General features: G+C 37.4%; 1 protein-coding gene across 9 annotated transcripts; it reads left to right on the top strand.

Moving 5' to 3' along the window:
* The first annotated feature begins 27439 nt into the window (after positions 1–27439).
* DOCK9 (dedicator of cytokinesis 9) lies at positions 27440–140609 on the top strand. 9 transcript variants are annotated; one of them, XM_054390377.1, is made up of 54 exons: positions 27440–27601; positions 44139–44255; positions 49416–49505; positions 51157–51239; positions 52327–52396; positions 57245–57340; positions 57990–58124; positions 61269–61443; positions 63151–63218; positions 67108–67182; positions 67280–67420; positions 67784–67984; positions 68120–68242; positions 70489–70571; positions 70996–71118; positions 72435–72514; positions 72595–72782; positions 72907–72972; positions 74497–74589; positions 74879–75002; positions 75348–75469; positions 76866–76952; positions 77573–77662; positions 80722–80837; positions 80948–81017; positions 81158–81283; positions 81415–81486; positions 87998–88144; positions 88799–88882; positions 89513–89624; positions 90092–90270; positions 91088–91204; positions 92380–92500; positions 93230–93363; positions 96522–96636; positions 102969–103035; positions 106582–106629; positions 109028–109071; positions 112044–112159; positions 116864–117001; positions 117307–117489; positions 118135–118248; positions 118382–118597; positions 123045–123102; positions 124885–124991; positions 128891–129013; positions 129315–129428; positions 130074–130109; positions 130921–131067; positions 132931–133141; positions 134547–134737; positions 135782–135882; positions 136075–136213; positions 139422–140609. In XM_054390377.1, the coding sequence occupies exons 1-54, from the start codon at positions 27440–27442 to the stop codon at positions 139542–139544; spliced, it is 6261 nt and encodes a 2086-aa protein (XP_054246352.1). In that variant the 3' UTR covers positions 139545–140609. The 9 variants fall into 9 exon arrangements, with proteins under 9 accessions (XP_054246352.1, XP_054246368.1, XP_054246343.1 ...); XM_054390393.1 differs by lacking the exon at positions 27440–27601 and adding an exon at positions 38651–38898; XM_054390368.1 differs by lacking the exons at positions 27440–27601; positions 109028–109071 and adding exons at positions 38651–38898; positions 108396–108532.
* Positions 140610–144179: the final 3570 nt, after the last annotated feature.

Genomic DNA, 144179 nt, shown 5'->3' with positions numbered 1-144179 from the left:
TGCTTGCTGTGTAGACAATCAAGATATGCTACAAGGCCAAGCAGAGGCTTTTGCTATGCTGCCTGAAGCCTCTCTAACATTTATTGCACCTTAAAGTACAAAGCTCGGCTCACGCTGCATTCATGGCCATGAAAAATAAGAGGCTTCCATCCAGTTCTGGAACTTTTACTTTCCAGGGAAAGCTAAAGACAAGCCTGGGAAAGTGTAGTATTGTGAGAGGCTGTGAAAACATAACAGATGCCACTCAGCCCACATCACCTTTCACTACTTCTGGACTTCCCTTTTTGGGCTTAAAGTATGTTACTGGAAGAGTCAGTTCTTAATTTCAGTGAAGGCTGTCTTTCTGGTAACTATTACATTGCCTTAGAGGGCAGAGAAGGTCCAGGGTCTCATGACAGCATTCAAGTATGCACTATTTGCAATATTTCAGTCAATGCAGTTTATGCCCATTTCCAGTTGTCTTGGAGTTACATGAAAATGTCTCTCTTACAAATTTTGACTTATTTTCCTAAACTTTGCCTCACCCCAGAAAAGTAAGACTTCAAATGCTCACTGTAAGGGCTTTCAGCTGAGACAGAAGAAAATAACTCAAGAATATGCCAGTACTATTCCTAAAAGGAGAGAAGGGGAAACTTTAAGAGGTTATCCACAATAAACTGATGCCAACCTGAGGCATTTTCTAGCTGAGCAGGCAGAACTCCATATGCCCAGCCAAGCTCTGCCACCAGCCTGCATTTGCAAAGCAGACAGGAGGACTTCTGACATCCACTTACCAGACATTACTGCTTAGCAAAGCCTCTCATGTCAGGAGCCAGTGCTACTCTGGCAACATCTTGCAGTCATTATGTAGACTATGTTATTCAGCTGCAAGACAGTAGATAACTGTGTGCTACCGACTAGGAACAGAACATTTCTATTAACATTTCTTCTTAATGGGCAAAAAAGTAGTGGTAATGTTTTGAGAAGCAATATCCATAGGAAGCTGATAATCTCCATTTCTTTCCTAGCACCACAGATTTCAGCAGCTATGGGATCCTTTACTTTAGGGGAAGCTAAATGATGATTTAGTCTGCTCCACGTACTCACACAGTTCAGGGTAGGAACACAAACCACAGATAACACCTCTGGTGAGTTTACATGCACCCTAAAGAAGGAATCTGTGTGGAAAGTTTTTCAAAGACCTGCACTTACTGCAAAAAAAAACAAAATAACTTTTTTTTTTCTTTTTGCCTGACCACATATATATGTGGATGTGATCAGCCCCAAGTTCTGTCCTACTGTTGCCTGAAACAAAAGTATTTGTCCCATGAAGGCCCATCTAAATGTACGCTATCACGAGTATGACAGAAGACATTTTTAAAGAGTTATTTTCATTTCTGTGACATGCTCTTTGACATGCTCAACTGCTGACAGAATCAAGGACCTGACACCAGCCTGGATATGGGCACTTTTTTTTTTTTGCCTATTTTTTTAAAACTATTCTAATGACCTGCTAGTATCTGAGCTGCAAACCAAAGCAGATGCGATTATCTTAGCTGTCACTGGGATGGAAGTGGCACAATAAACAGGATACAGACCACACAGCACTTTAAAGATCCAGTTGCAACATAATGATAGTGACAAATAAGAAACCACTGCAACCTTTCCAGTATCAATGCAAAGCTTTCACAAGGACTATCACCATTGTCAGCTGCTTCATCTCAGTATGATCTTACATAGTGTGCTGCAAAAGGTCCTGTACAAAGCCGCATGGTCAGCTTTAGTAAGAAAAGGAAATGGTAGGCAGAAATAAAGTAATTGAACTGCCACAGTTATGGCAGCCCTACGAGAGGCTGAATCAATGAGAAGTGAAAAGTATATTACGTGTAATGCAGACTTTTGAAAGGAAGAATGTTACTGAGAAGGGCAAGGTTAAAACTAGATTTAAAGGTGTAAGAAAAGACTCAGTCGACCTGAAAGAAATTATCTTCACATAATTAAGCACATACTTAAGTGGACTTCTATACCAGCTTAACACTTGAACAGTTTTCCAGTACAAGTAGTAGTTATCACAGCAGATGTTCTCTGAAATTTTGTGAGGTAGGTAGGATAGTGCTCGGATGGCTAATTAATTTTGTATTTGCAGATATGGTATCGAGCGAAATCTGTTTCTGCTAGCAATTCTAATACCCTAACTCTATTTTTTAGGATTACTACCGTATTTTCCAACAAAATATTCTCATTTCAAGGGGACTTTTCAGTAGGCAAGATGCATCTTGTGGCGAGTGGAGCTGGCAGGATTTTTAAGGTAGACTTTAAGGTAGACTTAAGGTCTCCTATATGGCAAAGGTGTTTTGTTCATGTGTATTTCTGAATATAAATCAGAAGGTTTATTCCATTCTGCATCTCCATAAGAAAAGTCCAGTCAAATACATATTGAAGTGCCAAATGAAATTACTGCTCAGGATAAGTTCAGATCACAATTCTGTGTTTGTCTTGTAAGGGGCACAAGTTATATGCACTGTGCTGACGTCATTGACATGACTGTATTGACTAGAGGACAAAAATTTGTGATTTTAAAATTAATTTTCATTGTATGGCTCAAACATATCCCACCAATATCCTTGTCAAAGTTCTAGTTTTACACTTTGGTCCTCCCTTCAGAATGTAGCCTGAGAGACTCTCACACAGAACAACTGTGGGGAGGAAAGTTAAGTATCTAAAAGATGCATATTCATATCTATACTAGTTGCATTATATTCCTTTGGCACTGATGGTCAGAAAGAGACACCTCCAGAGAGCAATTTGTCTCAATCTAAGGTAAATGTCTAAAGTAGATTAAATTAACTACCCTCTGGAGATACTTGCTGCTGTCCTTCGTTGATATAGCAGGCTTTAGGCAACTATTTAGGTGGTGATGTTCCCCAACTTCAGTGTCTACATTTTTTGAAAACAGAACTGAGCCATTTAAGCCATTTAGGCCTTCACCACATAGGACTCTCACACAAAGCCTTTGGTAGAGTCCCAATGCTACTGGAAGTTTGTAGCTTCCTCAAGACTGCAACAATACCTCTCCAGGATTCAGTGTAGACCCAACCAACCTGACACAGGCCTCTCAACTACTGCTCCAGCCAGAATGGTCTCTGATTGTGCTGCTGTCTCAGGGTATACTGATGAAGCATGACAGGGCCATTGTGCCGGCTCTTTGCCACCTGAGAAATAGTCTTATGATAATAATCACAGGTATAAGGGGCTTTATTACCCATTTGTGTGAAGACTGCTCACATGGGCTGTGGTAAAAGTCAGTATCTGAAGTTCAGATTTTGCAGTATCCAGCCATCACAGTAGGCTTTTTCATAACATTTTTCACCAATATATCACCTTTGGCAGAGGCCTGGGGTGCTACAGTCCAAATCAACTTTTCCAGACTAGAGCTTATACCACTGTTGCTACATCTGGAGCTAATAGGAGGTAGGCTACAGAAAGCCTACAGGGCTGGAGATACGACTAGAAATGACATGCTGTGATGGCAGCTGGTGGCAGTAACACTGTTCCAAGGCAATGGTGCTTACACCCAGCTCAGGGAGCTGGCCATCAAGTTTCATTAGCACCTGTGGCTTCTGAACAAAATACTCTGAGTGGAAGTGTACAGTCATATTTTTCTAGGGTGTCTGCTTATTCTGCTTTTTAAATCAGAATTACTAGCTCTTTTCAGTCTAAACCAATACAGACTTGTGGGCAATGGAACAGTTAATTTTTGAAGCAGAGGTGACATAGGGGAGTAGTTTTTCAGAGACCTGAACTCAAACAAAAGTATGTATTTTTTTTTTACTGTTTGGTGAATTTCCTTTTTAAAGGTCATCGTTATAGGTATTATAACCATCTATCTTGGTCCACTGCAGTTTTCTTTTACCCAGTGTGATACACTTTTAAAAATGGACTAAATTCAGATTTCAAGTTAGTTTTAACAGTGAGCAAAATATTTGGCTTTCAAAACTTGCCTTTCAGTGTGAATGTGTTTCCGTGCTAGCAGCTTCCAGGAAACTCTTAGGTTACAATTACAAGAAGTAAAAACTGCAAAAACAGAATTGTTAACTGGAAGTCAGAATTTCCTTTACACCGTTCCTTTTATGCTTAATCCTAACTGGCTACCTTAAATACTTTCATTAGTTTCTTTTTCTGTTACATTTTTTTGGTATTTTCCTGTTAGTTTGGGTTTTTTTCTTTCTGATCTTAACCTCTCACTATCTGTTCTTTGGTCTGATTCTTTTACCTTATACTGGATTATCTTCTTAGAGCACCATTTTCTAACAACCCTTCCAGGTTCCAGGACACTCATCTTTGAATTCATTAAGATAATGCCCAATTCATAAAACAGGTTAAAGATATCTTTTGTATTCCTTTCCAGGCCCTCTAATTACATGGTCAGTAATCCAAAGGAGAATGTAATCAGGAAAGTCTGTGATAAGAACAATAAAAATGGGTTTTGCTCTAAGGAACACAACTGAAGCAGACTTCACAAACTAAAGGAAGAGAAAGAAAGGTGGCAATGGGTGAGTTCAGTGGGAAGAAAGACGTGGATTTTTCTTAAAATAATATTTTAGACAATAAGAAACTATGAGTGAAGGAAACTAGAGCATAAAAGAAAACCTGAAGAAAGAAATGGAAACATGATAAGGCTCAGCAAACAATGAATCTAAGGATGCAACTGCAAGACAGATGGTATCCCAAACAGATCTGCAAACTCAGATGACCCCTTTTCTTTAAATTAAGATGCAAAGAGATGACCCTGAGAAAGTGAGAAAGTGAGAAAGGACTGGGCTGGAATGCTGTCTGAGTGAGCCACAGGGACAGAAGACAGTTTGTTTGATCCCTCTGTTGTTTGAAAATAGATCTGAAAGGTCATAGGATTGAGCAACCATGCTGAGGAATGGAAACAAAATTTACATCAGAAGAAATAACAAGGCTTTCTGTTTGCTTACTTATTATATATGCAAATATATAAAAGTCAAATATATTTGTTTACATGTTTCCTTGTATAGAAAATACGTATTGCAGACAACTTGTCACTACTGCAGCCACTGGAATGTGCCAGTAAATCTGTAGCCCTGCATCTCCTTACAGCTGCTTTTATATCTGGAGTATAAGCCATGCTAGCTTCTGAAGGATTTACCAGTGTAGGGTACAGCTGTGGAGTGTTTAGGAGAGAACCTAAGGACAACATGGCTCCAAAACAGATCTATATTTGGCTACTTCATTTTCTGACACATGAGACTTTTTCTACAGAGAAAAGACTTCCAGTGGAGGAGACAGCCTTCCAGGGATCCTGTGCAATTACTTCCTCACTCTGCACCACAAGCTCGCAAGGCTTTTTTTTTTCCCTGTGATTTTTCCCCCCCCTTGTTTAATAGAAGAGAGAAGATAATATGTAGCTGAATGAATAGATGGGATACATTTAATTAAAACACATTTAAAAAACAAAAAACAAAACAAAAAAAAAATCAGATATACTTTTTTCCATAATTAAAAAAGCATGTTAGTCACATTGCATAATAAGCTTCTGGAAGGCTCTTAGATGTTTTAGGTGCTACAGATAATACCATGCAGAACAAGGCAGCTGTAGTTTGTGAATAGACAATAACACAACCATTTTATGGACAACTTACTTCATTCACACATGCAATTAAAATTAATTGCAAGGACTGCTTCATAGTTTTTGAAACAGCACATCAGGAAAACCTAGGAAATCAAGCCTAAAAGGACTTTTCCTTTGTCCTTGCAAAGGAAGGCTGACAAATGCTCATGAGCTTCCGTTCATCATGTTTCATAGGAAAATAGGAGACAGCAGGCATCTTGAGCTAGTCTGTATTGACTCATGCACAGGGATCCTCTTCCAAGACTCTTGTGCTTAACAGCAAATTCCAACTGCCCTTCAAAGAAATCTCGATTTTTTTTTTTAAGTCACACTCGTCATTGATCACATTTGAAATATTTCAAATAATCATTTGAATTATTGTCTTGATAGGAGATGTTGCTTTTAGGTAGCATTAGCACCATGTTACAAATTCCAAAGTCTGTTGTGAGTCCAGGGCTGATTATGACATATTTATCTTTATTTATTGGAAGGATGTCTGATTTTCTCCCTTTTATTCTGTACTAGTCACAATTTCAGCATTCTCTCTTATGTTTTTGTTATTTACACCACATCCACAAATTCAATCTTGCAGCTGTTCCTCATGTGATTATTTCTAGTAGTTTCATTGTGGTTACCCGTGTGAATAAGGCTTATTGTTGTGGTATACCATCATAAGCTACAAATATGCAAAAACTATAAAGGGACAGGAAACTTTCAAACCCTTTAAATAATTTCTTTTGTTTTTTTGATAAGTGTTCTCTTTAGTTTGTTTGCTTGTTTTGTTTTGCTTGGGTTTTTTTTTTCTTTCTAAGATTGACCTACAGCTATTTAAAAACTGCTTCCACTAATTTACTTTAAATCAGTCAACCATAGGACAGCACACAGGTTCAAAATCTGCCAAATCTTTAGCCAGTAAAAACTGGCAATTATGCAGGTATACATATTAGCTGCATATTGTATAAAACACAAGTATCTATACAATATTGTATATATTACTTTATGATAGTATATGATACTTATTTGTGACAGTATAACTGCTATGATTATTATAAATGACAGCCAAGTGAACAGGCAAGGAAGAAAGCACAGGAAACAAAGTCTAGTGTTTTGGAGTACATATTGATACTGGAGAAACAAGCTCCTAAATAAACCACTGTAATGGATATCAGGAAAGCATGCACTAAACAAAAATTTTCTGTCTTCCTTTTTTTGTTAACAGCATATGGTAAGAACTGTTCCCTGATGCCAGCAAAGATCTCTGCTGCATCAGTTACTCTGCCATGGAGATAAGAACTATGAGCTTTTGGACTCCCATACAGCGTAAACAATCACTGCTTGATCACTTTGCTGAATACAGCTCACATCCTATTACTTATTTCTTAGCTGGTGTCTTGGAACTATATCTAAACTGACCTCAGAACAAGGAATACTTGAGGAAATTCTGTGTGTATGAAGACATTACCTACTCAGAATGAGAGAAATGTGAGCCATGCCAAATGAAAGGAATAAGCAGGCAAGTCAACAGTATCCTTATTTTGAACTACTGTGTCTGCAAGAGACCTTATAAGTACTTTTATGTGTAAGAAGGGTATCAGTCATCTTCTCCATGCTGCTCCTAGTTAAAAGCAGGTGGAGAGTCACAAATATTAGCACTGCAAGAAACGTATTGCTGGTTTGTGCAGTAAGGGATGTAGTCTCACAATAATAAATGTAGTAGCTGAACACTGAATCATTCTGCAGTTTTAACAGAAACATCTTTAACAACATCAAGAAAGACTGATTACATATAAGAAATCCAGGCATATGGTCTGGCTTAGCTGGAAATCTCCATCACTACTGAGCAGAAAAATCCTCTTCTACAGGCTTCTAACCCATGAAAGATGCGTCCCATGGTATGCACTTAAGCAGCTGCTGGTGATCATAACATGAGGCATTTGTTGAAAGAACACAGGAACCCTGAAGAGCAGTTGAGTGAAAGCTGTGAAAATAAACATTTTAAAGTGAAATTCTAAATAAATTAAAAACCCTTATGCACCCATTTTTACTTCTGTTAAACGCAGTCTTCATTACCTTAGTTTACCTTCACTATCTTAGTTTAACACAAACTATCTGAAGTAAGTTTAGACCTAAATAATCTAAAACAAAGAGTAGATGCTCAGTTCTGCATCAATTTCTTGTCAGATTAAAATCACATATTTGTTATATTCAACTGAAAACATAATAAAATTATGTGGAATTCTGTTTGCATTACATGACTAACTCCTCGAAAGGTATTACTAATACTCATGGGCAAGTTCTTACAACCAGGACTGAAGCTATCCCAGAAGCCTGAATTAAACTGATTAATCAAGTGATAAGATGAAAGAAGGCCATAATTGTCTTATGAGTCACTGGAAAAGGCAGGAAGTGAATTACACAGTATCCCCCTGAACTTGCATAGGAATTTAATATTTACACAGAACTCTAGTTACCCTAGTTGGAGTTTAGCCAGGGCATGAGAGGTAACACTTCTAAGAAAAACACAGCTATATATATGTCATGCATCAGTGAAGAGAAAAATTTAGTTACTTATATCAATCCCGTGATCCCTCTTCTGAACAGGGGAAATACAGTTGCAAAAATGAGCTTCCAGAATTGCACCTCAATCGGTGGATCACAAGAGCATTTAATTGGTCCTTCCTAAAGTTTCTATTTGCAAGGTTGCAAAACACAGAGTTCTGTCATTCTGTGAAGCAGGTAATGCATATAGTTCTATGAACATTAATATGCTGGAAGTTAGTAAGAAACTTCCACTAAATCTTTGTGCCCTTCACCACATGATATACCCAGATTTACAGGTAAGGAATAAACCAGAATATTTTTTATATTTGCATTGTGAGCAATAGAGACAAATATATATATATATGAATATATGAATATATATATTCATATATATATATATAAATAATATATGCATTATAAGATAATGTTACTATAATGTTACTAATATAATCAAGGGAAACTATCAAAGTAATTTATGCTGTATCTGCTCAGTGAAAATACGCATTTTCTCTACCTTACAGTGAATAGCTGGTTTGAGATATTTGAATTTAAGATGAATAAAAGACTTGGTAGGCCTTGGGACACCACTTCATAAAAATGATGTTATCTTAAGAATGCATCATATGGATTTCATGTGTTATATCATAGTTGTATAATCCAAGTAATTTGTAAATATTTGTACATTTCTGTAGATAAACTTTGGCACACTGTTATATTCCATGTGGGGGGAAAAAACCAAGAAAAAAAAAAGAACTAAAAGCTGCTATTCAGAAATATCTGTAGGCACAGCTTGCGTAATATTTGGAAGAGTTGATTAGATGTATCTGGGAAAAAGTCAGTCTTAGCCAGATGCAGAAAACCCACTCCATTATTGCTTTCAGGCATTAGGAGAATTTTAAAAAGGTGCTTAAATGAACCTATTCTAGTGCATCACTGAATGGGTTAGTATGTCTGAAGATACTAAAGAATCCATCAGCAGTATTAACATTTACAAGTATACAGAACTAGTAGCTTGTTTAAAATAGTGATAAAATGTTTTAAAAATGTAGCTTTTTATGCTTCTGCATTTTAGAGTGAAAAAAAAAAGGTAAATGAATCTTCTCTTGATGTAAGACATCCAGACTGCCTGCATGTCTAATGTTTAGCAAGTACTCTCTTGCTGCTTCTGTTCTTTTAGTACCAACTCCAACCACATGATTTGTCATGATTTGGTGACCATTAACTCACCAGCTCTTTGCTTGTCATAAATGAATGGATTTGCAGGCCAGAAAGGTTAAAATAACCATCTAGCTTGGCCTCTGTAACAACATAAGCCAAGAAATCTTACAATGTGAACTTTGCTTTAAGTCCGTAATTTGAGGGATGATTTAGAGCCTAGAATTTGCAACAGATATCAAATCTTACTTTATAATTTGGGAGATAAGAGTTTATTGGGTCCTTAGGGATATTATACCAAACAACTCCTCTTGTGGCTAAAAGAAAAGGAGATGGTGCTTATTGTAAATTAATATAATTTCACTTGCCTGTTACTGGCTCTAATTGTAATCTTACTTGACAGATTAAAGAGACTTTTAATATTTGAAATTTCATCTCTTGCAAATCCTAGTATGTTATGACCAAGCTTTTTTATAAGATAAAAAGATGCTTCTTCAGTCTCTCACTGCAAGGCAGATTTTCCTGTCTTTTCCAGTTTGTCAGTTATTTGTGCTAAAATGCAATACCACTATTCCAGTAACAGTTTGATAAATGCCACATTATTACTGCTTCTTAATATTCCTCTGCTTTTACAACCAAGATCTGTACCATAAGCATGAATCTTTTTGAGTTGTTCATAACCACGCTATAACATCTCTGTAATTTAACTTGAAAATACTCTCCTTGAATGCCTTTCCATTCACCTGTATTCAAATAAACAGTTAAGGCCCATTATAGATTCCCTGCAAAAAGTAAGCGGAAGTAACATCTCCTTATAAATATTTAGACCTGCATCTATGTTATTAGTGATTATATTTTCTTTCCATAAATTAATAAAGATTATGAATTTTGCCAAACAGGTCTCTGTTCAATGGAATTTTCAAGTTATAATTATTTTTCAGGCTTTGTATAAAACCAATTTAAGTTTTATACAAAAATAATTTAAAATAGAATATTTGCATTAAACAGAATATGGGTAAGCTCAAAATTATAGTTACTTTTGCCAGGTGAAATACTAATCCCACTAAACAACAGGCCTAAATTCCAACAAATCATGCCAATAGTAGAAACTCAGTAATTCTTTAATTCCTGCATGTGGTTCTTATGTTTCACTTCCACGTGTTATTTTACATTTCTAATGGGCTTTTTTTTTTTACATTTCTAATGGGCACCAAATCAGTTTTTCTCCTTCATTTCTGGAACAAGTGTAGAGAGGTTGATTATTACCATGAATGATTTGGAACCTCCTAAAATTCCAGGACATGACTTAGCTAGTTCTGAAATTGTAATTGTTTTGTATTCAGCATTGTTACTGAAAACTGTGCATTTCAAAGTAGCAGGAAAACCATGCTACCGTAAAGGTTTTTTTTTTCGATCCAGACATTTTAGAAAATGTATTTCCCTTGTCCTTTAGGCAACAAGCCAAGACTTTTCATTCATATGTTTAGAATCTATTATTCATTCCCATTGTTTCGCAACTGTTAATGTAGCATTTCTGCTTATCAGCATCCACATTTTTCCTTTCATTTTATAAAAAATAGTAATTGTCACTTTCATTTTCTTTCTTCAACTGAATGTGTTCAGCTGAAAAGAAACATTGATGATCATGGTGACGTTATCCTTCAGGTGTCCTTTAGTCTCCCTAAATAAATCATCATTTACCTACTTAATGTACTTTTGAAATGTATCTCCATCGGTACTGGTATCATTCAGAGTTTTCTTCAGACTTGAAATGTTGGCCCTTTTACAGAAAAGCTGCATGCTACATATGAGAGATATTTAAACATAGCAAACATAGTTAAATAATGCCATTTTAAATTCAAGCAACCATAAAATGAGTAATTTTTTTTTTGTCTGAACTGTCAGAATTCAAAACACCTAAGTGCTCTGAAAATAACATATTTTATTTTAGAAAATTTTCATCTATTATTCATATAAAAATCTGGGGCATCTTGTAGAGGTTTCAGATCTAGACATATCCTACAGATCAAAGTAAAAAAAAAAAAAAAGAAAAAAGATGATCTTAAGATAGCTCATTCTAGTTACTCTAGTTAAACGTTTATCTGTTCATCCAGTTCTGCATTCAGATAATTTGTCTCACCAGTATTCAATTTTCTGATTTATCAGTCTAAACATTGACTCATAAACACATCAGGTCTCGGATTTGCGAAATCAGGAACTCTAGTTTTGATAAGCCTCTCTCTCTTTGCATTCTGTCTTTCTCACAGAAGGTATAAACTAATACGAACACAGTGTGACAGTCATCCTAATAAAAAGCCACAGCTCATGCATTTGAATAAATGAACCTTTGATACTGGTCTGTAAACTATCTGCAGCAAGATCCTTCACCCACAAAAATTCTGTTGATATAAGCCACAGATGTGTGCACTTTGACTTTTTATCCTTCATCTTTCTTAAAGAACTGCCCGAGTTATTTAGATCTTATTAGTTAAAGATGTTTCTGTGAAGCATCCAGAAAAGTAGGCCCTTTCTCTGCCAGGCATTTTTTTGAGTATGTAGCTCCAGATACCATCACTTTGTGATTTTTTTCCACTCAAAAACTCCTCTCCCTTCTCCACAGCACTCAGTTGCTCCCTTCATCAGTGGCAAACTATATGTTCAGTGTAGAAAAGTGGTTTTAGAAGCCCTAGTACTCTGAAACATTCCAAGCATTTAAATGTAGCCATAAGGTGCCTGATGCCTCAATAATTTTTAATAATGCGAATCAGTCTCTCTCGCAAAAGGAATTAAGTAATTTAAAAAGCTGTGCCACAGTGGCATGCAACTGAGCACGTATGCAACTTCACCTACAAAAAAGAAACCATCCGTGAGAAGAAAACCGTACAAAGGGAGGCCGAAGCCTCATTGATGCCTGAGGGCTACTGACAGCGAACACGGTTGCTCCGAACTGTGACTCGCTCCAGCATAAATTTCACAACTTTCTTATTTTTCAGTTACATCACGAGCTTGCATAGACCCCCTACATATGCATGTGCACATACAAGTACAGGCAGAAGCATCAGCAGAAGCTGCTAGCGCCGAGTCCAGGCAGGCAAGAAGGGCCCAGCCGCCCCAGACACCGCACTGCAGATCGCGCCCCCTACGGCGGTTTATCCCCGGCCCTCGGAGGAAATCACCGCCGCTCCTGCCGCGCCTTACCACCGACCCCAGAGCACCCCTCATGCCATAGCCGCAGAAAACCCGGAGGATCACGGCCACCCTCCCACCCCAATGCTCAGGACCAGCCACAGTCCCTACCGAGACTGTGCTACTACCACAACTACTCCCAGCAGCCCGCCCCGCTGAGGGCAGGCCCTGCCTATCAAGGGCGGGAACTTCCGGCTGCAGCGAACCCCACCCCTCACCTTAGCCTTCGGGTCAGCACTAAACCAATGAGAGTGGGGAGTCGCAGCCGGGCAGGTAACCAGGCGCCCAGTCAGAAGGGTGCCACAGGACAGGTGGGGGCGGGGCCTCGTCGTGCCCCGCCCATGACACCGCCCCTCTACCCCGCACCCGCCGCGCCAATCGGCCTCCGCGCCGGCTCCCCTCTTACCCCCCCTCCCGGCGGCGTGCGGCTCTGTTTGGAGGTGGGGGTGCGGCGCGCGCCGGCTCCGCGGGGGAGGGGCTACCTGCCAGGAGTGGCGCCGGCTGCGGCAGCCGCTGGCGGGGCTCGCGCCCTGCCCGCCTCCTGGCTGCCGCCCCTAGCCGCCGCCGCGTGAGGGGGCGCCCGGCAACCGGGCCGTGAGGGCAAGCGGGCAGCCCGGGCCACAGCAGCGCGGAGGCAGCCATGGCACTGGTGGCCCCGGAGACTCGGAAGTTCACGCGGGCACTGAGCAAGCCCGGCACGGCGGCAGAGCTGCGGCAGAGCGTCTCCGAGGTGGTGCGCGGCTCCGTCCTCCTGGTGAGTGCAGGGGTGGCCCGGGCGAGGCTCCGGCCGGGGGTATCCTCACGCCGGGGCCTCGGGGGACAGGCGGTGGCCCTGGAAGAGGAGATGGGCCATTTAATTCCTCCCGAACGCGCACGGGTTGTCACAGTGGCGCGGCAGGGGGAGGTCGGCGCGGCCTCTTGTCGGAGTCGCGGCTCTTCTCACCCCCGGCGGCTGCCGCGGGCGGGCTGAGGTGCGGGTGCAGCCACAGACGGGGTGGGGACACTCCCAGCGGCAGCCGCGCGGAGGACGCCATGGGATGCGGCAGCCGGCGGGCACGGCCAGGCGCTCCCGCCCGCTCCGCTGCAAACTTCACGGCGTGAGGTGGAGTGGGACAGCCAGGGCAAGCGGAACCCTCCGGGGAACAGCGGCTGCGGCCTCGCTGTAACCTGCCCCAGGCCAGGTGGAGGGCCCGGCGTGTGCCTCCTTTCTCCTCCACCTGTGGAGCTGCTGTAGCTGGTGCTTGGCCTCATTTGACTGAAGTATTTTCGCGTGTGTTAAAATAGAGATGTAAAAGTGATTTTTCTTCTTGCTTTCGTCTGCGCACTTTACAAGAAAACTACGTTTTTGTTGTATGTCTCGTACAGAAAGATGAGTGCTGGCAAGTGTAGCAGGGGTGTTTTAATCTGTTTTTTTTTTGTCCAGTCTGTACTGTGCTAGCGCATGGTAGTTCTTGCCAGTTCACAATTCGGCGCGTTAATTTAGTTTAAACAGCTGAAAGTAAATTTGTGTGAAGATTCTACAAAGTGAACTAAGGTAGCTGAGACAGGGAGAGAGATATGTACGTTTTTTCTTGGCCTGACTCTGCCCAGGTGATGACGTCTTAACCTCAGCAAGATTTTTCAGAGTTTCTGTCTTCAGGCTCTTATTCATGGCATGCATTTGTTTTCTATGTGGTTTTGTTATCTCTAAGGGGAACGGTTTAGTAAGCACTTAACCTTGTGTAAGTAGAGAGGTCTGAGGTTCCTGACGCTGGAAGCTGATCTGTCATTTGTTTTTCATTCTTGCTAAGTATGGTCTTGTCTAACTTTGTTAAACTGGCAGAATGCTGTTTGTCTTGTCACAGCTATGTCTTGTGAGACTAGGAAGTGTAATTCAAAGACAAATACTTTCTTGTAATAAAACGATGACTCTAAAATTAAATTATTGTTTATTCAACTGTGGATCATGCAATATATAATAGAACAGCTAATATACATAGTTCAGGGCCCACCTGAATCCTGACAGCTTTTCACAAGACACTAGCACCTAGACATATATTGGAACATCCAGTATATGTTAACTCTTCTCCAGGGCTCAAGTCTTTCCTGCGAAGAGTGAAAGAAGGTTATGTGTATTTGAAAAAGAATTAATAGAGAGTATGAAAGGCGTTTAGGTATTTTTATGACAGAAATGTTTCTTTTGCAGTAACTGGAAGCCCTGCTCTCCCTGCCCTTTCCCTTTAGAAGTTGTTTGTTTTTTTTTTTTCCCTTAATTTGCTTATGACTAGTGTTGTTGAGATGAGTTGGTAAATACTTATCCAATACTTTTATTCATTCAGGTTGAACAAATACATAATAGGATGGTATTCACTACTTTTCCAGGTATTTTTGCCAGAATAGCATATTCAGTAGAATTTTAAGGAGTTGAAAGAAGTGGTGGTGTGAAGTGGCATACCGGCTCAATCTTGTTTTGGATAGGGACTTCCATCACTATTTTATAAAGCAAAAATAGTGACTTACATATCAGGTTTGTGATCCTTTTCTGGTAGCTTGATGCAAAGAGCAAAACCCCCAGCCGTGTTTTGCCCCTGCTGTTATGTCTTTTCTGTGATCATAAATGCCTTTCATTTTATCACTGAACTTCTGTGTTCCTGCCCACACAGTTTAAATCATCCTCCTCTGAATGTTCTCTAACGATTTTTGTTGAGCAGTGTGATCCTTGGAATGAAAGTGTATCTTTTGTTTTATGAAAACAAAGGGGTTTAGCTGGGGTAGGTTTGTGGTGTTGGTTTTTTTTTTTTTTCCTTATAAAAGACTTATTTAAAATATTTAAATATTTACTTTGCTAAGTTTGATAGGTTGACCTGATTCTTAGCTGTTGGGAGTTTTTCACATGTATTATCTGAAAAATCTCTTAGGCTGATCTGGTGAACACAGGATTCTTATCAGTATTACAGTAGTTGTGAAATGCTCCATTCAGATGTGTAGCGTTAAAAAAAAAGAGACGTTCTTCTTTCCTAAGTTGCTCAAAGCTCTTTAATAGAGCACCCTGCCAGGATTTCTTGAACTGGGTTGTCAACAAAATATGTTGCTTAAAAACATTGTTCACCATTAGTAACTAATGTGGTCTTACTGTCGTCACTTGCTTGTGAACAAATACTGAAGTTTTGCAATACTGAAAAAATGTTGGAGCTGGTTTCCATTGGCTAGGCTTACACTGTAGAACCTGGAGATAGGAAAGAATGATTTAAACTAGCAGTTCTTGGTGACTTATCTGTCCAGATGTATACAGCCAAATATTGCTTCTGACTGTGCATCTTGGCAGTGGAATGTACTGAGAAGTGATGCAGATTATCCAGTCATTCCATGCAGTAGCAGGTAAAAGTGAACTGCTAATATCTCTGAGGTTCTACAGGTTATTATTGTGCCTACTGTTAACAGTTCCATCCATTTTTACCATCAACAATGTAGACTTAAAGATGCTAAAGGCATTTATTAAAAAAAAAAAAAGTTTATTAGCTCATGTCTCTAAAATACACTCAAATTTTCTGCTTTATAGATGTTCTTAGGATCATACTGATGAAAGAGGACTGAAACCAGCATGTCAGTAGGGGATAACACGATTAATTTTCAATTTTCAGATTGCTCTTCATTGAAATGAAAAGATACATTCGGCCAACTGACAGACTAAATAGCTTTACTGAGTAATAAAAAAAAAAAAATTAGCAGATGTGGTTAGCCAAGCCAGTTTTCATCACAGAATGAAGAAAGCGATCTTGTCAGTTTGACATCTCATACGTTCTGTTAGATTTAATTTGCTGAACCAACAAGTACGCTTTGCTTAGCTCAGCCAAAAACTTTGGCAATTAGCTTTTCACTGTGCTATAAGGCACATAATCTATATCTTGATTATTTGGGTCTGTTTTTTGCTATTTTGCACCTGACAGTAATGTCCTTGCTGAATATGGTCTTGTACATTGTTGATGGTGTTTTGACTTCAGACTAGCTGCATGACTTAATGTGATGCCTCTGGCCACTCAAATACGTTTATGTGTATGGGGGATGACATGTTGGTCTCTTAAACCAGCAACCCTACCCAGAGCAGTTTTCAATGCAATTTTAATATTATGCATAATTGAGAGCAATCTCTTTAAGTGGTGATGAGTTATCCAAAGCATGTTGTATACAGATCAGTAGCACTGCTGGAGGGGTATGTGGTGTCTTGTTCAATGATACTTTAATGATAAATTATTTTGTGACAAACAAAGGCATTCTACCTGACATTAAATTAACCTGACACTTAAGGATAATATGCAGTTAAGAGAATCAGATTTGGTCTGCTTTTGCCCAACTGTCAGTAAAATGCCCTTAATAATGGAAATATTTAAATGTAACAAGTAATGCAGAAAAAGCTGTTTTCCCTGTGCTGAAATTAACGTAGTACAGAAGAAGCTTAAGATATGGGAAAACAGGATGAAATCTAAGTGATTTCTGATTGTTCTGTACCATTGTCCTTTTCCATTTGAATGTATAAAACAGGTTTGAGTTTGAATCCTGAAATCATCGTATCTTAACACAGTCTTGGGCTTTATATGTTAACTTCAGGTATCTGTTAGAACTCTTGAGTTCTAAAACTCTTGTAGAAATTGAGCTTTCCAGATATGGAGGAAAATCGGTATATCTTAAAGACTTGGATCTCCTAACAAGTCTTTGATCTCAAACTCACTTTTTAAAAGATGACTTATTCGTGACTTTAACATAATGTCAACTCTGTCTTGACAGTCCTGATGTCTACTTTCTGTGAATCTCAGCTCCTTAAAAACAAATTAATAGGTGCACTCTATGCAACATTATTGCAGTGTTTTTTAACATAACGTTATGTCGGATTATGTAGTATTCATTTTTGGGTTGATATTTTCCTTTCTGACTTGTGTATCCTTCCATATACCCTGTGCACAGAGGGCTCGTGTGCTGTTCTGTGAAGTGGCTTCTCTGTATACAATGAGAGGAGTATTTTGAACCTCATTAACTGAGATTTAGGTTGCAGTGGTGGTGTAGAAGGAGATAGCTGGTGGCTTGGTTTAGGAATTAAAAATTAGTATGTATTGCTGAAGAGATGAGTGACAACTGGAGTCTTTTAGGCCGCATGAGTGCAGAAAAGCTGGAAGCTGTCAAGGAATGTGAAATTAAATACAAAAGGAATTTGAAAGATGCAGATTGTTATGAATGGTTGGGAGAAAGCAGGGAGATAAGAATGACACTCAAGATTTTAATGAAAGAATTGTTACTGACAATGAATGTCATCCTAACATACGTCATCTTGGAAGAACTCTATGTGAACTTGGCTTATTCCACTAGCCTCTGACCCATTGTTGGGTGGAAAAAAAGTGGTACCTAACACTGAAGACATTATTTCCTAAAGGAAGTAAAATTGGCAGAGAATAAGATGCTTTTGATAAAGATGTTAATTTTATTTCAGCAAAGTGCATGTAAAAACCTTTTTGATTGCATAAAAATACTGGCAGGAACACTTATCTCTGTCAAGTCTGATACTGCTAAGATTTATTGGCTAAGTAGACGTTTCAGTGGTTGAGAAGATTCAGAGGCTGGACTATAGCTCTAAAATATCTATTAATACATACCATTAAACCTATTTAAATTTTGAATGTCAGTAAGCTTCTTGTTCAGAAAGGGAGTGTAGAGCACTGAGAAAAGCAGGACAGCTGAATTTCTGTGAGCAAAAATAATATTTAACCATTCAACCATTCTTGTTAGTTGCACCTTATTTTCTTCTTATTTTTCTGGATCTTTCCTATTCTACTACCTAAGTATTTCTGTTCTGTTAGATAATTCTATTCTACTAGATAGGTTTAAAATAAAGGAGTAAGTACGTTGAAATAGTTGCATCTAGTACAGCAGAAGTCAAATGTAAGGTGATGCTGGATTGAGCTTTCAGTCTGTGGTGGCAGCAGCTCTCATGCAGCATGGAATATCAGAAGAAACCTTCTTTTTCTTCTCTCTACTCATGCTCCTTAATACTCAATCAGGATCACATATTTGTATCTCAGTGGAAGTATAATTCATTAAACTTGAATTTAAACTTGTGAATTTCACCTTCCATATTGAAGGTGTTGTGCAGTAAACTTGGTACTTCTATGCAAATGTTTAAAAAATGTTTCTGTAATTACTCTTTTTCAAAACTAGGCCATTAATGTCAGCTGTTTTTTCAGAGATTGAAAAGCAATGGGTACTAAATCAGCAAAACCATTCACTTTTTAAAGTGATCTCATCTAAACTTCTTTGAAATTTTTAGGGATGAATGAGTTTGTGCTTAAACTCTATACAAGTTGAAACAAACTAGTCCTTTGTGAAGTTTCTTCTAGTAAGAAGCAAAGCTGTTCATGTAGTGGGAATGTCAAGTGACCTCACTTAAAATTAACTAAGCAACCAAAATACACTGTAAACCACAACTCTTCCCCAAACCTCCAAACCCAAACAAAACAAGAAAAACAACCCCGCTGTGTCTAAAATGGATTAAAAAAAAAAAAAGAAAAGAAAAAAGTTCAGTCACAGCAAAGCTGAGAAGGAGTAATGCTGATCCAGAGCTGCTTGAATAGCAGGAAACCTGTAATATAGCTCCATCAGTGTAAATAAATAAACCTTTGCTGCTGTGTTGTGTAATTCTGGATGCTTTTTGTTACTCAGGTGTAGCTTCTGACTTAAAAAGAGATGGTAGGTTGACAGATACTGATCTAGGTTTGGAAATTTGAGGCACAGGCTAACCTGCTTCTAGTACTTTGTGAAAGAGATAAAGTTATTTGGTGAATTCAGATATAATACAAGAGGTTTTATTTTCACTTATAAAGAGTGTCTACGCATTATACTCAGATTGGATAATGCTTGCATAACTTTAAGTAGAGATTTAAATATCTGGTTACATCAGCGTAGAATGTAACACATTGCAGTTTTTGCGTTGTAAGTGAAAAGTGAACTTCAGGAGCCTGAAGTTCAACGCGCTTCAACGTACCTGAGTTTGTAGAGGTTTAATTTGTTTTCAGCTTACAAGTCCAGAACCTCCACTGCCTTCGGATGCTTGTGTTTTAAGGTATATGGTCTTGCTAGCATATTAGTTGCCCAAGGCACAGCTGTGCTTCATATGCTGGAAGGAGTGATGCAACATAGGTGAATAAGAAAAATAGAAGCCCCACAGAAAGAGCAGTGTTTTCTGTGGGAAAGGCAAAGGCTAGTAACATAGCTCTTAGTCTCATTTTAACAGATCTGTGAAGAAATGAGAAGCCAAATTGAAATGCTGGCTTGTGTTGTGAATATTAACATTTAGAAAAGAGGCTTTGGTTTCAAGGTGATAGAAAGGCAGTAATCCATTTTCTAGTTTGATCACATTGCCAGTGCTATTTTGTGCTGTTTGTTCTTGAGTGTTAGGTAATTGGTTTCAGAAGTTCTGTTCTTCAACAAGGTGCTGATACTGCTAGAAAATCTGCTCACCCACCACATGATACCTTTCTAGGCTCATTTGTAGGCCTGGTTGTAAGTGACTACAGCCAAGCAATAGAATAATACAGAACTGAAGCTTTGTGAAAATAAGATTGAAACGTGCTGGCCCATTCCTCATTTGGCCCAGCACAGTGATGACGACAAGTAGTATTTCAGACCTTTGCCAGACATATTTGCACCCACTTGCACTGGCAGCAATAGTTGTGAGTGTAATGTCGTATAATTTATTAGGTGTTCTAGCAGAAAATCTCAGAAGTGTGCTTCCCTTTAAAGAACGTTCAAGGCGGCTTCACTCTTACTTTTTGCTAATCCAAAAGGAATTTTGAATTCATGCTGTACCTCAAGCATCAGAGTTTAAAAAGAGCATTCGGGTAATTGAAGAGATGACACATGTCATAATTATTTGAAGGGTGTTATTCTCATTTCTATCAGAAATTGTCCTGGGATTCTTGCTTACCAGGCTTGTTTTCACCTTGGAGTTGTTTGCTTGGTATTGTACATGGACTTAGGTGGCTCAATAATGTTGAATATAGAGCATGCAACATGATCTGGTAAGTTTTTCCTCACATGAAATATGAGGTTTCTAATTGGAAAAAAATAATAACAATCCTGTTGAATGCAGTCTTGCTGGTAAAGTTCAAGGTACAATACTTCCAGCATAATGTTTTGGCAGCTAATGTGCTGCTGGAGGGGAAGTTGGAACTTGTTCCTGACTGAACTAGAAACAAGGGGAAGGAGAAAGATGTGAATCACCTCTATAAGAGGGATTAAAAGCTCAAAAGGATGTCTTAGCCCTGAAGTTTCAGCTGCTCTTCCCTGAACACAGGTTCAAAAACTGGGGATTAACTTTTTTTTTTCAGTCTGTTGTGCTATTGATGATTACTTATTCTTCATGGTTTCATCAGTGATTCTGAAAATAATATCCTATAATTAGTGACTTGTTTGTAGTTCTCCAATAATGAAAAAAGTGTGCTGTGGTCATCAGTTAGAGCTCAGAATAACTGCTTTAGCTTCAGAAAGCTGCAAAATATGTGACCACTAGATGGAGTCCAATGAGCATATTTCAATACTAGAAGTGCTATTTTTATGTCTTGAGCTGTGCGAGAGTTGAAAGGTCGAGGAGTTTTGTGGCTCACAGTTAACAATAAATGTTCATTTATTTGATTTAGATTTATTTGGACAAATTTCTGAATTTCTTCAGGTTATTTTTGGTGTGTCTGTCTTCCAGGTATACTTAAGTTTGAATTCAAGGTGTATGCTTTACTGGCAGCAGTTAGTACTCATCTCTGAATGCAAATGTGTTGTAACTCATGTGAGAATGGACTTGAGAGAAGACTGATCTTTCTGCAGCTCTCAACTATGGGACCTAAAACTGTTAGCTAAGATATTTAGCGTTTTGTAACTAGCATGTTTTAAATTTACGTGCATTTCTCCGTCAGCACATACATAATGCAGTGTACACAAAGTCAGGAAGAGCATTTCAGGAGTTGCATCATTTATGCCTTCTTCCCATTTCTCTAAATGTATAAAAAAACATAATAGGCACAAATATCCCCTTGTTTGTTGATTAAAAGAAAGTTGTGATAGTAGCCAGCTGTGACAGCTTCCTTGACTAGATAGGACAGAACTAAATCCTGATCTAATTTTCATAAGCATTATTTGTTACTTTTGATATGATCTTTGACATTAGGGACTTATGTGAATGATAAAGTGCCTCTGATCTTCAACCAGTGATATACTTAGTACTTCTAATGTCACAGTAGGTTGTTTTTTTTTTTTTTTTTTTTTTCTGATCCAAATCTCTTCTTAGGGCCTAGCTGAGTGTGCACATTCTCAGTCAAAATTATGTAGGAATCCAAGCATGCTATTCTCAAGAGTACCTCCTGGAGTAATCATACTGGCTTTCTTCTGAAGGATAGAATTTGTTTTGGAGTTTTTCTCTTTCTCTGTGTTTACTATGTGGCTACCCAGTGTAAAGCCACAGAATCATGGAAGCATACAGGTTGAAAGGAAAATCTCTGGAAGGTGCATAGCACAATCCCTTGCTCAGACCAGATCTGGTTAGCGCAGGTATCTCAGAGGCTATGCCAATCTGGTTTTAATATCCACAAAGATGGGAATACTTTTAACCCAAGTACTTGAAAAACCTAATGGATGAAAACCCCCAAATAATTTTATACAAATGAAATATTTTGTCTGTTACCTCTTGTCCTATGATTGTACCTTTAAGAGCAGTCTGGCTCAACCTTCTCTATTCTCCTATTAGGTTGCTGCAAACAGCAATAAAATCTCCCTTTAGCCTTCATTTAAGGTTGGACTATCTCAGATTTTTCTCATACATTATATGCTGGAGCCTCTAAACTCATCGTGGGCCTTCAGCAGACTCAGTTAAATATATCAATGTCTTTCTTGTATTGAGAAGCCTGCTCAGTATGTTCAAATTGCTGTCCGACAACCTTATTCACTCATTTAGACCACATCTGTCTAATTTGGCTACAAGGATGCTAAGGGAGACTGTATCAGAAGCCTTGTTTTACTAACAATTCAATGTCCTTTGCTATCTCCTTGTTCAAAGAGCCATCTGTCTCATCACAGAAGGCAGACTGGTTGGTCAGGCATAATCTGTCCTTGGTAAATCCATGTTGTTTACTTAGAACTAACCTATTAGTCTATATTTTGAGAAATGGCTTCCAGGAGGCTTGCGTCATAATTATCTTGGAGACTGGAGTGGGTCTGACCATTCTGTAGTTCCCTGTATAGTCCTTCTTGCCATTCTGTAAAGTGGTTATGAGTTAGTAGGAATAATCTGTATCCAAACAGAATTTCTGCACTAGTATTGTCAAATCAGATTCACACGAGTTTTAAGACAGACTAAAACTCATTGTGACTGCAAAGCAGCTTTTGGCACAGTTCCTTGTTTTTGAAGAAGTGTGAGAGAATTACCTGATAAAGCTCTTCTGTGAAATTTGCATGAAGCAATCATTGCAGAAACAATCCTTGCAACAGGAACCAGCACCTGCAATTTAATCTTCCACTTCTCTAGGAACTCTTGTATATAAGCATCTTTTTCCTCTTGCAAGGCTATTTGATCTTTAATTCTTTCCAGCAGCATAGCTCTATCAGGCAAAAGAGAGTACATTGCTTTGATATGCTCTCAGCTGTTTAAAGCACTCCAAAGAGTAATAAGTGATGCTGGTTTTAGTCTGTTTGGGCTAAGGAGGATTTAGGCCCACATCTGTAACATTTTGAGCCACTATACAGGCAGCTGCCAAATGGAAGGTGATGCTCCATCTACAAATACTGTCATGCTTTCTGAAAAGATGAATTCATTCAGGATGTTTTAGGATCTAAAAGGAACCAGATGTTTACTTCGGTCAAGATGGCATCAATTTGGGCATGTTAGATATAAAAGACAACTGTATACATAAAAATGTAAGTACCTACTTCTGCTGTTTTAAGAGATTAAGGGTATTTTTGTGGCTCTTAAACTAGGACCTAGATGCTTGAATCCTGCCTGAAGTATGTTTAATGTCATGAATGCCCATGGGAAGCTAGTGCTATTCAACAAGGCCAAGTGCAATGTCCTGCACCTTGGTCAGGACAACTCCCAGTATCACTACAAACTAGGGCTTGGAGGGATTGATAGTAGCCCTGTGGAGAAGAACCTGGGGGGGCGAGGTACTGGTAGATGAAAAACTGGACATCACTTGTCAGCGTGCGCTAGAAGCCCAGAAGGCCAGCTGCTTCATGGGCTGCATCCAAAGAAGTATGGCCATCAGGTCAAGGGAGGTTATTCTGCCCTTCTACTCCACTCTCCTGAGACCCACCTGGGGTACTGCATCAAGCTCTGTATGGCTATGCTTGTTGGAACTCATTTGGTTTTCAAAGCATTGCTTAACATGTTGATTTGAAGTTCTTCCAGAACCCAACTGAAAAGTTATTAGGGGTCTACTGTAACCAGTAAGTTACTGAGACCCTTAAAACAGTGGTGTACCTGTACTTTTAAAAAGTTAGTTTGAAAGGGGATGAGGTGATAGAAAGCAGCCCAGTGGAAAAGGACTTGGGGGTGCTGATGAACGAGAAGCAGGACATGAGCAGACAGTGTGCACTTGCAGCCCAGAAGGCAAATCACATCCTGGGCTGCATCAAAAGATGTGTTGCCAGCAGAGTCAGAGAGATGACTCTGCCGCTTTGCTCTGGTGAGACCTCACCTGGAATATTACGTGGATCCCTCAATACAAGAAGGACATGGACCTGATGGAGTGGGTCCAGAGGAGGGCCACAAAAATAATCAGGGGGTTGGAGCACCTCTGCTATGAGGACAGGCTGAGGGAGCTGGGGTTGTTCAGCCTGGAGAAGAGGAGGCTCTGGGGAGACCTGATAGCCTTCCAGTACCTGAAGGATGGAGAAAGACTATTTACAAAGGCCTGTGGTGATAGGACAAGGAGCAATGGCTTCAAACTAGAGAAGAGCAGAGATAGATTGGATGTTAGGAACAGGTTCTTTACTATGAGGGTAGTGGAACACTGGAACAGGTTGCTCAGGGAGGTAGTTGGGGCCCCATCCCTGGAGATATTCAACATGAGGCTCTTCAGGGCTCTGGGCAGCCTGATCTGGTTGAGGATGCCCCTGCTTACTGCAGAGGGGGTTGGACTAGGTGACCTTCTGAAGTCCCTTCCAACCCAGACCATTCTCGGATCCTGCATGATTCTATGATACCCAGCATTTTTTTTTTTTTTTTTTGAGAGGAACTAGAACTTCTTTTCTATTACCTGTCAAAGGGCACATCTCAAAAAAAGATGCAGTTTTGAACAATTTAAAAAACTTATTATTTTTGTTTTGAGGAATCTCATAGTGCAGTCAGTAAAGATTCAATACAGTACTTAACGAGAAGCAGCTTATTATTCCTCATAGAAGTGGATGATTTGGCTTATAGAATAAATGTTTGCTATAAATACTAAGATAACTCTTCATAAGTCTGTGTGCTTTCTGGTGCAAACCAAAAGAAGACAAGCATTAATGGTGTCTCCCTTTTACTGTCTTCCTCCTGGCTTCCTTGTGGAAAAAGGCCTTGGCATAACCCAGGCTCAGCTAAAGGCAATTTGCACTGTCTAGCTTGCTGCTCATATGATATGCAGGCTGGTCTTATTCATATGTTGTGGAGTAGGGGTCTAATACTGTAATGGATAATATTACAATGTGTCACATTTCTCTTTGGATGTTCACTGCTTGTGCAGTTTGGTTGCTCACTACAGTAGTAAGAGTCTCCTTAGTGAAGCTGGCAGCTTCCGCATTTCACCAAATAAATATCTTAGTTAAAAGTTGGCCTGTTGGCAGACTGCTTTACATGGCATAATATTCAGATTTCTTGTAACACGAGTGTTTTAGCATCAGGTCAGTTACCTCCCCTCTGTGGTTTCTTCCCACTCCTCAGGGTCTTGTATTTCTCTCAAGCTGTATTTGGAATGCTTTTTATGTCATTGCTGTTACCTCTGTGTTGATCCAAGTCAGTTTTGGTTGCCTGTTTTGAAATAGCATAGGAACATGATGCAAAATTCATTCAAGAAACAGAATTAAATTTGTTCTCACTTAGTTTTGAATTAGAACACCTCCCAGGGTAATTTCCATTCTGACTTAACCTCTGCTTCCATCGTGTGTTTGTCTTTCCGAGTGAAATCTTTTTGTCTTCCTGTTTCTCTGTATCCTACCTAGTGTTTTGAAAGTGAGATAATTTTCTCGATGTTCAAAGGACCTGTCTAGTGCGTGATAATTTGTGCAAAGTGACTTATTTTTCTCATACTTTAAGGCATGAGCTAGAAACGTTTCCTTGACAAAAGGTGATTCCTTATTAACAGAACTGCCTTAACACAATTTGTATTTCTTACAATATGTGGAATGTGCTAACCACTGCCTTTGAGAATATTGAACTGGCAGGAGCTACTTGGATCATTGTCAAATATTGTTTTTTATTTTTTTTCTTCATACAAAAAAAAATCAGTGTGTCTGCATATTGTTATGATGTATTTAGGTTATAAATGCAATGAGACACGTTCTGGGATATAGTAACTATCCAGATGTTGGGGAAAAATGCTAATAAATCTTAACTATATCTTCTGTATATCTCATTATAGCATACAAGTATTCCCTTGCGATGAGTTAATTTGAATGGGGGCAAATCTTAAACTAGCATCATTAATCCGTTTATCTTCTCCTTTCATGCTTCCTTTTAATGTAGCTTGTTTTAACTTCATTGCAACAATTTTGAGTTCCTAAGTTTGCTTTTTCATCCAGTTTTACAGTTTTCAGGGCTTTCAATTTAGCAGAAATATAAAACTAACTAGCAATTTCTGACAGGGTGATTGATAGTGTTATGGTGAGGATTTGGACAGTTATTTTTGCAGATTTTGCCTTTAAAAGTAGTTTAAAAATTTTAACACTTCTGTTTCAGGTTTGTTTTTTTTTTTACATACTTGCATGACGGATGCCATCTCATGATGGATGTCATCTCTTACTGGTAATTAGATCAATTCAAGTGTGATTCACTATAAACCCCCCAACATTGTGTATTTAAGATTTCATTCTGTGTTTTTTTTTTTATATGTGGATACTGATCTGAACTAGATAGTCAGCTGTGTCCCCCCCTCCCCCCCATCCATTTTTATGATTATTGACCATTTACAATCAAGAACTAGATAACATAGTTTTCTGGCAGGTGATCACTTTGCATACAAGGGAAAGAAAAAGTAAAGACAGCCTTCAATCCCTTGTGGTTTGCCTGAACTGATAATAGCACACTGATAACACGTGGATTTGATTGACGTGGGTTTATACAGCACTTTGTTTTTTTTTTCCCTAGCATCAGTGATTTAAGAATTTCCCCCTCATATTTCAAGTTTTTTATTTTGAAGTTTTGTGTTTTAAACACTAAAAAGCACATATAGGTCAAGCAAAATAATGTTCGCTAGTACAAACTCTGTGCTAAGCATTCTGGGAGAGTGCTTTCTTGCAGCAGATGAGGATTCTTTGTGGCTGGCAGCAGAAACTGCAGCAGTATCTTTGCAGTTTCCTTTCATCTTTGATTATGTTCTAAGGATCCTTGAAATACAGGAGCTCTTTCCCTGACCCTCTGGAGTATCATTTCATCTCTGTTGTGGAGTATAGCACATCCCGAGAGCCTGTCTTGTACAGTTGAGGTATCCTTTTCGTCACCCTCTGATTTTTGTCTTCTGCAGCTGGATTTTTTTGGCAATGTGTGGCTTAAGCAAATAGGATTACATTTCAATGGCTGATGGTTTCTTAGTCGAGGAACATACTAAATGCTGGATGTAATGAAGATTGTACAAAGAAACATTTCTGCAAAGCATAGGAAAATGATTCGAGTCGAGCAAAGGAAGAAGACATTCTGCAAATGCAATCAGGGCTGCTAGAAATGCAAGATTCAACAGATTTGGAATGGGTTGCACTACAAGTGTGGTTCTTTTTAAAGGCATTCGCACAGTTTTTGAGAGAAACTGTGGTTATATTTGCAAACAGCAAGGGGAAAACAATGCCCTTGAATACACAGCATTCAGCTTGCCAAATGAAGATTCAGGAATATTGATTCATTCATCCCTGGTAAATACAAACTTGTTAAATAATTTTATCTGCTAATTTAAAGCTAAACTAAACCCAGGATGCTGTGTTTATTTAACATTTGCTGTGTACCCACATTTATAGATCTTGTCCTGATATCAGTGCATGTGTGTGACATGTACTAACGTGTGCATGCTTAGGATTCATATTCATTATATCATTTAAATTTGTACTGATAGCTCTGAAGAATTTGTACTCCATGCACCAGATTGTTGTAAAAGATTGTATGCTGTTAGATCTTTCTAAACATCCTCTTGGAATGTATTTAGCACTTCAGTTGAAGAACAACAGATGATTGTTATTTGGAAAAGCTAAGGAATGCATTATTGGGGAAACTAACACTGGATTTAAGGTTTGGTTTTGTTTTGTTTGGGTTTTTTTGGTGGATTTTGATTAATCTTTTTTTTTCCTCTGAAGCTGTTTGTGTTTAACTTACTGAAAGGGATACAGGAGCATTCTAGAAGAAAAAAATGGTTAAAGGGAGTCATAACAGTTTTCTGAACCTGCTGTGCTCTCACACATTTATTTTAGGTGTTGCCTCATGCCAAGAAAACAGGCTTTAAGGTGAGACTGTCTTCTTTGTACCCTCCAGGTTAATGACGCATTTGTGCGTCAGATGTATAGCATTTAGGCTTGAGGGGGTGGAATTGTAATAGCTTATGTGTACCCCTTGCTTCAGAATTGGGCTAGTTAAGGATTTAAATACATAATTAAAATAATTTGGAGTTACTTGTTAATTGCTTTGTCACTGGCCTAGATAACTGGAATAAGAGGGGTGTGGTACACTGAAATAATTGGACAGATTTTGACAAGCTTGTAGTGCCTGCTGCCATACCCACACTGTGCAATTGCAGTTGTGGAAAGCCTTTAGAAATTCACAGGGCTTTGTTGTCTTTCTGCTCTTTAGATCCTTTCTTGCAGAACTCAAACACAAGAAAAAAAGGTGTGTATATGTAGGTTTCTCTGTGTGTGTATATATGTGCACATATGCATGTGTGTATATTTATATACATGCATACACACACATAAGCTTCCAGGAAAGAATACAGAGTAATCTGAACTATCTTCAGATGTTTAAAATAACTTATATTACCCTTCATGATAGTATTGCATTTTACAGATTCTTAATATGGTTTGATATTAAAAATAAAATGGCTTCCTATAGGTATTAGAAGCTTGTTTTTTACTGTTAGCCATTTTTAAGTTAGACTCATACAGATGGTTGTTAGGCATTTGTTAAACTCCAGTCAGTGAATACTTTCAATAGCTTCTGCACTCCCTTGCATTTAGGGCCTAGCACCTTTACTGTGCTTAAATTCTTAGTTAGATAAGTGAATGAAGAAACACTTTTAAAAAAATGTAATATGAATTTTTGTAACTTGGATTTTCTTTTCCTCTTCTTTGTTTCATGTGGTATTGTTCCTGCAATAATTTTTCTTTAGTTTAGCACTACAGAATTGATTTGGAAACTGACAAGGTTAAGCACAAAATACATGTAGTCTGTTTCTTAGAACTGAAGTTCTACATCTGTCACTTAGTGTATTGTGGTTTCCTTTGGTGGTTTGTTAAATTTTTTTTTTTCCAGTTCAAAATTTCTAGATGCTTTTAAATAATGATGCTTCTATTTTTGTATTTCTGTATGGCTTTGTCATCTTGGTTTAACTGGAAGGAGTAGATCGGGATAAGTCTATTCCTGGAATAAATACTTGAAGGTTAGTATGGAAGAATGTGCAGAGCTGATGGGGGTCAGAATGACTTCCTGCTCTCACTATGGACTAGCGTAGTCCATAAGAACAGAAGTGATAATTTTGCAAGAAAAAATATGGGACTTCATTGAAGGGTCACACTCTTTATTAATATGAGCTGGCATTGGCTGTCACTTTTTGAGACATTGTCTGTGCTGTAACATATACTTGAGCTGCAGTTTCTTAACTCAGCCTTTTTGTCTGTATCTGCCATCTGGTCCATTTAGCTCTTCTGGATCAGTTCTGATACACAGCTATTGAGAAGGATTTCATGGAGTCCTTTAACTTGAGAACACTTTGACTCTCTTGCAAAGCAAGTATTGAAAAGCAGTAAAAATTCCCTGTGAACTAAAAGCTGTTGGGAAGCAGTTCTTCTTGAAGGAAAAAATTTCCTGTTCTGCGAAGAAGTAGAGGCAGAAGTAATTGATTTAGCATTCACTTTTCTTACCTGCTAGTCAGCAGAGGTCAGGAGGTTCTGTCTAAGGTTTAGTTCATTCTAATTAAAGTTTTATCTTAAGCAGATCTTTGATTGCTTGAAGGAAAGGCAAAATGAAGCCTGGGTGAGACTTGTCTTCTTGGTGGAGTACAGTTAATTCCTTAGGTATCATTCACACTTGCAACAAAAATGCTGTATCTTGTCTTGAGGAACGTTTTTAACCTGTCATGTGTGCTTTATCTTGCTAGAATCATATAATGGTTTGGGTTGGAAGGGACCTTAAAGATCTAGTTCCAACATGCTTGCCATGGGGAGGGTCACTTTATACCAGATCAGATTATTCAAAGTCCCATCCAACTTGGCCTTGAACACTTCCATCGATGGGACATCCATAACTTTTCTGGGCAGCCTGTTTCAGTGTCTCATCACCCTCACATCAAAGAATTTATCTAATGTAAATCTGCTTTCTTTCAGTTTAAAACCATTACTTGTCATCCTGTTGCCATAGTCCCTGATAGAGTCCCTCTCCATCTTATAGGCACCCTCTGAGTACTGTAAGGCTGTTACAAGGTCTTGATCTATATTACTCAGTCTGTTTTGATTGTTCTTATTTATTTTTAAAAATCCATTCTCAGCATGATATTACATGTGATTTCTGCTGCATTGCAGTAACTTAAAGCTAAGAGGACTTTTTTACATGGCCTTTATTTTTATATTCAAATTATTTTTCGTAAATCATTGCATAACCAACGACTATGTTAGGAGTGAATTCTTACTGTATGGTTTAGGGCCTGAATAGCTTTTACAGATGTTATACAAAGACAGAAAATGAGCAAGGTAGAATGTGGTGGCAAAACTAACAACATTGTAGAAATTCAACTTTGCTAATAAGCCCCTTGAAGTATTCAGTGAAGGAAGAAGGTAGGTCAGTGTGCTAGCAACACTGGTGGAGGACATAGAAAATTCTAAGTGAGGCAGACTACAGGACAGAAACTTTTTCCTTTATATTTATCTGAAAACTGCAGAAAGCAATTTGCTTGCTTTCCATGTTCAAAATGTTTTCTGCTCAGTTTGCTTCTAATGGCTTATTCAGCATTGCCATTTCTCTCATTAAGCTTTAGAATCTTGTAGTTAGGTAAACCTAAGTAAGGTATTTTAATAGCTGGAGTGTGCAAGGTGTGGCCAAATAATTTTAAGTAGTCTTCTAATTTATTGAGTCTGATGTGTAAAATATCCTTAATTTGAGTAACTGTTTCTTCATTTGTGCTTACACAATTCTGAGAAGTAGTGCAGGTCATTTTGAAATGGTGTATGTCCAGCTTTTAGTAGGATAATTTAAGTATTTTATGGTAACAGAACCACTAACCTTTTATTTTAATAACTGCAGTTTCTTAGTGTCACCTGTTGACTTGACAGCAACGTCATCATTAGGTGTTACTGAGGTTTTGTCTGTGCTTCCTGTGCTGCTTATGAGTCATTTAGTTTATTAATAAAATGTGACATCTTTGAGATACACCGAAGTCTCTGCATGGGGGAAGATTAATAACAGCAGTGAGCTGTGTCATTCTGGAAATAACTCCACAGCAAACATTCAAGTTGCAAATAATGTTTGTTTCAGAATGATATTATGGTCTATGTGTGCGATTTTTAAAAAAAATAAAAACTTTTCTTGATTTAACACATGAAGTGTTTAAAGCAAACCTGAAAACATTCATTTATTAGAAGGCCTTATATATTAAAGTCTATTCTTGCTGCCTGAATTGACAAATGAATATAAGTTTGCTTATAAGTAATACAAGAGTTTTGTAGAAATACATAAAGGAGGGAGTTCTCAGGAAGTAATTCTGCTGAGTAAGTGGAAGGTTTTGTTATTTTTTTTAAATGTGGTTAAACAGCTTATGCAGCAATTCTCTAATGGGTGCTTGGGGTGAATAAAAACCTGGTGTCTTATGTGCTGGCTTGTAGTTTTGGATTACTCTTCTGATGGTTTCTTGAGGCTTTTTGGTTTTGTTTTTGTTTTGACCTTTCATTAGACTCCATGTGGAAGAATGCTTTGCATGGAAAGGTATCTGACACCAAAAATACGGCAGATGTGTTCCCTTTGAATGTAGCAGCAGAGAATCTTGACGGAACTGGGTATTCCTCTTTGAAAGCAAGCCAAATGTCCAGAGTTAAAAAACACCCCAAACAGCAAGAGAACCCCAAACAACCAAAAAAAGACCCCCAGTCCAACTGCCCTGCAAAAAAACACCACCACCAGAAAAAAGCCTGTAAAGCCTTATATGATCTGGAGAAAATGGGCAAAATCTTGTGTGATGGAGAAGCTGCATGGGTGGCACTTTCAAGTCTAGAGTCTAGACTCAACACACAAAAGGGAGTTGACTTCTTTGCTCTTTCTTCCTGATCAATACTGCCTTCTACATGCTTTAGTAACAGTCTGAAATGCTCATTTGAATCATCTATAGATACAGGTATCCTATTTTGTCATGAAATTTAAAGGAACGAAAGTAAAGCTCGAAGGCAACTACTATCTCTTGCAATATTCTCATTTTTTAGAACTTTACAGTGGGAAGGCCAAGACAGCTTTTTGTTTCAGTTTAGAGGCAAACCAAGATGCTCTTTTACTTTAGCCCAAGCAGGGAGGTGAATTAAGAATCTCCTCAAGGAGCAAATGGCTCCTGGAAAGAAAGTCTCGTAAGACTAGTGTTACACAGTGGGAAGACCCCAATTTCTTGCTTGCTTGGAACAGAACTGCCTGTTTATGTGAGATATTCTGACCTGGAATTCTGACTCGCCTTTTTTTTTTTTCTTTTGTTTGGTCTCTGTGCTGTTTTATTAATTTCTGATAATTGTAAGCTCTTGTCCAGGTAGGAAAAAGAACATATTTAGTCCATTGCTGTTCTCACAGTCAATCTGCTTATCTATAAGGAGGTATGTAAGAGCAGCAGTTTAAATCTTTTAGCAGAAGTGTAGGTTTAATCTTGAAGTCTGCTAAGCTGACTAAATTCTACTGATTTTTTTTTTTTCCTTTTCTTCCTTTTTCTTTCTTTTCCCTGGGACCATAAGGGGGTCAGATTTCCCTGGAAACAGAAAGATATCAGCTAGGATGATATGAAATGAATCAGTCAATAGTGAGTCATGCAAGAGAACCTTAAGTTGATACTTCGTAGATAACAGTGTGCAGAAGCGTGATATGGACACGACTTAAGTTAATCTATATTTTGCTTAGCTCCACAGTGATTCTAAACTTACTTTAATTTTTATTTGCTGTAAAGTAAGAGTGACTAAAATAAGATGCTGTGTTTTCCGTAATAGGTAGTAATGTCTACCTGAAGAATATTAATGAGAAATGCCATGCTGGTCTTAAAAACTTTACCCAAATTTTTATTCCATGAAATAGTTCTTTTACAAAATGTTACAGACCCAATAGAGGCACTGACTGGGAGTATCCTTTAACTTAATGCTGCCACTAAAACAGGCAGATCAGTTTTTTATTCCACCTTCTTGAGTAGTAATACACATCTTTACTTGGGCGTTATCTTTTTTTCATCAATGCAACCTGCTTATAATACCTCTGTGGTATCTCAGCATCTTTATCCTGTTTGGGCTACTTGACTTGCTCCCTGGATATGATATTTTGAGAGTAATTTTAACTGTAATGCAAAATAAGAGATTTATATGATGAATTTGATATAATGAAATGCCCCTCCAAAGAGAGACTGTTATTCTACCTGTTCCAGAATGAGCTTAACTCTTGCTTTAACAAGGAAAGCCAGTGAAGTGGGAGTATTTTAGTTATAGTATTTGCAATATGAAGAGTTACATAATATGTAGCATACTTGTCTGTCTTATGCTTTGTTTCATTCCCCCCCCCCCCCTTTTTTTCTTTTCTCCTGTCTCTTTTTACTAGAGAATGTACTCTCTATTGGTGGGACTGCAAGTAGTTGCCATAGGAGGAATGACTCTTCCCGACTTTCTTCTGCCTTTTTCTATTTCATCTAAGCATAGGGAGTATGGCATGAAATTGCCAGATAAATTGCATGCTGTATTCCATCTGCTATCAGCTGGCTGAGCCTTTCTCTTGAACTTGTGAATATATTCTTCCAGGACGTTTACAAAACTTGCCAGCATTAAGATAGGTATATCACTGAATCATCCACTGACATGTGAAATGTTATGCCTTTAATACAGTTGCAAGGCAGGCCGCCAAGTGTGGAAGACAGAACCAGAATATCTCTTACTAATACAGATGAAAGCAAGAAGTATTGGCTTTTAGTGGTGCTTGTCGTTCTGCTAATGTGGGTCCATATTTTCATATGAGCTACAGCTTTAAAAACTAAACCTAAAACCGAACACTCTCCTCGCCCTCAAGAAAAGAAAAACATCAAAACACCTCCATCATTTTTGAAAACTATTTATTAAGAGATGCTGTGAGTTGCCACAGAATTTAAAGAGCCACAAAGGAGTAGAGAACAGTTGTAGGGTTTTAATAAATGATGTTGCCAAATCCTTCTGTTTTCACATATACAGGACATGTAAAACTACTTATTCTCTCCTTCCTCTAGCTGTTACCGGTTAAGCAACATTTCTTCCCCTACAACAGCTAATGATGTAACTGGTAGATTTAGTCAGTGTTGATCTTGGCCACTCAGCAGTGATCTTGATGCAGATTGCAAGTGGGACTTTGGAGCAAGCGCCATTAAACCAAACTGCTCAGGTTTTGGCTTGTTCCTACAGTGAAGGTGCGTAGTTATTTCTTCCATCAAAGTTCAGAGGAAATTCTCACATGCTGCTTGTTCCCTTGCAGGATGACAGGATGTTAGGGGTTGGAAGGGACCTCTAGAGATCTGTGAGTCCAACCCCACTGCCACACCAGATGGGTCTTGAAAGTCTCCAGGGAAGGAGATTCCACAGCCTCTCTCGGGAGCCTGTTCCAGTGCTCTGTGACCCTTACAGTAAAGAAGTTCTGCCCCTTGTCCTATCGCAGGGCACAAGTGAGAAGAGACTGTCCCTTCTGTCTTGACACCCAGCCCTCATATATTTATGTACATTTACTGGATCCCCTCTCAGTCTTTTCCTCTCTGGACTAAAAAGCCCCAGGTCTCTCAGCCTTTCCTCATAAGGCAGTGCTCCAGTCCCATAATCATCCTTGTAGCCCTCTGTTGGACTCTTTCAGGTTATCCCTGTCCCTCTTGAACTGGAGAGCCCAGAACTGGATGCAGTATTCCAGGTGGGGTCTCAGTAGAGCAGAGTAGAGGGGGAGGAGAACCTCCTTCGATCTGCTGGACACACTTCTTAGTGCCCCCCAGGATACCATTGGCATTCTTGGCCACAAGGGCACATTGCTGTCCCATGGAAAACAAGCTTTTGGGGTGAAAAGTGATTTGGAGGAATAAGATGATGTAAGTGGGGAACTTGTTTTTTGGGCAGCAGAATTGCTGAATGAATCACTCAGGTATGCTGGGAATCCTGAAAACTGGTTTGTTTGGGGGTTTTTTACATAGTTCTTTAAGGGTATATGATGCAAGAAGCAAGCCTATTATTTGGCTATTGGAAGTAACATTAGAAGTACTTTTAATAAAAGTAGCATGGGAAGTCCTTCAAGCCAGTGGTTTGAAAAGAGGTGAAACGCGTAGTGTCCATAATAATCTCAGTTATTTTGCAGGTAGGTCTCTGTCTCTCTCTCTCACACTGTTACACTAGTAATTTCCTGCAATTTTGGGAGCCATGTTAGAAATACAGACAAGTAGTGACATTCATCTTGTACATGTATTGTTTTCCTGTATTCTCTGTTGATCCTTATTCAGGTAAATGCCTTGTGCAACAAATTTAGTAATAGGGTTTTTTTGTTTGTTTGTTTTTAAATTTCAATTAAATGGCTGAAAACGACATTCCATGTAACAAGATGATACACTTTCAGCGTGTCTTAGCATCCTGGTTTTTCATTTTTCTCTTTTTGAACTGTAATGTGTTACTGGTAAAATTTAAAAATCTATCTCTTTATTAAAGTAACTTACCTCTTTTGACTGTCCTGTGCCTGGATGAGCATTATCTCATCAGTTGTTTCTTGAATTTTATTTCTTTCTCACCTAAGGTTTTTTTATTGTGAATTAAATTATTGAGGTAATCACCAAGACCTCAGCATAAAATATGTGTTGGAAATGCACAATCGATTTAACAGTTAAGGTCTATTTCATGCAGGATATAGCTCTGGAGGTACTGCTTCATGCTTTTCTTTTTAAATAAAAGAAACTCTTCTAATTGTGTGTTAGTGAAATGCAAGCTAGAAATCACATTTGCCATTCAGTAAGAAACAAGTAGCTTCTGTATCTTTAAACTGATGTTATAAAAATGTTGGTTTTTTGTCCTTCTTCATGTTTTAAGAAGAATAAGAAGAATCATGGGGCAGAAACTCACATCTACTCTGAATTAATGTAATCCAGATGCATACAAGAGATACCTGACCGGGATAAAATAATGTTGCAGTTTAAAAGTAGAGTCCTTTGTTAAATTAACCATACATATAATATTTAAAAATCTTTGTTAGTGTGAGTTTTTGCAAGTGCCTTGTGCATAATAAGGTTGTGTGTTCTGGTTGCAGTTAAGTATAATTGCAGCCCATCTCAACGAAACAAATTCCTGTTTGGCAGCTGCATCCTCAAGTAATGGTGTAATTTAGTCTAAGCTGTTCTGTACTTCCGTTTTCTGAAAACAAAAGAGGCTGTTGCAAAATAAAAGTAAAGCATAACTAAATGTTCTTGACCTATTGTCTACCTTGATGTACACAGGAAGATCTGTTTTTGTAAATTTGACTAAACTGCTGGTTCCCTTCTTAACTCTTAAAGAAGCTTTACCCAGTATTGTTTTCCAGAGTTCAGTGTCTATATATTAGAAAGACTGTTTATAAAGTAAATGCATTGAACTTGGTTTCCCTAGAGAAAAAGACAGAAGCATAGTAAATCATTATTGTCTTGACTAATAGCAAATTTTTTAATTTTTTTCAGTCCACTTATTACAAATATGCTTCCATTGTGGATTGGATGGTCAAATCAATTGGTCAGATTCAATTTCGTGATTGCAGTAAACTGAAATAACAGCATTTTAGGCAGTTGTGAGAGCAGAGAGAAGATGAAAAGAAAGGGCTATTAACATCTTATGTTGGGTTTGAAGGGTAAGAAACCTGTACCTGAAGTTGTACCTTCTTAAAAATACTAACAATAAAAGAGTATATGTGTGTTTCTCCACAACTTGATCTGCTTACTGCAGATTAAGGTGACTTTCTCTTCTATTAGAAAATAGACAAAACCCATGTCAAGTTAAATTTAGGATGTTGGTTTTATTGAAGTGAGGTAATTAACTGTCCAAAGAAGTGGAATGGAGTTGAGAAGTGAATGAAGGTGGTGGCTTAGTTTTCACAGCTGTCTGGTTTCTCTAGTGGATAGGGAATCTAAAATAGGGATGTGCTTCCCTGGGGAGTTGAATTTTCTCTAAGATGTATTTTTGCTTGGTAAATACACCCACTGAGGTTTGTGTACTTGAGGTCGCAACTCATTAGTGTTAAGAAGAAACAAAGGGAAGACCATAATAGTCTTCTGAAAACCTAGAGAAAAATGCTTACCACGGTTCATGGTTTTTTTTTTTTTTTTTCAGGAGGAATTTAGCATACAGTCATATGCTGAAACTACTGCATGAGGGAGCTAGGTTAGTCAAACCTTCAAAATTTCTAAAGATGGCCACTAGGTTCCTTCCAAAATTGCTTTGTGCTAAAGAATCGTACATAAATGATTTTCATAAAAATGGTTGCCTCTTATTTTGCCAGTGTTTGTATGCTGAGAAGTGTCTGTAAGCAGCAGTATAGTAGGAAAATAGATTGTGTTACAAACCAATAGTTGATGCATGACTTAGGTTTATGTTGTAGTTAAGGACAGGAACAGAACACTCTGTAACCTTGAGTCATGAGGCCAAGAGACACCTCCAAAAACTGTTCACAAGACAAAGGGAGACGTGCACTCTCAGTGCTGTGTACTGTCAGCAAAATGGAAGCCAAAGGCAGCAAATGATGGGTAGCCAGTGTTCATGGCTGGAGAGCTGAGGTTCTCTCAAGTGACTTTAGTCAAAATGTATGAATATTTTGGTGTTGTTTTCTCAGTGTTTTGCTTGGTTTTTTGGAAGATGAGTGATGGCCATTGGCAGTACTGGAGTTTTGAGAAGGGAGAAATGAGCTGAGAGACCTAATAAAGTAGTAAACCAGTAGCTTACCGTAAGGGTTAAGCATTAAAAGTTGAAGCTACAAAGAGGATTTAAAAATTATCTTTGAGTTACTACATTTGTAGTCTGTAAGATTTTTTTTTTTTTAATACTATGAAGACAATTTGATATTAAAGTAAATTTTTAATATGAATTTGGCACTACAATTAAAAAGAGCTTCTTCACCCTATGCTCTAAGAAGGTCATTGTTCCTGGAGAATGCACTTGGTTAGTGACTGGTTATTGATAGTACCTTAGATAAGTTATAGTAATGTTTAAAACAAAAAAAGAAAAAGGTGGCTCTTAGTGCTTTGTACTTCTAAAGACACCCAGTTGTCAGAAAGTGGTCAATTTTTACAAAAAAAATGTTTTAAAATAAAGAAGCCTTGATTTTGTAAGTGCTGGAAGAGGCTTGGACTGTTTTACATGGTCATTTTTGAAATGCACATTCTCTTTTGTGTTCAACTCAGCCCTAAGGCATTAAAGTAGAGCCACCTTTTTTTTTTTTTTTTTTTTTTTCCAGAAGAATACAACATGCTTGGGGGCTGGCCTTTCTCTGTAATGCATTCCCACCATGACAGATTTAGGAAACTGCAGCTGAGAGGTTAGACTAGTTTGTACTTTCTGCTCCTTGTCCCAGAGAAAAAGCTATTGTTTTCACTGGATCACTGGCATGTTGATTACTTTGATGCCAAAAAGCGTACATTTTTGCTGCTGTTTGTATTTTCAATCAAAGAATGCAGGCAAGAACAAGCAGAAATCCTAAGAAAGAGCTTGTTAAAGAGTCTCCTCAGCACCGCAAGGATGCAGGTCCTTGTGAAACTGAAGTGGAGAGTCCTGTGGTAGTGCTGGTAAGAATTGTTTAAACAAGCTGTCTTTCCTTTTTAATAATTCCATTTCTCTCTGCCAGTGGAAAAAGTGCTTAATCTGATGCTAATGAGAAGTTATAGTAGTCTGACTTGTGAAGAAGTTACGTTTGAGATTTAGGTTTTGATTCTTTGTGTGTAGTCTGCCTTTTAAATAATTTTTTGTTCTGTTCTAGTTTGCCAAATCTTTGGTTCTCTCTAAGTGTGACTTTGGAATCTGGGGTTCATACTAGCTGCTTTTTGGTGTCTGCTCTGTCTAGCATAGTTGCACAGTTATTTGAACCTAGCATGAGAACTACTTATGCTTTAAAATAGTCTAGCACCTCTGTTTAACTGACCAGCATATCTTTAATAAAAATTTATTTGAACTCTCCAAAGATTATTGGTATAATGGTTAAATTTTACTTAAATGTCTTGAGAACTGTCTAAATAATTCAGGTGCACTTCTCTTAAAAGATCTATTTTTCAATGGATTCAATGCACATTATTTAGGAATCTGAAGTAATCAAATAACCTTTTTTCCCCTCCTTTATTAATTTTTAAATATTGATATGCACTTAGTTCTGTTGGAATTTTAATAGCACAGCAAAAGGAACATAACCAATCTGTAATGAATCCACCAACTCTCTCCAGCTAGGACTTTTTCAAGTAACAGAGGAGTATTGTTTAACTAACAATATATGTATCAGTAGAAGTACTTGATATTTTTGCTGAAATTCCAATTTTACATAGTAGTATGTCATACTGAATTGCTGGATTTAAGTATGGTGATCTCCTCTTTATCTGTTTGGCTGTGGTTAAAGTTAGTGGGAGCTGTGATACTCAAATTACAGTACCTCCACCGTACTTCAGCTTCATGCTCAAGTATTTAAGAATTGAACTGAAATATTTTGTCTATCTGTATTTAGTAATACACATCTGTAACTTTATAGGAATTATTACTGATATAACCGAAAGTTTACATGTGTTAAACAAATTTTCTTTCCCTTTACAGTGTTTTTTCAAGTATCATTCTATTCAGAGCAGTTGTTAGTAAAACGTGGTTTTTTTGTATGGGTGTGTTCTGATTTCTGGTCCAGATTTTCATCAGTACAATGTGAGCTAATCTTGTGTGTGCTTTCCTGCTTTTGGAATGTTTAACTTTATTTAGAACTGTTTTTATTCCCCCATGAATACTCAGAGAGGATATTAGTGTTTCTGCAAATACTTAAGAGTACTGCAGTTGATCAGCAAGCATATGTACTTAGTTAAAAAAAAAAGCGTAAAACATGACTGTGTTTATTTTAAACCACTTGTGAAGTGCATCCTTAAAATTTTCCAGGTACTACTTAATTTAATGTTCATGGATTAATCCCTCCCTTTTTTTAAATTTTCAAATTAAGTGGATGCATTCAAAACTAAGGACAGTATTTGAAGGGAAGAACATTCAGGTTCCACATAGGTCACATAAAAAAATGTCCTGGCTGTCATTTTAGTTGCTATTTTGCTTTTAATCGGTAACATATGTAGACAAGCATATATATGGCATATAGTTATAGGTGGTATAATATTTATTTTTGCTTCTACTTTCTAATTTATTGAGGAAAACTGTATGATATGGTACAAGGACATTTTGCAACAAGTGTGCTGTTGTAGGCACAAAGCAAAAAGTAGGGTCCTATGCTTCATTTAACACCAACATTTGGGCCCATTTTTATTTCATTGGGTTGTGATATTGTGGTAGATTTTTACTGCCATGGTGAAAGTAGGTATTTTCTCACTTGTATAGGATACAGTAAGGTAATAACTAAGACTGATAACGTTGCTAGTCAGTGTAACAAAATGTCAACAGCAGAGCTTGTTTTCTTGAATTTCAGAATTATATCAGTAGCCCTCAGAAGCATTTGGAACAGGAGGCTTGTGGTTTGTTCTTTTATTATTTCTCATCAACTATTGCCTAAAACATTCTTTTCACATGTTGATGTCTTCCTTTTCTACAGGGAGTTATGATGTAATTTACCTAACAAGTTGAGGGTTTTTTCAGTATTCTTTGTCAAGATGAGACAGAATCAGCTGTCAGAACTTCAAGGAAGCAACAAGATGTTTGTGATACTCATTTAACTGTTTTAAATATAGTTCATGGAGAGTCCGCTAAGGTGTATTTATAACTGTAAACATCCCATGTGATATTGAAACACTGCTATTTGATGATGTGCCTGAACTAACTTTTCATGGATAAGTAGGTAGGTTCGCAAAAGGAGCCATCTGCTGTTTTCAATTACAGTGTTAGTTTGTGTGCTCTCTTGTTTTCCTGTTATTTGAATTAGATTGTGTCATAACTTTTTTTGAAGTTAACAAGCAAGAAGAACCCATGCCTTAAAATCTTAATTGGGATGAACTGCTGTCGTGCTAGCTGTTGTAGAGGTTGCAAAATCAGCACACGTGCTATCCAGTTGCATTTTGAAAGTCAGAAGTAATAAGTGCTTTTCAAATCAGTTAATGTTTCTGGGAAGTTGGAACTTCTGAAGGCCATCTTTCTGCTTGGTAACTCACGAGTAGTATAAAATGTGAGATGTCAGAGCTCCTCTGTCCAACACAGATTTGCCCAAGTCTGATTGTAGGGTTAGAAGTCTCTGTGCTGGTAAGAGAACTTCACAGTACACAGCATGTCTACTTTGCATCCAAAAGAAATTACAGAGTAAGCTAGAAATAAAACAAATAGAATTGCATCCATATTAACAAGCCACGGTAAATCCTGGTAGTACAGAAGGTCTTCTGAAAATTTTTGACCTCTGAAAGTGTTCTTGTGTTTAACTGGACCATGACTGTCAACAAAATACTGATAAATAAAGCATAACGATTTGTCATTTAGACTGAATTTTGGAAATCCCTCTTCTGTTGTGGCCCCCTGGAGACTTGGGTGAAGAGAAGAGTTTTCAGGCTTTGAAGTTAAGTTTAAAAATAAGAAAAAATAAAGAGGAGGGAAATTATTGTTTGTGAAAGAAACACTGTGCAGAAAAGCGTGTATAACTGTCTACTTTTTGCATGACTTGTTCTGTGCTTGTAGCACCAGTAAACTCTTCAGATCTGTTTATGTAAGCATGAGAACAGGTGATTTAATGCATTTCATTCTTTCAAGTCCTAATGACTTAGAAGCTTTGAATTTATTAGTGTATTGTTGCTGTATATGCACATTGTGATAGTTTTTTACCAGTCTGTAGCAGCTTATTCCCTCCCACTGCTCTAAAGTTTACATTGCAGTGTTACTCATTATTCCCTTCCTTAGGTATGGTTAATGCAATATTTAAAATACTCTGGGATACATATGAGCTTTTAAGATGATTGAAAAATAACCCAGCTTGGGCCATTAGTATTTTGAGTGTGTGCTGTGGACATAGGACAATAAGATACAGATCTGATACTGATGTTTAGTATTAAAGAGTCTTCAAATTAGTCCAAAGTGGCTTACCTCAGGCCAATGTTGAGCAATAAATAAGACCATATATTCATCAATTTATATTCTGTGTTGCCTAGTAGTTCTTGTACCTCTGTTCTGCTCTTTATGGGGACTTGTTAATTTGCAGATGTATGTGCTAAATACAATTTTGCAAGGCAAATGATGTTTTGAAACACAAAGCTAACAATACTCAGTGTGCTTAACCTGCCCATCCTTTGTTCCATGAGAAGATAACATTTGTCTCAAACTTAGAGTAAAAAAGTACTCTTATTTTCTTTTCTGTAATAATATATAATGTAGGCAATGATTGAGCTAACAAAATTCTTTTTATCTGATGGCTCTTGATATTGCTTATCAAAACCTTTAAATGGCTATATAAATGATATTCTAGCAGATAACAATGTGGGTATTATGACTGCTGTTATGAAATGCTTCTCATTTTCATACCTGACAAAAAAAACCCAGAGCAGTATGGCAGATACTTCCCTGTTTTGTCTTTCTACGAGTACAACACTGGCTGGGGAGTGTTGGATCTTATGGAGACCTATACTCTTAGCATTTTCTTACATTACAGAAATTAAAATGTTGGTTTCTTTTACAAATCAATAGGAACAGTTAAGTCTTGTTTGAAAGACTGACTTTCAGTGCATTGTAAACTTTATTTTGCAGTTTTTTACTGAGCTGAGTTTTATCTGTGTTAGCTGGTCCATAAATCACATTTAACAATACTATACCTATCCAGCGTCTTGTTTTTTCTATTGCATGGAATAATAGACTAGAAAAATCTTCTTTTTCTGAAGAGCTTGAGAGAGTCTGCTTCCTTTTGGTGTTGTAGTTTTGGCTAGATGCCAGTGTCAGTGTGCTGTTTATTGTTTCTTTTTTCATAACTGCTTCAAACTGATAAAACATCCTCTTCCGTTTGAATCTGACAAATGACTAAGAAAGAAATGAGTAACATTTTGGAGAAACCTGAGGAAGCAAACTCTTCATTAATTTTTACAGAAATTATATTTCTGCAAATCGGGTGCTCTACTCATTGGATAGGAGGATGGTATGGCTTTCTGGTACCACCAACTACTTCTGTGTCTCATTAACTTAGAGATTCAGGACCTCAGCTCCTAAGAGCTTTAGATTTTTAAAAAACTTCTAATGAGGGAGGTTTCTTTTTTAATATTGCATTCAGAGCATGTAAGCAAAGCTTATTTTATCTTAAGATTATTTTTTATCAATTTTATGCTTGTGGTGGTGGGCCTGTGTTTTGGCTATAGGGTAGACATGCATTTACAACGAACTGGATGCTTTCTGAAGCTGCAGTATGTGAATCTTTGGTTTTTGAATTAGATGTGCTAGAGAAGTGATTTATGTTTGTTTGTGGTTTGGTGGTTGGTTGTTGTTTTGGGGGTGTTGGGTTTTTGTGGTTGTTGTTTGTTTTGTTTATTTGCTTTGTGTGTGTACCCATAAGGGTTACCGTTAGGGAATTAATAGCTCTTCAGCACCAGGGGCAAAAGGATGAATGAAAATGCTGCTCATGTAGAGCACCACATAAAAATCCATTGTCCTTTTCAGGTGACAGCTTTCCTTTGCTACTGGTTAGTGGAATTGGTGCTGTGATCTCTAGTGGTGGTGGTGCTTGCTAGTTCGAACAAGGTGTCCTGATCTGTGAACTTTCTGACTGTATTGAACATGTCTATATCTTTTTCTTGTAAGAGCAACTTCTTTGAGTGAGTCAACAGTTGTAATTTTCCCTCAGTATACCTGAATTATTTTTCCTTTTTTTTTTTTCCACTAGGCAAAACCAAAGCTCATAGAGCCAATAGACTATGAAAATGTCATTGTTCAGAGAAAAACGCAGATTTTAAATGATCCTCTACGTGAGATGCTACTGTTCCCTTATGATGACTTCCAGGTAATTTAATCCTCCTCACCTTTTTTTGTAAACCAGATTTTTTTAACAGTAATAGTCATGGGATGATAACTTTAATTTCCTTGTTTTTAAACTCTCTTTAAGCTACCAAAAAATCCTTCCTGTGAGTTCCTTTACACTGCTCAATTTATTCTGTCAGGTCACAAAAGAAGAAATAACACAATTTATTAAGTTGTTTCAGATTAAGGCCTACTTCTGCAACTCATCAATTTTACTGCCTTTTGAAGTAGATGATCAGTCATTTTTAATTATTTTCCTCCCTTTCTGACATAGGAAATCATGTGATGTTTATTCAAAAAAGGCATCTGCTTTTTTATCATGCTTTAATTCTTAAGTTGATGACCCTTTCAGTGAAGAGTCTGAACCTGTTCAAATGAAAGGACATGAGTTACCAGCCAAAATTGAATTTTGGCAAAATATCACCCTGTACAACCAGACTCTGACTTGATTAAGCAAGGCTTAACCAAGTTTTGTGGTCATCTTGATCTGTTTCTATAAAATAAATGTGTGTGTTTAAATAAATGGTTTAAGTGCACTTCTTTGGATGTGGTTGTTGATTCACTTAGCGTAACCACCAAGCAGAGGCTGGAGTTCTCTCACACCTGCTGTACCTGCAGTCAAAATGTCTACCTATATTTGAGAAGTGTGTAGACATCTGAACTGTGTAGGGACTGTATCAGGACTTTATTCAGCCAAGTAATTGAAGCTAAGTTTATGTTCATGCAGAAGATTGATGATAAATTGGTATATTTCTACAAAAGGGCATATGAAGTCCCATAAACTGCTCATACTGAGTTTTTAATGAATTCTTTCTGGTCAGTTATTTACATGAGTACACCTGGCCTCTGTTTTTAATATAATCTGTGTGCTTCATTTTCTCTTGATTCTTACATGTAGACTTTCCACTCTGAGTTGAAAAACTGTTTTTAGCAAGGCACAGGTGTTTAGAGAGTAGTTTGGGCTTTACATGTTCTCAGTCACACATGAAAGTTTGAAGGACTGCAGGTGAGACTTCTTAGGAAAGGAAATTATATTGCTTGTGAACATAATCTGATGATCATGGTGATGCTGTGTGGGATCACTCACAATGATTTGGGACTGCAGAGCATGAGTAGACTATACCACTCAGGTCCCCTTCTATTGTGAGGAATTGAGGATATTTCTGCTAAGCATACTCTTTATCTAATTGACTAGTTCACTTAATGGGGGTCATTATACACTGAATTATCACTGGAGAAGAAACAGCCCTCTCAAGAATATCCTCAGGCATATTTTGTTTGAGCAATCTGTGGGACGTCTGAAACATTTAACTGCTGTTTCAAGTGGCCTCTTCTGCTATTTCTAACTTCAAGCCTATGTGACCAAAGCTAGTCTGTAGCACTCAGTCTGATCCTTTAAAGAGAATGGATGAATTTTGTTCATAAAGTGTAATGCTGTTTGTCATGTTCCATTTGGGTTCTGTGGTCAGATTTTCATTGAGGGGGCAGCCATTAAAGCGTGTATTACGTCAGAGGTTTTCTATCAAGTAGCTACATCTTTGGAGTATAGTCGGATTTCCTATTTTTTTTTATACCTCAGCAGTGTAATATCTGAATACATTTTCTGAATTTCCCCTACACAGTCTTTAGCAGAGTTCCATTTTATATTTGGTTGATAGTACAAGCCAGTCTTATAAAACTTAATTATTATGCTATCAAACTTTGTTTCTTTCTAAGATTCACTGGCACAAACTTACTCCAAATATTTTTATTGTCCACATGACTTTCCAGTACCTCGCTGAGCTGTCTAGTTTGTCTTCAACAACACAATGCATTTAAATCTGTCAGTCAATATTAAGAAAATATTGCCAGGTTAGAGAACAGAAATCCTTTATGTGCTTAGGTTGTTTTTTTTTTTTTTTTTTTTTTTTTTTGTTTTTTGTTTTTTTTTTGTTTTGTTTTGTTTCAAGTTTAAACTTATAACCCTGTGCAGTTTTCCATAATCATATTTACAGTTTTGAAAACATTGATAGGTTGCCATTATAGTTTAAATAATGGCATATTTTCTCTATTTGCCATTCTGCTTCACATGCTTTTTAAAATTCCTTTGTTGTAGTTTACTGTGGTCACACAATGTGTGGGGAGCTCATGGTAAGCCTCAGCTCAAATTTTGATACTTCCCTCATTCCCTACAATATGAATTTGAAATAGTGAACAAGTGTTTTGAATCACCTGTATCCACATTCAGAACAGTTTATAGGTGGAAACTCCTAACATTGTATAAAAACCTGTTCAAGTAATTTCCTTTGAGTACATTTGTGTTTTTTTACAAAGTTTTTCCTTGCATTTAGGTTGAACTGATTGCAATCTAAAAACCACTTGTCTGAAAAGGAAGCCAAGCCCTGCTCATTTATACAGACATTAAGGCTATCTTGTTCCCAGCATGACTCTAAAACTAGCACGTAAAATGGCACTGAAAATGCTTACTTTTCAGCACTAGATATCACTCCTACAGTTTTCCATATAATACAGAAGCACCTAGGTAGTTTCAAAAAGGCAAACTGATGCCACTATTGAATACATGTTAACTTTGAAATTATTTTGGGAGAAATTGAAGACAAATGTTTGTGCAATTAGAAAACTGAAATGTAATGTTATAGGTGTATTCTTCATACAGTTATTAATGATACTTGCAGGAATTTACATTTTTGTAACAAATGTTTTAATGTCTTGTTCCGTAGTCATGGTCTGTGCCACCTTCAGTTTGTAACTCTTAACTGCCTCAGAGAACCTAGATATTAAAAGAGACCTGATATGAATTTAGTCTATATCAGAAAAGAATGCTTTGTACAGCAACTGGCTTCTTTGAACCACATCTAGCTTGCCTTTCTTTTTATTTATTTATTTTTTTTTCCTGTCTGTCTTTCTGCCGCTTTCTATCTGTCTTGTAATGGAAGTTATTCGCCTAGTGAGGGAAGGGAGGAAGCAAAACAAACAACTACAAAACCCCCCAAACTAAATTACTAAGCCTCCTTTTTCTGTTCAGCTGTGACTGTTCCCCAAACATGCTGTAAGAAGTAGCTCTAAGTTCAAACCGCTACCAAAGCAATATTTGAACAAGGTGGAATCAGAAAATGCTCTGCTCTGGGAAAATCCATAAAAATGGAGGGATTCTTCTTCAGCCAACTGATCTAGTTACATAAACTTTTCCAGATTTCCACTTAACTGCATTTGCCATCATTCTAAACTTGGTGAGCTGAGGTTATGAGTCTATTTTCTCTCCTGTTTGGTATCAGCTCATTTAGTTTTCAGGAAAAGCATTAGTTTTGTCATGCTTCATGATCTTCAAATCCAAGTAAGGCTAGTAATTTTTTTTCCCTTTCTTTTGAGTTTCTACATTTTTCCTAACGCTATCATATCCAAGTAACAGAAAGCTTTGCTGTTTTGTTGTTCTCAGAAGAGCTCTTAGTCAGTAGCTTTCTCCCACATATCGGGCCATTTTCCAATTTATCATTTCAAGATTGTTTCAGTTGCTTTTTACAAGCTCAGGTTCAGTGTTTTCTGTACTTAATTCATTAATCAGGTTATTCCCTAGCTTGTTATCAGCAAATTTATAGGGACATTTGTGTTGTGTTTAGAGATCCTTTTAGCTGTTAACATCACTGATTTTGCTTTCATTCTTAGTAATTGAGTTGTGTAAGCTTTCAATACCTTTGTTCTTTGTAGTCTATTAACTTGTAGCTGCTTTTTTGTCTTTTTTAAAAAATTCTATTCCCCATACAATGCATTTAATTAAGATGATAGAACCACTTTCCTGCCATCCATTGCAACGACTATTAATGTTCTTGCTACTTTCAGTTATAATGCTGTCAGTTGTTCAAGGCTATGCATCTTCTAAATTTTTGCTAAGTAGTATCTTTCCAAAACTTGAATGACTATATCCATTTAATACTCTTCTATCCCATTTTTTGCCTCTTGATGGCTTTCTGTAACGATTGCAAAGCACCTGAATGTCAATAGTTTGCTCAATGGTGAAATGGCTTCAAACTAAATAACACTAATTTAAAACAGACCACCTTTGTGGATCACTTTAAAATCATATGCCAAATGACTGCCCAAATGAGTGGTGTTTACATTAACTGCATAGTAGGGTTAAAAGAAACCCTAACTATAAAACTTCTGTCGATCTTTGTTTCAAAATACCTAGCTTCTGAATACTACCCTCATTCATACAGGAAGTACTTACCCCAATACAGGATAAGTTTACTTGTCGCAAATGCAATATGGGTACATGACTATTCAAATTAAATATGCCACTATAAAGTTATCCCACTCTTATTTTGAGGGCATTTTGGTGCTTAGCTTAGACACTGTTTCACCTTTGTTTACTCTTGATTTTGAGCCATGTGAATTTAGCACACTCTTACTTACAGCTCATGGCTTTTAGTTGATGTGAGTTAAGTACCTCTAAAAATAGATATTATTCCAGCTTCAGAGAGATACAAATAACCTCAGGTCATTCAAAGCATTTGAAAATCCATGCAGGTTGAAATCAGGAATATGTTTCCAGAATTTAGAAAACTTAGATAGTGTTAGCATATGAGTGAGTATCCTCTTGCATATTTATTGGGTTCTGTGTTTTGTTTTGGTTTTTTTGTTTGTTTTGTTTGTTGTTTTTTTTTAAAGCATCAAAAGATTTATTTGTCCCTCCAGTGCAAGTCTCATTTTTTTGCCAGCTGAGGTCTGCAGTTGAACTATTACTCTTATTTTGTTGCAGGCTTGTTACTTTCCTTGAGTAATTGTTTTTATGTGTAGTAATAATGCTACCTTAATGTCAGTCTTCAAAATATTTGAGTTACATTGTCACAGTGAAATTATTTACAGTAATATTTTCTTGCCCATATTAACAAAATAGAAGAAAACAGTTTTCTGTGGCATTTATTTCCTAGTGGTTCCAACCTTGCCCTTGCTTTGAAAGAAGCAACACGTTGCTCATCTTTGAATGAAAGTAAATTCTCATTAATTGGCTGTTTGAAACAGTGTATTCACAGGATGTTTTCTGCTGAACATCTGTCTTAATTATAATGATTTATTTGATTATTACTAAAACGTGTCATCTTCCCTTTAAGTGCAAATCTTAGTAATTGTTTCTGTTGTTTATCAGACAGCATTATTCAAGCGACAGAGTCGATACATTCGTTCAACAGTTCCTGAAAATGCTGAGAAGGAAGCTCAAAGCTTGTTTGTAACTGAGGTAATACTGGACTTCCATGTGGCTGTGCATAATAGCGATATGAGACCTGAATTGTTTTTCTCCTTATTCATTTATTATTTAAAAAACAGGAGAAAAAGCCCTGAAAAAAAATTAAGTATTTATTGCCATTTAGTTGTCAATGATTTCAAGGGAAAATTTCCCAGAAGCCCTAGTATTTCTTCCATTGGTGGCTAGAAAAGAAGGATTACAGGATAGCTTTGAATTATGTGGTTGGTTAATTGTCTTCTGCGAATAGTTCTCTCTCACCTTCTTCATGCTTTTGTTTTTCCCAGGTGAATATGCATGATTTATCTACGTGAGATCAGGAGTAATATTAAATTTGGAAAAAGAATTATTGTGACTTGTTTTCCCTGATCGAGTGTTTAACATCAGTGCTTTGTTCACATTGATCTTGTATACTTAGCTAGAACAGAGGTATTCCTATCTGTAATGCTGGTAGAGGCTGAAATGCATTATTGACTGCTCAGTTTGTATGCTATGTGTAGAATTAGTATCCTCAAACATAAAATTTCTTATAATTGCTTGCTTATGTTGGCATTCCTTTAGTTCTGATGGTGACGTTGCATTTTTTTAGTGTCTTGTTGAAGCCTTAGGAATAAAAGTTGTGGGGGGGGTTTTGCCTTTTTTTTTTTTTTTTTGTTTTCTCTATTATCCACTGGCTTTCTGCTGATATACTTTAAGCTGGTATTTTAACATCTGAAAAAAGTAGATGTTTGTTTGAATTCCAAGAAAACAGAAGGAATTCCAAATACCTCAAACCTTGAAGTGATTTATCCACAGTGACACATACCCTTAAGAACTAACCTAAACAGTTCTAAGAGAAATTTGAAGAAGATAGACAAGGAGGGAGGAACATTATAGGTAATTCATGAAGCTTAATGAGTTTCTACAGAAACAATTTCTTGGCAAGTATTAACTTTATCTTTTGAGACATAACGAAAATACCTTCGAGTTATTAGATACTGTGTATGTGTAGGCTTTTTTGTGTAACATATAAAATTTTGTAGCCTATGGTTTCTGGAAAAAGATTTTGTCAGTTTTATGTTACTTTGATCAAAGCCAAGATAAATCAGTACTTTTATCATGTAGCGGTATGGGTGGAGTGAAATGGGATTTCCTGTGATCTAGCCAGAGCTTAATGACACAATTGCTTTTCAACAGCTGTAAGCATGTAGTTTAAATATTAATTTAATTGCGCTAGAAGTACAAATTTAAGGAAAAGATGATTTTACTTCCCCCATCTGTATGTGCAAAATTCTATTTTAATAATGCATCTGTATTTTAATTCTGAGTTTTGTAAAAGCTCAGTCATGTTTTCAGCTGCAGTGAAATGCTGCTTTAACTTCTCAGGCAACTGAATTTTGTTAATCAAGCTGATGAGCGTATTCATCTTTTTTTGGTTTAATGCGATACACATCTTGCAGATGATAACATCTAATCACTTGCTGCAAAAAAATGTATTACACTAGACTATTGGAAAAAGAGGTAACTGTACAGAATTATCAGAGATTGATATGTAACCATAGTAGTTCATAAACAGCCATGATTTAAGAGGGTTTTGTGTATATATCTAGGGAATGCTGTTACTCATCTTCCAATTAATGTTTATACTTGGTTTTCGTTAAAACAGTGCATCAAAACCTACAATTCAGACTGGCATGTTGTTAACTATAGATACGAAGAATACTCAGGGGAGTTTCGACAGCTTCCAAAGTAAGCATGTTGTAATGAAGATTTTGAATTTGTGAAGGAACTCGAATTGTATTTAATATAAATGTATTTGTTACAGAAGTGTATTAAGGTGTGTAATATGTAACTAGAAATATGCTATATCAATGTTTATTAGTCAGTAGAGAGGATAAGGATTTCTTTAATGGCTTTTATATTGGTGAACTGAAAGGTAAAAAATCTTGTTAAACCATTTTCTGGAAAGATACTGTGGCAACATTGCCTTATTAATGGAGAGGTCAAACCAAGAAATTGTATAATTGACAATGTGGATATAAGCAATGTAACTAAAACAGGCTGATGTTTAGATGAAACTAAAATGGTGATATCCTGTTTTTGTAGCTTCAAAGGCAGCTTTTGGAGCTCTCTTTAGTAGCTTAGGGAATAGAACATAACCAAGATGTTTAGAACAAATGTTTGAACTACTGCAGATTTTCACAGGATGATTCAAAGCAAAAGCCTGGCTGACATCTATTACAGACTTTCTAAACTGTCTGAGATATATTTTCTGACTTTTTCAAAATGTTGTAAGGAGAGTATAGAGATGAGATCCTTAACTTAAAATATCTGAGTGTGTCTGAATACTATGAGTCTCACAACTCTGGAAGATCTGTATCTTCCCTACTCTGCTTCATCTATCAGTTAAGAAACAGCTTTGTTTCCCTGTGAAAAGTTCTGATGTACTCACAGGTTTTGTGAAATTCAAGAGCTGGTTTTCACTTGCCCTCAACAGAAACCACACTGATCAATAGGAATTTAAATAAACCCATTGCCCTAACAGGAACCAATGGTGTGAATTCTTGCTCCTAAAGTATTAGGAGTGCAGTGAATGAGAAGGCATTTGATTCTGTCCATTCATATGTAAGGACAGTGACAAGCAGTACAGAAGAAAGACTTTGGCCAGATGTTAGGAAACTTGCTAGCTAAGAATTACATTTAATGAAAAATACCTGCTTTTACTCAGTTACTGTTTTTTTTCCTTGTCAGTTAGGAAAATAACGTCTTTTTGCAGCTCTAAAACATGTATCTAATCACAGCATTTCTAGTATTTAAGAAACTTTTTCTTCTGTAGTAAAGGGACAAAATCAGAGAAGCTTCCAGTTCATTTGTATGAGGTGGATGAAGAAGCAGATAAAGATGAGGTGAGATAACAATAATTTCTTACTTCCTATTGTTTTCAGTAAAGAATGTTGTGTAAAAAGGTCACAAGTTGGGTTAAATGTTGATGTAATAAAGGAAAACAGCTATCATGAACAACCTGACTGGCAAAAAATGTGTTTCTTTTACTTGTCTCCTTTTAAATAGTCTTGTACTCCTGAGATCTGTTCTTTGAGTATGACAGGTTTTGGCAGATAGTGAAATTGAAGTTTTAATACTTGGTGATTTATAATCTTTCTTCTGTCTTGTCACACCATTTCTATATAATTGGGCATATAGAGAGAAATATTTCATGCAGTTTAATCACACAGTTGATTAAAATCATAGATGAATCTGTTCCAATATGACAATACGCAAACTTAAGTATGCATGACAGTAGAGTTAATACTATTTTGTCACAAAATTGAGTATAGGATAAGGCCTGGAGATCTGTCATGGAAGCAAAAGCTAAATAAATTGACTAAAACTCTGTGATACTGTATTTTTTTGGAGCACAAGCCCTATGAGGAGAGGCTGAGGGAGCTGGGGTTGTTTAGCCTGGAGAAGAGGAGGCTCAGGAGAGACCTTATTGCCATCTACAACTACCTGAAGGGAGGCAGTAGCCAGGTGGGGGCTGGTTTCTTCTCCCAGGCAACCAGTGACAGAACGACAGGACACAGTCTCAAGCTGCGCCAGGGGAGGTTTAGGCTGGATGTTAGGAAGAAATTCTTCACAGAAAGAGTGATTGCCCATTGGAATGGGCTGCCCAAGGAGGTGGTTGAGTCACTGTCCCTGGAAGTGTTTAAAATAAGACTGGATGCTGTAGGTTGAGACTTAGCGCTGTAGGTTGAGACTTAGCGCTGTAGGTTGAGACTTAGCGCTGTAGGTTGAGACTTAGCGCTGTAGGTTGAGACTTAGCGCTGTAGTTTAGTTGATTAGATGGTGTTGGGTGTTAGGTTGGACTTGATGATCTTGAAGGTCTTTTCCAACCTGGTTGATTCTGTGATTTTGTTGTTGGCTTAGTGAAATTAGATACCGCAGAGTCACAGAATGTTAGAGCTTGAAAGGGTCCGCTACAGATCATCTAGTCGAACCTGCCAAAGCAGGATTACCTAGCGCTGGCCACAGAGGAAGGAATCCAGGTGGATTTTGAAAGTCTAGGGAAGGAGACTTCTACAACTTCTCTGGGCAGCCTGTTCCAGTGCTCCGTCACCCTTGTAATAAAAAAAGTTTCTCCTCATGTTGAGGTGGAACCTCCTGTGTTTGTGGTGGGTTTGAAATTCCCCCCAACTACCACAGTAGTTTATACCTGTTGTTCCTTGTCCTATTACTGGACACCAGCAAAAAGAGACTGTCACCTTCACCTTGACACCTGCCCCTCCGATACTTATCAGATATCTATAACCTCAAGCAATTTTCAAGCATGTTTCAAATATTGAAGACTTTTTTTCAGTATCTGCTTCTGTTACTTGTGTGATTTATTTAATTTTTACCACACCCTGTTTCAAAACAGTGTTTTAAGTGCCAGTGTTTTCTTTTCTTACAAGTACTTGAACTCTTGCATCACAGAAAAGAATTATAATAAAATGAATTTTTGTGCGTTTTACCCTAGGACAGTTACTTTGCTTCTAAATTTCTTGTATTTAGAACTGATGCTTATGAAGTAAAAGTAGTTTACCTACAGGTTTTTCTGGATTAAATGTGAAAAAAATAGTCCAGAGGGTTCATCTGAATAGGTGGGTTCCTGAGTGGTAGGTTGCTGTAACAGTGCTGCTGTTAATCTGTACTGTGATATTGGGACAAATATGCCTATATAGCTAAATCTTCTGGGGGGTTTTTTGTTTGTTTGGGGTTTTTTTGTAGCAATAACTGTTTTCTATGCTACTGAATTTGAAAGACTTGGCATTATATGCTGTAGCAGTACTTCTAACAACACAATTGATTAAGCATGAAAAAAATTAAGTGGAGGTATAATTGACTGTGATTGTTACTAGGAAAAATAATGATGTCTGGAATTAGTTAATGAAAAACTACCACTCCGCTGTTATCAAGTGGTATGTTTTTTACTAGAAAGTCCGAGTAGGGAAGACTGCTTATTTCCTTCTGCCTAGCTTCCTGTTAGAGCAGGGAGGAACATCATTCTCTTTTTCAGAGGTAGTCATTGGAGAAGAAATCTGTTTCTCTTTGACAAACTTCAAATATAAGAAAAAAGCATGCTAGGAAGAAAAGAGAGCTTAATGAGAATAGGGTGGGGAGACAACAAATTCTTTCCTCAATGGAGGAGTTAATGCAAGAGATTTTTCTTTCAAACATCAACAGATTTGTATGCCAAAAAGCATATATACAAATCTTAGTTTCAAAGTTTTTTGGCTTTTTTTGCCTCAGTTTTGTTTTGTTTTTTGTTGTTTGGGGTATTTTGTTTTGTTTTGTTTTCTTGTTTGATTTGGTGTTGTGGGGTTTTTTAAAGTTGGTTTATTAAGAGAATGATAGAAAACAAAAAGCTACAAGTGATTAAAAACTGGGGGAGAACCAAGTAAAGATTAGTTTAATCTTGCATTGTTAAAGAGGAAAGAATTACCTTTCCAAAAGTAATTTGGGCTATCAGGCCATCAGGTTGATGTTTGTAAATGGAATTTTTTAATCAGATGGGGGAATGGGATCAAGATAAAGAATTGTTGTTGAAACAGTTGCTGTTGAAGTAAATTTGGAAGCCAAATTTTTGGGAAAGATCATTTAAAAAAAAGTGAAGCACAGTGTGTAGCAGTAATAATAAAAGTGAGAATTTGGAAACAGGAAGTATGTTTTCAGTGTAGAAGTTGTGTTAATGACTGAGTTCTGAGTTCCTTTGTATTAACAGGCTGGAAAGATTCAGTAGCTTTTTGGGTGTGAGCAGGAATTCTGCCTGACAGAAAGAAAAGATGTAACTAGAGAGGCCAAATAACAGTTTCATTGTTAGAAAACATCATGCAGTTGAACACAGTTGGGAAACAGTGCACCTCGGAGATTTTTGAATTGGAAAAAGGGTCTTAATCTTAAATTCTGTTAACACAAGAAATCAGATTTCTTGTTATATCAGGTCATTCTATGTACAGTTTCTGAAATTACAGAAAAGCATTGTTTGTTTCATGCCAAGTTTTGATAATTCATCATCTACTCACTATCTTACACTTGTAAAGTGGTTTTAAACCATCCTTTCCTTGGCAATAACTCCCAGCAGTGGAGGGTGGTGAATCACAGTTGGGAAGCCAGTGTTTTAAGCTTTGCTCTTGGTCTTGGTTGCTGCAACAAGAAAAATGGTTATTTAGGTGACAGAATAAGGATGGGGGCTAAATTTGATTTAATTTGAAAACATGAAACAAGTAAATTGTATTGCTTTGACAGTGAGCCTCATTGGGGCATATGAATATTTGCTTAGTATTTCTGGTCTGTGGTTCTGGAGCATTTTATCAGCTGCTCTGATAGTTGGTGATCATGCCATCCATACTGGGCCTAATTTCCATAGTACCAGGCTGAGCAGGATTTCTGAAGGAACAGATTGATTCATATTTTGCCTTCTGTTTGCAATGTTTTAAGTTCAGTATGCAGATGCATATATATATATATATGCAAGCTAAACAGAGTAAGCCATAAATAAATTAAATGGTAACATTTTACAGAATGTTTCTTCAGTTCCAGAAACTAATTAATATTACTAGAGATTCTGTTTTTAATGTTCAGTTGTTGAACTAATGACTCTGTTCCCCATATGTAATCACTTTTTGTTGTATATTCTCTTAATAGTTTTGAAAAGGAATTAGAAAACTAGTTGAGGCATTCAAAGAAGTTTTGTGGTTTTGTTTTCAACTGGATACTCAGTTAATTTTTGTATTTGGATAATGAATGATAGGGAATGTTTCTTCTTTAGGTGGTTGAAAATCTTCCTAATCATCTAATTCGTAAATATTTTTGTTGCATCAGAATGGGTTATGTCAACTGGAAACCATGGTGAAGTCAGCATAGTACTGCTCTAAAAGATTACTTTAACCTAGCTATTTAATTTTTATTGTGTGGCAATTATAAATCTGTAGTTTCGATCAGTTTTGATAATGGAGTACTGCTTTTGACACTTGTTACCATCCTGTGGGTTTTGGTGTAGTTACTAAGTTCCATTGACTGGCAGATGAAAGTGGAATACAGGCAGTGGGTGTAATGTGTGATGTGTGCATTGGATCTGCTGTTTATGAACTTGCCATTACTGCCAAGTTTGGCCTTGTTCTCTTCAGGGAGCTTTGATTCAGATCTGTAAAAGGGCAGATTCAAGTCAAGAATTTAAGACATAGTTTTCTGTAAATTCTGTAAATGTGTAATATGTTTGAAATAATATGGATAAAGCGAAATGGTTTGACAAATCTTGATTGAAGTTCTGGGTAAGTATGAGTTTACATATTCTTTTTGGTAATAGAAATTGGTAAAAAATTCTTGCACTGGAAGATTAGAATATATGAACGAGTTTACTGAGTAGATGTAATTAAATGCATTTTCCCTCTTTCCCCTATTTCAGTGGGATTTATATTGAATAATAGCCCTCTAGAAGTTGGATCATCCTGTTGGCCATAGAGAAAGCCTATATAAGTGGCCAAGTTACCTATCAGCAGTTAGATGAAGTGAATCTTATCGCTGATCTTTAAATAATTAAAAAGCTACATAGTTTCAGCAGGTACCCACAGTACGTTATGAACATACATCAGTACATTATGAACATAGCTATTCCATCCTTTAAAAATAACTTCTGAAATTCATGTGAAATACAACATTTTCAGAATGTGATGCAAAACTGTCCTTCCCCACCCCCATCTTCCTTTCCTCATCTCCAGGATGCAGCATCTCTTGGGTCTCAGAAGGGTGGAATAACAAAACAAGGATGGCTGTACAAAGGCAACATGAATAGTGCCATCAGTGTGACAATGAGGGTAAGTTTAAAAGCGTCTTGCCTGTGGTAAAAGCTGAACACCAAATTTAAATATCGCTGTGCCTTTGAGAAGTCAGTTTGTGTGTGGTTTGCTTCTATAAAAAAATAATGTGAGATCAAAGAAGGAAGCTTGTATGTAATTTATAGCTGTAAAATCTTACTTTCCTTTTATTCTACTTATATCAGGAAAAAATGCATAGAATTCCAGTATGTGGGAGAAATACAGTACTTTAAATAATTTTCTTATCTGGTGTGTTATTAAGAGCACTCAGGGTTTTTTGTTGTGGATTTTTGTAAACGAGTTTTTATTTGTATTTCTTCTGTATTTAGAAACAAGTTATTTTTACAGTTATCACAATAAATATTATGTACAATATTATGTAGTCAGTTATACTTTCCAATGAATCAAAAATATTTTCATATAATGTACAATCTTGCTGCAGGTTTTAACGTTAAATTTATTTTGTTTGGTTTTAAAGTAATGATTTGTGGTTTGTTTTCTGAGGATACTGATTAGGCTATGCATAAATAAAACATTTTCTTCTGTAACCTACCTGTAACCTACCAATAGCCCTTATGGATTTCATAATATGAAACTGTTTAATAGTAATGTTGTAATTTATTTTTCTCACCTCCTTTCTTTTCGCTAGTCATTTAAAAGAAGATTTTTTCACTTAACCCAACTTGGTGATGGATCCTATAATCTCAATTTTTACAAAGATGAAAAAATATCAAAAGAACCTAAAGGATCAATATTTCTAGATTCATGCATGGGAGTGGTTCAGGTAATTATAATTTTTCTGCCTGTTCGCCAGTTAATTATGTATTTGATAGCAAATGGATTTTTTTTTTTAAAGTACGGATAATTTTTGTGGAATGTAGATAAAGTACCTCTTACACAGAGGAATAGTTAAACATGCTGCTTCTTGCAGAAAAACAAGTGAAAAAGATTTTAAAGGACAGGAGGCTAAATTTTAAGAATCATTCTGAAAAGAGTATAAATTGCTAGTTTATGTCAATTACATATCAAAAGTATCAAACAATTTTAAGAAAATCACACAACCTGCCCTCAACCTTAAATTGTATTATGGTGATGACAGCACAAAATTAAAAGTAATTTCAGTTAAATTTTGTGCTTAAATGAACTGTGCAGTGTTTTGCATAACTTCTTGTGTGGGATTTTTGTTGTGGCAATTGTATTAAATTCATCCACCCTTCCAGATGCTTTCGTTTGACCTTTATAATGTTACTTTTATGTTCTTTTCTTTATTTTAGAAAGTTAAGGGCTTGGGTAAAATGTTTGTCAGTATCAAGTGCCAAAGAAAAGATTTCCCCCCCGCATTGTGATTGTATTATGTATTTACAGTACAGCATGTAAATATTTTGTTAGGCACAGCATACCTGGGAAGAACTTGTTTTGTTAACCTGGATATAAATAGGTGAAATTTAATTAAAAAAATTCTTTAATGATGTGTTTTTTTAGTATAACGTATTTTGAAGATCTATGCAGAGAGAGAAAACAGCTTTATAGAGGATTATTTTTTCCAGATACTGTAATAATGTTTTTGGATACACATTTTAATAGGTAGTTTGCATAGAAAGTTGTGTATTGTAAGTTCTATATACAGATTTAAACGGTTTTTTTGCCTTAGGGATACAATTGTGGCCAACTCCTTGGAAATTACTTTGATAGGTAGTTTTAAAAAAGGTATCAAACAGAAAGTGGTTCTGAAACAGTTAGAGTCTTTGTCTTGCACTTAAGATGTAGCTTTCTTTCTGCTCTTCAGCTTCCTCTGCTTTGGCACCTCTCTCACGGTATAAATTCTCCATCTTCTGGGCTGTTTCTGGCCCCTTTTGTTTCTCACTTTGGTGGTGGCTTGGTTTTGCTTCTCATGTCTGTGGTTCTATACAGAATGTGAGCACTGCAGCATTAGTTTACATCATCAGAATACATGGAGATTTTCCCAAGTTACAAATGAAAGGCAGGCACTGCAGCAAAGGGAAGTTCTAAGTTCTAAGTCTCCTGGGGAGAACATCCCCAGACACCAGTTCATGCTGGACAGGCCATACAGCTGGAAACCGGTTGGCAGGAAAGGAACTTGGGGTCCTGGTGGACACCAAGTTGAACCCAAACCAGCAATATGATTTTACTGCAAAGGCTAATGGTGTCCTGCTCTTTATTATGGTAAGCATTGCCAGCAGATTGAGGAAGGAGTTTCTTCCCCTCTGAGCAGCTGAATAGCACTGATGAGGCTTCACCTGAAAGCCCCTCTTCTGGGCTCTCTAGTAAAAGAGTGACATGGACATACTGGAGAGAATCCAGTGAAGGGCTGTGAAGATAATAAAGTAACGGAGGATGGAGCATCTGTTCTGTGAGGAGAAGGTGAGATTGCTGGGACTGTTCAGCTTGGAGAGAAGAAGGCTCAGGGGGATCAATATTTATAAATACTTGAAGGGAGTCTCCCTCTCTGCAGATATTCAAAACCCACCTGGATGTGTTCTTGTGTGATCATGTCTAGGTGATCCTGCTCTGGCAGGGGGGTTGGACTAGACGATCTTTTGAGGTCCCTTTCAACTCCTAACATTCTGTGGTACAAAGAGGACAGAGCCAGGCTCTTCTCAGTGGTATTCAGTGCCAAGAACAGAGGCAATGGGAACAAAATAAAACACAAAAGGTTCCCTCTGAACATCGGGAAACACTGTCGCTGTGAGCATGACCAAGAACTGGCACAGGTTCAAGCAAGGTTATGGAATTTCCATCTCTGGAGATACTCAAAAGCTGCATGAGCGTGGTACTAGGCCAGCTGTCTCTGAGTGGCTCTGCTTGAACAGAGAGACTGGACTAGATGGCCTTCAGAGGCCACTTCCAACCTTTAGCCACTCTGTGATTCTGTTTTTTTTAATCCTGAAAATCCCTTTTTTCCTAAACTCTTCATTAAGTACTGTTGCATGTTTTCTATTCCGTAGTTGGAGTAACCTGAAATTTCTTCACACCCTGTCAGAAGCTTCTTACTTATTTTTTGTTACTGTTTCTCTATTCTGTAGCAAGGAAGATTTTGGGCTAATACTATTTAAAACTGTATTTTGTATCCTTAGATTTTATAGTTGGCTTGTGTCTTGAATGCCATATTGTACTGTACAGTACCATCAGTGTTCATCTTGGCATCTAGAAAATTGAGGCAGGTTATGGATCAACCAAAGTCAGTCAGTGCTCACTTCTGTGAAGCCAAAAAGTCATTCAATGGCTACATTAAAGAGGTTGGGAAATAACCATTTTCCTCACTTGAATTTTTAGTGACAGGTAAATAAATGAGATTTTGAACTATAAAATCTTATATATAATGGTCCTATTCCAGATATGTGCTTTTATATTATTTTGTGTTATGTACTGTATCCTCTCTGGCTCATCTAATTTTATTCATTATTCTACTGTTACTTTTTATTGGTGTTGTATTAGCATCTAGAAACTCATATTGGGGAAAAAGCGATCTCTACACAGTAGAAATTTCGCTTCCATTTATGTAAGAGAAAATTAAATAATTATAAGGACCCTAGCCACTGTGTAAATGAGTCTCGTTCAAATACTAGTGGAACTTCATGCTTTATTAAATCAGTAGATCTTGGTTAGCTTCACTTTTAGATGATCTGAATACATGAGGACTTGATGTTTGGAAATTGGATTTTTTGTTTTTAAAAGATGATTACAAGTGGAACAATGAGAGAAAACTGGGAAGAGGGCTGTTACCTACCTACTTGTTGCAGCGCTACAAATAACTTGAAAGGGTCAAATACAAGAGAGCAAATAATGTAATTGTAATGCACTTTTCAAAATATCAAACTGTTTTTGCTAAAAGATATGAAGTACACATAACTTCCTTTGTGAGTAGACAGCATGAAAGGTAGCATAAAGATCTTTTATTTTGTTACAGAACAATAAAGTCAGACGTTTTGCATTTGAGCTGAAGATGCAAGACAAAAGTAGTTACCTTTTAGCTGCAGATAGCGAACTTGAAATGGAAGAATGGATAAACACTCTAAACAAAATCCTTCAGCTTAATTTTGAGGCAGCAATGCAAGAAAAAAGAAATGGAGAGTCTCATGAAGGTAAGCAAGGTTTGTAGTGATGATAATACCATTATGTGACAAAGTCTGCATACATGCCTTTGGACCAAAAGGTTTTACTGTAGCTAATTTTTTTTTTTGTTTCCTTTGGTCATAAATATTACAGGCTTTTTCACTGTCTGAACTGCTGAGGGTTTTGACCTTTTGGCATTAAAACGGCACTGTTCTGTATTGATTCCAGTTGAGAGTTAATTCCAGAAGAGACAGACTGAAATCAGAGTTGGGGCTGTTCAGTCTGGAGAAGGGAAGGCTCTGAGGTGACATTATTGTGGCCTTCCGGTATCTGAAGGGGGCCTACAGGAAAGCTGGGGAGGGACTTTTTAGGCTATCAGGTAGTGATAGGACTAGGGGGAATGGAATAAAGCTGGAAGTGGGTAGATTCAGACTGGATGTGAGGAAGTTCTTCCCCATGAGAGTGGTGAGAGCCTGGAATGGGTTGTCCAGGGAGGTGGTTGAGGCCCCATCCCTGGAGGTTTTTAAGGCCAGGCTGGATGAGGCTCTGGCCAGCCTGATGTAGTGTGAGGTGTCCCTGCCCATGGCAGGGGGGTTGGAACTAGATGATCCTTGTGGTCCCTTCCAACCCTGACTGATTCTATGATGATATAATGAGCCTAAGGAATTCTAGAAAAATAGAATTCACAATGAAAAATGAGGATGGAGGCAGTTTAAGGAAAAAAGAAAACACAGGAACTAATTGTGAAATGTGTAAAATGCTGCTGAAAATGGAATGATCTGTTCTGTGGCCATTGTAGGTAAGAGTAAGGAACTGTGGTTGCAGAGAGTGACTTAAATTTAGATGTAGCTCCCTTGACCATAAATATTTCCCTTAAGTACTGAAATAGATTGCTTGGGTGTAGAATTTTTTCTGTTGGAGGCCTTTAAGAATAGGTAAGGCAGTTCTGTGTAAGGAATGTGACATAGATATAACTGGTAGTTTGGTGACAAAATGATACTCTAGATGCCCTCTTGTGCGTGTTTCCTCTTGAGCGTGGATGGTCAGGGCAGCTGGTATGAAACCAAATGTAATGCATACTCAGAAGATCCTGAAGAGGTTATAAAAGATTGTTTTGCTTATGCATAGCACAATATACCAAAAGAGGTCATTGATGTTTAAAATCTATCACAGTCTTTGGTGAAGATTGCTGGAATGTAACATGATGTTTGAAGTTAAAGCAAATCGGAAAAAGAGAAGCCTGTAGCTGATATTTTAGTCAGTGGTCCCCATTGAATTTAGAATGCAAAATGCTTATAGCTAACTCAATGGTTCCTTTGTAAATCCAGTAACCGTTGGAGAGTAGAGCTGAGAATCTAATGAACAAAGGGAACTTGTTTTGAAATCAAGTTACAATGCATGGTGAAAAGAGTCAAGTAAATTTGTGCTTTGAGTATCTCCTTCCCTTATTCAGTTCCTCAAATTAAAATTATTTTCTAGCTGAGATTAGAAATAACTGCCACTTCACCATTTTATGTAACTGGTTATGTCCTGCAAGAATTCATTGTATCGAAATGAAATGAAGTTGTCCACAACCTGTTTATGTTAATAATCATAATTTTTGAGGAGATAGGAATTAAAAATAATTTTAAAATTCAGAAATCTAATAATTTTTGCTACGGGGTTTTGTAACTAGCCTGGGGTTTTTTGTTTGGTTGAGTTTTAAATTTTCTTTTAATGTGGCTTTATGATTTCAGATGATGAACAAAGCAAACTGGAGAGCTCATCAAGTAGCTTTGATAACTACTATCCTGAAATTGCAAAGGTAATACATATTGTAAATGCCAACTCAGCATGTGAAGTACTAAACATAAGTTAGATGAACTTTTAGTAAAGGTAAGGTATAGGTAAAGCTTCCAATCAGTTTGTGGTAATTTGAAAGCTTAGAAACTCTTCTGTGAATGGATGTGGTTATTGAGTTTCTTCATTTGCTGTTTTTGGAAGCAAGCTAATTACTGTCTTCAAGTTCGTTATATAAATCTTGACATGCCATTTAAAAGCAACATGTTTTGTTAGTTTGTTTTATTTTGCATGTTTTATATTGTTTTATTGCATTCAGATAAGTTCTGTTCTATTTATATGAAAATCTAGCTGTGCTAAAGTAAAGTTTTATTTTTATAGTTAGAAGGCACAGGAGCTTAATAGCAGTGATAATGTGAAGGTATCTTAAGGTGCTTGAGTTTGTAACAAGCTGGTAAGTTCATGAGTACTTCCTGTGTTGCCATAGAAATAGTGTCTTCCTCAGCCCATTTGCAGACTTCTTTCTGTTAAATTAGTGCCTTGTGGTTGCAATAAGCTTTGAGAGTTTTCCAAAGGAGAAATTTTAGTCAAATCACCTAAGTACTGGAGCTGGTGATCTTTTTCTATTGAAGTTGCAAAATCTAAACTCCCCATGACTTCCTAACTCTTCTGTTCTCTGTGGGCATAGCCTGCAGTCTTAAAACTTTTCTGCCTGACCATGCTCTGGAGTGTTGTCCCCTTTTTTTTCTGAAGATCTCTCTGACCTGGTAACTACTCCTGAAGGGAATGTGGCTTTTAAGCTGAGAATACACAGTAAAAGTCTATCTATTACAGTAGCTAACATAGCAAAAGATTCAGAACGCATTAACAGGCTTTTAGCACTCAAACTGGTTGGCTGACTTAATTCTTTCTGTTACTGCTTTGTAATTAACTTAGCACATGTACACAAAAAAGCTATTACGTGATAATGTAACAGAACTGTAATTGGAAATTGATTTGAATTCTGATGTATGTATATAATCAGTTTTTCCTTGGAAGAGCTGTAAGCATCAAACAGCATACTTAGATGGGGCTATGAGAATTTATTTCAGAAACAAATATAAAGTGAGATGCTCTTATTGTATAGAAGATTTTTCTTCCTTTATAGTCAGTCACTCTTTGGTTCCCTGGACTTCCACAAGGAACTTGTATTCAGGACTGCAGCACCTGCATATAGATTTAGTACTACAAAGGCTGCTTCCTGTTTCCATAACCTTCTGATCAGAGACATGCAGCTCTTTAGGCTAGCTGTTTTTCTAGCATGTTATTTTCCTCAACTCTAAATACTGGCTTTTTTTTCCTCCTGTGTCTATAATCTATTTAAGTTTCTGCTTCCTTCCAGAGTATTTAGGTTTTCCCATTCTAGTTTGTCTTCACTAAATATTAGCTTTCAAGATAATTTGCTCTAATGTATTTTTCTAGCCTCTTTACCCTGAGAATTACAGGGAAAAATCTGACCATTTGCATTATTGCACTCTTTGTGCCTTAACGTGATTATATAAAATGCTGTTTGTTTTGAGGATTTATTTGTGTTTTATTCTTTCTTTCTTTTTAAGTCTTGTGAAGACTTAAAAGGCATTGAGCCTTCTTTTTTGTTGGTTCTTGGAGGAGATTTTTGCAATAGCTGACCTCATATCCTTACACAGAAATTCCTTCAGGGGTAATTGTGGAGCACCTGACAATAGGGGGAAAAACAGTCTTCCTAGGAAAGGTTTAACCCTTGTTGAGTACATGTCCAGCTTTTATTTTTCTATCAATAGCTGTTAGTTTATAACATAAAGTAAGCAAGACTGTATGGTGTGCTTCAATACAGAGATATGTACACATATATGTCAGTTTGTCGTCCCTAGTTCATGTTCCTTTTGTCTGTAACTTAAGTACTGACAGTGAATGTATGGGTTTTGGGTTTTGCTGGAGTTTTTTGGTTGCTTTGGGAGTTTTTTTATTGTTGGTTTTGTTTGGTTTTTTTTTTTTAATCTTCAGAGAAAATAAATTAGACCGCTACCTTAAATAACTGTGGCTGTCATGATCAGTGTGTTTAAGTGCCTCCTTAACCATTACGGTTCCTAGTATTCCTCAAGGTAGGAGAATACTGTACCAGATTTGCAGATGAGGAAATGGAATTACAGAGTCACTGCTGTGCTGTAGACAGGGTTTGTTGAACACATACATTTTCAGTTCCTGACCTCTGACTGATTGCCCTTGATCTGTCAGCCAAAAATGCATATTTTTGTCTTGTCTTTAGTGCACAAGACACCAAAGAATCTAAAACTATTCAAGATGTTTTAACTGAAATGTTTTCTATCTTGCTCCTAAGACCAGATCATCTTCATCTCAGTTCTTGCTGCTGACTATTCCCTTTCCAAAACACACATGCAACCTTCTAGCCATCTTTAAACTTCTTTGCTGGTTAGTCCTGTATTTCTCAATCATGCCAGCTGTTAAAGAGCAGCCTATACTCTGCTGATAGCGAGTGTCTGGGTTGTCTCTTTCACGTCTGCTCTTGTCTTTTCTCCTCTGTGTCTGTGTGTGTTAAAGATAACAATGAAAAGTAAACGAAATCCATTAGAGCATTTATACTCCAAATCACATCTCAGAAGTTCATCCTCTGTGATGTGTCCCTTAAGTCGAATTCTTTCATTTTATTATTTCCAACCTTAAATTGGATTTGAGCGCTTCAAACTTAAGAGTTTTGTTTTGGATATTTTTTTTTCTCTTGAGACATAGTTGGAGTTTCTTCAACCTCCAGCAAAGCAGATGTACACAGTAGGTCACATCCAGCTGATGGTCAGTAAAGAACATTTTGGATTGGTAACTTCTTTTAACTGATCCAAAATTAGACCCCTCTTTGCAATGCAATACTTTCTATCCCTGTTTAGCCAGCTGCTACTTTGGGTATGGCAGCTCTCCTACATGTGTAATTTTGGTGCATGCAGATGTCCATTTGTCATGTCCTGTGACTTTAAAAATCCTGGAACACTCTCTAAATAATACCTTTTTTTGAAAAAACAACCTATACGTACCATCAGTTTTCACATTATATTATGTTCCACTTTGGTTTTGTTTTACTGTTAGTTGGTAGGGACCCAGAAATCATAGGCAAGATCAGCGTACAGTGTACTCTGCAAAGTAATTTTGGAAATTTTGGGTTTTTTTTTTCCTTCAACCCACAGGAAAACCACTTTGGCAGTAGAGTTGAAGAGAAAAACCCACTAAACGAAAACCAAAACCTCAACTCTCCCACCCACCGCAAAAAAAACCCCAACAAACAAGAAGTCCAAACAAAAAACCCCCAAAACCGCACCACCAAAAAAAACCCCAACCAACCAACCAAAACCACAAAAAGAAGGAAAAAGAAAAAGAGCTCTGATGGTGTTTCTTAATTTAGGGTAACCTGTTGTTTCCTGAGTAATTCTATGGTCTCAGCATAATTCTACCTTTAACCTAAACATTACTTCTTCTTTTCTTTATTTTTAGTTAATTAAAAAAAAAAAAGATAAAATAGTGTTATGGAAGTTACTTAGCACTTTGCCTCCTTAAATAATATATGAGCTATTCAGGAGTATAGTTTGTAAGGTTACATGAGCTTGGAATATTACATGTTGCTGATGCACATTTTTGTGTTTTGAGATGTGGAAAAGCCTTTAGAGAAGAGTCTTCTTTAGAGAAGAGTGAGAGTCTCCTCTAACTTTCTGTTCGGATGTGGTGGAGCAATTTAAACTAAGAAGTTGCAAAGCTCATTTATGGAGAGAAGATTGTGTGAATTAAAAACATGCAAATATTTGAACATCAGGAAAAAGAATGAGTTTGAAAACACTTTCACTTATGTGATGCGAAGCCCTTTTTTTTGGGGTTTTTTTTTTGTTTTTTTACAGAGTACCAGAGAAGCAGAAATGAAGTTGAAAAGTGAAAGCAGAGTTAAACTTTTTGTCTTGGATCCAGATGCCCAGGTTAGACTTTATAAAAGGAAGCACGTTATTTTATTTTCTGTTGGTCCTTTTGAGATCAGAAACAACTTACCTTAGTTTTTCTTTTCTCTTTTTATAGAAACTTGACTTTTCTGGTATTGAACCAGAACTGAAGCCATTTGAAGAGAAATTTGGAAAAAAAATTCTTGTTAAATGTAATGATTTATCTTTTAATTTGCAAAGCTGCGTTGCAGAAAATGAAGAAGGACCAACAACAAATGTAAATAATTCGTCTAGTTGTTTCCTCTTAATATTGTAATGAGTATCTTAATATTTTGCTGGCACCATTGTTAATGGCAAGAATTCCTTTCTGTGATTGCAAAACTTATATTGTAGGGACTTTTCTACTCCTTTAAAGCAAAATTAGAACCGAAGTCCTATGAAAAGTAACTTTGCTACTAATCTTGTGTTGTAGAAAGTGGAATTTTCCTTTTACTGTTTTTTACACCTTGTCAAAAATATCTGGAATGATGACTGTGTATAAGTGTTTATAAAACTGCTATTAATTTTGTCTCCATACACATTTTTTGGAGTCATATCGATGCCAGCAATGACACTTAATTATTTTTTTTCAAATGTCTAGGTAGAACCCTTCTTTATCACATTATCACTATTTGATATTAAAAACAACCGGAAGATTTCAGCAGATTTCCATGTTGATTTGAACCATGCCTCAGTAAGGCACATGTTGTCAAGTGCATCTCAACAGATGATGAATGGCAGTGCTGATAGTTTACATAGAATTCAAGACGTTTATGAAACTGTATTACAATATCCAAAGCAGGTAAGAACTACTAACTTGCAGGATTAGTAGGATTTTGGATGCAAGTAGGGAGTTTTCCTGTATCCTTTAGATAACTTTCTATTATGTAAAGTGTGTGTGCATTTTTCTCTTAATTTATTAATTCTTTTTTCCTAGGGAATATTCTCTGTCACATGTCCTCATACTGACATCTTCCTTGTGGCTAGAATAGAAAAAGTATTACAGGGAAGTATTGCCCATTGTGCTGAACCATATATGAAAAGTTCGGATTCATCAAAGGTACATTCTATTCTTTTGTAGCATGGAAAAGGTGCCAAGGCATGATGGGTTGATTGGAAATTAAGGCACATCAATGAAAAGCTTAGTTCTTTTATAGAAAATTCAGATAACTGCATGATTTGGTTTAAGTTGTTGTTTTTCCTAGTAACTGTTATGAATGGAAACATTATAGATTGTATGATGCATTATTAGAAAACACTTTTTAATAATGATAACATAATCTGTAGCTTTTATAATGGCTTTAAGTAAACTGATATGACGGAAGAATACTCAACTTCAATGTGAAAGTTGAGTTGAAAATCGTTGAATAAAGAAATGTTAAGTATAAGTGAGAAATTAACTGTATGTGTCTCTTAGCTAATGCAGCCTATTCATTATGTCATTGCTGAGTTTTCTGTCCTTTTTTTGGTGACCATAGTTTACTGTAACTTTATCTTCCTGCTTGTTTTTTTTTCCTTCAGAACCATTTTGCTCATTAACCCTCTGTTTTTATGGATAAAATGCTTTGTAGCCCTGATAGAACTCCAAATAACTGAAACATCTTAAGTCTACAGGAGTCTAGGATGACCTAACATTTTAATGCTTTCTGAAACATCCTCAAGAAACTCTGTCAGTTAGTGCTGCTTGTCTGTCACTCAAGAAAGCATTTTTAATTTTGTTGGCTTACAGTTGTGCTTAAATAATTGGACCAAGATAGTAGGGGAAAAGGTGTTGGGTTTTTATCGTAAGGATTGTCAGCTACTCTTGTCATTCTTCGTGTTTTCAGCCAGTGAAAGGGCAGAAGGATGGGTTAACTTTCAGTCTCTGCAGAGGAACAGTGTGCTTTCCTACCGACGCTAAGTTACATGTAAAAAAACCTCTATTTGTCACTCGATCTTAATATAGATCAGACTACTGATTTGCTTTTCCAGGAATACTTGAGATTATTTTTCAGCTATCATTGGAAAACTGCATATTTTAGGAGTTTGAAGTGTGTTGACAGTTACTGAGTAACTGGTTTTTCTGCTCTTGGGCCTGAGCCACATGGGAAGGTTAATTAAGTCCAAGTGCTCCCAAATTTGATGCTGAGTGCTAGGCTTGTGTTGCCCTGTACTCCAAGAGGAACATTCATGGTTATATTAACTTACGCTGTCCATTTCTGGTATTCATTTGGTTATAATTTTATACAGCTGGACACTTCGTTTGATTACTTCTATTCCCTCCCTGCCCCACTGCAGTTTTTGTTCTCTAGGATAACAGTGTATTTGAAGCAAAACAGAACAGTACCAGCTTTATAGACCTTCGTGTATGTCAGTGCAATGAGCAGGTTCTATATCCCTACAGATTTAGCGTTTTGGATAAAGGAAAACGGAAGCAGCAAATTCTATAGCTTAGAGATGACTTGTCCCCTTGAACACTGAATACATTGAGTGAATTAGTGATGATTACTTACTCAAGTTTTATGCCTTTGAGTGCAATTTTCCCTCTTTTATGAGAAAGGATAATGGAGAAGTTGGCTCAAACAACACACTAATAGAAACAGCTCTTCAAGGTGTCGTAACATCTACAGCATAGGTCAGGGATAATACTCAGGCAGGTTTACTCTGTAGTTTTCTTCCTCTGACAAACAATTTTGCCCTGTGTAGGCACCTTAAGGTCTTTTTTAACCAAAGTGATTATATGATTCACTATGAGAAAGTGTGGGTTGTTTTTTTTTTTTTTTTGTTTTGTTTTAAAGAGAGGCCCACTGCTCTGTCAGGAGCTTCTACTTGAGCTTAAGTGTTTCAGCGTGGTGTTGAATATTTCAGACTGTTGGGTTTCTAGCTCTGATGCATTTTGGTTCTATATAATGGAATTGTTTGTTCACTGAAAAGCTAACAAAACCACAAATGTGATGTTTCAATGAAAAAAGTGTTGCAATGTCCATACTTAGGATTGTCCATGTGATCTTGCTACAACTCCTCTCTATGATGTGTGTGTACCTGTAACACAAGATTTGTTGCTTAATTATGTATGTATTATTTGGAATATAGATGCTCTGTGTTTTCACCCATGAAGTGCTGTGAAATCAGTAGGCCCTGGTTAACCTGAAATTAATTGTTAAAGAGATATTCTCATTTATCTTTAATTCACATACTTAGAATTGATCTTCTAAAGAAGATTTTTCCAATTCACATTAATGTTAATACATGAATTTTTTTTCTTGTGTACTAATGATGAGAAAAATGTGCCTTTTAAAACATGATTACTTCTTATGTCTCTTGCAGGTTGCACTGAAAGTTTTGAAGAATGCTAAGCAGGCATGCCAGAGATTAGGTCAATATAGGATGCCTTTTGCCTGGGCAGCTAGGTAAAGAGAGATCTTGTCAAGCTCTGGGTTTTTTTTTTTTCTAACTTTCTTTAAAATTATTTTGTGAATCACACTTCTTGTAAAACATAATGTGCTATCTAAAAATATTTCTTGTTTTACTTTCAGTTTGTTTCATGACAAACTTATGCTTCATCTCAATAGTAGCAAAAAAGTTAGAAACATCCATTATATTTTTATTCAAACTGTTCAATATTGCTAACTGTTTTCTACTGTCAGTGGTTCACACTTGATCTGTTACTGAGCTATCTATACATTAACAGTCACCCACACTGATAAGAATTATTAAATGATTAAAATGAAGGATGCAAGGATGCTGCAGTATATTTTAATTTATAATAAATTTCCTGAAGTGAATTTCAGCACTTTCATAAACTCATCTGAAATACAAGATTTTGACTTTCAGGACACTATTTAAAGATGCCTCAGGAACCCTGGACAAAAATGCAAGATTTTCTCCTCTCTTCAGACAAGACAGTAATAAACTTTCAAATGAAGACATGCTGAAATTGTTAGCAGATTTCAGGAAGTAAGTTGAATTTTCCCACTTTAAAACAAAAAAATCCAAAGAAACCACAACAAAACCAAATGAACTGCAAGCCCCATCATTCTTTCCTATGGTCTTGAACTGGAGCATCTAGTCTTTTGATGTAGATATTTATGCATTTTACACTTCAAATACAGAAGTTCTATAAATTCCATTTCTGTTATGGTACTCTGTTGATGTAGTTGTATTAATTTGAATGATACCTAATGGCAAAAGGCTTGGGCTACATTTTTTCTGAATCTAATAGAATCTAATAAGGGGATTTGTAATATATCTTTTAATTGCATATATCTTTAATTGCATTTAGCAAGCTGCTTAAAGTTTCAGTGACATTTATACACCATTTGAATTGATGTGTACTGATACGCTTTGCCATAAATAATAATACGAAAACTGAAACTAATGTAGTAGATTAGCCTGACACATCACATTGTGAATTAAGGAAATGCTTTTGGTTATTTCAACATCCTGTTTGTGGAGTCATATATACAGTATATGACAGGAATTTTAGTAAGAAAGAGGTTATAGTGTCTAAGACTTAGCTATTTGAATTAGAATCCAGACTTGAACCAGAAAAAGTTGTTTGCTTCACACATGGAATTGCATTTTGGGAAAATCTTTCATCCATTACCTCTGCAATAACTTAAAAAAATCATGCTACTAATTTTGCTAATAAAAGGTGCTGCACTGGTGTTTTAACATGGAAAATGATCCTAATTACAATTTAATTTCTGAATTAGCGACCTGATAAACATCTAAGATATTTCATAGTGGGCTAGTTACTAGTAAATATTTTACATTGTGAGTTATTACTCTAGAAAAGGAGGAGGTAGAAAAAAATTAGAGTAGAAGTATCATTGGTTTTCTTCCAAGTTGACCCCATGTACAATAAATTCTTGTCACTGGCCATTGAGATTTAAAAAACTAACTTGTATGTCCCCTCTTTGCTGCAAATGATAATGAGTTATATGGCAAACAATATGTATCTTTAACAAAATTTTTCATTTTGATTTAAGGTAGGAAAAACATCGTGCTTTGTATTAATCTTTTCCACACTAGTGAGTAAAACTTTACTGATTTTCAGAGTTTTTTTCCCCTTTGTTTTTGAGAATGTAAAGGAGAGGAAAACTGTGAATCTAGGCAAAAAACCAAGATCAGATCAGTCATACATATTTCATACTCCTATTTCAGGATATTACTTTTGCCTCTGTTTCCTATTATCTCTTTTTTCTGGCATGTGATAGGCTAAACGGAAAACTGACTTAGAGTTTTGGTTGTTTTTTTTTCCTTTCCTGTAGACCTGAAAAGATGGCCAAACTTCCTGTTATTTTAGGAAACCTGGATGTTACAATTGATAATGTGTCACCAGATTTTCCAAGTAAGTATTAATAAACACTATTAGATGGACACTTAGGCTTTTTCTCTTCAGTTTTTTATTTTTTTTTAATGTATTTTCAGATTATGTTAACTCATCATACATTCCCATGAAACAATTTGAAAATAGTACGAAGACACTAATAACGTTTGAAATAGAGGAATTTGTTCCCTGTATACCAAAACATACTCAGCCTTTCACCATCTACAACAATCATCTTTATGTTTATCCAAAGCACTTGAAATATGACAGTCAAAAATCTTTTGCCAAGGTGAGTACAGGAGAAGTGTTATGTTCTTCTTTCTCAGGCTTGGTTAAGACTGATTACATGTTATATTTCTATAATGATCCTTATGATTAAGCATTTGGGGTTTTGTTTTTAAATCCTGCTTTAGGCTAGAAATATTGCAGTATGCATTGAGTTCAAGGATTCTGATGAAGAGGATTCGTTGCCTTTAAAGGTTAGTCTCTTGACTTTCGTGACTGATAAAGTAGTGATTAGTTAGCTAAGTAACACAGCATCACAGAATGTTAGAGGCTCAAGGGACCGCCAGAGATAGAGTTCAACCCCCTGCCAAAAGCAGGATCACTTAGGGTAGTCCACACAGGAATGCATCCAGGTGGGATTTGAAAGTCTCCAGAGGAGACTCCACAACCTCTCTGGGCAGCCTCTTCCAGTGCTCCATCACCATCACTGTAAAGAAGATTCTCCTCATACTGAGGTGAAACCTTCTATGTTCAAGTTTGTAACCACTGTTCCTTGTCTTGTTACTGTTCACCACTGAAAAGAGATTGGCCCCCTCCACCTGACACCCACCCCCTCAGATATTTATGGACATGGATGAGATCCCCTCTCAGTCTTCTCTTTTCAAGACTAAACAGCCCCAGGGATCTCAGTCCCTCTTCGTAGGGGAGATGCTCAAGTCCCCTAATCATCCTCGAGGCTCTCTTTTGGATTCTCTCCAGCAGGTCTCTGTCTCTCTTGAACTGGGGAGCCCAAAACTGGACACAGTATTCCAGGTGTGGTCTCATCAGGGCAGAGTAGAGAGGTAGAAGAACCTCCCTAGACCTGCTAGACACACTTGATGCACCCCAGAATCCCATTGTCTCTCTCGGCCACAAGAGCACATTGTTGTCCCATGGAGAACTTGCTGTCCACAAGGACTCCAAGGTCTTTCTCCATGGAGCTGCTTTCCAGCAGGGCGTTTCCTAACCTGTGCTGGTGCCTGATGTTACTCCGCCCCGATTCGGGACCTTGCACTTGTCCTTATTGAACTTAATGAGGTTTGCCTTTACCCAGCTCTCCAGCCTGTCCAGATCTTGTTGGATGGCTGCACAGCCTGACAAGGTGTTGGCCATGCCCCACCCCCCAGTATTGTATCATCAGTGAACTTGCTGAAGGTACACTTAGTCCCCTCATCCAGGTCGTTAATGAATGTATTGAACAAATCTGGATCTAGTAGTGTTTGGGTTAATTTATCTAGTTTGGGATGAAAGCTTTCTGTCCTTGTTTTGCATTTGGTGTAAGAGTAAATTCTAGATGACTTGCTTGGTTCTGATACTAAAGAACCCTTAGAGCGTTTCATTTCTTGATATCAACAAAAATTCTAAGAATGAAGTTGCAAACAAGGGTGAGGTGGCTTGTGTCTACTCTACAAGACAAATAGTTTAAGTTAAAGCTTTACATCAACTGCAGAGGTAAGCTCTGTGATTTTTTTTTTTTTTTTTTTAATGAGCTACAACAGCATATAAGAGGTGCCTGGAAGAAAAGGTGTAGAAAAATATATAGCAATTCTGAGGTGGAATCACAGAGTCAGCTCTGCTACACTGCAGACTATGGATTATATAATCTCCTGTCTGTGCAAAAGAACATGTTAAAGACAATTTAAATTATTCCAGGTCCTAGGTGAAACAGATTCTAAGCTCAGAGTGAAGAGTGATCACAAGGTTTTTTTCTGTTATTGTTTTGTTTTTCCTATTATTAGTGTATCTATGGTAGGCCAGGTGGGCCAGTATTTACAAGAAGTGCATTTGCTGCTGTTTTACATCATCATCAAAATCCAGAATTTTATGATGAGGTAAGCTACCTTTCCACCAAGGTAACTTTTACTGGTTTAGTTATTACATAAGTTTCAAAAATAGAAGAAAATATTTGAGGATTGCAAAGTTCTTGGTAATTATTTCGGTTAAATCACACACCCCCCCCTTTTCACTGTGAGTAAATTTTTCTTAGTTTTTTGTGTGTGATTGTTCATCTTGTTTTAAATAATATAAAGCCTCAAATTGCTTTTTAAATGTGCAGCCAGTAAGGCATGTCACTACTCTACCTGAAGACTTCTAGCGATGTTGTGATTCTTTGCCTTTCAGATTAAAATAGAGCTGCCCACTCAGTTACATGAAAAGCACCATTTGTTATTCACCTTCTACCATGTCAGCTGCGATAATTCAAGCAAAGGGAGCACAAAGAAGAAGGATGTTATTGAAACACAGGGTTTGTATGCTAATGCTTCGCTTTCAGTACCTTCTGGGGAGATTTTAGGAAGTCTGCTGAACTGGTAACCAGTGATTTTTGTGATCCATATAATGCTTTTTAATTACATTGTGCTGTCTGAAAGATTTCATTATTTCTTTTAATTTAAATGTTTAAAATGTTGTCTTAGAATGTCTGTCAACTGTATGTGTTTTTCAAGTTCTAATAGCTTGAGTTCAATCATTGGACCCTTAGAGTAATAGCTTGTTTTATGGATAGTATATCAGAAGTGTATAGTAAGGCTTTTGTAAGGGTTTATGTAATGATTCATAACATATTTAAAGTTCTTGCTTTCGTCTTCCATAGTTGGGTATTCCTGGCTTCCTCTAATAAAAGATGGAAGAGTTGTGACTAATGATCAACACATCCCAGTGTCAGCTAATCTTCCATCAGGCTATCTTAGTTATCAAGAAGTGGGTGTTGGAAAGGTATGTTATATAAAATTGCTCCAATCTTTCAAAATACATACACAGAGGTTTGGTTGTAATTCCCCTGTGTGGTAAGATTTGAGTAATTTTCTAGTAAAAATTCTTTTTCTTCGATAGTTGGAGTGCTCTGTAAAAGACCATCTGACTTAGAGGAATCAAACAAAATGAAGTAGAAATGGGAGACAAACCTTATTTCTGACTTTTACAATAACTTGAATCAACCTGCCCTAATATAGTTTGTTTTGTTTTTTGTTTTTTGTTTTTTTTTTTAATTAAATTCTTATTTCTGTTATTATTTAGCTGATGTACTTAGGGAATGTTTAATATAAAGTTTGTCTAGTTTTCTTTTTTGGAGGCAATAATTAACTGGAAGTTACAGTAACTTATTAAACTATTTTGAGTTTTATGAAGATATGCAAATAATCTGAAGTCCTTTACTAAATTTTTTTTAGCATTTCATGCTATCTCCTTTCAGTAAGTCCTTTATTCCTGAAAGTCTTATTCTCACATCTTGACTTCAGTGATCTTTATACTTCACTAGTAATATTTATGGTTGTATTTTTCAAAGCAGAAAGCTTGCAATATTGTAGCAATAAAAAATTGTATTGAGGAGGATGCAAAATGTAAAATGTGATAGGAGATTTGACTAAGAGAATGAAATGCAGAGACATAATTGACTCATTTGGGAGGAAGAGGCCTAAAATCAACAGCAAGATGTGCTGCTCTCCTCCTACCATCTTCTATTTTTTAAAGTCTGCTGTAAGCTTTCCAACCATCATCTCCTTCACATCTTCCATCTATTCACATTTTAAGTGTATCCTTTATGCCTCTGCTGTTTGTCTCTGCTCATTGCCTGTGGGTAGAAGGTTAAGACCAGCGTGACTAAATGTAGATCCAGCAGTAAAATCTCCCCCTAACTAATCATCAGGGCAGGCAGCTGAGTGTTCTCAGCTCTTTGGAAATGGGATGGGAAGGAAGCACTGGCTGCTACCTGTCAGTGGCCTATATTAAGACTTAAACTGTCCGTTTCTGTGGAAATTCTTGTGTTTTTTCTCAGAAAACTACTAGATATTTCTCGCTAGTCAGAAGTTTCTTTGCAGAATTGCAGGGAAAACGTGAAATCTGTGACTTAACAGAAAAGCAATTTTGTTAGCCAGTGAGGAAACTACTGTGGGACTTCAAAAAAACCAGCAACAATTTAAGATTCATGAATGCTTCTGGTAATATTGCCTGTATAATTTCCTTTTTTTTATGACTTTATTCATTGCACACATTTCCTCAACCTATTTTGTTCTGTTTTGTTTTAAAGTATTGTTTGTGGTACTATATACACAGTTTGTTTTGCTTTACTATACTGCGACATTATTTTACTTTTCCTCTACATATGTGCATGCAGCATTCTGGTCCTGAAATTAAATGGGTAGATGGAGGCAAACAGCTGTTAAAAATATCCACTCATCTGGTGTCAACTGTGTATACACAGGTGAGGTATAAAGGAAATTAAATTAGAGAAACTATTTGGAATGATGTAAGTTTGTTTTATGTGCATACGATATTTAGGAATTTTCTTGAACTTAATATGCTGATCTCTTTTCTGTCTCTTCGGCACTCTGCATGGTATGTGCCTTTCACATAAACTGTGAAAAACAGCTATTAAAAATGTGAGCCTTTTCTCTCACATTCCCATCCACTCCAGTCTGAATTTTCATGTTAGGGGAAAGGTCATCACTGTGAAACCTATTCACTGGTGTGTCTGCAAAGCAATGAATTCTGTTATAGCTGTTCATAAAATACATGTTATGACTGATTGGGATAAATAATATTAAATACTCTTATTTGCTACATGTAAAATTGAGATAAATATAGATGGTGGTTTTTATAATGGGTATTCAAAAATAACTGAGTTTCTTATGTGGATTTAAAAAAAAATAGTATTGCATGTTGGCTAAATTATTTTTGGAGTAGAGCACTTCAGTTATTTTTGAAGATGGAATCTGTGGACATGTATGGACTTCTATCTATAAATATTTTTGATGTGTTCTATTTTGGATTATGGATAGTAGTGTTCTCTATTGTTTAATTTGTTCTTTTTGTCTTGAATAGGACCAGCACTTGCATAATTTTTTTCAGTACTGCCAGAAAACAGAGTCTGGAGCTCGTGCACTAGGAACTGATCTTGTAAAATATCTCAAGGTATAAAATGGCAATGAATAAGAGATTATATTATTTGTTTATACTTTTGTGGAACCTTCAGATATTTTCTAGGTCTCACTAAATTGAATGTGCATGATATATTAAAAAAACCCCAACGAAATTAAAAAAAAAAAGCCAAAACAAAACCCCAAACCAACTCAGAAAAAACCCCACCAAAACCAACACAGAAAGATGCTTCCTGCCTTAGATAAATTTGTGACTGCAATATAAGGAAACCACAAGTAAATAACGAGACAGTATTGATGAGCCCTATGAGTGATAATTTCAGTACACTAATGGCTTACTTCATCAAAATAATCAAATTGAAATACACATAGGAATGGTAAGGAATAATGGCTCTTCATCTAGCATTTTGCTTAGGACATCATCATTGTCTTGTCTACAGTTCTCTTTCAGGGTTAGATGAATACAGTGTATGGTTTCCCCAGCAATTTGGTCTTAACCAGTAGGCCAGATTTTTAACATGAAGCCAAAAATTCGATCACCTTGAAAGTCTGTGTAAGGTATCACAAAAAATTCCTGATTTTCTTAGGCATGACAGATTTTGATGGTATTCAATTACGATGATAATTAATAAAACTGGACTCTCTACTCAAGACATTAAACTTAACTACTGAATGTGGCACACCTCTGAACTGGACTTGCTTTGTGACTTTGGTTATGTCAAAACCATGGGTCTGAGTCATCTTCCTTGTCCCAAGACTACTGTGATTTACGTGGGTATCAAACAGGACACAGTACATTAACAGCAGGGAGATAAATAAGTCTTTCTGGAAATAATTTTTTTTTTGTTCTTACCAATTTTTACTGACTTTCTCAGTCTTCTGTTTATTCTTACCATTTGGAAATTTTACAATCCCACAACATGCTGGCAAAGCATACAACACCTTAGAAGGGATCTGGCCATGGTAGCTTCACACCAAAAGAGTAAGGCAATGGTCAAATAATCTTGTAGCTGAACTTCTTCATCTCCCATGGTTACTTGGAACTAAGTTACTACAGACCCCTCCCACTTGGGCTTCTGGTACTAATGTTTTTTTGATAGCATCATCTCCCTGTGTTTCTCACTTAAAGTGATTCTGTATCATGTTCCTTGATTGGGAGCCATCCTTATTTGCCACTGGTTTCTGCAGCTGTGATTGCACAAAATAGTCTCCAATAAATGGCACTGGCACTAAGCCTTGTAGTGAAAATGACAGCTGGCTGCAATCAAAGACTTGATTCTCTTCTTGATATTCACAAAAGTCGTTAGTGTAGTGGAATAAAGTCAGATATTAAAACATTGTTTTAGGGAAAGCTCAAAAGAAGACTTCTTCAGATCAGTCCAAATTCACATAATTTAGTTCAGTTGTATGTGATCACATGTACTGTAATATATTTAAGTAGTTTATCCCTTTGCTTAACAACATTATATAATTCCAGCAAAATCTTGAGCTTTGATGACAAGACCATGTCTGAGAGAATAATGCAACTGCAGACCCTCTTTATAATTCTTGCTTGTTGTTAAACACCAGGGCACTCACCATACTGCATGAACATGTTCCACACCACTAGATTAACACATCATATTGACTTTATTGCCTCACTTTGTGGTAAAAGAAAACATGCTGTCTGCTGTGTCAGCTACAAATTACAGCTATTCTCAACTCCACTGGACCAGACTCTTGTCTAGCTAGGCCTAACAGGGACCGAAAAATACTTCTACTGTGTATGGAGAGCGCACCTTCTGTGCAGCGGCCTGTACCTACCTGTTCCAGACTTGTGTTAGAAGTTCTTGAAAGGTCAGCATTTCAGTTCACTGGTGACAGTTTCCTGCAGCTGATGTCTAAGCTAGAATGACAATGACACATCTTAATACTTTGGATTTACTTGTCTATGCAAAGTCAGTGTACTACTGGCAGAGCACCTTGGGTTACTGAACTTGACAAATGTTTTCCATTCTGTGTTTTTTTTTTTTTTTTTCTGCTCTTGGCCACCCTGACAGGATTTTGTTTAGGCAACACCTAATGCTTCTTACTAAAGGTTTTCTGAGAGTCACATAATTTAAGATGTTTATATGTTTTCCCTCATGTTTCATGAGCCCAAACATTAGAATCGTGTAAATTTGAGTTATCTGTTTGTAGTTGCCGCCTGAGATCTGAGAAACCGAAGGGCACAGCTACTACTGGCAGCCTAGGTGTAATTGAGTACCCAAAGAAGCAGGAGTTAGGTTGAAAGTCCACTTCAGAGTTCCACTTAAAATGGCAACTTTTATCAAAAGATTCCTGCAACCTGGACAGAACTGTGAACTGAATTTCCATTCCCATGTTTACCCAGCGCTCTGATATTCAAGGCTCACAGAAAAGGTGCTGTTGCGTATGACTGCTGTTTCCAAAAAGAGAACCCACAAACAGATCCGTTTTGAGTCCTGACTAGTGTGAATGTTCATGCAGGCAAACGTTCAAAGACAAGACAGATGGTTAATACTGAATGTAAAAGTCTGAAGTGTGTTGTCTGTAGGCATGCTCAGCAGATAATACTGGGTTTTGGGGGTGGGGATTACACTTCCTTTAACTCCAAGGAATTTTGTGGCATAAAGCACTATAGGATGAAATGCTGTACACTCCCTTTTATGGTTATAGTATCTTTCAGATGTGATGGAATGCAAAGGCGTATCATGAAGTAGTAGAGTGGTTAGTAATTTACTGTCTCCAGTTTGCAGCATTAGGTATTTAGGGATTTTAGTTCACTGTAATTTTTCACTGTAACTTATTACAGGTAAGTAATGTGTATGTTTTTGTGGAACTGCTCATAAAATCCTTTTAGTAAAACCTAATTTTTATCCCTGATTTACCTTAATGTAGGAAATACTTACCTAATGTTGGAAACTATTCTGGATTGCTTTCTGTGCAGTATTTCAGATAATTAACACCAAGTACTGTAAGCAGTGTGTATTTTTTGGAAAAAGACTTGCAGTAAATGTTACTGATTCAGAATTCTTGATTTAAATGCCACTGTGTCAAGGAAGTAACTTCTTACTTCTTACTGCTTTCTTTTAGAGCCTTCATGCTGTGGAAGGCCATGTGATGATAGCTTTCCTGCCAACTGTTCTAAACCAGTTGTTCAGAGTTCTCACTAGAGCAACTCAAGAGGAAGTTGCAGTCAATGTGACAAGGTAAATAATTTTGTTCTTCATAGAGCTTAGGTGAGGACTGCATTATCTGTAACTGAGTAGCATTTTTGCTATTGCAGCCATAGCTTACTTAGTTTCTGACTTCTCTTTAGGGTTATTATCCATATTGTTGCTCAGTGTCATGAAGAAGGCTTGGATAGCTACCTGAGATCCTATGTGAAGGTAGGTTAAAAGTAAATTAAATGTTCCTTTTTAAAAATTTTCCTTAAAGGAGTATATTTAAATTTAGTTGCAACTGTTTCATTTAAATTATCTCATGTTGTGTTATAGTTTCATATTATATTCTGTTTTTCTTCCCCAAGTATGCTTACAAAGCTGAACCCTATGTTGCTTCTGAATATAAGACTGTACATGAAGAACTGACAAAGTCCATGACAACAATTTTAAAGCCATCTGCTGACTTTCTTACAAGCAACAAGCTACTCAAGGTATATACCGAACTGCACTTTTTACTGTATGTTTTTTTGACTGGTCATAACTGAAGAATAGGAATGAACTGTATTGAAACAGTTGTTGAATGTGTATGGTAATTTTACAGAATGTTTTCTTTTCTTTGCAGTATTCTTGGTTTTTCTTTGAAGTTCTGATAAAATCAATGGCTCAGCATTTGATAGAAAACTCTAAAGTGAAGGTATGTCAGCGTTAGAATAATTTATTTTCTCTAGTCCTCTTTCTCCAATTGTGTATTTTCATTCCATATTTAAAGTTTTATGCTTACATGTTTACGCTTTATAAAAACTTTGTGTAAGAAAGTGAAGGAAAGAACAAAGCAGTGGGAGAAGTCAGTTGAAATACTAGATAGAAAAAAATACAGAACTAGATTCAACATTACTGCAAAAGGATAGAAATCCCTTAAAATCCATACAATAGTTCAATCTGTGTAAATCATCAGATACTTTACTGAGATTTCTTATTACTTATGGTACAGTCAAGCTTGAAGTAATAGATGATATTGTGGACTACAATGTAAGTACTACCCCAAAATATGTGAGCTTTTCCTGACTTGTACAATAGGTGTGAAGTAAAATTACTCTGATAATAGTGAAACATGGCAGTTTACAATCCTCCTGTATGTGAAAAGAAGCGTAAAAATTATTTAATTCTGTGTTATTTCCTATGCTGGAAGGAGAACATTAACATTTTAGAAATGGACATTTTTCTAACCATTTGTCCTATAAACAGTATTTTTCTTAGACTGGTGAGAGTTTTTTAATTGGTATACTTCTGTATTTAAAACAAATCTTAAAAGTTTCAAAGACACAGAAGTGTCCCATCTGATAAATGTACCATGGTGTTCTGAAATCTTTATGAAGTGTGTATTTAGAACATAAATGAAAATCTGAAGTAAATAGTGAGGAGGTAAAAATTAATGGAACAGTGATCAGAAAAAAACCTTCAGTAAACTGTATTTAAGTCTGTTGTGGTGTGGTATGATGTGTAGTGTTTGAGTCTTAGTTCAGCTTAAAGTGTCTGGGGATTTTCCTGTTTCAGTAGGTTTAATCTCTAAAGAAGTTACTGATCCATTTTTTATTTAAGAAGTATGTGAACTTCATCTGGTAATTGGTCAAACAAGTTTTTCACCATTAGGTATCCTCCAAAGTAGTAAAATCCTAGTAATAGCACTTTTTCTTAGCATATGAATTCAGAATAAAGACGTTTTACTGTTTATGCCTCTATTTTACTTTTAGTTAGAAGAACTAAATCGTATTGGCAGATCTTCTAGTAGATATCAAAAATGTCTGCCTTAATATAGTATTCAACTGGACTAATTTTAACACTAATTACTGACACAATTTGCAGAAAATTGAAGTAATAGAGAAGAGGAGCATGATTTATAGATTCAAGCTGATATATATCACATAAAGATAACAAGCATCAGCATTGCACACTGTAGAAGGTTTGGTAGTTAGTTTGGAGGGGGTTTTAGCAGTCCAAATTCAATAAGGGGAAAAATCTGTAACATTCATAACTATTTTCCCCACTGCTCTGGAATGCAGGAGGAGCTCAGTCGTTTTGTGAGGCTCACCATTTACTAGAAATGTTTTGTTATACCTTTCAGTTTATGAGGAATTAATGTGCAAGGAATATTTGAGTTCATCCTGTTGTTTTGCATTGGAAGAAGACCTCAAATTTTGCCTGTAGCATCATGAGACATTGGCTGCTGTGTGGTGTTTTATATAAGGCAATGGAGTTGTCTGCATTTAAAATGTAACAAAAAGGAGAGTGATCTCCTTTCTGTTACTAAAAAGAAATTTGTTTATTATCGGCTTCTAGTTGGAGCAGTAGTTCTGTAAATTCTGAATCCTTTATTGGCAAAAATAGGCCTTTAGTATAAGGAGGCAAGGGAAATGGTATTTACATGATATTAGTACTGTAGATTTAAGTGTTTTCTGAAATATGGAAGAAGGCAAGCTTTTATCGCTAACTTTAAACTTCCTACAGCAAGCAGTGTGGCAGCTACCGTTTGTTCAGGAGTTTTTAGAATGAAAAAATACACACAGAGTTTGCTGTGCATGTTGAGCATCCTCCTGCACTGGGAATTCCTCTAAATTTCTACCAAAAAGAAAACACAGCTTTTTTTTTTTCCCCTCTCACTAATCATTAGAAAGTAAGAAAAATATTCACATGACTTTTTTTCTGTTCTTAGGTTTTTTTTTTCCTCTTTCATAGTGTTTGTTCAAATAATTCAGGATCTTTAAGCTTCCACTATTGATTTGTTGTTCCTTGAGGAAGGTGTTTGTGCTATTGTTCGCTCTGTGAATGCAGTATTTCTTATTTCATCCCACTGTTAAATTAATTGTATTAATTTTAATTAATTATCATAATTTAATCAACTGAAATAAAGGAATACTCTTATAAATCAGAAGACACTTTCTTAATATGCAATTTTGTAGAGAATTTTGGAACTTAACTAGAATGCTATAATTTAAGAATTTAAAAAAAAAAAGGAAGAATGTTTGTAGTTTCAGTACTTACCTTGATAGTACCTGAAAATACTTTTTTTTTTTTTTAGGGTGTTCAGCTCTGTGAGAAGGATACAGTTTCTATAATTACAAAATGTGATGCATCTAGGCGAGGTTTTCAAAATGCAGGTGTAAAACTTGTATTGTTTGAGGAAGGTTTCCATTTGATTTGATAAACGGTACTCTTAAAAAACAACAACATGCCGGTTTTACTTGGCTAAACAAAATGTATGTAATTTTTCCTGATTTTAAGACACCTACAGAAGTCCTTACAAGTTTGGAAATGGCATATTGGTTTAAAAAAAAAGACTTCAAAGAAACCACTAACTTACTGCCATGCAAACCCACTTCCTTAATTTAATTATAACTTCCTTACAATAACGATTGCATTCCTAAATTGAGATCAGATGGTAGATTAAATAACTGCAGCAGAATGTAATCTTTTTAAAGCAGGAAGCTATGTAAACAAGCCAAAAGCAAATACAATTTACTTTTCACAGTAACTGCTAATATACATGATTTTAGTATTCTCCCCCACATAATCTTCATCTCTTGTCTAGTATGGTATACAGCCATCAATGAGCATTCACATTGCTACTTGTTCTTGATATTTTTCTAGTTCTTTATTATTACTGATTTTTTTCCTTTTCTCCCCAAGTTCTATACTGACTCATTTCCTCAAAGCTCAAGTGACTTGTGATTCAAATAATAAATTCTATTTAGAGAGCACCAGCATACATGTCTAAGGAACAAATTAAATTTTACAAGACTTTTGTTTTAGGGAAAACAAAGTTCGTAAAGAAACTGTGTGTCAGTTATAGATGCCTGAGACTGACTTGATTAGCTAGTGCTATGGAAATACAGTGTCAATAGGACTAGGCATAAATATTACTATTACTCAGAAAGGTTTCAATCTCTTTGTCTAAGTTATCTAAGTAATTATGAGAAGACACTTTTTTAAAATTATCTTTAGTTTTTGTAGTAAAAACTAGTAGCAGAGACTTAATGGCCTCAGGTTTGCTGTACCTTTAAGTGATATTTTATATCAACTTGCCTATTACATGAGGTTATATGATCATATAAATTCTGGAAAAGCCTTTTTCATCTTAAGCAATCTTTATCCTCTCCAAAATTATTTAAGTAAGCTAAAAATGTGTATAATTTCATTTAAATTAATGTTTGCTCTACCTCTGCATTTTGTAGAAGATGGTCTAAGAAAATACTGAGCATGGGAAGAGTGTGACCCTTTTCAAAGAAAGTACTAACTGCTAGTTGCATTTTATTTATTCAGGTTGCCAGAAAGATATAGATACACCTCAAATATGATCTAAATTCTGATTGCACTTTGAACTCTATAAGAGACTCCATTTTATTTCAGAAAATAAAGATATACACTGGGGTTTTTTAATAGATTTTATGGGTTCTATAGTCACAAATCTTTGTAAGATGATAACAGGTCATGCAGAGATTTTCTTACATAGCATTAAAACTACCAAAATATGGCCATTTTTTTGTTAGGGCATAGAGGTGTAGAAGCATGCAGTGATTCTACCTGAAGTGGAAAAAAACCAAAACAAAACAAGCAACCCACCCCACTCCTGAAACACTAAGCTTGATACTGGAAAATATCTATCCCAGTCAATAGTGTTCAACGTGATAAATTTACTTACTGTATGGGAACACCATTCATTTCAGGTTGATATTTTGTTTGGCTTTAATAGTATCTTTAAAAGCTACCCTCAAATGTTAACTGTTCAACTGTACAAAGAAAACATTTTTTTAGGAATCTAGATTCGAGTTCTTTGCTGTGTATCACCTTGAAATGCTGTTTGTTCTTATTCTTCACCTTCAGGAACTTGAAGTAATTAAGGTTCATAGCTTGTAAATGTCTGGAGTGACTTTTTATGACAGCTTTTTGTTGTCTGCACATTTCATGTTGAAAGGCATTTGCACTTTTAGAACTATCCTCATTATGGTCATCCCTGTGATGTGAAGGAAAAAGGAGCAGAATTCACCTCTTGTTTGCATGTTTCCTCATTCCTGAACATCGCTTCTTGATTTACAAGCCCCATAAATACGAAATAATTTTGCTAGCCTTTTCCTGGCTTACTGGGTAAAGTAATAAGTGGAATATGTGTTCTGATATTTCCTACTTATGAGATCTGATAAAATATGTATTTCTGGGCACAGCAAAATTATTTCTATAGCAACAATTTTTTTTGTTATTAAAGAAACCCCAAACATTTAATTGTTGTCCAACAAAGAATGAGTTACAAGAATATTGTAGGACACTGACTGGCGTAGTCATAAACACAACTTTTAATTTTCAATTAATGTTGTTGAGGAGTACCATATATTAAAAGCCTAATTTAAAGTGCAAGGTTGACAGCTCAGTTGCAGATATTTTCCCTTATCACAGGTGTTTCCTAATCTGTCTCCTGTGTGTAAGGCAGGGCTATTTTGTTTGGATCTTCAGGCAGAGCCATATGTTGAAGGAATGCGGTGTACTCGTGAGCTGAGACAGCTGTAGATGTTAAAATGTTACTGTGATGGGAATAAATGTGCTCTGGTGTCTCTTTATGCTGTCAGCCAGGCCTTTGTTGCTCACAAGATCACACTGCTGCATAGTCACATGTTTCCAAAACACAAACTGGGCAGGGTTCTCCTTACACAGTTTTACTTTGCAAAGAAAAATAAGGCTGCACGTGGGCTTCTAGCAATGAAGCTTCTGTCCTTGAAAATATGGGCAGAAGCAGTGTGGCTAATGGCCAGCATCTACAGGAATGTCCTTCCTTGTGTTTGTACCCAGGCAAGTATCAGCCCTGCAATGCGCTGTGGTTTTGGCACTGGTCCAGAGCTTGCAAGGGGTATGAGGAGTAACATGAGTAAGAAGGAGCTCAGATCTTGATCTGTGGTTTGGTAGAGACCTCTAGAGCTGGAATAGAGTCTCTGGGTGCAAAAATGTCTTTGTGTCTTTGCATTCTGAAAAGCCCCTTTGGAGAGGTGAATGTAGACATGCCACTTCAGGATGTGGTTTAGTGGACGTGGTGGTCTTGGGTTGATGATTGTACTCAGTGATCTTAGAGGTCTTTTCCAACTTTAATGATTTTATGATTTATACAAAGGTCTTGTTAATTTTTTTTTTTTTTAATGTAGAACTAGAGACTTCGAACTACAGTTCAAACACAAAGGGCACAAATTGGGTAATCATCCATTTGTGCAGGGACTTACCTGCTAGGAATGTTGCATTCAGTATAGTTAAAACTATTTCAATAAAGTATTCAGAGCACTTGGATATTTTGATTTCAATTTTAGAATGAAAAAACGCAATGACAGTACATTTGACAGTTGTTGTCACTGTCAGCTTCTTCAGCTTAATGCTACCTGTCGTTAAGTCCCTTCTGACAAAAGACAAAATCTTTACTAAAGGTAGTAAAGAAAGGTAGTAGAGAAATAAGAGGCTCTGCAGTGCCAAAATGGTGAAGAGAACTTGCTGACCAATACTGATCAGATTGTACAAAATTAGATTAAGATAATACAAATGGTGAGTGGAAACGAGGAAACTGATAACAGAGGAAATCTTTTAATTTTAAGATAATTGGCAAATTACCTAAAAGCAAGTGAAATCAGTTTGTGGAAACTTAAAAACACGGAGAGTAAGATTCTGAAGCTTGAAAGGTCTGAGGTTTGGAAATCACTGATGAACAAGAGAAAGGAGCATGGATGAGAAAGGCAAAAGAGAGTTGCAAAACAGCAGAAACTGGCGTTTTGAAAGACAGAAAAGAATCTGGTAATGCAGTTCTTATATGTGAACCTGCTTGGGGAAAGAAGATAGATAAAGGATTCCTTTTAATTCTTAGCTTCTGTCATCAGGTTTATAGTGTAGAAAAATATGAATGCATTATACTTGCAAACCTTTTCTGCATGTGCTTTGCCATCAAAGGCTGCTTTGCTTGAATTTTAACAACAGATGTTAGTGCATGCTTGTCATATTTTCTTTTAATCAAATGGTCTTTTTCTAGAAATTGCAGGAAAATCTTGAATTTAAAGAAAATGCTGCTGTTAATGACTTTGACTCCCCTCTCTTTGTCAAGTTATTCATATCTCACCTAAGGAAATTTTCTATTTTATTTTAGTGTGATAAACCATATTAAATATCATATATGATTTCGTTTTTAGCTGTTGAGAAACCAGAGGTTTTCTGCTTCCTTTCATCATGCAGTTGAAACAGTGGTTAATATGCTAATGCCACACATCACTCAGAAGTACAGAGACAATCCAGAGGCTTCAAAAAATGCAAACCATAGCCTTGCCGCCTTTATAAAAGTAGGTACACAAGCAACTTGGGCTCTGTAGTTACTTTTTTTGAATAATGCTGCTTTTTGTTGCATTAAAGAATGCTAAGGCAAACTCATACAAAACTAAATATGCATAATGCTTTTAGAATTCTATATCTAGGGTAAAATGCATTGAAGTATAATTTGTATCTTCTGTAATCAAGAAGACACCTGTTCAAAAGACTGGTCTATTTTAAATGAAATTATATTTTATCTAAAATTTATTTTGATTTTTTTCTTTAAAAATACCTATCTTCTAATTATACAAAAGCTTTATACATTGAGTAGTGTTTTATTTGCATGCATGATTTTACGTAGACAGACTTTCATTTTTTTATTTTTCAGAAAAAACAGAAAAGAGGATGGGAAATGGTAGATAAAGCATCTAGTGGCATGTAATTTTCACTTCTGTCGAGACAGAATTCTTCTGATTTTTTATTTGTAATTTGTTTATATTCTGCACTCTAAGAGAAAATTTTGTAATCTTGCATGTGTACAGAGATTTAGTTTGGTTTGTTTATACATAGAAATAGAAACACCAATAATATATTTGAAAAATAAACTTATTTAATGCAGAACTTTAATTACTCAGCATTGAGACAGAACTAAATCGATTCTACCTTGATTTTGTTTGGTTTTCCAGAGGTGTTTTACTTTTATGGACAGAGGCTTTGTTTTCAAGCAAATCAATAACTACATCAGCTGCTTTGCCCCAGGAGATCCAAAGGTACTCTGTTTCAAAACAAACTATTTTTAGGATTTGCCTGTTCTTGATGCATGTGGATAGAGTGCTGTTTTAAGTCTTCAGACTTCTTCTACGATACATTTGAAGTCCCTGCTCTATGCGTAGAACTTTTTTTTTTTTTAATCAAATCACTTTTTCATATTTTCATTCCCATCTTCAGGTGCAACTTGACCACCCTAGAGCATCTGTACTGCAGAAGCTGTGGGGCCTGGAGGTGCAACACTAAGCAGAAATTTTAAGCATGTGTGTGAGAAAGGCTGATGTTGGAAGAATGGATATCTAACAAATTTCTGTACATGTACAGCAGTGGCAAAAGCATGTGCCAGATGTCCAAAGAATTTTTCTATGCATCCAAACTTTTCTTAAATTAATGCATAATCTGCTAGTAAACTTAAATAACTTTGAACAATAGGAACAGTAAATAGAACTTTATCTAGTTTGCCAAATATGAATTACAATGGAATTATTTTGTACTGACATGGAACTTTGACAAGTCTATATCCCTCATTCTGCAAGACCAAGAGAATTCATCCTTTTGTGTTAGAAAGCTGATTTTAATGTTATCTAGATTGCTGCATCAATTTAATTTATACTTGAAAATTATCTTTGCAGACTCTTTTTGAATTCAAATTTGAATTTCTCCGTGTAGTCTGTAATCATGAGCACTACATACCTTTGAATCTACCAATGCCATTTGGAAAAGGCAGAGTTCAGAGATATCAAGGTAAGCTCTTCCTAAGGAGTGTATGGTGTATTTCTGAGATGTCATCTTTTTATTATTGGAACCATGGGCTAGAAGTGAAATTCTACTTCTGTGCTACAACTGAATTCCAGATAGATGGAAAATGCACATCCTTTGTGCACTGTGTGTAGTGCCTGAATATAGATTTAAAATTTGAATGTGGAGCTCTAAGATGCTGGTCCAGATAAATTTAATCAGAACGCTTTTGAATACTGGACAGTATTAAAATATATATGTATATATTTTCTAATATAATTTAGATTTCTCCAGCTTCTGCTTGTGTGATAAATGAATCATTATGCAGTGAATTGGGTTAGGGATATATGAGTAACTGTGTTTTTATGTATGAATTTGTCAATGTTGGAAACATTTTAGTTTAGCATTAAGGTAATTGACAAGCTCATTTAAATAATATAATTCCTTACATAGAACTTGTACTTTACTTCCAGACCTTCACCTGGACTATTCATTAACTGATGAGTTCTGTAAAAATCACTTCTTGGTGGGACTGCTTCTAAGGGAGGTGGGCAATGCATTACAAGAGTTCAGAGATGTGCGGCAGATTGCTATTAGTGTGCTCAAGAATTTGATGATAAAGCATTGTTTTGATGACAGATATGCTTCCAGGGTAAGTGTATTGCTATGCTAGTGACACAAAATAATAAAGATTAAGTGTGTGAACATAGAGAAAGTTTTCTTTCACACAAAACTTGTTAATTTGCAGCAATGCTATTTTTGTTCAGATTAAAATGTAATCATGTAGTATGTATATATAATGCTAAAAATGTGTATGAAAATTATATCAAAATCAACCCACAAGTTCTGGATTTTAGCAAATGAAAAGCACCACAAAGAAACTTTTAACATAATTATATGTTTATTACATTTTAGCACAGCATAATCTAACTGCTGTTATTAAAGTAATAAGATTCTCACAAACTTTTTTAAAGCTCTTATTTCATTAAATGTTAGCTTTTTTGGCACTGTCCTTCCATTGTCTATTATTTGTAATATGAGTATATGACAGTTACAAGTCATGGTAGCAAACTGAGTGATTTTTTACTTTTCTTGACTTTTTTAAGATCAAATGTGCTGTGGAGAAGCTGTAAAATTTTAGTGGAATTTGCCATGAACTTATCAAGCTGATATTATATTCATTTACTTGATTAGTCTTAGCTGAAATAGCTTTAATTCAGAGGGTTTTTTTCTGCATCATGTTGAAACAGGAAAAAGTTCACTGACCCTTCTGTAAATTAGAGTGAAATACAGTGATGATCATTGCTTTTACTTTTTATAAGCTTTTGAATGTGGGCTCTGCCTTGGCAAATATTTATTAAATGCTCTTTCTTTTCTAATTTAGGAGTGAATAGCTTATTTAAAAAAAAAAAAAGTGGTTAAAAATGAATTCTCTTAATTTATTAATGAATTGTTAAAACTCTATTTAGAGCCATCAAGCAAGAATAGCCACAATGTATTTGCCACTTTTTGGACTGCTCATAGAAAATGTTCAGCGAATCAATGTTAAAGATGTGTCTCCATTTCCTGTTAACCCTTCCAGCAATGTAAGTGACCATTTCTATTTGGTGTTCTGAATTATTATTATCATAATTTATTGGTCATGTGTATATGAAACACTGCATACTTCTGCTGAAGAATTTCAAAAGTTTCAGAATTCTTTGAGCTCTTGATTTTTCTGAGTTTAAAAGCATAGTTACTCTTTATGGGTTTGGGGAATGCTAGGCTGCACAGATTGCTAAGCATCATTCTAATGCTGTGTAACATCTTCCTTTTTCTGTATCTCTGGTGCCTGTGGCCATATTTCAATACAAACTATGAACCACACAGGATTAGACTTACTGAATCTTTTTGAGTGCTCTAAGAGCAGCCAAAGAAGCTGACGGAACAATGCATTTGAAATAAAAAAGTCAGTTGTTTCTGCAATTTAATAGCTTTCTGTTTGTATCTATTACCCCGTTTTGATACAGTTTCTGTGAGAAGGGTTTTCATTAAATGATCTTTGATTTTTACTAAAAAATTACACTTCAGTCTGTTGTATAAACAATTTGTCTCTGCTTGTAGATCCTGGCATTAGAGGCACTTGCACATACTGCATTTTTATGCAAGAGAACACTCCTCCAACACAGAGCGAATACTCCTCTAACACACAGAGAATTAGTTATGTTTGCTAAAATCCTAACAGTTTTGATGGTTGCTGTTGCTCTTCAGCAGAAAAGATTCTGTCTTGGTGATAGACCAACACTGAAATAAATGGATCGCAAAAAAAAAGAGGTTAACTTTCTAGTAATTGTAGAAGAATTTTTAACCTTCAAGGAGTGTGCTTTTGGAACAGCTGTAGTGTAAGAGGGCTACATGAGAAGAAATTAAAATTAAATTTGTGAAGGTGTGTCTTGATATATTATAATTGCATACAATTATTGACTCTAAGATTTAATTATTAATATATTTTAATTTTGTCCATATCTTGCTGTGTTCCCTTTCATATTAAGACAGACATTCACAATTCCCTTCCAACAGGGGAAAAGTTTTCTGTATTTGAAATAAAAGTAATTTGGATCTTTTGGAAATACTTGCTTTATGGTGCTTAAAATTCAGTGGAATATTAACTTCTTTAATATTTCATGATGTATGTTAAGCTCTAGAAGCTGAAATATGCCATATTCATGAAGTTCATAACTCTGGAAAACAATAATCACATTTTCCTCTCTTTTCCAAACAGAGTGCAAAGGATGATGCACTTCATTTGCCAACTGCAAGTCAGCTAGTAACACCGCAAAAATCAGGAAACACATTGGATAATAATCTTCCTAAAGATTTATTCGGTGTTATCTCTGGCATTGGTAAGCACTTACAAATTAAACTAAGCTAATTGAAAGGAGCCAGTCTCCTTTTTCCTTTGTTAACCAGAAATAATTGTTCTGTGTCCAACTTCAGTTGCTTTCTGCATGTATACTTGAATATTACTGCTGCTTTCATTAAAGGAACCCAAATGCAATCAGCTGTTCAGCACAGGCTGGAATTCAGTCTGTACATAAAATCTTTCTTTTGGCATCTTTTTGGTTTTGCTTTTTTGCTAAAAACTAAAGCAGTTTCCTGAAGAAAGCTGCTTTTCCCCACATAGCAAATGTGACAGTTCTTGTTTTGCTGCAGAGAAATAGGAGACAAGACTAGACTTACTCATTTGTTGCAGGAGTGTCATAATCCACAGCTTAGAACATGATCTTAGAGACCACCTCCAAGTGGAGTGCTCCTTAGGCACACCTCTGGACATACTCCTGTCTGTCATCTTAATGTGTTTTTCTATTCATTTATCAGTACTGTAATTGGTAATACCACTTACTAGTCAATTAGAAAGGGAAGAGGAGTTTTTTAACTGTACGTATCTTCATGTGAGTATATATGTATTGCTGCATATGTTTTTTATGTAAGTCTGCTTGTAGTTGTACATAAGTCTGTGTGTATGTACACGTATACTTTGAAGCTCTAGAATAAGTTTGTTAACTAAATTGAATTATTTCAATATATGCATTTTTAAAGATTTTTTTATTGTTTTGTTGGGTTTTTTTCAGCTTCCCCATATACCACATCAACTCCAAATATTAATAGTGTGAGAAATGCTGACTCAAGAGGCTCTCTCATAAGTACAGACTCAGGAAACAGCCTCCCAGAAAGACACAGTGACAAGACCAATTCTCTTGACAAGGTAAAAAAACCCAACAAAACAAAACACCTCCCCTCAAAATAATCATCTTGATTCTCATGGGAGTTAATGAGCTTTCTAGAATAACTGTAGACCAATATTTCACATACCTTTTTTTTCTGTAAAATAATTATATGAACTTTTTTGTATTGTATTTATTACATAGTTTTGGAGAAAGTACAAACAAATTCTCAGTGTAGAAATTCACTGTAGAGCAAGCAGTTGTTTGCTAGAGATGAAGTGTATCGAATTTTGCTTGGGAGTGCTGTATTGTAGTTAGGGTGGCTTCTTTGGTTTTGTGGAGACTTTCTCTCCTTCCAGTTCAATACACAATATATGCAGTGTTTTAAAAATGTTGACAAACCAGTTGCTGTGCTTTGTTTAGGTGCTTTCTTTTATATTAGCTTCACTTTTCAAAATCAGTTCACTTTAAAGCTGTTAAAAATTGGGAGCTCTGGCTGCAGTGGCCATGAGGTATTAGCCGTGTCTTTCTAGAGCTTGTGTTGATACTGATCACGTTTAATTTTTTTAGACCTTGTGCAAATCACAGCAGTGTTAACTTTATCCCCTTGACTCTGACATGCCTTCGTGTGGCAGAGAGAGAAGTTTCTCAGAAGGCACTCTGCTCATGCTATGCATCCTAATGGAGAAGAAGAAGAAAATGGTCACCTTGCAAAGAAAAACCGTGTTACTATGGATTTTTCACTTCTGACAATTCCAGCCTTGCCAGAGAAAATTTTGCATGCCGCTTTTTCTCTTCAGTTACAAGAAGTACTTGTTTTTTTTGTGCTTGGTATAGTTACGCTTCTGAGTGAAGTGTGTGATCAGTAGTTTTGCCACTCCTTTGCAACAGTTGAATCTCGAGCCAAATATGTAAATATAACCATGTAAAATACCTTAAAGTGCCAAATGTGGAATAGCTCATCTACATAATTTCATTTAAGCATAAAAATCTAATCAAGTACAGCAGAATTTGAGTCTTTAATAGATCTTAAAAATGTTTGACATTGACCAAGAAAGAAATATCTTGTGCATACACTGTTGCTGAATGGCAATACTGTCATCTTATTACTTAGCTGTCATGTTGTTAATTATTGAGTGTAGTGTTTTTACCAAGCAAAAGAGTTTTCAAGGAGTCAACATCCTTTGAAAATTCTGCTCTGGTCTGCCAATTTAGGTAATACTGGATTTATGTTTTGCATGCTGTGAATATTTTCCCTGAATAGTATTTAATCCTGGCTTCCTATTTGTTGCTTTCCAAACTTCATTTCTAGTAGATCAGTTGCTGAGTGCACGTTATCTTCAAGTTTTTGCTCATTGCTTGGTACCGTTACTGAAGAGACATGTTTTTGTTCTAATTTTCTTTCAGAATAACCTGTAGAAATATTATTGTAGAATCAGAATTGACTGGAAGTATATCCATTTCTATTTTAATATCACATACTTCATAGGTTATTGACATGATTTTAAATTAACCTTTCAGGTAGCTACAGTCCTAGTTTTATCCATGTATACATTCAACTGTTTTAGTGGAAATACTGTCTAGTGCTCCAGACAATACTGAAAGTGTAGGAAACTCATATTTAGTTTCTACTCTTCCCCCCATTAATTGCCTGCTGTACTTGAGTATCCATAAAGCTGTATAATAGTACCTCCTTGTTCACCAAAGATATTTCCAGGATGAACAGTTGGTGAGGTCTTCAGAATCTGCAATAATCAGGCTTATATAAGTGTCCATTTCTTCCTAAATTATCCTAACTTCTGGCCAGTATTAATCATAGTTTCACATTCAGTTTCACCACACATGCATTCAGTGGCTAGTATGTGACAGATACACAGATTATTTTAGGAAAGCAGCTCTTGTCATTTACGCAGAATGTGTTGAAGGGCCTAACAGGTCAATTGCTCTGTATCCCTCAAGGATTACCATGTCTCCTTGCTTTCAGTAAGGAATGTTCCTGAAAGGGTTATTCTACTCTTGCAGTAGGAAGGGTAATCCTACCATTGAAGTACCGGCACTTCTCCATTTATTTGTGAAACCAAGTACTTTTCTCCCTTGAATCTTACCTTTTTATTTTAATTTTTTTTTTCTAATTTTGATATGAAGGCTTTTTTCCAACACTGATATGTGTCCTTAAAAAGTTCATGGAGCCAACAACTTTTTTGTAGAAACTACAGAGTTCCACAGATAATTGTACTGGACTGTTGACTTTACAGAAAACTTAAATTCCTGCTTAATTTTCCATTCACATAAGTGGCCTTGTTTTGCAACTGAGAATTAGGCTTGAAAAAGGGCATAATTTATCCTTTAAACATTTGTAATTTATCTTTTAAACATTTGTATAGTATTTCTGTAAAAGCCTCAGACTGAGGATTTTGTAGCACCTTCTTGTGTCGAAATTCTTGTGTGGATAGGTCTTTGCCTAAAGTTAGATTTATATATTCTCACAGTTGTTTGTTTGTGGGGTTTTTTTTTTTTTTTTTTTTTTTGGTTCACATTTTGAAAGATCAGTTATGGAGTTTTTTCCTTTTCGGACAGACTTCAGTACTGAGCATTGCTGGTTAACTTCCTGTAGTGGTAGGAATTGCATAAACAAATAAAGCAGTGAGAGTTAAGGTAAAATTACTTTTGTGGTAGTTAATCTTCCAGGATGCATACTATTACCATTCATACATGTTTTCCTTGAGGTTCTTACATCTTTTAATGGAAATAGTTTTAAGAAGTCAAGTCTGTCTACAGTTCAACATGAAGTCTCTTCAAAAGCAAAGGTGCATGTATGTATCACCCAAAAGAAGCATATTTTTGAAGTATTTCATGTAAGCAGAAGGAGCATGCCTGATTCCTACAATATGAGTATCTATGTATAATTAACTCGATTAATAATCACTGTTACATAACTTTTCCTCTTACTCCTCACCTGGGGTGGGGGGCAGGAGGGCGGAATCATATAAAGAAGGAAATGAAATTAAACAAAGGTAAAGAGGCTTATTTTGGTATACTTCATGTGTGTAATGTGTGTTTAGTGACCTGTCTCTACATGAAACATTTTTGTCTCCATTCTGAGATCCTTTTTCTGTTGCAGGAATTAATAAGACATTTTAAAACACTTTAGTTTGTCAGTTTGAGAACTCTTCAACCAAAATACGTATTTTCTTTCCAGAACCAACAGAGCAGCTCCTTAGGAAGTTCTGTGGTTCGATATGACAAACTTGATCAAGCAGAGATCAAAAGTCTGCTCATGTGTTTCCTTCATATTCTAAGAAGTATGTCAGAAGGTAGGTAATTACACCTCTTTTTCATAAATTCAGAATAATGTGTTGGATTTATGTCTGTGACTTCTTAATACCTTTTAACAATCAGCAAAATATTTTAGATGGATGTACCATATTTTGCTGTGGCTTCAAAGATGTGTGATAGAACAAACTAAACTCTGACAGAAACCTACTAAGCGTTAAATACTCACTATTCCTTCAAAATGTGAGTCTAACTCAAGGACTTGGTAAGAAAGTAAGCATTTTGTATGTGATTGTGCAGTCCATTTGCAAAATGGAGGCAACCATCCGTCAGTAGAAGTCTTGGGCTAGTCCACCTCAGTATTATGCAGAACTTCCTGTATGACAGGGAACTGAATTATTTGGTTGTTGTATGTATTTCTATATCTGGAATTGAGATATTGGTGCTTCTCCATTTTCCTGAGATGTTTGTGAGATGATCCACTGAATTTTTGAAAGAGTCCTATTACCTTGTAGAAGCTTGTGGAGCTATAAAATCACTACATGAATGGCAAATCTCAGATTCATCTCTATCCTTGATCAGTTTTACAATGCAATCAAGTCTATTTTGCTAAAAACATTACCTTTTTTTTTTTCAGTTTGTGTGGTAGACATCAAAAATAGTGAATTTATTTTCTATGCCTATTTTAATATTAATTTCTGAAAATCAGATTTATGTAGTACTTGAACTTTGTTACAGGATTTAGAATTGAAAGGTTTATAAGTATTCAATATCCAATCACACCATTATATCTTCATGTAATTATATTTGTATTGTTATATGTATTTTAGTGACAAAGAATAATAAATAACCCCCCAGTATTTTACGCTTTGAAATGTGTAAATTAGTCAAAATTTCTAGGAAATTCAGATTAAAAATTACAGAAGCACAGTGGAGATTTTTTTTGTTCTCAATTCTCTTAGAAAAGAACATGTGTCAAATAAGCATTGCAACACATCTTTGTAATAATTCTGAATTTGTTAGCTAATTTTGAACATTTTTGGCAAAAGAAACCACATCTTGGCGACCTGACTACCAGCTTTGTGAAAAATACGTAGCCATTTCTGAAATCTCTGCAAATAAAGAGACTCTGAAACCCATGCTGAAAAACTGTCCATAGTAAAGTATTGTAAATTTACAACAGAATAAATCTGCGATCTCAGCCCTTCCCTGCTGCTCACCAAGGCGGGAGCAGCGCCGACGGCAGGGCATGACCTCTCCTCTGAGCCAGCTTCTCTCTCCTGAGAGGCAGGCGCAGTGTGGGCGCAGTCTCTGCTGCAGGGCAGGGGGGTTTTAACCAGGGGGAGGTGCTGAGTCACGTGGGCTTGTTGTTGAAGTCTTCTCCAGTTAGGGCATGCGGGCAGGATAGGAGATGGGTGCAACTCATAAAACTGTGTCCAAAAGATCTGTGTCAACCCCGAGTCCCACATAAACATACAGGTATCCAGATTCCTGGCTGTAAGGAGTGCTAGAATCTCCCACTTCTCATGGCAGGGACTACACCTGTATTTGCTAGTGGGCAAGCTGGTGACCTCCTCTGTCCAGTCGATGAGCTGAAGGAGAAAGTTGAAAGGCTGTGGACTATTAGGGAGTGCAAGAGGAAGCTGGACTGGCAGAATCAGACTCTTCCATCCCTCAAACAGTCCCATCAGCCATGTAGTAATCAGGACACTGAGCGCTCCCTACTCTCTTACCAGCTTCCCAAACAGAATGACTCAGAAGCTGGAGAGCAATGGAGACAAATTCCTCCCAAGTGTGCTAGGCATGGCACCCCAAAAGCTGCTGAACTCCCTCTGGTGCCCCTGTGTAATAGATTTGCTGTTTTTAGTGAACTTGTTTCCACTGAAACCAGTGTTCAGCAAGTGACACCAACTAACAGCAGCTATGAAAGCTTATCTAGTTTACATCATTCAGAGAGGCTAGGGGTGAGCAAACCTACTGTCAAAACATCTGCAGTCAAGAAGAAATGCCAGGTGCTTGTCATCAGGGACTCACTTCTGAAGGGCGTTGAGGGTCCTATAGGCAGACCTGATCCACTCTTTAGGGAAGTCTGTTGCCTACCTGGGGCCAGGGTCAAGGACATAGTAAGAAAACTTCCTACCCTGCTCCACCCAACTGACTACTATCTTTTGTTGGGTTTCCAAGTAGGCAATGATGAAATTTCAAAAAGATGTTTGAGATCAGTGAAGAAGGACTTCAGAGTCTGGGGACAAATGGTTAAGGTGTCAGGAGCACAAGTAGTGTTTGCTTCTGTCCCCCCACTGGCTATGCCTAATGATGGACTAAACATGAAAATCCAGCAGATTAATGCCTGGCTGTGGTAGTCATGTCAATGGCAGGATTTTGTGTTCTTTGATCACAGGCTACTCTACAAGACTACAAGACAGGCTACTTCAGGCATGCTGACTATAGAAAAAGACTGCTTATTTCTGAGAGAAAGAGGAATCCTGGGACAAGATCTGGCAGGGCTGATTGATAGGTCTTTAAACTAATTTTGAAGGGGGAAGAGGGAAAAACGAGTCTCATTGAGGACATTCCTGGGACAATTGTGAGGCAGGGTACCAGCTCCACTGCTATCCCAGGGGCTGTAGGGGATAGTGGATTATGCAACACCCATGATCATAACAGATGCTCCTCTGCTGAGTCTCTGAAGTGTCAGTATACCAACACAGGAAGCACGGGGAATAAGCAGGATGAACTGGAAATCTGGGTGCAGTCACAGGGTTATGATCTTGTTGCAATTACAGAGACATGGTGGGACAGCTCCCGTGACTGGAATGTGGTTATGGACGCCTGTGTTCTTTTCAGGAAGGACAGGCTGAGGTGGTGGAGTTGCTCTCTATGTGAATAAGCAACTAGAATGTGCTGAGCTCAGCCCAGGGGGAGATGATAAAGCATTATGGGTAAGAGTGAAGGGATGTACAAATATGGATGATATGGTTGCAGGGGTTTACTACAGACCACCGAACCGGGACCAAGCTACTGATGAGGTCTTCTACAGGCAGCTGGAAGTAGCCTCAAGATCAAGTGCCCTGGTGCTCATGGGTGACTTCAACCACTTGGATATTAGTTGGAAAGATCACACAGCCAAGCACAAACAGTCCAAAAGGTTCCTGCAGTGCATTGATGACAGCTTGCTCCTGCAAGTAGTTGAAGAACCAACAAGCAGAAATGCAATGCTGGACCTGGTATAAACAAACAAAGAAGGACTGGTTGTAGATGTCAAGGTTGGGGCTAACCTTGGTTGCGGTGACCATGACATGTTAGACTTTAATATCAACAGACGAAGAAGCAGGGTGATAAGTAAAATTTCCACCCTGGGCTTTAAAAGGGCCAACTTGCACCTCTTCAAGAAATATCCAGTGGAGTAGGGTTCTGGAAGGAAGGGGGGCCCAGGAGAGCTGGTTAATATTCAATCATTACCTTCTCCAAGCTCAAGAGAAATGTATTCCCTTAAAGAAAAAATCAAGTAAGGCAAGCAAAAGACCTACATGGATAAGCAAAGGACTCTTAGTAAAGCTTAAAAACAAAAAGGAGGTTTACAGTATGTGGAAAAAAGGACTAGTTAATTGGGTTATAGAGATACAGCCAGAGAATGTAGAGATGCAACAAGGAAAGCCAAGGCCCTCCTGGAACTGGATCTTGTCAGAGGGGTGAAAGAGAACAAGAAGAGTTTTTTCAAACACATCAATAATAAAAGGAAGAGCAGGCAAAAGGTAGGCCCACTGCTGAACGAGAGGGGAGATGGGGAAACTGATGATGCAGAGATGGCAGAGCTGCTGAATGCCTTCTTAGCCTCAGTCTTTACTCCTAAGACCAGCCCTCAGGAACCTCAGTCTCTAGAAGCAAGGGAGCAGAACTGGAGAGATGTGGACATTCACTGGTCAGTCAGGACAGGGTTAGAGATCTCTTATACCATCTGAATACACACAGATCCATGGGCCCTGGTGGGATGCATCCACAAGTACTGAGAGAGCTGGCTGATACTGCTGCTGAACCTCTCTCCATGATCTTTGAAAAGTCATGGAGAACAGGAAGGATGCCTGACAACTGGAAGAAAGCAAATGTCACTCCAGTCTTCAAAAAAGGCAAGAAGGAGGACCCAGGCAACTACAGACCAGCCAGCCTCACCTCCATCCCTGGAAAGATGATGGAGTAGCTCATCCTGGAGGTCATCTCTAACCACATGGAAGACAAGAAGCTTATCAAGAGTACCAAGGGGAGATCCTGTCTAACTAATCTGATAGCCGTCTATGAAATTATGACCAAATGGGTAGATGAGGGAAGAGCAGTGGATGTCATATATCTTGACTTCAGTAAAGCTTTTGATACTGCCTCCCATAATATCCTCATAGAAAAGCTCAGGAGCTGTGGCATAGATGGTTGGTCAGTGAGGTGGATTGAAAACTGGCTCCACAACAGAGTTCAGAGGGTCATCATCAATGGCACAGAGTCAACTTGGAGGCCTGTGGCAAGTGGTGTCCCCCAGGGCTCGGTATTGGGTCCAGTTTTGTTCAATATCTTTATCAAGGACCTGGATGAGGGCATTGAGAGTACCCTCAGCAAGTTTGCTGATGATACAAAACTGGGGGGGGTTGGCAGACATCCAATGTGACCTTGACAGTCTGGAGAGCTGGGTGCAGGCAAACCACATGAAGTTTAATAAGGACAAGTGCAGGGTCCTACGTCTGGGGAGAAATAACAACAGGCACCAGTACAGGTTAGGGACTGCCCTGCTGGAAAGCAGCTCCACAGAGAAAGACCTTGGACAGCAAGTTCTCCATGGAACAACAATGTGCTCTTGTGGCCAAGAGAGCCAATGGTATCCTGGGATGCATCAAGAAAAGTGTGTCCAGCAGGTCTAGGGAAGTTGTTCTACCTCTCTACTCTGCCCTGGTGAGACCACACCTGGAATACTGTGTCCGTTTCTGGGCTTCCCAGTTCAAGAGAGACAGAGACCTGCTGGAGAGAATCCAACAGAGAGCCACAAGGATGATTAGGGGACTTGAGCAACTCCCTATGAAGAGAGACTGAGATCCCTGGGGCTATTTAGTCTTGAGAAGACTGAGAGGGGATCTCATCAATGTATATAGATATCTGAGGGGTGGGTGTCAAGTGGAGGGGGCCAGGTTCTTTTTGGTGGTTCATGGTGATATGAGAAGGAGCAACGGTGTTACAGTGTGGAGAGCTGGAATCCCCCTCCCACACTGACAATAACCAGGCTCACTCGGTTTGGAAGCAAATGAAGCTGTATTTACAGGCAAAACTACAATCTATGAAATGCAATGAATATGTACAAATATACACTATTTACAACATTTACAAATATGTACAATTAACAGAAAAACACAACAGAACCCCCTGATCCCTTCCCCGAGGGGCCTCCAATTCTTCCCCTTCCCCCAGAGGAGGCAAAAGGGAAGAAAGCCAAGAAGCAGAGAGGTTTGTTAAACTTAGGTTGTCAAGGTCCGATACGAGTGTGTGTGTTATCCAGCCAGAAGAGAAAGGCAGAGCAGACTGAGAGAGACTGCCCCTACCTTGTTTTGAGTACTGACTCTTAAACATTTCTATTTCTCCAACTGAAGTGATTAGAATAATCATTATTTTGCTTTCTTACACCCAATTGTGATTTATTTACATTCTTTTAACTTTCTGCTCGAACTCTATGAGAAATGTTAAAGGCACAGTCTTAAACCCATCACAAATGGGTTCAAACTTGAATATATAGAAGATTTCACCCGAACATGAGGAGAAACTTCTTTTCAGTGAGGGTGACAGAGCACTGCAAAAGGCTGCCCAAGGGGATTCTGGAGTCTCCTTCTCTGGAGACTTTCAAAACCCACCTGGATGCATTCCTGTGCAGACTACCCTAATCCTGCTTTGGCAGGGGGGGGTCGGACCCGATGATCTCTTGAGGTCCCTTCCAGCCTCTGATATGCTGCGATAAATTTTAATTTGAAAGATGCTGAGACCCCATCTATAAAGATGCAAATTATAAGTTATAGAACCATTAGTCCAAATTACTCTGAAGACTTACTGTTTTCACAATGCTATAGTCACTACTGAATAAACAATTGTTACTGTTTAAAATAGGAAATTGTATGGGAATGTTATGGATTAGTTAAAAGCATGTTGTAGGTATCATTTGGAGAATTGATCCATGCATTTATATAGTCAGCTTCAAGAAAGTAATAGCTGTCTGTACCCTACAAGACATACTTAGATAATGAAAATTCTTGGAATCTGAAAACTGATAATTGGTGTTATCTCTTCTGCATAATATTTTGTGTGTTTGCTGCCTTTGTCCTGGGTTTAATATTTTTCATTTTCCTAGATGCATTGTTTACATACTGGAACAAGGCCACAAAATCTGAACTCATGGACTTTTTCACGATTACAGAGTAAGATTTTTTTTTTGGTTGAGTTTGTCATAAAATCATGTTTTTATGCTGTTAAAAACATGATAGTGGATATAAGTGTGTGTATATACGTAGTTATTTGTTTGAAAAAATAATGCTATCTTGGTCTGGTTAGAAGTTCTGAACTTGATGTACACAATTGCATGTCTGTCTTAATTACGTGATGGTTTCTGGAATTAGAGTCATGGAATTTGTTTTGGTTGGAATAAAATGATCAAGACCATCAACCTGATACTACCATTAAGCCATGTCCTGAAGTGCCATGTCCCCTCCAGGGACAGTGACTCCACCACCTCCAGGGCAGCCTATTCCAATGCCTGACCATGCTTTTAGTGAAGAAATTTTTCCTAATATCCAATCTAAACCTTCTCTGGTGCAGTCTGAGGCCATCTCCTCTTGTTCTATCACCTGATATTATGGAAAAGAGACTGACCCCCACCTCACTTCAGTCTCCTTTCAGGTAGTTGTAGAGAGCAATGAAGTCTCCCCTCAGCCTCTTCTTCCCAGTTCCTTCAGCCACTCCTCATAAGACTTGTTTTCCAGACCCTTTACCAGCTTTGTTCCCCTTCTCTGGACACACTTCAGCAATTCACTGTCCCTCTTGTAGATGGGGGCCCAAAACGTTCGAACACAGAATTGGAGGTGTGGCGTCACCAGTGCTGAGTACAGGGACACCATCACTTCCCTTGTCCTGCTGATCAGGTATTCCTGATACCGTCCAGGACACTGTACACCACCTTGGCCACCTGAGCGCAGTCCTGGCTCCTGTTCAGCCAGCTGTTGACCAGAACCCCCAGGTTCTTTTCTGCTGGGCAGTTTTACAGCCACTCTTCCCTAAGCCTGCAGCATTGCATGGTGGTGTTGTGACCCAAACACAAGACCCACCACTTGTCCTTGTTAAACCTCATACGATTGGCCTTACCCCATCAATCCAGCCTGTCAGGATATTTCTGCAGAGCCCTCTTACCTTCGACTGGATCAACACTCCCACTTGATTTGGTGTCATCTGCAGCCTTACTAAGGGTGCACTCGATCCCCTCATCTAAATCACAAATAAATATATTAAACAAGACTGGCTCCAAATCTGAGCTGCCAACTGGATTTAGTTCTATTCACCACCACTCTTTGGACCTGATGATCCAGCCAATTTTTAACCCAGGGAGGCAACCACCCATCCAAGCCATGACAGACATTACTCCAGGAGATTGCTGTGTGAGTGTCAAGTGCTTTACTAAAGTCCAGGTAAACATCTACAGCCTTTCCCTCATCCACTGTGAGGGTCATTTTGTTGTAGAAGGAGATCAAATTGGTCAAGCAGGACCTGCCCCTTCATGAACCCATGCTGACTGGGCCTGATCACCTGGCTGCCCTGCACATAGAATCATAGAATCAAGAAGGTTGGAAGAGACCTCAAGGATCATTGAGTCCAAAGTGTCACCCTACACCTCATGACTATCTAAACTATGGCACCAAGTGCCACGTCCAGTCCCCCCTTGAAAACCTCCAAGGATGGTGACTCCACCACGTCCCCGGGCAGCCCATTCCAATGGGCAGCCACTCTGTCTGTGAAGAACTTTCTCCTCACCTCCAGCCTAAACCTCCCCAGGCACAGCTTGAGACTGTGTCCTCTTGTTCTGCTGCTGGTTACCTGGGAGAAGAGACCAATCCACTCCCTGGCTACAACCTCCCTTCAGGTAGTTGTAGACAGCAATAAGGTCACCCCTGAGCCTCCTCTTCTCCAGGCTAAACAGTCCTAGCTTCCTCAGCCTCTCCTCATAGGTATACATGCTGTATAATAGCACTCAAGATCTCTTCCATGACCTTCCCTGGCACTGAGGTCAGACTGACAGTCTGTAGTTCCTTCGGTCTTCCTTCTGGCCCTTCTTCTAGATGAGTGCCATGTTTCCCAGTCTCCTCCCTGGTTAGCCAGGATTGATAGATGATGGGAAGTGGCCTGGTAAGTGCTTTTGCCAGGCCTCCTAGTACCCTTGGGTGTATGCCCTCTGGCTTTATCGACTTGTGTATATCTAAGTGGTGCAGCAGGTCACTAACCATCTCACCTTGCATTGTAGGGGCTACATTCTGCTCCCTCTCCCTGTCATACAGTTCATGGGGCTGGGTATCCATCTAACAATTGTTTCTACTACTAAAGTCTGCAGATAACTTTTTCTGGAAAATTTAGAATCTGAAGTAGGAAAGAAGATACCAGAAAGGGGAATTGAGGCTACTTTGCAAATTGAGTACCAAGTTTGGGGGAGGTAAACTCTATTCCCACTCTGCAGTTTGGAGGCAGCTGCTCTGCTTAAGAGCTGAGTTGAAGAGGCTCTTTGCCAGTCTCTTCCCTGTGCCAATTGTGAATGAGGGGGAAGAAGGTCTGAAAACTTTTTTTCAGTTCACATTTACCCATTAAAGAAGAACTTCTCGAATATTCTTTTTTACCTGAGGGAAAAGGGAAGTTGTGTTAAATGTTGTGCATTACCAGGATAATTACTTATAGTGTTTCCTAACAAATAAACTTGAAAATGAAATAAAGTCATTATTACAGGCTCCCTCCACATCATTTTTCTTGATTCAAAAGTGTGACTTTCAGTTCATCAGTCATCAGTGTTGTCATCTTAACAGTTGTGAAGACAAGCAGAGAACCTGGCAAATTAGGTTTTACTTTCAACTTTCTTTCTGGGTCTGAAACCTGTAGTATTAAGATTCCTTGAAATATATCATCATATAGTATAGATTTCAATTATTACTTTTTTTCATGAAGAATTCATCTGGAGGATTTTTATCATCGTCTTTGGAAAATAGTTCTCTTACAAACCCTGTTGTCACCCTGGGGAATCTGGAGACCTTAGGAAAAACCAAACAAAACAAAACAAAAAAAAAAAAGAAAAAAAAAAGAAAACTAAGCAAAAAAACCCTAACCTGTAACCAAGAGAGTTTAGGCTAAGGGAAAAAAATAATAAAATATGTTGCTCATATCTTGGATCTTTATACACGTTTTGAAAAATATGTGTATATATGTAACATTATTTGATTATCTCTCTGTTTCCATCCTTTATGTTACTTGTCCTGTTCCTCATTTCATATAATGAAATTATGACTTTGGTAGTTGTGGGTAAACATTTATTCTCTAAAAATATTAAAAATCAATATAAGAGGAAAATCTTCAACTCACTGTTTACAGTTCTCTAAGGTGTTTTGTTTTTTTCACCAAGGTGTTTTGGTTTTTTCTGCCTTGTCACTTAGACTAGCTGGTTTGATTCAGTGTTGAGGTAGGTGTGCTCTGGAGTCATCTTTACAGGCTTTTAATTCTAGTTTGCCCAAAAAACCAACCCTTTGTGACTGAATTCAGTAGAGCTGTTTCCTTGGCTTGGGGACTGGAAGTGATTTTTAAGGGTAGGAGGAATAAAGAAACTTTATGTTGTCAAAGTTTGAGGTTAAACAGAAGTAACAGTTGAGTAATTCCAATATATGTAAATCTAGAAAAGGTTGTTTTAAGAGTTGCTTCTCTGACTTGTGTGTTCTCTGCAGAGTATGCTTACATCAGTTCCAGTACATGGGAAAACGATACATAGCCAGGTACTGTGTGGAGTTTAAATTTGACTGTCTTGTCCACTAAGAATAACTGTGTACAATGTGCCTTGAATGCCTATTTCAAATAAATTGCATGAGTAGGAGAGTTATTGTGGAATGATACTTAGCAGTTTGAAGTAACTGGTTGCTGTATTAACAAATCTGTATCCTGTCTGGATGTCTGGTACCTGTTTAATAATGATGTCTGTGCTGTGTTTATTACCAATTACTTCAAAATCCACCCCTTAAATGCTATCTTTTACAGCATTTTTTAAAACTTGAATTACTGTCTTTGGGGAAGAAATTTTATGGTTTATAAACTTGGCCTTAAAAACATGTCCATTGAAATGGCTAAGAAATTTTATATTTAGTGTTTTTTTACTGAAAGGTGAGTAATGAACATTCCAATGCTGCTGGTTTTCAAATTGAAGTCCAAAATTCTGTTTAGATACCTGTATTGAAGACTTTTTAGGAGAAAAATCCATGGGAATCAAAAACATGTACTAAATTATTTGAATATCTTTGCATTAATATGGTTTCAGTGGAAAGTATTTTTTAATAAAGGAAAATATATTGAATTCTTGTGTTTGACATGGTAGTCCTGTTATAATTAAACTTATGGGCTTGCAATATTGTCCCTCTTAAACTCCATGAGAAAATTATTGCTGATTTGGGGTCATAAATCATTCTAACTAAAATGTTAGCTTCTACAGTGTTTAATTCAGATTTAATGCTATGTGACTCTTTCTGCAAACAACAGACTTGACTATCTCCTTGGCATAGGTGCTTGCATACCTTGAAAAAAACCCCAAAAGCTAAAACAAATCTGGCTCTCTGGTTTTGATTGTAACCTCTGTATTTTAAAGGTCCTTCAAAGTCTGGATTTACAGCAGTCTGTAATGTTCAGGCTTTTTGTAAAAATTCTTCAGTTTGACTAGTTTGTAGAGAGGATGACCACACTTCCTTTTTGTTTACTGATCACCTAGTCTGTGTGCTGCATGTTAATGCTATAAATGTTAAGCTGTAGAGATCATCAGGTGTTCTGCAGATACTGAACTGTCATGGTAAATGTAGCTTTCTGGTTTTTCACATGGCCACGACACTGAAGGCTATCATGATCAATGCACGTACTCTTAAAATGCACAACTGACAGTGAATGAATGGGAACTGGGAATTCTGTAATTCAAGCACTGGTTTTCGTTTTTCATCAGCTCTGGTGGTGGTACACAATAGGAGGTTAGCCTGTACTGATTGCTAACACAGATCACTTTTCTGTTTTCTTCACTTGATTGCTGCAAGTTTAACAAAGCATATGGCTCTTCTCCCTTCCTGCTTGGGTAAGAGATATATGATAATACCTCTACTAATTCTTGCTTTCGTATTACTTGCATGCTTTCTAATTTTGCTACTGTGTGTCCTTCTAACTTTTTTCTAAAACTTTTGCGATCAAAGTAGAGATTTGGTTTTGGGCTCTGAATATTTTTCAGAATATTTATGTTCTCAAATATTTTATATCTTCAAAAGCCCTGAAGTAAATTTAGCACTTCAAGAGTGACTGCTCATGTGCTTTTGCTTTCATGCTTTGAGGTTTTAAGAAAGAGTTTGCTGTAATTTTTTTTTAAGCTGCCTATTTTTGTTTTATAAATAAAACAGAAAATAGGTTGCATTATAATTCTTTCTATAAAACTTCTTGTGCCTGACTAACGCTTCCTGTCTTGCTGCAATTTGACATGTCTAACTTTTGCTTCTATCCCATTTCACTCATATTGCAGGAACCAGGAGGGGTTGGGATCCATAGTTCATGATCGAAAATCTCAGACATTGCCTGTTTCCCGTAACAGAACAGGGATGATGCATGCCAGATTGCAGCAGCTGAGCAGCCTGGATAACTCTCTCACTTTTAACCACAGTAAGTCTCATGACATGGTAACATTCATCATCCTCAACCAGTACCACAACACCAGAGACAGTTCCCAGAGCTACACCAGTGCATTTCAATGACTTTTATTGTTCTAGGTCAAACAAGTACCTGGAATCAGTCAATGGTCATTTACCTCCTTTATGACAGAACAATCAATGCTGGCTAATGCCATAACATGGAGCGGGTTAACCCCAACAAATTTTTTTTTTTTTAATTATATGCATTTCACCTGTGTGGTGCACATAGTTACAAAATTTACTTTTTTTTCTATTCTCTCCATTAAAGTTTGGAGTTTTTCTCCACTTGGTCTTTTAAATGATTGGTATAAAGTAAAAATATGCAGTCTGACCATATCTCCATGTTCTGACATTGTCTAAGAAGAATTAAGTTTCATAGAATTTCTGTGGAGATTGTGAAGCCCATGATTTGGTTCGTCTCAAAGTGAAAAAGCGTCCAATAATGAAGTGATTTTTCTGTTTTCAGTGTGAGAAAGATATCAAGTATTCTTGGAATTTCTGTAGACAATGGTAAGATTTAATCAGGTTGAAGTCAGCCTGCACTAGACTGCTGCTGTATTGAAAACTAAATCTGCTTGTGGCCTATCTTTTTAAACATGCTGCTCTTAAATCGCAAAACATACTGTCTGTAAAATATGTTGAGGCACCATTTTTCAATTTTCAGCTTCAGAAACCAATTGAAACTATTTGACTAATCCAGTGAAATACAACACTGGTTCTGGAAAGAATTGTGTGCAGTAATTGAATTAACTGTATGTTCACTGTGTTCGTTCTTTTATTTCCCAAAGCATATCTAACTGTCCCTTAAAATCTTTTGGCTCATTATCAGTAACATAAAGCACCATTTAGCCTAATTGTGCAAGTTACTGCATGTTGTTGTGGAAAACCAAAAGAAAAAACAAATTCCACTAAACCTCTCTGTTTATACATGCGTTCTTGTGCCTGTTGAAATGTAAGAAATGCAATTCTTTGATTTGAAAGATGTCACAAAACTGTGTAGTTGTCCAAATTACTTTTTTCTTGTAGTGAGTCTGATACTGCTATATCATAATAAGACTTAGAATTTTTTGATACACCAAAGGAGCCATTATACTATGTGACTGCACCTTTGGTGAGGTGAAATACTTTTTAAAAAGAAATCTCTGGGAAATAAGTAACGCGGTTATTTCAGGCTCTTGTGCAAAGAGATTACATACTTCCAGAACTTGGCAGAGTTTACTAATTTTTAGGACACAGTGAGCTGAAAGATTTTAATAAATGCATGCTCTTGTAAAAATAAACTTTCTGTTCTTTTCCATCTGAAGGAAATTATGTAGGAAGGTGTCTTACTCAGATAACTTTGTGTAAAGTAATGCTACTTTTTTTTTCCCAAGTGTCAGACATTTAATGAGTATCAGGATATTCCACCTTGTATTGACCAATGTTTTACAAAGTGAAAATGGTTGCTTTAAAAGCTATATCACATGTGAAAATTATTTTCTTTTTTTTTTTCTCCAATCTTGGATGTTGTTATCTGACTTTCAATTGCATTTAGTCTGTCTGCCTGCTTCATATATCCAAAATAGGTTTCAGAACTTGATCCTGTGTGGGATGCATACAGGAGGGATGTATCTGGTAGAATTAGTTACTTTAGTTGTGTCTAAAATCAAGATTCTTTGGCAAGAGACTTGTCTATAAATGTAAATTATAAACTTAGTTTTTCCTTTTCCAATTATTTAAGTGAGGGATAGAACTGAAGTAATGGTTTAAGTGATATTTCACATCTCTGAGAAATTTCAATATAGTTTTGTGCTGAACTCTGAAAGAACTAAAAAGAATTTCTATAGCATCTCAATAAAAACTACAAGGATGTAGATTCATGTGTGTATTGTTGGGGCTGAAGGAGAGGAGGATGCTCAGTAGAATAGTGGCATGCAAACGTACTAAAATAGAAGAGGTAAACCCTGATACAGCAGTCATTGCGAAGCTCATAGTCATTAGATGTTAGTAATCTTAGGTGGGTTTAAATCGAGTTACTCTGCAGTAGAGTAAGTATATAGGTGCATCTTCATGCGCATGTCCAGGCAGATGTCCATATTACATATGGTAATTTAACGTGAAAAATAGAATCCAGTATGGTAGTTTTACATGAAAGATACAATATTAGCTTCTCTACAATAATAGGAAATTGAAACAAGGGTAGTTTTTAGTATGTATATGGAAAAAAACACTGCTAAATCAGTCTTTTAAACACAACCAAATTGAGTATGGCTTGAGGTTTACATCCTGCTCAAAACTTTGGTCTCTAGTAATAATGCAGAGCAATCAATCAGTGACTTGTTTGTTAGTTATAAATTATTTATATGAAAAAATTAAATGTTTGTAATTCTATCCATTGACTACAGTTTTTACTTAGTATTTTTAACAAACTTTGCATCTTTCTTCTTAACTGGAAGAGCAAACAAATTATTTCTTTAAAGGACATTTTCCCTGTCCTCAATGCAATTCTCTAAATCCTTTCAATCATTGCAGAGGTGAAGGATGCATTGCAACCACAAAGAAAAACATGTAGGAGGAGGAAGGAGCATGGACAGAGACAATGCAAAAGATGATAGGGAAGTGGTGCATGCTTTCTGATAGAAACAATGTGTAAATCCAAAGGAACTGGTGGTTATGGGTATGCTTGCATAGTTCAGCTAGGGAAGGAAGAAGGTGGAGAAAGAAGTGGCCAGATACCATTATAAAAGAATGTCATTTCTTCTTTTCTTGGTTTCAGCAAGTTTGTCATGCTTGTCATTGATTTAGTGATGCTGTAGTTGACTGTAAATCTAACATGATCCACATCAAATTCTTGTAAAGTAACCAGGGCACATTTGTCAGTCTAGTTCTTGAAGATCAATGTTGGAGAACCTGAACAACATGCTATAACTAGTACATTATTTCAATACAGTATGAAGCTAGACATGATCAAAGATTTTGGTTTCAGTATAGAGCTATTACACTGTACTGCTACAGAGCAGAAGGAATTACTTGGCTATTAAGCTGCAAATAAGAAGTACATGATTGTATGCCTTCAACTCCTACTGTCCTGTATTTTTATAATAGCTAGCCTATGACTGACTTTGAGATCACTGAGAATGTTACCTAAATTACCATTACATATTTTCAGCTGTAATTCCACGATACTGCAATACTTATTTTAGGAATATAGATGTGTGTGTATACAGTGATGTACATTTCTATATATGCACTTGTGCTTACTTACGTAAATATGAAACATCAGACATTTATTGCTTCAGCTACTATTTAATGCTTCTATTGTTGACATTTGTGCTTAATATATTTTATGATCTTGTGCAAATAATGTTTTTTTCTGTATTGAATACTAACTTCTGTCAGGCTTTTTACTTGTTAATCTTATCCTAATTCTGCAATCATTTTGGAAATAAGAAACATTTAAATTAGTATATCCATTACTTACCCTTCATTTGGATTTTCTTTAGGCTATGGCCATTCAGATGCAGATGTCCTTCACCAGTCTGTACTTGAAGCAAATATTGCCACTGAAGTTTGCCTTACAATTCTGGATACTCTGTCATTATTTACAATGGCCTTTAAGGTTTGTTCTTGACTTGGTGTTGCATGTTCTATAATTATTTTTCAGGAAAAAGTATATATATTTTTTTATTAGACTTCTATAGTCTAGTAATATTGCATTGCATTTTTAGCATTTCATTATTGTGTCATGTAAAAGCTGGTAACCTCTTGCAGCAAATCAGTTTGGCTTCAGTTACATATTGCAAACAGTACTCAGCAGTGGTCTGTGGGAGAAGTTCCTTCCTCATGCTAACTTCATAAAAGTATTCTAGAAACTTTACTGCCTACCTCATGTAAGTCGTAAAGCTCTCTTAAAGGCCATGTGAGGTGAAAGATCTATTGTATGACAAAACCATAATTGGACACTATCAGACTTCTGATTTCTATATTAAGTCATTCATTGATGAACAGTAATTTGGTGTGTTCTTTTTTGGTAGCTTCATTCTATTTGTCCACTGATAAGGATTCTTTTTAGGTTTATCAGTTACTGTAGCTCTCCTGTGGAAAATGTCTTTTATAGCATGCCTACTTGCCTAGCTCTTCTGTCTGTTTTTTTGAGCTTTTCTAAACACTAAAGACTGCATCTATAAAAAGGAGAGATGATAGCTCTGGCTTGTTTCTCCCCTAATTAGAGAAGTACGTCCAGATCCTTGCTTGAAGATTCAGATTTAGTGTCTTATCTTTAATCTAGTTATGAAAACATGAGCTTATTTATAATGAGATTCCTTTTATTAGTAATTTAATTAGATAGAATTTAAAACCAGTTCTTCCACAGACTTCATGAAAGAATTGAAAAGATGCCTGGGTTTAGATATTTAAAGAAGAATGAGCAATAATCTTGTAGCTATCATCTGCCTATCATGCTTGGAATGACAGTCCTTCAAGTTTATCTGCCTGTAGCATGTTGAGTGGGTAGTTATAAGTATACCAGAATCATCTACAATATACAAACAAAACAGGTAGGAGCATCTATTCAATCACCTGCACTAAAATACATAGAATCATAGGATGATTTCAATTGGAAGAAACCTTGAAAAATCATCTAGCCCAACCTTTCCATCATGGGCAGTGACATCCACAAACCTTGAAGTTACACTGAATTCTTCTGGGTTGCAACTCACATTATCAGAGTGGCTTTTATGAAGGACTGCCTCCTTAAATCTTTTTAATATTGAGGAACACCCGAAATTCCTAGGACTATGCTGAACTTCTTTAGGCTTGAAAAATTTATTCTGCATCTCCATTAATAAAAAAATGAGACATCTGCAATTAGACATCTCTTCCACATTTGCGAGCAGCTTGCTTTGATCTAGAGACAGTCTGGATCAATGGGCTGAGGACAGTGGTATGAGGTTCAATAAGACCAAGTGCCAGGTTACAACAACCGCATAGAACAGGCTTGGGAGAGAGCGGCTAGAAGGCTGCCTAGCGGAAAAGGACCCAGTCAATAGCTGGCTAAGTATGAGCCAGCAGTGTACACACGTGGCCAAGAAGACCAACAAGCTTTGTCTCTTTGTCTATTCTGCTGGAGGCTGTCCTCAGGAGCCCCAAGTCTCTGAGGCCCCAGACAGGGACAGGATAAAGGAGGTATTTTCTGTGTTTGATGAGGACTAGGTTAGGGAACAGTTAAGCAATCTGGACATCCATAAATCCATGGGTCCTGATGGAATGCACTTGGGGGTGCCGAGTGAGTTGGTGGAGGTCATTGCCAGACCACTCTCCATCTTTGGTAAGCCATGGCAGACAGGAGAGGTACCTTGGGACTGGAGGAAGGCAAATGTCACCCCAGTCTTCAAAAAGGGTAAGAGGGAGGACCTGGGTAACTATAGACTCCATCCCTGGAAAGGTGATGCAGCAACTTACCCTTGGCGCTGTCTATAGGCATATCAAGGACAAGAGGGTCATTAGCAGCAGTCAACATGGCTTTACCAAAGGGAAATCATGTTTGACCAACTTGATAGCCTTTTATGAGAACATAACCAGGTGGATAGATGATGATAGAGCAGTGGATGTGGTCTATCTTGATTTCAGTAAGGCATTTGACAGTGTCTGCCACAGCATCTTTGCAATTAAACTGAGTAGTGTGGTCTGGATGATCAGGTAGTGAGGTGGATTGAGAACTGGTTGAAGGAAAGAAGTCAAAGAGTTGTGGTCAATGGGACAGAGTCTAATTGGAGGCTTGTGTCTAGTGGAGTCCCTCAGGGGTCAGTACTGGGGCCAGTACTATTCTATATATTCATCAATGACCTGGATGAGGTCACAGAGAGCACTGTCAGCAAGTTTGCTGATGACACAAAGCTGGGTGGAGTGGCTGAGACACCAGAGGGTTGTGCTGCCGTTCAGCAAGACTTGGACAGGCTGGAGAGCTGGGCAGGGAGAAATCTGATGAAGTTCAACAAGAGCAAGTGTAGAGTCTTGCACCTGGGAAGGAATAACTCCATGCACCAGTATCACTTGGGGATGGACCTGCTGGAGAGCAGTGAAAGCGAAAGGGACCTGGGGGTCCTGGTGGATCGAAGGGTGACCATAAGCAAGCAATGTGCTCTTGTGGCCCAGAAGGCCAACGCCATTCTGGGGTGGATTAGGAGGGGTGTGACCAGTAGGTTGAGAGAGGTTCTCCTCCCCTTCTACTCTGTACTGGTGAGGCCGCATCTGGAATATTGTGTCCAGTTCTGGGCCCCTCGTGTCAAGAAAGACAGGGAGCTACTTGAAAGAGTCCAGAGCAGAGCCACAAGGATGATTAATGGAATGGAACATCTTCTGTACAAGGAGAGACTTGAAGGAGCTCTTCAGCTTGGAGAAGAGGAGACTGAGAGGTGACCTCATCAATGCTTATAAATATGTAAAGGGTGAGTCCCAAGAGGATGGAGTCGGGCTCATCTCCATAGTGCCCAATGACAGGACAAGGGGCAATGGGTGGAAGTTGAGGCATAGGAAGTTTCACGTAAATATGAGGAAAATTTTTTCACTGTTAAGGTGCCCAGGGAGGTTGTGGAGTCTCCCTTTCTGGAGGTACTCAAAACTTGCCTGGATGTGTTCCTGCATAATCTGGTGTAGGTGATCCTGCTCTGGCAGGGGGGTTGGACTAGATCTTTCGAGGTCCCTTCCAGCCCCTGAAATTCTGTGATTCTGTGAAGCTTATGACTTGTGTCAGAAATAATGTGGCCAGCAGGACTAGGGAAGTGATTGTTCCCATGTGCTTGTCACTGGTAAGGCCATGCCTCACATACTGTGTTCAGTTTTGGGCCTCTCTCTACAAGAAGGGACACTGAGGTCCCTTCTTGAAGTAGGTCCAAAGAAGGGCAACAAACCTGGTGAAGGGTCTAGAGCACAAATATTAATGAGGAGCAGCTGAGGGAACTGTTTAGTCTGGGGAAGAGGAGGCTGAGGCCTTATTGCTCTCTACAGCTACCTAAAAGGAGGTTGTAGTGAGGTCTGTTCTCCCAAATAACCAGTAAGGTGAGAGAAAACAGCCTGATGTTGCACCAGGGGAGGTTTAGATTGGAGATGAGGAAAAATTCCTTCACCAAAAGATTGTCAAACATGGGAACAGGCTGTCCATGGAAGTGGTGGAGTTGCCATCTCTGAAGGCAATTAAAGGATGTGTAGATACAGTACTTAGGGGCATGGTTTAGTGGTGACTTAGCAGTGTTGGGTTAATGGTTAGACTTGATGATCTTGAAGGTCTCTTTCAACCAAAGTAAACCTGTGTTTCTGAGAGCACAATTCTATGCTGGGTCTTGTGAATCTTAAAAATTGTTAAATTAGATAATTTGAGTTCATACTAGCTTAAAACTTATTTGCAGCATAGTGTTTGGATGACATGGAAGAGGAATTTGCAGAGGGGAGTTGCAGAAAGTGCAAGACCTAGTAAAATTGCATTGGAGGTCCGCTGGATTCAGAGGAAGCAATACTTAGCATGGCTTTCTCAGTTCTTGACTCCCTGGACTGGATTGATCAGTCTCTGAATGGTTTAACGTGTTTCAGTGTTTTGTAAGTGGAGGGATCTAGAGTCTCATAGGAAGCTAGGGCATGTACTTAGTGGACAAAGGACAAAACAGGTCCCCAGAACAAAACAAAAGCTATACGAACTGTTAAAAATTGATTGCACAGCCAGTTACCTGTGCTAGAGAAATTGGAGGAGATCACGTTATTTAAAAAGTTTATATGAAAGCAGCTGTTGAATATGGTACAGAAACCAAGAATAACCCTGTGCATTGCATGGCTTAGAATGAGCTTTGAAATATTGATGCAGGTACAACTCTGAAAAGTAACAAACACCTTTATCTTTTAAGAGGCTTTTCAGTTTAAGTTCTAGGACAGTAATGAAAGATGGTGAGTGAGTGGGAGTTAGGTTTGCAGGTAGGTTTTTTGAGAGCATTGTAGTAGGAGGTACTGCTGTGAGAAAATTCTGCTGTTTGAGCTGCTAGAGCAGTGTACCAAAGTGTTTTAATATTTGGAGTGTGCCCATCAAAGAACTGTTGTTAATAATTTATTTAATTAACAGCTGTTAAGACTTTATAAGTCTATTCAGAAGCCAACGCTTTCTTTATAAGTAAGAATATGAAGTGTTAGAAATTCAGATATGTTTGTATCATGAAATACCTTGGCAATCTAAAATACATTATTTCTTTAATATCTTACCTTTGGATGATCTCTATATGCTTTAGAATTATATGAATGTGTCATTTTACAAAACTCCTAAACTGTAACTCTCAATTTAAAGAACCAGCTACTGACTGATCACGGGCATAATCCACTGATGAAGAAAGTATTTGATGTATACCTCTGTTTCCTTCAAAAAAATCAGTCTGAAACAGCACTGAAAAATGTCTTCATTGCTTTAAGGGCACTTATTTATAAGGTAAGAAGTTTAAAAATAATTAATTTTCAAGTACTTAGCCAGTTCTTTAGTTAACAATATACTGTATAAAAATTTAAGAGCTAAAATCTCAAAGCTGGTGAATAGAACTGGTCTGATCCCAACAATGGAATACTTGTCCTGTGAATTACTGTAAAAATTGCTTTGTGCCATGAACTACTAAAGATGTGTACTTTTTTTCCAGAGTTTGGGAATATTAATGTATTTATATTTTTCCTGACATGCTTATTTTATCAAGACAGAAGCTAGTTGTAAAGAATAATTTATTTCTTTTTGTGTTTCCTCAGTTTCCTTCTACATTTTATGAAGGTAGAGCTGATATGTGTTCTGCACTGTGCTATGAAATTCTGAAGTATTGTAATTCCAAACTGAGTTCAATTCGAACTGAAGCTTCACAGCTGCTGTACTTCTTAATGAGAAATAATTTTGATTACACAGGGAAGAAGTCTTTTGTTAGGACACATCTGCAAGTTAGTATACTTTCTTCTTCCTTTGTTTTGTTTTGTTTGTTAATATTGTATTTGTAGGTGCACTCTTGCAGGCCAGTGTGTAAAGCCCTGTCAGATAAAGACAGGAATTATTTGGGATTTGGGGTTCAAGCAAAGCTGGTACTATTCTAAGAGTAAGAAGATGGTGATAAAAGTATGTCCAGTACAAGGAAATACTTAGAAACAATTGAATGGTCCTCTGATTCATAAGAAATATTTTCTGTCAGTAGCAAGTGTTCTGTTTGGCAGATGCTGTTTTGATTGTTAAATGGCATACCTTGTTGCATCTGAAGAAGAGTGCAGCAACAAGAAGTAAAAGTCAAAAACAACACAAATACATAAAAAATTGTATTTTCTGACAAATCTGGGAACAATAGTTTACTACTTTTATGACCTCTGGCTAGTTCACCTAGCAGTCAGTCTTAAGAGCAGAGGAGGTATATGCATTAAATTTAAAAAAGCTTGTTTTGTCCTGCCTGTGTTATTGTACCACTAACTTTGAAAAAAAAATCAAGTAAAGTTTTATACGTTTAAAAAAGGACAAAACTTCCTTTGTAATTGCTTCATAGGTACATCTCAAAGGTATGTAATGAAATATGCACTAACAAGATGTTTGTTTCTGTGAAGGTTATTATTTCAGTAAGCCAGTTAATCGCTGATGTTGTTGGAATTGGAGGAACTAGATTTCAGCAGTCTCTTTCCATCATCAATAATTGTGCCAATAATGACAGAATTATCAAGGTCTGTGCTTATTCTTCTTTCCATACTCTAGAGGGATGCTTAAAAACTCTTTCATAGCATCTCCTGCAATTATCTTTCAACTTTTTATTAGACAAAATATAGAAATAGTTAACCTAACTTTTCCATGTTTTAGCACACTACATTCCCTTCTGATGTTAAGGATTTAACAAAACGGATTCGTACAGTACTGATGGCTACAGCTCAAATGAAGGAGCATGAGAATGATCCAGAAATGCTTGTAGACCTCCAGTACAGTTTGGCAAAGTCTTATGCTAGTACACCTGAACTAAGGAAGACTTGGTTAGACAGCATGGCAAGGATCCATGTTAAAAATGGAGATCTTTCAGAGGTAAGGAAAAAATCCAAGTAGTTCTGTCTTCATAGTGAGCTTAACCTTCTTTGAAATGGAATGTACTATGTAGTTTTTTAAATAATATAAGCTTTTTAAATAAAATTTAAATTGTTAGTATCACAGAATAATTAAGGTTGGAAAAGACCTTTAAGATCATTGAGTCCAACCATAACACAACTACCATGACTATCCTGAAGCGCCACACCTACACTCTTCTTGAACACCTCCGGGGATGGCAACTCCACCACCTCCTGTGCAGCCTGTTTCAACACTTGACCCCTCTATCAGTAAAGAAGCTTTTCCTAATAGCCAATCTAAACCTCCCCTGGCACAACTTAAACCCATTTCCTCTCATTCCTATCGCTAGTTACTTGGGAGGAGACCAGCATCAGCCTCACTTCAATCTCCTTTCAGGTAGTTTCAGAGAGCAGCGAGATCTCCCCTTAGCCTTCTCTTCTCCAGACTAAACAACCCCAGCTCCCTCAGCTGCTCCTCGTATGATACGCTCAAAACCTGTCACCTTGTTGCTCTTCTCTGGACATGCTCCAAGACCTCAGCATCTTCTTACACTGTGGCACCCAGAACTGAGCACAGTACTCAAGCTGTGACCACACCAGGGCCAAGTACAGGGGCACAATGACTTCCCTACTGCTGGACACAATGTTTTTGATACAGAGGAGGATGCCTTTGGACTTCTTGGCCACCTACACACACTGCTGTCTTATGTTCAGCTAGCCATCCACCAGTACCCCCAAATCCTTTTCCACCATACTGCTTTCCAGCCACTCTTCCCAAGCCTGTAGCATTGCTTGGGGTTGTTGTGACCAAAGTACAGGAGCTGGCACTTGGTCTTGTTAAACCTCATCCCATTGAATCATAGAATCATAGAATCAGCCAGGTTGGAAGTGACCTTCAAGATCATCCAGTCCAACCCATCACCCAGCCCTATCCAATCAACTAGACCATGGCGCTAAGTGCCTCATCCAGCCTTCTCTTGAACATCTCCAGGGACAGTGACACCACCACCTCCCTGGGCAGCCCATTTTAATGAGCAATCACTCTCTCTTTGAAGAACTTCCTCCTAATATCCAGCCTATACCTCCCCTGGCACAACTTGAGATGGTGTCCCCTCGTTCTGCTGCTGGTTGCCTGGGAGAAGAGACCAACCCCCACCTGGCTACAGCCTACTTTGAGGTAGTTGTAGACAGCAGTGAGGTCATCCCTGAGCCTCCTCTTCTCCAGGCTAAACAACCCCAGCTCCCTCAGCCTCTCCTCATAGGGTTTGTGTTCCAGGCCCCTCACCAGCTTTGTTGCCGTTCTCTGGACACGTTCCAGTACCTCAACATCTCTCTTGAATTGAGGGGCCCAGAACTGGTCACAGTATTGGCGTCAGCCCATCAATTTAACCTGTCCAGATCTCTCTGGAGAGCCTGCCTACCCTTAAGGAGATCAGCACTCCCACTCAATTTAGCGTCATCTGCAAACTTGGTGTGGATGCCCTTGATCTGTCATCCAGATCATTAATAAAGATATTAAACAGAACTGACCCCAATACCAAGCCCTGGGGGACACTGCTTGTGACCAGCCACCAGCTGGATTGAACTCCATTTATCGCAACTCTTTGGGACTGGCTGTCCAGCCAGGTTTTAATCCAGTAGTAGATTAGTTTCAATGGCTGATAAGTTTTTGTCCTATTAAAGTACATCTGTAAGGCATTTATGATTACTAATGTAAAGTATGTGTTTAACTACTGTAGCTTACATGCCACTAAGAAAGGCTCAGTGCAAACCATGAAAGACACAAACCTTCTACATAAAAATATCTTTATGAGTTGCTAAAACACTTAAAGCCACTCCTTAAATTCCTCTCCATTTGCCTTTACAGAATTACCTTAATTCTATTACAGAGTGCTTGCTAAAAAAATCTTGATGTTCTTAGAATTGACAAATGACAATATTTTGGTTGAAGAAAGAAAGCTGTGATTTCACTGTGCTGTTAGAATATTCAGTTCTAGCAAAAAGGAGACTTGGGAGTGGGGATTTGTATGTCTTGGTAAAAGTATTTTATCAGGATACTGAATTAATTTTTGTCTCTTTCTGGAAATTTTTTCCATCTGAAAGTTAATCACATTGCATGACATCATTGAATTTCATAAACGTGTCTCATAGAGTAGAATCATAGAATCAGTCAGGGTTGGAAGGGACTACAAGGATACAGTTCCAACCCCCCTGCCATAGGCAGGGACACCTCACACTAGATCAGGCTGGCCAGAGCCTCATCCAGCCTGGCCTTAAACACCTCCAGGGATGGGGCCCCAACCACCTCCCTGGACAACCCATTCCAGGCTCTCACCACTCTCATGGGGAAGAACTTCTTCCTCATGTTCAGTCTGAATCTCCCCACTTCCAGCTTTATTCCATTCCCCCTAGTCCTGTCACTACCTGATAGCCTAAAAAGTCCCTCCCCAGCTTTCCTGTAGGCCCCCTTCAGATACTGGAAGGCCACAATAAGGTCACCTCAGAGCCTTCTCTTCTGCAGGCTGAACAGCCCCAACTCTTTCAGTCTCTCCTCATAGGAGAGGTGCTCCAGCCCTCTGATCATCCTGGTGGCCCTTCTCTGGACATGTTCCAGCATGTCCATATCCCTCTTGTAATAGGGGCTCCAGAACTGGATGCAGTACTCCAGGTGGGGTCTCACCAAAGCTGAGTAGAGGAGGAGAATCACCTCCCTTGACCTGCTGGCCACACTTCTCTTGATGCAGGCCAGGATCTGGTTGGCTTTCTGGGCTGCAAGTGCACACTGACAGCTCATGTTGAGCTTCTCGTCCACCAGCACCCCCAAGTCCCTCTTCTCAGGGCTGCTCTCCAGCCAGTCACTGCCCAGCTTGTAGTTGTGCTTGGGATTGCCTCAACCCAGATGTCTGTTCAACTTAGCATCAGGTAAGCAAGTTAAATAGCTACAAGAAATGGTAGCTGTTATTTTACTCGTGTCTTAGTACTAGAATTCTTTTCTCCTCTGTGACAGGAACAAAGAAAGTGTACATGCCACTCAGTTATTAGCTTGTATTTTGAAGGAAACAACTTCAGCTCTCTTGGAAAACAAACTCTTTTAGCCCTTTTCAGGCCTGATTTTATTTTTTTTATTAAAAACTAATAATCTTTGTCTATACAACTAGGTGGAAACCTCTAAATCACCAAGGACCAAAGCCCAACTCCATATGAAGTATGAATTAGACAGAATTTCTGACGCTTAGCTTTTTCCTTCAGCTCCAGTGTCTGTGATTCTGCAGCCTCTATATGTAAATGTTCAATTAAGGATTACAATTAGATTAACTTTGTTGTAAGCATAAACTTTTTTAATAAAAGTAGAATCATTAATTTATTTTATTTTTGTCCTTTCTGTGGAGAAAAATGCTGTATCAATTTCATAAAACACCTCAAAGATCTGAAGACTACTCTTCCTCTTTTCTTTATTCCTATTTTCTAGACTACACCAACTAAATTCTTTCAAATTCTCTTTATAGGTCAAATCTCTTTATTTCTTTTGCTTATTTCAAGGTCTGGCATCGATTTCCACCCCCCCCCCCCCCCCCCCATTTTTCTTGATCTGAAACGAAAAGCAGACAGAACTAGTTAGCAGAAAAACCATCAAATGTTGAGAAGAAATATTCAGAGGGCTGGAGCACCTCTGCTATGAAGACAGGCTGAAATAATTTGGGCTGTTTTGGCATGGAGAAGAGAAGGCTCTGGAAGGACTTTATAGCTGCATTTCAGTATCAGAAGGGGACCTACAGGAGGGCTGGGGAAGGACTCTGGAGCAATGGTTTTAAACCGGAGCAGGGTAGAATTAGGTTGAACATAAGAAGGACATTCTTCACAGTGAGAGTAGTAAAATACTGGAACAGGTTGCCCAGGGGTATGGTTGAGGTCCCATCCCTGAAGACATTCAATATCAGCCTCAATGTGGCCTGGGCAGCCTGATGTACTTGGAGGTGTCCCTGCTCACTGCAGGGAAATTGGACAAGATGACTTTTGAGGATACTTTCCAACCCAATGCAATCTGTGAATTAATAGTTCCTTTGTTTCACATAACATTTAAAATAAATCCCCAAAAGAGATTTTCCTGGTTTGATTATACCATGGTTTTCCTGTATTTTTTTAATTTTCATTACCTTTTTGTGTGATTTGTGACCTGTGGTCTCTTTGATTGCCTACTGCTACTTAGTGCTCTGGTAAAGAAGGGGTGAGTTCTCTTGCACAGTTGTTTTGTTTTGTTTTCCATAAATGAGATGGAGAATTCTTACAGAATCATGCAATATCTTCTGCAAAGCAGCAAAAAGTAAACCCAAAGAAATCGTCGTGGGCCAGGGATCCTCTTACACCTGTTGTTTGTAATAGTTCCTTTATAACTGTAATTTATAGTATCGTTACTGTTTCTGTTTTAGGCAGCAATGTGCTATGTCCATGTAGCAGCACTGGTTGCAGAGTATCTCACACGAAAAGGTATGGGGTTTAAATCTTACTTTTAATGTTATATTTTTCTTTATCATTTAGGAAAAGCATTAGTTTCCTGAGGAAGTTGTGGGCATTTGAGTGTTCACCAAGTAAAAAATTCTGACCTAACCAGATAGCATACTCATGTATTTAAGAGTATACCTGTGATCCAAGGGACAGCATTTCAGATGAAGGTGAAATAAATTTTGAGGGAGTAAAAAAATGTTGATTTTATATCAAAGACCCTTTATAAACAAACTTACCAGTGAATATTTTTCTTCAAGTTGTCTCTCACTGCATATAGGGTAACTTGTTATTGACAGAGAAGTCAGAATAAATGAGTACAAATTTTCAGATGCTGAGGCAATGATAATATAGTGCTCAAAGCTCCACTGATCTTGGTGTTCTGTGTTAGCAGCTATCCGTAAAAAGAGGTTTCTAATGTCCCTTGAGAGAGGGTAGAAAACTACCCTATTCATCTATAGGATCAGGACAGTTCTCAGTCAAGGGTTTGAGAGAATTAACCTCTATGACTTCTACTAAGAAAAATAGATCTGTAGAAGAAAGTTTCAGAGATCTGTTAGGAGTGATTCTGATGCTGAGCTAGTGTTTTTGTAGGCAGACAAGTTCATGTTTTCAACTTTATAGCTTTGTGCTTGCATCACCATTCAAATGAAGCAAAGTCATGGTCTACAAGATGTGTTTTCTCTCTTCCTTTTGTGCTTATACTTGTGTAGTTTATAGGATATCTACCCAAATTATTTCAGAAGCTTTTCTGAAACCAAATCTGCTTGTTGAAGTTACTATATCCTCTTGGAAGCCTGGTAACAAACTGATAAGTACTGATAATCTGTATGAATTTGCAATTCCTTTGGGTCATCTGCTGCTTTCGTTTACTGTCATAGAGCAGGTTGAGCTTGTGCCTGTGGTATTCCAGAAGTGAAACAAAGCCAGGCATTTGAGGCAATTAATTCAGTAAAACCTTTGGTCACACTCCCACCTGAGCGGAAAGAATCTTTATAGTAATGAGCTGTGAAATCAATATATGGAAGTCCTCATGTTTCTGTAGTATTTTCTGATTGTTCTGGAGGCTTTAATTAATACAGATTTTGGCCAAAAATCCTGATTTCTTTACAATCCGTTTTAGTAAGAGAGCTAAACAAAATGACTAAAAGAGTTAGTCTTCATGTTAGAAGGGTCTAAAACCCATTTTTGCTAAATACTTCAGTAACAGAAATTAAGATTGCAGTGAGGAGTTTCTTGCTTGTAGACTGACTTTCTGTATCTACAGCTAAATCTGTTTTGCCATCTTTTGATCATTTTGTATGGTTTATATTAGTCCATACATGTTATTCAGACCCTGATGAGTCAGGGCCTGCTTGTGTACACAGCATGACTCCATGCCAGTTTAATTAAGTACTGGCAAGTAAGTAAAAGTAACCTTGATTTTTTTTTTTTTTCTTAGACTTAGGGTGGGGTAGATTAGACACAGGTTTAAGATAAAATCAGAAGATTCAGACACTACTTATTTTGGTAGGTAAGAGTCTGGATATTAAGATATGTGATTTATTTATTTATTTATTTATTTATTAACCTATTCATACTTACACAATACTGTGAGCCCTCATATTTTAATCATGTGGTGGGAGGCTAAATTTTATTTTTTTTTTTAATTTATTAATTCAGTAAGCATATTTCAATATGGTGTCTGCCTTGTCCAGCATCACAAAATGACCTAATGTTATCCTGGTGGAAAAAGCAAAAAAGTCTGTTTTTCTTTTCCAATGACAGGGATGTTTAGGCAAGGCTGTACTGCTTTCAGAGTAATCACACCTAATATAGATGAAGAAGCTTCAATGATGGAGGATGTTGGAATGCAAGATGTTCACTTCAATGAAGTAAGTCAACATTAATCTGTTAGAATTGATGGACACTGAAGTGCTGTTTGTTTTTCCAAGTTTTGTGTTTCAATTTGGAGGTTGGCTAATATGATGGCTATTATAATTATTTTCTTGGCTGTTGTTCTTATCCTAAAACTGAAATAAAAGACTTTTATGAGCTGTTCCAGCTTTAGAGAATTTACACATACTAAAGCACTAGCACAACTCAACACCACTATTTGAATTAATCAACATGGGGTTTTAAGCTAGTTGAGAGGATGAACAATAATGTAGTTTTTTGAATGGAGTTAACAAGATCTGTGGTTTTTAAAACTGGCTTTGATTTAGATCGTTACTACACCAGCAATCTTGAAAATGTATTCACTGCTTTTTGCTGGTTTGTATTTTCCTGTAATGACAATGAAAGTAGTTTTACTAACACCAGACTTGGCATCAGTATGGGGTTTTTTCCTAGCTTCAATTTTATTCCTCATGTCTATGCTGATCCTTCTGTGTTGGTTCTATGGTGAATTTTACTGTTAAGAAGCCTATATGAAAAGATTATTCATAATCTTGCTTGTGAGCAGCAACGTCCACATTATACATATTTGCCAGTATAGGTGGGGAGGAAGGGGCAGACCACTGCTTGTGGTAGCTGAGTTGGAAAAAATCCCTGATATGTAAGCATTACTAAATAACAAAAAATACCGTTTTGTTTTAGTTTGTATATGCAAAGATGTTTGACAAAATTACTTGTCTGTGCAAATCGTGACTATATTAACAGGTTTAGGAGGAACAGGTGAAAGACTTAGTGGTTTAAACCTGAGAGGAGGCCCAGAGTACTTGTTTTTTTTCTCCTATGCTCTTATACTGCCTTGCTCTGTATTTTTGAACCAGAAATTGTTGATTTGCTGTTTTTCTGGGGAGACGGGAGTTGGAATTATTTGAAATGAGAAAAACAGTGCTTTCTTTTCAAAGACACTCAATAGCAGATTGCCTTTTCTTTTTTTTTTTTTTTTAAACTTGTGTTGCATTCTTAAAGTCACTTATTCTTGTGATCCAACACAGAATGTAGCAACTTACTCAAAGCAAAATACAAGCTGCTCTACGTAAGCCAAGTTGGGTTTCTAGTGACTACTGCTGATGCAAACTTGTTAGAAATTCTAAGTCTATACCTGACAAACCATTTGTCAGAGCCCAAATCTTTTGGTTTTTTGATGGGGTTTTTTTTGTTTGTTTGTTTAAATTTAATTTAATTAATTTATTTTATTTAATTTAGTTTATTTTTAATTCTTTGTCTCATTATTCAGTCCCTGCAAAAAGAATATACTGCTTTTTCTGGGTCATTCAACTCTATGCAGTATTTCCATGAATGGAAGTAAGCCAAGAGTGAAATTATAAGCATGTGGAGCTTGCACAAGGATCAAACTTTGCCAAATTTCATTTTTCCTTGCATGCAAACTTTTAAAAACTTAACTGTGTAGTACTCTGATTAAATACTGTAAAAAGTTACAGTGTTTCTCATAACATCTTACAGTTCACTCCAGAAAAAGTATTAATAGGGAAGAACTATTTAGTTTTTAGTAGACCAAAAATCATGGATATATTAAGATAACCAGTATTTTACAGAAGTACTTCTAAACAGGCAGGGTGCTTCCTCAGTATGTCCTTATGTAAGCAATATTGCTTTAATCTAAGAAAGAAATCAGAAACTGTACTTCACTACTACTGAGCAAAGTGCTTCTCTGATGGGAATTCTTATGTGGTAACAAGAGTTGTGTTGAATTTCTTTCTTAAAAGATTTTAATTGCTCACTTCTTTAGTGTTAAATCTCAAAAGAGTGATTACAACTATGAGGGGTCAGGGAGAATCCCTCCATGTTTCTAAAAGGGGAAAAATGTCTTTTATATTCTCCTGTTTATATAAAGTCATCCTAATTAAGTGAAACTTACCTTAAGATTTTTTATACTATCTCATTTTGTTAAATGATTTTTTTTTAATGCTCAATTTCATTCTCATTTTAAAACAATTCTTTCTCAAGCCAGGGCTACCTTCAAAGTTCTACAAAGACAAGTGCAGAGCCTTCATCTGCAAAAAAAAAAAAAAAAAATCACCCAATGCCTCAGAACAGGCTGGGGATAATCTGGCTGAGCAGCAGCTCTGCAGAATGACCTGGGAGTTCTAGTGGACAAGAAGTTGAACGGGAATCATCAGTGTAGCCTAATGGCAACAAAGACTGCATTCTGGGTTGTATTCAAACGAGGATAGAGTCAAGAAGTGGAGGGAAGTGGGTTTTCTCCTTCCTACTTGGTATTTGTTGTAGCCAGTCTATAATCTTGTGCCCAGCACTGCCCCTCCAATGTCAAAAGAAGGTACTAAAAACCTGGAAAATATTCTGGCTCCTAATGTGGTTAGTGGAAGAATCAGACTCTTGTAGGAGGTGTGCCATAAAAGGGTGGGAAGCCATTCACAAAGATTACAAGGGAAATTCTGACTGAATCAGATACATGGCAGAAACCTCTTCCTATCAGAATGGATATGCACTGAGACAGGAAATGTGTCCTTTTCCTCCCTCGCATCAGCTTTCCCTTCTGAAGCTTTAGGTTTTTTGTATTTTTTCCTATGTGCAAAACCAAAAAATTCTGCTGCTTTGCTGCATTTGGATGCCCTCTGGTGTCTGAATTAAGACACCTGTCATAGAATAGTGGTGGGACAACTCTTGTGGTCCAGCAGTGACACTGGTCTTTCAGTTCTTGCCACCAGGTTACTGAGGATGGAGATACTGGGGTGTCTGTACAGCCCCATAATGACTGGGGGAAAGAAGGTGGTGTTTTAGGGACTGTTGCAGCACAGATAAGGACAGCATTTTTTTAGTCTGTTTTGGCTCTCATTGTTGAAGTTGGCTCTGTCTGAGACTGAGATTCTTGGAACTCTTTGAAGATGCCTGAGACATGTAAGAGTAGGTGGATGGAAATGAGCTTCTTCACAGTAATTCTGTCACACTCAAGCCATGACAGCTTTGTCACAGCTGTTCCATAGTATCTGTAAAATTGTCCATTGTAACTGACTTAATGGATTTAGCAAAGTAATTTTAAATTTATGAAAACTGAACCAAAATAATAATGCTATCTTAGTTTCATTATGGTTATTGAAGAGATTAAATCCGTGGAAAATAAAAAATTACAACAAACTGAAGGAAGGAACTTTATGATGCTCTAATGCAAAATGTGTGTTTCATTCTCCATACAGATAAGCATAGTTCTTCTTTAACCTTAACTGTCTTTTTGCTACATGGATATTAGGACCAAACACAACAAAGCCAAGGTGTTTTTTCTTCTTGTGACTCTCTCTTATAACCCTTCAGGATTTATCAGCTTCTCAAAGTGCTCTTGCATGTATTTTCATGCAAGACCAAGTATACTAAATTTCACTGTTGTACCTTGATAATTCTGAGTACAGATTTTGGTATGTTATCTTTTTGGTTTATGTTTGTTGTGATTTGTTTGACCCATAGCTGTCAAATGTTTATATAACTGCCTTTTAAAAACAATCTATGCAAAACCAAAAAAAAATACCCAAGGAAATCACACTTTGAAAACAAACATAGAACAAGGTAAGACAGGGGTCTGAAGGTAAGATATTGGGTCCTCATACAAGTATCATTTGTATGACTTCAGGGGTCAGAAGTATCTTCCAAAAAATGGTCTTTGTGATAAAAGCAAAGAGTATGTGTGTGCACTCAGTCCATTCCGTTGTCTTTCTTTTTAACAATTTTTGATTGCCACAATAATTTAAATTGCTATTTGTAGATGATTTTGTTCTGAGACAAGATGTCCCTTTCCATCGCAAAGAACTTTGTTATAATTATTTGCTTTGCTTTTCGCAAGTATTGAGTTGGTTTACTTTTTCAAATCTAGGATGTGCTGATGGAATTGTTGGAGCAGTGCGCTGATGGATTGTGGAAGGCAGAACGCTATGAGCTCATTGCTGACATATATAAACTCATAATTCCCATTTATGAGAAACGGAGAGATTTTGAGGTACTAAGTTCATCATAAGTAAATCTGAATAAGAAAAAATCCTACTTTTCCTAGTCAAAGTACATGACACATTGGACGTCACAGAACAAGAGTTTTAATAGTGTAGCTGAAACTAATTTCTTTAAATATAAATACTGAAACATTAATTTCTTTAAATAATTACTAATATTGCACATTGTCATTCTGATACAAGTGCTAGATCTATTACTGCTGCTCAGTAAAGCATAATTCGTTGTTTGCAGACAGGAAAGTTCTGTTTTACCCCATGTTTTACCCCGTGATTGTTTTCTTTCCTCTTTAGAGGCTTGCTCATCTATACGACACTCTTCATCGAGCATACAGTAAAGTAACAGAAGTTATGCATACAGGAAAGAGACTGCTGGGAACTTACTTCAGGGTAGCATTCTTTGGACAGGTGAGTGTTACTTCCATTTGTCTGCTCTGTGCAGTAAGAAAAACCTGAATTTGTTTTAGAAGGTGTAGTATTCATCATCTATATTGATACCTTGGCACAAAAAGTTGAAGAGATGTCTTTTGTAAGAAATAATTAAATACCATCAATAAATGAATTTAAAACATTTATCGGTTCCAGTACAATTCTTCCTTATTTTCCTCAGTAAATTTTTTGCCTTTTCTTTTTCTTCTTTTATTTACTACCTTAAGGCAGCGGTAAGTCCCCTATAATGTCAGCTCTTAGCAATGTATTGACTTAATGTCTGTAGTGCTACGGTGTGGTTTGCAAGGCTGCTTCTTAGATGGGTATGCATTAATGGCCATTGCAATTTCAAAAATAGCATTGAGTTCCATTTAGTGGACAAATCACTCTTTTCTGTGCATCAGTATTGCATGCTTCCAACAAAAGTTCTGGCTGTGCATTAGACAGCTTCACATCCTCTACCTAATGTATGTCTAGAATGCGTATGTATCAGTATGGTATCACGCACTAGAGAGTAACACACTTTCTACTTGCATAGCCCAGTTGCTAGTTGTTCAGCATGGAGAATTGTACAATACCCTGAGCAGTATAACTTGTATTCTGTTGTCTTTTATAACTTTATAGCAATACCAGTTTACAGACAGTGAAACAGATGTTGAGGTAATTACAGTGACTGCTTACAAAGCAAGCAATGCAGTAAATACTACTGCATTTTGCCTTAGTTTGATGTGGGTATTTTTGTCAATCTAGCCTGTGTTTATACATGATATGTTGTGCTTTTCTATTTCGTCTGTTTCGTTTATGACAAAAAAATATTTCTTTTTCTGGTTTCGAACGTGAACTCAGACATGGCTTGTTGCTTTAAACCGAGGACCTGTTTCACTTCCCATGTACTGCCTACTGCATTTAGTTATGGTTTTAAAACAAATGCTTTTTGTAACAAACCCAAAGAAATATATGTCAAGATAGTAAAACAGAAAATTGAGAAATTTTTAAAATTAATTTTCATTCACTTTCTGGAATTATTTTTTTATTACTACATAAAGAATTTTTTCATATTATTATGTAAACCATTACCAAAATACTCACTTGTGGATCACATAGTCCTGGTGGGCAGCAAGATTTCTGTTTTGGCAAGTGAAACAGTGCTGAAATTTCACTTTTAAATAAAAGTGAAGAAAAGTTATCTCAAAGACTTGGCACACCACATAATTGAAAAAAACCTTTACAAATTTAACTGTATGTTTTCATTATCTTTCATTCATTCTGTAGCAGATAATTACTTTTTTTTTTCTTTTATTCTATTAGGAAATGTTTTAATTTAGATTTTATTTTCTCTTTATTTATGTTTGCTTGAATCCTGATGTTAAATGTTTGTTTGCTTTGAACCACACACATTATGTTGGTCTTAATCATTGCCTTGTGTGGTTGGAGTTTTGTCCAAAATTCTGATTACTTTGTTTTTTCACAGGGATTCTTTGAGGATGAAGATGGAAAGGAATATATCTACAAAGAGCCCAAACTCACACCTCTCTCAGAAATTTCTCAAAGACTCCAAAAACTCTACTCTGACAAATTTGGATCTGAAAATGTCAAAATGATCCAGGATTCTGGCAAAGTATGATATTTATTCTCTGTAAAATATTCTAATGCATTACTTCCACTAATCCACTTGATATACTGTGGGATCACTCCGTTATTCATTTGGTACAGTCATATGTGTCTAAAAGCTCTACTCATGCCTTGAGAGGCATGTGAGAAATATAATCTCCTATTAAGTTTTAACTCTAAGAACAACCAGAAAGCTTAATTGCCATAGTGCTACCTCTCAAAATAATAATTATATTTTAGAAAAAAATTGGATTATGATTATATTCTATGTTCACTTGAGCTATGTTTCTTGCCATTTCATGCAGTCATTCTTTGGACGTTTTTTCCTTTATTTACGCTCAGAGTGAGTGCAGAGTCCAAACTTTCTTCTGAAGTAAGAAACAGACCTCTCTTCTGAGCATTTTAATTCTGTATCTTTTTTTCTTTTTATCCTTTGTCTTTGAGGCTGTTCAATTTTAAGAACGTTTAAACTGTATGAAAAAAATGATCTCACAAAGTGATCTGGTTAAATCTAGGTTTGTCACAGGAAATGCTTTCTTTTGCAATTGAAGGCCCCAAAGCTGGTGATCTGAAAAGGGCTTCAATAGTTCATACACTGAGAAGAACACACACTGCACAAGACTCCTCTCTGGATTCCTTTCATTCCTTTTATCAGCCAAACTTTTGTTTGGCTTCAGACTTTATGATAATTTTCTATTATTATTATTATTTCCTGCCTCTTCTGTTCCTTGATTCTCCCACTAAGTTCACGAAGTTCTGTGCTTCTTGGTCTGAAAATGCAGCAATGATGAGCTCTTCAATACTGGAACTTTAAAAAGAGAGGAGAACTTATGCAAGGACTAGATTTCATGCTGTGGAAGGCAAGAGATTTGTATTGTACTCTGAGTTTACTCTCCTGAATTTTTTACAATTAACTATAATGTGTTTGTCAGCATTTGTAGGGAAAATTTTCTGTCAGTTGTATGAAAATGAGCACATAAATCGCAACTTAAGTTCTTTTAAAAAATACCAGAATATATTTAAAAAAAAAAAAAAAAGCAACGATCAGGCACTATGTTCCAATAAAAATGGATAATTGACATTGTTGGGTTTCCCACTTATAGAAGTGTCTCAGGGACAGGCAGAGATAATGTGAATATTTGGTATGGGACTAAAATGGTGGGCAACAACTTTTAGAAAGATGCAGAGGTGCCTTTTATATCCCATGGTTGGGGGAATTTACAAAAACTGTAAGTCCTTGGTCTATTTAAAGACCTTGTTGGGCGAAGGAGGCCTTATCTATTGGTATGGGAAAATAGTTGCTGATTTTACCAAGTTAGACATCTTCCAGTCCATGAGATTCTCACTCAGGCAGATATAAAAATAGAATTGACTAAATAGTGAAGCCTTTTAATTTGCCCTGCTCCCACCAGTATATTCTTTGGGACGCTCATAGGGTGTCAGAGTTGAGGTGGACAGGTTGGGAGAAGTGCCTTTTCAAGGCGATGTCTGAACTACGTAGGGTTTTAACTCTTTTTTTATCACTAGCAATTTTGGGTCTCCAATATACTGCTCTATCAGCTGTCATAGAAGACAAATAATTGTTTCTGGGTTTTTTGTGTCTTTGAGTGTTCATCACAGGTATAACTCTGCATTATGTTTTTGTTTGCCATTTTGCATAAAGTAATTATTAAAGAATGTTAGAAAAACCCCAACCCATACTGTGTTGTAATGCATCTAGTTGTGTGGTCTTCCTCCTACTTAGAAACAGAAAGTCAGGAAGCCCTGTGAGAACATAAACGTTTTCAGTAATTTCTGAAAGTTGTGTGACTACAGTTAAATCCACTTTATTCACAATGAAGCTGTTTGATTTTCTTGTTATGTTTTTAAGGTAAATCCTAAGGATTTAGATTCAAAATATGCATATATTCAAGTTACACATGTGGTTCCTTACTTTGAAGAAAAAGAGTTACAAGAAAGAAAAACAGATTTTGAAAGGACTCATAACATTCGTCGCTTTATGTTTGAGATGCCTTTTACTCAAGCTGGTAAAAGACAAGGAGGAGTAGAAGAACAGTGTAAGCGACGGACAATTCTGACAGGTACTGATTGAATGGAAATTTCCTTTTAAAGAAAACTGCTCTTTTGGGGTTTGTACTTAATTCTCAATACTACATTTTTTCTATATGTTGTGTATTTTGTCAGAAAAAAATCATTTGGAAGATCTCACGGCTGTTGGAGGTGACAAGAATTGCAAAGTATATCAAAATACTATTAGACAAAACAACCTTGAAAATAATGCTAAAATATATGATTATGCACTTCTAAATCATAGAATCATAGAATGGTCTGAGTTGGAAGGGAATTCCAATGGCCATCCAGTCCAACCCCCTTGCAGTCAGCAGAGACATCCTCCACTCTATCAGCCCACCCAGAGCCTTGTCCAGCCTGTCCTTGAACATCGCCAGGGATGGGGCCTCAACCCCCTCCGCAGGCATCCTGTTGCAGTGTTCTACCACCTTCATGGTGCAGAACTTGTTCTAACATCCAATCTAAATCCTCTCCTCTCTCATTTCAAACCATATGTATATAATCATGTGGATTTTTTTCATCCTTAAGAATGGGAAAAAGAGTATGACAATTTTCTAATTACTCCTAAATGATTTGGAGGTTTTTTGGGGGTTTGTTTGTTTGTTTTTCGTGTGGGTTGTTTTTTGGGTTTTTTTTTGGTTGGTTGGTTGGTTGTTTTGTTTTTTTTTTATAGTACTGGAATGTCTTCATCTCCCCTTTTGCCCTTCCCTGTGCTCACTCTTTGCTAAAAAAAAAAAAAGAAGAATGTGGTGGTATTATGCTTGCTGATCTGAGTATGGAATTTTTTAGTCTTCTTTCAGCCTTCAAACATGTAAAATGCAGCATTGGTTCTTTTGGCTAAAAGCACTAAAAAAGCCTGAAGAGCAGGTTCTGCTTTGATTTCCAGCCTTTTTTCCATTGTAACTTTGGTCTAATCACTGTGGTTTGGTTTCTCATTTGTTAGCTTTAAAAGGGAGAGACAGTGCTCATCTGTCTTCCTCTTGGCTCAAATTTTAAAGATCTTTAGTTCACTGATCAAAAACATTTTATTATACTTCTAAGGGAGCTGTGGTATATTTGGAAATGTTTCAGTACAAGGTATAAAGCTGAAGTTGTGCTTTGACTGGAAAATTAATTCAGATGCAATTGTATGATAAGCAATTGTTTTTACAGTTCTCATATGAATTATTTTCCAGTGGTTTATTTCTTGCTTACCATCAGTAGCAATAATGGGAACGATCTTTATTTGCTGTAAGACATGTGAAGCTATGCATATTTCCATTTTCAGTGTTTTCTTTTCCTGTACATCTGATGGTATTTCAGGATTTTTAATTGGGCAACTGATTATGCAAATTATATTTTTAGCATGAAATTCTAACAAAATTAATCTTATTCAAAAATTTCTTTCCAACCATGTTAAACTTTCTCTGTCCATAGCTATACATTGTTTCCCATATGTGAAGAAGCGCATTCCAGTAATGTACCAGCACCATACTGATTTAAACCCAATTGAAGTAGCCATTGATGAAATGAGTAAAAAAGTTGCAGAACTCAGGCAGCTTTGCTCATCAGCTGAAGTGGATATGATCAAATTGCAGCTGAAGCTACAAGGAAGTGTCAGTGTTCAGGTAAGACCATATCCTTTGTTATTCAGCTTTTTCACTTACCTCTATCCCTAAAAAGTGTTATTTAAGTAGACATTTTATCATTAATTTCCCATTCTGTATATTCAAGAATGTCCTGTTTGCAGTCATTTCCAGAATGGGAAAAAAGATTTTGGTGTAACAGGCAAACTACCATAAAGTAGTGACTTCCTGTATAAGAATGAATGAGCATATTTTTCCTAGATGTAGGTCTGCTCACAGTAGGTTCAACATAGTCATTATTGCTTTTATGTTTTGGTAAGATCCCAGTGGAGATGAAGAGGGATCACCAATATATAGGGAAAGGGTAGTAGTACAAAGTTATGCTGTGCAACATTTCATTTCGCCTAAGGCGAGTAAGAACTGAATGTGTAAAGAAGCCATCAGATTCACCAAAAGAGGGTACATGAAGCAGTTGTAGCATGTACAGATCAATAAGGTAAGAATCTTAATGCAACAACAAAAGGGACGCTCTGTTACTGTTAACTGGTTCAAATAAAAGGAACTGTAAGCACAGTCATCTGAAATGACCTGCTGTCTTGTTGAAGAGAAAAAAAACAAGCCTAAACCACAGTTCCAGAACAAGCAAGCTGTCAAGGGAGGGCCTCTTCCTCTTGATATAAAAGAATAATAGGGATGAGTCAGAAGTCATTAAACCTACTTTTCATGTAGTTGTCATAGTAGTGCTAATTGTTTCAGAGCTTTCATTTTGGAAGAACGTTTTCAACAGATAAGCAGACAAAACAGTAGTAGTTGTAGCCCATTTTATCATACTAATAAACTGGAGATGACAAATTGGCAATATCAGCAGTTATTTTGCCATATCATCAAAGTGGCTTCTTTGTGCCAGGACAGGCTCATACAGAGTGCTGTGGAGACCTTTCCTGCTCTCATGTTCCAGCTCCAGCAGTCTTTTTTGAAATCGTTGTGTTCTGCTAAGAAAAGGAAATCAGACATCTGTGGTACCTGTTACTACAATGATAATATGTTAGAGAACTGACTTTATTTTGTCATTCTTGTTCTTTTCAGGTTAATGCTGGGCCATTAGCATATGCAAGAGCTTTCTTAGATGACACAAACACCAAAAGATATCCAGACAATAAAGTAAAGCTACTGAAGGAAGTTTTTAGGTATGTTTTGCGGGGAAAAAAATAAAACTTGACTTTTCTTAAGATACCAGTCTTTGCAGGGGTGGGGGAATTAAAGAATTTTATAGTATTCTCACTGGATTAAAAACATACTTTAAGCTGGCATTTTGAATGGATCATTTGGCTTTTGTATTCCTGATTGAGAGCTTTTTTTTATTATTTTGTCTAAATTAGGCAATTTGTTGAAGCTTGTGGGCATGCTCTGGGTGTAAATGAACGACTTATAAAGGAAGATCAGTTGGAGTATCAAGAAGAAATGAAGGCCAACTACAGAGAAATGGCAAAAGAGCTTTCAGAAATAATGCATGAACAAGTATGTGCTGAAATGAAATTATACATACCAGCATTCAAAATGTAGCTGTCATGTGACCCCACTAGGAAAAGTGTATGTAATGCTTTACACAAAGGGATTTTCTTTCTATTGAAGTCATGGAATCATGATCCTGCTTTGGCAGGGTGGTTGGACTTGATCTCTGGAGGTCTCTTTCAACCTCTAATGTTTTGAGATTCTGTGATTCATAATTTTTTTTCTCTTTGTGAATTTTCTGCAGATGCTTTCTTTACTTTCAGAATCAAGTCTTCCTTATTAAGAAAGTAAAGCTGGTGGGCACCAGCCTGGATTTCTATAGGAAAGGAAGACCACAGTAAAGGGAAAACAAATTCAGTGACAAGTATATATGTGTCATTCATGCTTCATATGTATTGTTACATTTGTGTCTCTCTTCAGTACCTCATGGTAACAGCAGGGGGATTTGATCTGCAAAGCTTAGCCCTTTAGATTTTTGAGGTATAAGCGTTTACTTTTGCAATGAAGAGGTAAACATCTTTAAAGAGGCACTTCAATACATTTTCTTGAGGGGAGTCTACTACCAACAAGCTGTAGGGGATGGAAGAAGAAAAACTGTGACTCCTGTGGCTGTGGAGTGAGATGTAGGACCTTTCACCTTAGGCCTATGTTAGGAATGTCTCCAGACCAAGGGTGGACAGGAAGGGCTGAAGAGTCATGCTTGATCTCTGCCTACTTGTCATCCTTGTTCACCATATTCATCACTTCAGGCTCCTTTTCTTTCATGCACTGTTATTTGTATAATCTTTTCCTAAATCCATAGAGTAGCAATAGTTCTTAACCCTCAGGACTTGTGTTTCTTGCCTGCAAGAAATACCTGTTTTCTGATGATATTTTGCCTTACAAATACACAAATCTACAACACTTCCTTAAACGTGTGACCAGAATAGTAACTTTTCTTAGTCTAGGAACCAATGCATCCTAGTCTGGGCAACCAGTTGACACAAAGAGGAGCTTCAGGTTTCTCTTGTGCCTATAAAATCTATAGACTTCAGTCAGGAAAAATCAAACTTGAGACCTGCCTGAGGCATTCAGTCTAGCTGACATTTAAACACTCTGTTAATCTTCCAGCTTCTTTTCAGGATTGCTCCCTTAGCAATAACTTTACCCATTTACTATTTTTTGACATCTTTAAATCATTATTATTATCCAAGAAATGCTTGCCCAAAAAGCTAGTCAGCCTGCTGGTGTAACAGCGTATCTGTAGGCTGAGAAAGATTTGCCTTTATTCTACCCTTGCTTTGATGGTATCCAAAACTTGCATGGCATTTTTTTTTTTTCTGTTAAAAAATGTGTCAAGTGTCTCCAGTTTACTTCACACACTTTCTTATTCCCCATTATTTCCTGATGGTGTTTTCTCAGAAAATCTGTTATCAGCTGCTCAGTGCTATGATGTAATTATGGTGGTGAAGTGTAAGAATACAGTAAAGCACAGAAGCTTTATTTTTCATTCTCTTATTCTTTTGTGGTACTATCCCACGAAAAAGCTTCTCTCAAACTAACTTTTTTGTAACTGCCAATGGCAGAAAATACTGTGAAACAAGGTTTGTATGGAGTGATACCATTCTGCCAGAATCCATGTGTTGAGAGTTTTTTTAAAAGAAAAAAAAACCAACAGAATGCTTTTCAGATATATGTGTAGCTGAAAATAGTTTTGAAAGATCCCTGGAACAGGGGAAAAAAATTGCTTAGCTGACATAAATGGGAGAGTTTGACTGTGTTTGTGTGATGTATTGAAAGGTAGAAAGGGGTTTAGCAAGAGGGTTTTAGAAAGGAGGATAACTGACTAGACAGTTGATTAAGATGTGAGGTACATGGGAGAATTAACTGTACAGAAGATCCTTCAGAAAATAGAGAAAAATGTTCTGGTCAAAAAATGACAAGGATAATAAATTAAACCTTAATATTCTTTTGGTGCAGGAAAAAGTAAAACCTATACCCTAAGTGATCCTGCTCTGGCAGGAGGTTGGACCTGATGATCTCTTGAGGTCCCTTCCAACCTCTGATACACTGTGATAATGACAGTGTGTGCACAAGAATATTTTGAACTCTGTGCAAGATACATGTGTTCTAAAAATGCTCAGGTGTGGGAGTTTTGAAAGATTGACAATAAGACAAAGAATGTAATGCCTGAAGCTTCAAGAGTAAATCACATCCTCTAAAAGTAAACAAAGAGAAGAAGGTGTAAACAACTGATACCTGTAAGACAGTGTGGACAGAATACGAAGCCACAGCACTGTCTGCAGTAATATGTACAATCAGCCTGCCATGGTGTTCTTTGTATACAAATGTAATTAGTTGAAAGTAATCAAAACATGCTGTGTTGTGGGGTTGGGGTTTGTTTTGTGGGGGATTTTTTTGGTTGTTTTGTGGGGCTTTGTTTTTGTTTTGTTTTGTTTTTAATAAGATTGGTCACTTCTCTTTAGGCTTAGAGTCATGAGGTGGCTCTTTGAAATCTTTAAAGTGTCTTTGCATGCCAACCTATTGCTGTATTTGGAAAAAAAGCTTCTCACAATGTTTGTTTTGATGTCAGTGAAGAAACTACTAGCTGTCACGATAGTGTGGGGTTTAAACAAGTGCAAAAACTCTCTTTCGAAAAATACAGAAAATCATCTTAACAGATTTTTTTTCCTTTTTTTTCCCCTGCTGCTTGCCAATGTGATCAGATGGGATGGTAATTAGTTTTCTGTACTTCTGCTCTCAGTTTGTCTAACCTTCATATCATTCCTTTTTTCCAGTATTTCTAATCTTAGCGTCAGTAAACTTATAGCTGTTAAAAATGAAGTCTGTGGTGCTTCAATAGCTTTTGATAAGAAATGTTCAAATTATACCTTTAAGTCAAGAAAACAAAAGGGCAAAAAGCAAGACTGTTGTTATGAAATTGCTCTTGAAAGTTAAGAGGAGCAATGAGAGAAGCTATCCAAGCTTTCTCCAGAGAGGAGGATAGTGTAATACCTAAATTAGGAGAACTGGTGATGAAGAAATAACTACTGCTCTCCTAAATCTGGTAGAGGATAGCTGACAAGATTAACTGTCCTCAAAAAAAGTTGTATGCAGTGGAGAGAGTACTGGAAAATTGAGTGGGGAAGCAACAGCTTGTGAAATCGGTTAGCTGCTTTGGAAATGCTTATGTCATCTTGTAACATTTTGGTAAATAAATATTTTCCATTTTAAGATTACTCCTGTTGAAGAAAAGGCCGGTGTTATGCCTAACTCACTACACATTTTCAACGCCATAAGTGGAACTCCAACAAGCACAACAGTTCATGGGATGCCCAGTTCTTCTTCAGTCGCATGATTGTTTTGTAAAGGAAAGTATATTTTTTTTCAAAGTCTGTGGATTTGCTTTGTTGTGTGCAAACTCAGGATGATTTTGAAGCTAAATGTTGGGCACGTGCAAGCTGCGTCATTCATATGAGTGTCTGAGCACACTTAGCAGTTACTGATCATAGTATTAATTTTAGAGCAAGGGAGACATATTTTCTAGTCTTGCTGGTAACATAGAAGTATTCACAATGTCACTGCAGAAGTACATGTTGGAAAATTACAAAGTTGAAGTTAATTTCTCTTTTCCGTTAGAAAGTAGTATTAAAGTGAATTGCACATTACAGAAAAGTGTTGTGGGATGTCATTTTTCAGACATGTAATATTCACCTGTTCTTTTCAAATATGGCACATAGAGATTGATTCAAAGTACAAGAACTGTTTTGGGGCTAGACAGATACACTAGTTTTTTGGGTTTAATGGAACTGGCAATAGTAGGTTTTGTACCTTTTGGCAGATTGTTATGATTTATTTTATACCTTGTTGCATTTTGGAGGTATGTGAGCTTAGGTCTTATTAAACGACTAAATACAACCAAAGGTCTGTATTAATGAACACTGAGTTATACTAAAATATCAGAAGTAGTAAATTGTTCTGTACATATTGTTTGTTAATACAGTCCATGCAGTCTGTACATAAATGTATTACATTTCTAAGCGTTTTTTTAATATTCATACCAGCTCTTACCCTTCTGCTTTCAGTTTATTGTGAAAATTTGATCATTCCAAGTATATGCAGACTTTACAGTCCATTTATAAATAAGTGCAATATAAAGATGTATACAGTCTTTGCTATGTTAGGTTTATATGCAGCTATTAAAAGAGAAAAACATTTTTGCCAAAGTAATGGAGTATGTAGTTGGTGTTCATGGTTACTGTGGTAAATGGTGGTATAATTTAAAGCTTTTTCCATATTCTTTTTCTTTTAAGACATTAATTGAATAATTTTATATTTGGGGAAAATAAAGGTTTTTAATTTTATTTAACTGGAAGCACTGTCCTGTAATTAAACAATCTGTACTACATCTGTATTAAAAGGACAAAGGTAGTTACTTTTCTCGCTGTGTGCTTTGGTTTTTATTTTAGTGAAATAAATCTCCCCCTAAGACTGGGGAAAGATGAAAACTTGGTTAAAAAACACCAACCACCAAAAAAAACCAAAAAACAACAACCAACAAACAAAAAAAACACCCCACACAACACCAAAATAAACAAAATACCCAAAATGGAAAACAAAAACAGAGATAAATGCTACTGGAGAGTGAACCCCTAATGCTGCATTAAGAGACAGTGCCCTTTCTCCTTCGCTGCACTCTATGCCTTCACTTTTTTGATTGTGGAAATGGGTACAGGAATACTTTATCTGTCAATACAGTTTGTCTCAAAAGATATTTCATTATTAGGAGATAATATCCTGAGTTGTTTTGCCATTCAGGAAGGTTTTTGTATCACTATAGTAAAAGAAATTATGTACATGATAGTGGCTTCTTGCAATTATACCACTTTTTCTAACTCGCCCTTTGCCCTGCGAGCCAAACTGACAGTTTCCTGCAGTCATACATGACCTTTGGCACTGAGACCTCAATTTAATGGAGTTGTATTTGCAAACAAGCCTATAAATGTAGTATGCTTTTGTAATTGAGTAGGCACTTACATGCATTTATATACATCTAAATATCTGTGTAAATGATTTGCTTACTTGCTGAAAGCAAACCTATGAAAAATGGTGAAATGTAGTTGACAAAGGGTTGATATAGGTTTACATAATGCAGTATCAGTGATTAGCACATGCTCAACTCCTAAGTCTACCTGCATATAATCATACATGATGCATTTATATCAGAGAACTCACCCTCTAATATATAGCTTTGGATTTAGATATACTAAGATTATAATTGTTGGGGTTTATCTCCTGAATAATTATCTAATAGCTTCCTTCTTCTGCTGTTGCTTCATTAACATAATAAATTAAGTATCTAGTATGGGTTATTTTATTTCTAAAGACTTGTGTTCTCTACTGGTTTGATCTGGGATAGCATTAATTTTCTTCACATTAGTGCAGATGTGATGTCTGGTTTGGATTTGAAGAATGCAGTGTTGTTTTAACTTGCTGTGTGCTGCTTAGCACAGCATCAAGGCCTTCTCTGCATCTCACGCCACCCTATCAGTGAGTAGCCTGAGGGTGCATAAGGATTAGACATGGAACTTGAAGCTGTGGTTTAGTTAGTCATGAGGTGCTGGGTGATAGGTTGGACTTGATGATTTCTGAGGTCTTTTCCAACCTTGTTGACTCTGTGATTCTATGACCTGCGACAGGTTCCCATCCAGAACCAGGCGTGGCTGAGAAGAGAGGGAAAAGAGTGGAAAGGGCAATGCTGGTGCAGTGCTGTGGTCCCTTTGGCATTCCTTTTGCAGCCCATGTCTCTGGAGCTGTCCTACATCACAATTGGTGGCTGACCAGTCAGAGCTCTACACAATGTTGCCTGGCCAGCCAGCCAGAGCCCTGCACCACTTTGGCCTGTCCAAACAGGGCAGCCTGATCTAGTGTGAGGTGTCCCTGCCCATGGCAGGGGGGGTGGAACTAGATGATCCTTGTGGTCCCTTCCAACCCTGACTGATTCTATGATTTCTATGATTCTATAATCCTACACCAGTCTGGCTGGCCAGTCCACCAAGAGCCCTACACTGTTTTTGGCTGCTGACTGGACAGATTACTTACACCACTTAGCCCCACCAGCTATCCAAAGTCCTGTGCCACTGGCCATGCACACCAGCAGCAGTCCCACAGTACTTGGCTCTGCCACGCCTGCCCCAGGTCTACACCATTTTTCCTGGCCAGCCAGTTGGAGACTTATCCTACTGGCCTATCCAGTTCAACAGTACAGCATCCCAAAGAACCAAAAGGCAGATTAAACTGAGCACAAACACACTGTACCTCATTGCTATCCTGCAAGATGTTCTCTGGCTCCCTGAGGTCTGAGCCCTGGAGCAGGTCACCATGGCATCGAGCAATCTCAGGAGTCTTGCACAGAGGCAGGCAGAGTTTTGAGCCCCCTTTGCATCTCCTGCTCCCCCAGCAGCCCCAGCATACACCACTATCCTGCTCCCCTCACATCACTGCCCCTGGAGAGGGGACCCTCTGCTAGGAGGGGACAGCCCTACCCATGTTCCAGAACCTGCTTGTCACAAACCAGCTCACAATCATTAGCTAGCCAACCTGAAGGCAGCTGACAGAGGCCCCAGAAGTTTCTGGAACTGACTGCTCAGAGAAGCCGTGATAATGGGTTTAAAAGGTAAATGAAGGCTGCCAGGGAGGCCAGAGAAACTGATGGAGTGAAATCAGATAAAAATTAAACCCATGCACAAAAGCTACCTCTCGGTGGAATGAAACAGCACAGCAGTTGGCTGCTGGCACACACCATCTCTGTGGCAGCTCCCCCCAGAGAGAACTCTGGCAGAACTTTGTGCAGGTCAGAGCCCCAGAGTGCTTGGCCTCTCCAAACAGACAGAACCCAAAAACCACTTTGGATGGCCATCCATCCAGAGTCCTACACCACTTTGGCTTGGTCAGACAGCCAGAGCCCTAGATAAAAATCAAACAGCCAGCCAGGCCATGTCCTAATCCACTTGCCGTGGCCAAGCTGCCGAAGTCCTTCACGACTTTGGCTGGCAGCTGCCCAGAGTACAACACATGACTCCACCAAACATTCTTTGCTTTACACTACTTTGACTGGCTGGCCAGTTAGCCAGATCCCCAAACTACTTGATCCCACCAAACATGCAGAGCCCCACACCACTTTGGCTGCCTGACCAGCTGTAGCCCTACTTAACCACTTTGGTTAGTAGGCCAGCCAAAGCCCTACAACACTTAAGTTGGCCAGCCAGAATCTTATACTGTTTGCCCATGCCAAAGAGCCACAGGCCTGTAACATGCTGGCTGGCTGGCCAGCTAGAGGTCTTCATGCTTTGGACAACTGGCCAGACAGAGTCCTAAAGTAATTTGCTTGGCTAGCCAGCAGCGCTCTCTGCCATTTCATGAGGTTGGCCAGCTGGACTGCCACACTGTTTTGGCTGCCCAGACAGCCAGAGCCCTGACGTGACTTCAGCTGGACAACCAGAGCAGTTGGTTCTGATGCACTACCAGAGCCCTTCACTACTTGTGCTGGCCAGACCATTGGAGATGTAGGCCACTGTCCTGCTAAAGTCAGTAGGTACAGCCTAAAAAGGGAGAGTACTTACCAATACTAATCAGTACTTATAAAGATGACACAGTACACACAAATTCCATACCTCCCTGTCATCCTGACAGATGTTCTCTGGCTCCCTGAGGTGTGAGCCCTGCATCAGGTCACCGTAGTATCATGAAGTCTCAGGAGTCTTGCACAGAGGCAGGCAACATCTTGAGGCTCCTCTGTTAGGTGTGAGCAGCCCTACCCACATTCCAGAACCTGCCTGTCACAAACCAGCTTACAATCACCAGCCAACCTGAAGGCAGCTGACACGGACCCCAGAAGCTTTTGAAACCAGCTGCCTAGAGAAGCCACCAGGGCATCCTGGTTTCGCTGGGACAGAATCATAGGCCTGCAGGCCATCACCAGGTCTGTGTCAGC

Source organism: Indicator indicator, chromosome 1, assembly GCF_027791375.1.
Source record: "Indicator indicator isolate 239-I01 chromosome 1, UM_Iind_1.1, whole genome shotgun sequence".
Classification (NCBI taxonomy): Eukaryota; Metazoa; Chordata; class Aves; order Piciformes; family Indicatoridae; genus Indicator; species Indicator indicator.
This window is presented reverse-complemented; position numbering and strand designations above follow the sequence as displayed.

What these genes read in the sequence shown, in the direction of transcription:
- DOCK9 (XM_054390368.1), top strand. Translation starts at nt 38,785, where the DNA reads ATGCAGGCAAGAACAAGCAGAAATCCTAAGAAAGAGCTTGTTAAAGAG. An exon ending in AAGAAGCAGATAAAGATGAG is followed by an intron (nt 52,397 to 57,244) that starts GTGAGATAACAA and finishes CCTCATCTCCAG; the next exon opens with GATGCAGCATCTCTTGGGTC. An exon ending in CTGTTAACCCTTCCAGCAAT is followed by an intron (nt 91,205 to 92,379) that starts GTAAGTGACCAT and finishes TTTTCCAAACAG; the next exon opens with AGTGCAAAGGATGATGCACT.